This window comes from Odocoileus virginianus, chromosome 5 (genome assembly GCF_023699985.2).
Source record: "Odocoileus virginianus isolate 20LAN1187 ecotype Illinois chromosome 5, Ovbor_1.2, whole genome shotgun sequence".
Taxonomy (NCBI): domain Eukaryota; kingdom Metazoa; phylum Chordata; class Mammalia; order Artiodactyla; family Cervidae; genus Odocoileus; species Odocoileus virginianus.
In genome coordinates, this window is record NC_069678.1 from 40,361,435 (window position 1) to 40,479,761 (window position 118,327).

Consider the following 118,327-nt stretch of genomic DNA (forward strand, 5'->3'; position numbering starts at 1 on the left):
TCCCTTATTACCTGTAAGAAAAAGGCCAAATCTTACTCATCTGTTTGTATTCAGGACCTAGCATAAGCCTGGAATATAGTAGTCAGCTAATGAGTATTTGTTGAATGAAATGAATTGCATTATGTAAGATGATGCATATAAGGCATTAGTAGAACACTTGACACAAAGTATACAGCAAATTTTTTTCAATCACTTTCCTTCACACCTGGCCTGAACCTACTTTTCTACTGCATATGCCACCACTGTGGCTTTAGGCATCTTTGACTCATAATTACATGCACATTGCATACATTTCTGTGCCTTTGGAGCCTTTACCATGCTGTTATTTCCTTCCACAATGCAAAGTGAAAGTGAAAGTCGCTCAGTCGTGTCCGACTCTTTGAGACCCCATGGACTATACAGTCTATGGAATTCGCCAGGTCAGAATACTGGAGTGGGTAGACATTCCCTTCTCCAGGGGATCTTCCAAACCCAGGGATCGAACCCAGGTCTCCCGTGTTGCAGGAGGATTCTTTACTAGATGAACCACCTGGGAAACTACAATGCAATCTCTTTCTTAAATGCATCATCTTTGCCCAAATCTAGAGAAAAAGAATATACAATCCTGGTAATGTTGGTCCAAATCTCTTCTATAACAAGTCATGAATTTTATATTTATTTATTTTTAACTTTTTATTTTGTTTTGCAGTATAGATGATTAGCAATGTGTTAGTTTCAGATGTACAGCAAAGTAATTCAGTTATACATATTCATGCACCTATTCATTTTGAAATTCTTTTCCCATTTATGTTGCTATATAATATTGAACATGCCTTTTATATTTAAATAGTTTGACCTAGTTGGGCATTTCTGGCATATTTCAATATAATTACATGTTCTTTTATAACTGGCAAAGTTCCTCAAATCAAATTAAACATATTTCCATTTATTGATGCAAGCACCCCTTCTTTCTGTACTCAAGTAATTAATAAGTGAGCAATGATTAAATTTTTGGATTTGAATAGATACTTTTTATGTATGTGTATCCAGTTTTTAGTATTTTATTTCATTAAATTGCCTCATAAGGAAATCTAAAATACATTTTATAAATTTTTATAATCATAAGAAGGATGAATGATTTATCTCAGGAAAACTCAGCCCAAGGAAATTTGCAATTCTCCTAGCCACTTCCACATAATTTTTAAAATGTGGATACCAGGAATGGTGCTGTTGATACTAATATCAGGACAAGGAAGAGAAGGACTTGGTTTCTCTGGAGGAATCTCTGGAGGAATAAACAAAGACACCTGTGCAATGTTGGAGATTTCTGACTTCAGGCTGACCTTATCAACAGCCTGTATAGCAATGAAGAGATCTGTGCCGTTTGTAAAAGTGATGGCTTCTGGTTTAAACACAAAGACTTCCTCTGAGTTGGCCTCCTTTGGGATGAGATGAGTAGTGTTCACTTGAAGCGATTCATTGAACTTGTCTCGGAGCTCAAGAATATTTGTGCTTATTTTAATGATGTACTCGTCAGCTAAAACATAATTTTAAAAAGGGCGTGATTTGTAATCCTCAAGTCAAAGTTTTAAAAAATCTGTTAGATACAATATCACCATCCTATAAAATACCAATTAATAAATGAAATTGATGGCCCATTTTTATAAGCACTAGTATCTTCTTTTTTTTACATTTTAATTTTTATATCCTGTTCCCTTTTCAATCCTGACAGAGTGATAAACGTAAAACTGGATCAGGCTTGACTTAAAGCCTCGCTAATTATTTCTGGCCATAGTACCTGACTGAGAGAGGAGATAATTACTGCTTATTATTTTATTATTTGTGCTTCTCAAACTTGAATACACACACACAGCATCCAGGGATCTTAAAATGCAGATTCTGGTTCAGTAGACCCAGTTCTACACTTCTAACGTGCATTCATGTGAAGACCATGCTGCAATCCACAGACCATATTTTGAAAGAAAAAATCTAGTAGAATCTGAGGTTTCTTCCAAAGGACAACTCTGCTCCATAGTAACTCTATTCCCAGTTCTCTCCAAGAGACATTACTAAAAATGAGGTCTATTAAAGCACAGCTTGGCAAGATTTCAGGAAAAAAAAACTGAGGACTGCTATTCCTGGTTGAAATATCTTACACCTATATAGGCCAGTTGTTCAGATTCCAAATTTCTCGTGTTTAAAAGTCTTAAACTGTCATTTCAGAGACATTCCAGGTCCCTCCTGCCTTCTGCCCTCTAAATACATCACAACACACCTGCCTGCCTCCCACCCTCTGCCCCTCTGCTCGGCTGCTAAACTCCTCTACAGGGTCCATACCACGTTCAGCTTACCTGTTCCATGATCATAATCATCCCCAGGAGCCGTCCAAGTCAGATTAATGAGATTGTCCCCTTGGATTTTTGCCTTCAGGTCAGTGATTTTACACGGTGGAAAGAGATCGGGTATGGGGGCCTTTGGAACATCGGTGGCCACAAATGAACCTCCCGAGGAAGTTCTGCTGAAACATACTTGCTTGTCTTGATCCTTGTTAACTTCAGGTCTTGGTGGATTCCATTTTACTTCACCTGCATTAAAAAATTCCTCAGTTAAGACAGATAACACCATGAAATGGCTATACTTCCCTCTGTTTTGTCATTGAGTTGCCCTCTTCTTATGCTTCCCTTCTTTCTTCCCATGCACAAAACTTACTTTATGTGTTGTAAAGTTCCCAAATCAGGTCACATCAGAGGGGAAAAAGCAAAAAGAATCATAGTTCTTTATCTCATACATTTATTTCCTGGATATTTAGTGGAATAGCTTCCACAATTTGTTTTTATAAATACACTTGTCCTGGAATTGATTTTGTGTGTGTGAGTTTTTTTTTTTTAATTTAAATTGGAGGATAATTGCTTTATAATATTGTGTTGGTTTCTGCTATATGTCAACATGAATCAGCCATAGGTATACATAAATCCCTCTCCTCTTGAACCTCCCTTACACCTTCCTACCCTATCCTATGTTTTTGCTATCCTACTATCTTATCCTAATCTTAACCTGCCACAACATCAGTTTAAATACTACCTCTGCTTTAAACCTTCTCAGACTTCCTCAAGCAGTCTCTTCCACCTAGGTAATAATGTGGGTTTTCTTGTCTTTCCTATTTATTTCTTAATTATTTATCTGGGATTCAAGAATTGCCTTGATTGTCTATTCTTTGAATTTTTCTCTTCCTCTCCATATTAGTGTTTTATCTTCCTTATTAGATTGTAGTTTCTCACAAAATGTTTTATGTTAGGGATTCTAAATTGTGTGCTTTTGTAAGACTTGATTTTCTCAATGAATGCATGGAAATCTAGTTAATGTAGCAATTCCAATTTGCTTCACATTCTTGCTGAAAATTTGTATAAAAGTCATCCTAAAATTCTGAAAATCCCTGACCTGTTCAATCAGTGGGGTTCTTAGACTTTCTTTGCAATAAAAATATTCTATAATATCTTAATATTACATTACTCAGACTTTACTTTCTCATAAACTCTACTTTTTTAGCCCTTATAATTTTTTTTTGTCTATAAAGACAGATTGATCTTTATACCAATTAATCTGGTCTTGGGCAAAGGTTAGATGAATACTTTAGGAGATTTAAGATTAGTCCAATTCACCAGTAAAGATGGTCTCTCTTGGTACCAAGGCTCATCAGGGGATGGGGGAAAAACATGGCTTCCTGATGCCAAATCAGGTTTTATCACTATTAGTAATGTGGACTGATAACCTCTCTAGTCTCTGTTCCTCCATCTGTAAAATGACATAATTAGGAGAATGAGATATACTAATGCAAATATAACACTGCTAGATATATTCACTCTACCAGTTTCCTCCAGACTTCTTTCCTTGACTCAAGCCGAAGAGCAAATGAGGATAAACTAAGCTGAAATATGTAAAAGAGCTTTGAAAGCAACAGTATCTTTTAAAACATTTTCCCCTATCGTCAACTTTGCTTGAGGGCATACCACTTGTCTCAGAATCTTCCCTTTCCTGAGTACACACTCAAGTAAAGAGGACAGTGGGAAGCTTCTTGGAAGAGCTGTTCTTACGATACACCAGAGCCAGGACAAGACTTGTCCAGGACATAATGGATATTGGTGGAAACCTAGAACCTAGCAGGACTCAGTCTCAGGTCTGATTCCAGCTCTCCAACTCTACTCAAGGACAAGTGTTCATAATGAAGATTGGTATGGGACTATCTGTCCCACGGACCATAATTTCTCCACTTCCTTACGTGTGGACTCAGTGTTTGGTCTGTTATTAGGTTTGTCTACTATTCTCCCTGGTCTGGTAGAAGAAGAGAGGAGGAAAAGGAGACAGTGTGCTTATGGTGATACTGATGCAGATAACAAGACCTGAATTGTTATTTTTGTGATTCTGTGGACATGCCTATATCAGTAGAAAGAGCATAATTACAAAATGTTTTGAAATATTATTAAAAGTAAAAACAGTTATTGAATGCTTCTTGTTTACCAGCAATAGCTTATTTAGATGCATTTTCTTATTTATTCGTCATAACCATTCCATGAGGTAGTTACTATTATTACGTTTTTGACAAGTGAGGCAGACAAAGCACAAGAGAGTACCTAAAATATTTTATCTGGTAGAAGCCTGGAATTGAACCAAGGCAGTCAAAAACTATATTCAATCTGATGGTTTAACTAGGTGCTATGTTGTTACCTAGAGAACAGTGAATGCTGTCTGGACATATGTTTGATTGTCATGACTGTGAGGGCTGCTTCTGATGTCTAGTAAATAGAGGCCAGAAGTGTTTCTAAACATCTCACAATGCACAGGACAGCCCTTCACAATAAAGAATTATGTGGCCAAGATATCAGCAATAGCAAGGTTGAGAAACTCTGATTTAATTCTGTACCATTCTCTCCTCAGGTTTTGGTTTTCCCTTGATTCTAAGCCTTTTGCTCAAGCCAAGGGTGTTATTACAGATTACTCACCATTCTCAATCCAGCCAGGTATGTACATGGCTCCATTCTTCTGGGATGATACCTTCTGAGAGGCTGTGTTGACTCCTCCCAGAGCCCACACTTTTACACTGTATCTACCATTTGTATCATAAGCTGTAAAATACCTTGAATAGATACCATCATCCTTAGTAGCATCAGCACCTTGACAGAGAAATGAAGGAATTAATGAAGGAATTAGGATTTGACTGTGTTAAGGGTGAGGTATACTTCTTTTACCGCTTTATGTGTGTGTGATTTCAAATGCATACATCTTGTCCTCCTGAATTGTCTTTCTTTTTGAAATCAGAGATCAAGTCATGTGTCTCTGTTACATCCAACATAGCACAAAGTAACTACTCAATAAGTATCTGTTGAACTGAATTGAATTACTGTATGTTACTGGTGAGAAAAAAGTGTTGTATGATTACTTTCTTAAAATTTATGACTTTTACTGAGGATAGGTTTAGGTAGGAAATTCATTTACAGAATTTGTTTTAATAAAGTTACTTGTTTTATAGAAAATAGTCAAGTTCCTTCTAAAATAAATGTAGAATTTTCTTTTTCTCACCCTGTTAGACTTCTTAAATATAAAAATAATAGACTTTTCACTTTGGGCAAGACAATATAGAATTCACATAGATAGGGGAGTCATATCTAACAATAGTTGAATCCATCTCGCTGCTTTCCGAATGTTAAAGCCTCTTTCTTCATCTGTAATGTAGGGACCATAATACCTCAAAAGTGTGTGGTGAAGATAAGAAATGAAGATCTATCTATCCATCTATCCATCACAAACACCTAACACAAAATAGCTATTAATTTTCCTCCTTTCCTTTTCTGAGAGGGTTGGAATGCCCACTGACCACTTTGTTGCACTTTATAGAAGCTAAAGGCAAGCCCTGCTCATGTTTCCCAACGTTTGAAGTACAGGAATTGCAGGGAGGCAGCGGGCTCGCCCACCACAGCCCCAGTGCTGGGCTCTGCACCACAGACGCCCTCCTTCAGTCGCCTGGTTGTTTCCTGGGAAAGAAAACTGGGTCCACTTCCTGGGTGGTTACCTGCTCCATTGTCCAGTAATTCCAAGGTAACTGTTTTCCCATCCACTGACTCTATCAGGGCTGTGACCTTGGCCCTGAGAATAGGCTTGGTTCCTTGGTGAATCTTTACATAGACTACCATAGGGCTAGGGAAGTTGCCTGTATCTTGGTTCATTTTAGCGGTCACTGTAACTGGAGGCAAAGTAGCACTTGATGCGCGGGAGGTGACGGTCAAAGTCAGGGTTTGGGAGCTTGCTTGTAGGCTGTATTTCCAAATGCCAATCTAGCCCAACAAAAAATGGAGACATTTCCAGTTAGTAAATTTAAGTGACAGACCTGACTTGGATGCTAACTACAGGAAGAGCTCATCTGATACATGTACATTACAAGTAGATCTAGGAAGGTTTTTTATACTCTCACAGTCAAGAGAAACTTTGGTATGTTTGGACTAATGACATGGTTCTTACTGCCAAGAAAATTCTAGTTGGGAAAAATGAGGTTTGCAAGTCATGTCCTTATCACAGCATTGGTTTCTCAAGAGCAGGATCAATAGAGGAAATAGTTTTCACTATGCCAAAGCATCAGCTGCTGTGTAATTTGAAGGTTCTCCTTTTAATACCTGGAGAAAATATCACTGATTTCCTTTTTCTTGACTAAAGTTATGACCAAGATAGACAGCATATTAAAAAGCAGAGGCATTACTTTGCCAACAAAGGTCCATCTAGTCAAGGCTGTGGTTTTTCCAGTAGCCATATATGGGTGTGAAAGTTGGACTATAAAGGAAGCTGCATGCCAAAGAATTGATACTTTTGAACTGTGGTGTGGAGAAGACTCTTGAGAGTCCCTTGGACTGCAAGGAGATCCAACCAGTCCATCCTAAAGGAAATCAGTCCTGAATATTCATTGGAAGGACTGATGCTGAGGCTAAAACCCCAACACTTTGGCCACCTGATGTGAAGAACTGACTCACTGGAAAAGACCCTGATGCTGGGAAAGATTGAAGGCAGGAGGAGGAGAGGATGACAGAGGATGAGCTGGCTGGATGGCATCACTGACTCGACGGACATGAGTTTGAGTAAGCTCAAAGAGTTAGTGATGGACAGGGAGGCCTGGCATGCTGCAGGCCATGAGGTTGCAAAGAATCAGACACAACTGAGCGACTGAACTGAAGAGACTTGCTGTCATACTGAGTGATTTCCATTGAATGGAGTTTTTTCCTTGTTCTCTTTCATTCAACACTTTTTTTTTTTTTTTTAGCAACCACTATCATTTAAAAAGCTGCAATTATTCTGTAAAAATTTTATCTTATCAAATTGTGAGAAGGAAAAAAGATGAGCCCATACCTTGGCAATGTCTGGGATTTGAAGGTAGGCCATTTTGGTGCTTAGATCCACTACAAAGCCATCTTGTTTCTTTCCACTGGGATCCCAGAGAAGGATTTGGGGAAGATTAGTTGTCCAGGTGATGAGAAACAAAGTGTCTTTCCCCACAGTGCTGTCCACAGTCACTGTGCCATTCATCCACTGACTGTTCTGGAGGGTTAATCCCCTACTCTCAAGCTGTAAAGTAAGTATACAATTCTTTACTTTCTGGAGAATACAGCTCCCATCACATAATAGCTTCAATTTTGCCTCCAACTATTAGTTGCTCCATTAAAAAGACTTCAGTGGTACCTAAGAACTTGGTTTGATGTTTAGTACCTATTATGATCCAATTCTTCTTTTTTTTTAATGATCCAATAATAAATGACTTTTCCAGCCTTAGCTTCCATAATGTTGATTCTGACACCCAAACAAGACCACTTCCTCTTATTATCTTCATGAATCTCTGACTCTCTGACTACCACACTCTCTGCTTTTCCTGGAAATCTATACATTCATCTCCATTTGTCTAAGCCTTACCTGCCCTTTAAAATTCAATTTGAAAGTCACTTGATGTCTATCTCACCAGCAAAGAATAAGCTCTCCCTCCTTTGATCTCCCACAGTATCTTTTTTTTGAAAACTTTAAATTTTGTATGGGGGTATAGCCAATTAACAAACAATGGTGTGATAGCTTCAGGTGAACAATGAAGGGACTCAGCCATACATACACATGTATTCATTCTCCCCCAAATTCCCCTCCCATCCAGGTTGCCACATAACATTGAACAGAGTTCCATGTGCTATACAGTAGGTCCATTTAAAATATAGCAGTGTGTATATGTCGATCCTAAACTCTCCAACTACCCCCTCCTCCCATCCTTCTCCCAGAAGCCCTAATTTCATTCTCTAAGTCTGTGAGTGGATCTTGTTTCTATCAATCCTTTGATGTCCTCACATTGTGTTTTGCTTTATACCTACCAGTATACTGTACGTCTCATCTTATTACTGGACTTAAACCCTTAAGGGGACTAACTAGGACTTACTTTGACCCACATCTGGATTGTTTGACTTGCAAATAACTAAGTCCTAGGTCAATTATTATTGCAGTCCCTGTGAAGGTAAGTGAAATAAGTCAATGCCCAAGGTTGATTTGTTATCCAGAGAAGAATGAAGGAGCTATAGCGCAGGGGTTGAAGCAGGGAAGGGCTAACCAGACTTTGTAGAAAGTATAATTTTTCAGAATTATCTCCTAGTTAATTATTTATGGTCTTTAAACAAATATCTATTAGAAGATAGGATGATGTGGTCATCGAGCCCAACTTTCTAGTTTTGAAAATAGATTATGGTCTAAGATGTGAAGAAAACAAGGGGCCCTTAGATCTTGTTCTTATGACAGGTAGGGAAATGAGTCCTACTCATGTCTCAATCTCCCTCCCTTTTAGGTTTCTTAAATATAAAAATAATGGGCAGAAACTGCTTGACTGTGAACTTGCCAATTAATCAGTTTAATTACTTTTCTAAGACATGTTCCTCCTGTGTTCAAATCAGGCTTTTGGGTTTAATATTCTAAATCTGAACTAGTAAATGAGTGTAACTGCTATATTCTTTGACTGAATAAATAGACTTTTTGATAGACTAAAAAGCCATATTGTTTTGAAACCTGACATTATTTGGCTTTAAAAAATTTTTTATTGGAGTATAGCTGATGTACAGTGTTGTGTTAGTTTCAGGAGTACAGAAAAGTGAATCAGTTATACATGTACATTTGTTGTGTTTAGTTGCTAAGTCTCGTCTGACTCTTTTGTGACCCCATGGACTATAACACATCAAGGCTCCTCTGTCCATGGCATTTTCCAGGTAAGAATACTAGAGTGGGTTGCCATTTACTTCTCCAGGGGTTCTTACTAACCCAGGGATTGAATTCATGTTTCCTGCATTGCAGACAGATTCTTTACCACTGAGCCACAGAGGAGCACACAGATTCGTTTCCCATATTGGCTATTACAGAGTATTGATTGGAACTCCCTGTGCTATACAGTAGGTCATTATTTGGCTTTGATTTACATTATTTTTACTTTCATTCACAATAAAAGTTACAACTCACACAGGTGTGGTGCTGATTGTTCACTCTCTCTAGTTTAAAGATTCACATGAATAATTTTGACAGCCATTAGGAAAGAGCACTTAAAAATATATTTGTCCATTTTTTATTGTCCCAAGACTTTTGAAAGAAAATTCTGTTTTCTTGAAATTCTAGAACCAGAAGGGACCACAGAAATTTTCTGGTTCACGTCTGGCTGAGAACTTAAGTCCAGAGAGGTGAAGTTCTTTGCCCATGGTCACAGTTAATGACAGACCCAGGAACAGGATCCAGGTGTCTGGACTGACTACATGTGCTTTTCACAGTACAAATCACTTTCCACTCTTTATAGGAAAATCTTGACAAATATCAGGGATTTGAGGTAATGGAAAAAAAGACCAAGTAATCCCTGAACATTTGTTCCAGATAATTTATATTGAGATGATCTACTCTGAAGAAAATTCTGGGCCAATTATATTGTTATGGGTGCTTGTTAACATATGTTAAAAAAGAATTCTTGGACCCATTACATTTTATGTTGGTGGTTTCCAAGAGGAAGTCACTTAGTATTGCTTCCAAATTAGAAGCACTGATTGCCTTGTTTAAAGGAATACTGTTGCATTTTAGAAGTAATGGCTAATATCAGGCTGAAGCTTCTATTTTAATTTTAATTCATTATTAGAAGAATGTGGAACTTTAAACTTATAACCATGAAACTCCCTATCTTGGTTGTAGTTTTTAATAAACATGAAAAACTGAGGAGGAACTCTGACCTGAATGGAGCGCTGGGAGACAGCTTTGTTTCCTGATGAAAGGGCCGCAAAAGCATCCACGAGGCCATTGTTCTGAGCCTGATCTGAAGCATATGTCTGCAAACCTCCTAGAATGCAATTTTGTTATCAGAAGTTATTTTCTAGAAAACAAGTATCTGCAACATTTTAGCAATTAAGATAAAATACACAAAATACTTACTCTTTTGTGCTATTAAAGCTTTCATATGAATAGATTAACATTAAATAGGTGTCCAGATTAACTCAGAAGCTGATACTATTAATAATATTTTAAACCTACTAAACAAATTCTTCAGCAAAATCATCATTTGGCTACTTCAGCCCTCTGCAAAGCAGTTAAGAATCCCTGATAGACCAAAACTAATAATATAAATCTTGTGTTTTAAAGGTCATGCACTATCATATGAGCCATTAAGCCTCACTGCAAGTGTATTGATTTATTCTTATTTTACACATAATCTTAGCAAGCTTGACTTTCAAGTTTTCTCTTAAATCAGAAAAAATGTGTATGTTACAACAGTAAGAAATAACTGACAAGTGATGGTTATAGAAAAGCATTATATGTAGTAAACATGAAATGATATACCAGCCATGTAATCTACATCTATTTAGAACAAGTGTAACTAAGATAGTTGATGTTAAGGCACTTTTAAACTGTCAGTGACATCTAAAATCTGAGGAGAGTGTTTTGGTCATCCTGTTGGTGCCTCACCCAGATCCCCTTATCTAGGCTAATGCATCTCTCCCCAGCAGCTCTGAGTGTTAGCCAAACAGCATATAGCTGCCTCCTTTTCAGAAAATTGCCTTACAAAATGGGGCCACCCTAGGTAAAGAACAGAATGCCCCACTCACCCCTGCCCTACCCTGACACTTTTTAACCACTGACTGATGGACACAGTGGTACAATGGTCTGTCTTTGAAGATTGGACCAAATCTGTTTTGCAGTTCTAGATCCAGAGCCTCCTATGAGGTCAGGCTTCAGCTGGCCTCCTAATTCACATCGGTGCTTAGCTTCTTCCCCTGCCCGATCTTAGTCCCTACTGCCCCTTTCACCTGAGAGCTCTCCTTCTGTAAATCACATGCACCCACCCCTTTCTCAGGCTCTGCTTCTAGGAATCCCAGCATAAGACAAATACTTCTAAAAGCAAACAGTCTGTTGTTTTAGCTGGCTCACATTACAATTCAGCAATTGATATCAATAATTCTGGCCCTAGGTTAAAAAAATTTTTAACTAATAAAAACCCACTCTGCTGAAGAATAGTTGAGGTGGGATCTATTTTAAACATGTGCGTATGGAAGGTGAAGTACAATATATGAATGTTTTACAAAGAACCTGCATTACATTCTATGTTTTCAGAGTGACCTTCTGTGTGGTTCAGCAGGCACTTTGCTTTTCCCCTGCTACTTCCTGTTCAAGTCCCAGTTCAGATGTCACCTTCCTGTACACTTCTTCCCCAGATGAAGTCTAGGCTCCCTTCTTCGTGCTCATTGTACCCTCTGTTACTAACAGAGCACTTGTATCATGGTATTATATAGTTAGTGGCTTGTCCTCTGTCTCCCCAGGGTCTCTTGGTCAGCTGCCAACTGGAAGTGAATAGCTCCTAGTTAACCTTTTAGATTTTTTCCAATCTTTATAAGGTGTCTGGGAGGAGAGTCCCAAGTGGTGTGCTGGTCCCATCTTCTCCAGACTGCCCTAATCCTAGAAACAAGGCATTAGAATAAATGAGTGGAGCCGGTTCTAAAGTCACTTGGGGGTAAGGGCAGCTGATTGGTCAGTAAGATAATCCCATACCTCCTTGCCCTACCCTTCCCCTACTCCCCAGTGCACTGGAGCTCAAAGTCCAGTGGAAGAGAAAATACAGTGGGACTCAGCAGGTCACCCTTCACCTGTCATTTTTGACAGCTCCTCTAGTTCCGGCGCTGCAGATGGCCCCAGGGCAACTGTGTGGATGATGGCTCCGCTTTGTTTCACCTCATCAAAGCATGTACTTATAGTGTTGTCCTCCCCATCGGTCAGTAAGATGATTTCAGCTCCATCTGTTGGATATTTCTTCTTAATCACCTAAGGACATAATTCAGGCATGAGTTGTCACACTCAGGGTAGCCAAAGTATTGGGAAAACTGCAATTAAAGGGAACGAGAAGAGAAATTCTAGAGGTAATAAACAAAAGTGTCTGGGAATGGTCAAATATCTCTCTGTCTTGCAGTGATACAATTATAAATCAGCAAGATTCATGGAACTTGACAATGGTTTTCTTCCCTTGGTTAACCTATTGCAGAGAAGGCTCAGTAAGTTGGGATACAGGGCAGCCCCAGGAATGGACAACTCTAGGGATGCAGAAAAGAAGGGTTTTCTAGTTTCCTTCACATGATGTCTCCTTGACAGGCTTTCACAGGTTCCTAGATGAATTCAGAAATCACCCTGATTTAATAGGGATAATAATGGGGACTAATATATTTCTATTATCATATTAGACTCATGGCAGATTTTAGCTTGCCTGGTACTCATCTGTCTTACCATTCCAGCTGTTTATGGCTGGCCTTGATTCTGATTGGTCAGTTTCCAGGTCACCTGTAGAGAAGGCTATGGCACCCCACTCCAGTACTCTTGCCTGGAGAATCCCATGGATGGAGCCTGATGGGCTGCAGCTCATGGGGTTACTAAGAGTCGGACACAACTGAGCAACTTCACTTTCACTTTTCACTTGCATGCATTGGAGAAGGAAATGGCAACCCACTCCAGTGTTCTTGCCTGGAGGATCCCAGGGACAGGGGAGCCTAGTGGGCTGATGTCTACGGGGTCGTACAGAGTCAGACATGACTGAAGTGACTTAGCAGCAGCAGCAGCAGCAGTTCACATGAATTACTAAAATTTTTAATATCCCCTCTGATGAAAGCAAAACATTTTGTTCCTAGTAATCCCTAGTTCCTAGTTGTCTTATGGCACCTATGTCTCAACTATTCCTGGTAGACCCAGATTATGTTTTTTATGTGGTATAGAGAAGTTATGCCTTGTGCCAAAACTGGATAAGAAGGAAAATCAGATAAATATTATAATGTTTATGAAGAGGAAGGCAAGAGTTCACCTTCCCTTAAAAAGAGGAAGGGAGACTCAGATGTAGAGGAAACAAGTAATTCTAAGTAACTCCAATCTCTGGACCAGACCCTCAGGAAGGGAAGAAACTCGATGTAGGTTAAAAGAGAAGCTGAAAGCAATGGAGACTTCTGCCCCACTCCTTTTGAGAGGGGGCTGCTCCACAAAGGATGAAGGCAGAACTCTGATGGCTGTCATGTGAGGAAGCCTGGAGCGCAGGAGCCTGTCAGCTGTGGTTGAGACCTCAGTCTGACCAAGCTGTAGGGCTCACTCAGTCATGTCTGACTCTTTGTGACTCTATTGACTGTAGCCTATCAGGCTGGTCTGTCCATGGGATTCTCCAGGCAAGAATACTGGAGTGGGTTGCCTTTCCTTCTCCTAGGGATTGTTACAACCTAGGGATTGAACCCAGGTCTCTTGCATTGCAGGTGGATTTCTTACTATCTGAGCCACCAGAGAAGCCCCTGAGAGGACAGAGGAAGGGCTCAATTTGAATTCCCTTGTCCCACTCCCCATCATTGCTATGTGTCATGGAAAACATGCAGAAGTCCGCAAGTATCCATAGGGGAAATGGAAATCAGCTGACTTGAGAAGTGGCAGGCAAGAGGACAATTTATCTTGTCCTAGAAGCTAAGGGGTGTGACACCTCCCAAGGGCCAGATGCAGGGCATGGGGGTGCTCAGGGCTGTGCTTCAGCATTGAGAGCCAGAGTGTGGTGAGTCAGCTGGGGGAAACCGATGGGCACTGATCAAGCTAAGAAAGCAGGCAAAGTCCAGTGGACCCAGCTCAACAGACACCACTGCCATACTTGACCAGGGTCCTCACCAGGGGCCAGCAGGGAACTTGAGACAGGGCAGGATCCAAGGCCCTTTGCCTCATCACCTCATCACTCCTTTGCCTGTGTGTGGTCACAAACAAGCTCCTCCCACCCCATACCTGGGCTCTATAGGGCAGGAGGAGCATCTAAATTCCAACTGTGTGCCTCACATACTCTCTCACCCACTGCGGTGGGAAATGCAGAACCAGAAGTTCCCTCTTCACCATTAGGCCATCTGGTATTAGTCATGTCCCCTCGGGTTTTGTATAGCATGAGTCCAGTAGACATGTCAGTGTGTTCAGTGTCAGTTTCCCTCCCTTACTTGCTTCTTTAATCAAAGTGTGTGGGTGAGTGGCAGAGGCAAGAGAACCCAGGTGCACAAAGGCATCTGGAGAAGGGTTTTGAAGCTGACTGTGTATGCAATAAAATCCACTTCTGATCTTCAAAGTGGAATAAAAGGGCCAAAGGGTCAGACTGCATATGAGGGAATGCTTGAGTCCACTGTCAACATGAAACATGTGAGCTGAAAACTAAATATTCCTGCTGCTGCTTGGAAATCGGGAATAGCTCCATTGATATGTTGTGCCCCAAGCAGGCAGAAGGTAGACTTTCCCAAGACCCTGCAGAGATTCTGAGACCTTAGATCAGACAGCTTCTCTCAGCCTCCTATTATTTATTTCATGGGACTAAATAACCTCTAATAAATATAATATCATAGTTTATATTTGGATCATTTAAGCATCTGATATAATCAAATAGCTCAATTTAATTTTATTTATTGAGAACCTCCTATATAAAAGATATTGTGCCAGAAGTTAAAAGATAATTCATATCTCAGAACAAATTTTGTTTGAGCAAAGGACATGACAGGAAAGAAGACAGAAGAGCTAAAACTCTTGAGATATTTTTAAAAGTAGAAAACAAGTTCATAGGATTCAGAAAGAGAAACTCTATACAGTTGAAAGGATTAGGATATAGATAGTGTCTGTGATGGAGGAAGAGTATGATTAGAGATACAAAGGAGGGACGGAAAATTAAGTAGGGAGCTGGCTGGGCAAAAGTGTGGAAACTGCTGGCAAAGGACAGGTAATCTAATTTGCTTAAGCACAAATACCTGGAAGAGAGTCCCAGATACTTAAGCCTGGAAAGGTAGGCAGGGGCTATATTATAAAATAAATTAAATATTAAATTGAGAAATTTTACTTAGTTTGTTGAAAATGGGGAGAGATTGAGACCTAAGTAGAGGGGTGACATGATTGGATGATCAGATGGGATTTTTGGATACATCCCTAATACAATTAGACTCGCAGTTCCTAAGCCATCCTATTTCAAACTTAAACCATTTGCTTGCCCAAAAAGAGGTCTTATATACCCAAAAGTTTGGAATGTTAAGCTACTTCAAAATTTAACCATAACTCTGAGTTTACTTTTTTCTTCAGAGAAGATATTCTCTTATGTCCCTGGGTACCTTCCTCATAGCATACCTTAGTGTATGATTATACACTTATTTATGTGATTATGAGGTTAATGAATCTTCCCCCAGTAAGATTTTAAGCTCCATGACAGCAGGTGTGATATGTTTGTCCCTCATGGTACTCTTAATGCCTGGCACATTGCAGTGCCTGGCATGTAGAAGTAACACCATGAATGTTTCAAATGAAAGCAGAAAAGCATGAATGCACAGATGCAGAAAAACACAAAAGCGTGAATGAATTAGTTAACAATAGTTTTGGGGGCCTGTGTTACTGCATCATTTGGACTATTGCTTTGCCCTTGGTTGTCTAATTCAGCTAGACATGAGGCATGCATAGAAATACTGGAAAAGGTAATTTCTCAGGAGACATAAACTGTAAACACTGGTAAACTATGATAGGGGAACTTGTCTCACAGTGAATGCCGATCGAAGCCCAGAACAGATGGATGTTCCTCCTGAGGCTGCTGTGGGTAAGCTTTTGGTAAGCGCATCCCTTTCAGTGGCACCGTTTATCTGAACAAGTTCACTTTGTACGTAGGCAGCACTGTCAAACGTCACCATCCCGACCCAGGACCCTTGCTCAACCGTCTGCAGAAGGAAGAGTTTGCCTGCTTGATTCAGTCGGTTAAGGCGGTTACCAATCTAAATGGAAAAGCAGAAGAAAAGCAGTCAGGTTAGGTTTGGACCGGCAGCCTGACAAGAGAACAGAGGGAATTTGGAAGTAGTTGCCTCAGTGCAGAGTAAATAATAACAAGCTTACTCAAGGCATATCCTTCTAGGGAGGAAAATTTCTCCTTTGTGTTTAGTAGTATATTTGGATACAATTTCAGGGCTTTTGTATAAATAACTCTAAAAGCTATATCCAGGTTTGGCTTTAGTTCATTAGTTCAATGCCCTAGAAATAGTTTTATAAATGTACATATTGTCAGGAAAACAAAAAACAAAAGGTTAATTCTATATAGTTCATCAGATCTTTGCTCACAAATTGAAAGCTATTTGGCAAATGAGACACTTGATGCTGAATTTTTGTTGAATAAAGTGAAGGTGGCCTTTTCTGATGGAAATGTTATGCTTGTAACTGTTCTGACCTTTGGGGTTGTGTTTACTTGCAGCCAGATCCAAGTTGTGGTCTAGATCATATCATATAGAAATATGAGATGAGCATCCAGAAGACCAAGACCCACTGAACTTACTGTCATGCTTCCAGACTTATCAAGGACTAAACACACAATTCTTTGTCCGATCTGCAGCAATGAGAAGGTAGGCTTGGGTGGCTGTGTTGTCATAGGAGTTGTTGTCTTAAAATCCTCTGAATCTTGGATCACTTCCCATGTGCTTCGGAGATTGCATTTCTTGTTTTGCTCGTTTGGGGCTTCTTTATTATGATTTTTTTCTTTACAGAATTCAACCACCTAAAATTGTCAGTAAAATGATACAGATAACAGTAAACTACTTGTTAAAATCTTTAATAATTTGATTAAAATATTTAAATGTAGATTTACATTTATGTGCCTTCCTTCTCAGTCCGCCTTGGGGAAAATCACAATGAAAATTCAGAGCTTCTATCTCAAAACATGTCTTTGACTTCATTGGACCCTTTGTGCTCCTCAGGAATCTATTTACCTGTTCTTAGCTTCCCTCCTATTTCTCAAATTTGTCATTGCAAGCAATCACAACTATCCTCAAGCCACCTGTATCTCAACATTTCTCCCCTGGTACCATTTTCTCTCTCCATCCTTTCACTTCTTGCTCACTTTCTCACTTCCCAATGATTTATAAATACTTTGTATTTCAACTTTCAATACCCACCATTCCAGCTGTCTCCAAAATTCAGCTGGATGTCCTACAGGATCCTCAACCTCAGGTGTTCATAACTGAACTCATCACCTTTCCTTTGACTCTGCTCCTCTTCATCACCAAGTATTTCCTAACTTGATGGCACCACTATCTATTCAGTCACCTAAATCAGGAAACAGTTTTCCTTCCTTCTTTCCTCTACAAAATAACACCATCAATACATTTCACTCTCTCTCCAATACATCATCTTTTTCCCTTCTCCAATGGAATGTCCATCTTCAAGCGCTCATGGTCCCTCCCTCAACTACTGGAGTCTCCTATCTGACTTTTCCATACTGCTCTACTCCACAGCTACCAGGGACATAGTCCTTCTTATTTCTGTACTTAATATCTTTTTGCAGCTCATCATTGCTCACACACTACAGTCCAGACTCACTTCACTCTATCCTCACTCTGGCTATGCATCCCAAGGCTCTAATTTTCCCTATTGCAGCCTATAAGTGCTCAAAGTTGCCAGACTGTTTATATATCTCCATATCTGCTCACCATTCCAACTATGTTGAGGAGTTCTTCCTATATCTTCTGCCTTATGAGCGCTACCTTCATGTTTCAGCCCCCAAAATTATTTTCAAAATGTTTTCTCATTTCATACCCTTTCTGCAAAGAATTTCCACTCAATCTTGTGACCTCACAGTACCTTATAAGAAATTTCAATAAGGCCCCTTTAACATTATAGAGTACTTACTGAATGGATGAAAATTAATCTATCACAGAACCCTGTCTCATTAAATTTGCTTCCTCAAAACTTAGCCCTATATCTGACACACAATAAAAGCTCAATTTAAGTTTGTTGTTTTTTTTTAATTAACATTTACCAATCTGTATGTCAGTGGTTTTTTAAAATCTACAGAATGGCAATAGTTGTTAGGCAAGAACTATAGGAGAACATATGCAATGGACAAAACAAACACAGTCAATAAATGATAGTGTCTTCCCCTTTCTTAAGCTTTACATCCCTAGTATTTGGGGGATTTAAAAAGGAGGCTTAGTACACAAAAAGTATAAACTAATTCTTCCTCTCAGTGACTTTACAGTATCATATTCAATTAAAAATCCTAAATATCTGGGATTCAAGTAATGTAGAAAGTCATCATTAGCTGGAAAACATTTCTTTTTCTCTTTATTTGTATTTTTCAGATTGTTTTGGTAGTGTTTCCATATGATCATCCCTGGAGTAGGAAATGGCAAACCACTCCAGTATTCTTGACTAGAGAATTCCATGGACAGAAGAGGCTGGTGGGCTACAGTTCATGGATTTGCAAAGAGTCAGACACAACTGAGCAACTAACAGTTTCACTTTCTGTATTATCATTATAGCTACTTTTTAATAAGGGAACCTGAAATACTTTTTTGTAAACCCCAAGCAGAGGCTCCCAAACCTGACTGTGCATCAACTTTAACTGTGACTAATTTAAAACAATCTAGTCCCCCTTTTGGAAGTTTCTGAATTATCCTGGAAATAAACTACAAAGCCAGACTGAAGGATGGCCTTAGTGAACCACATTTTAAAAATTTATTTCAAAAACCACATTTTAAAAACTTATCTTTGTTAGGGCTTCCTTTGTGGCTCAGCTGGTAAAGAAATCGCCTGCAATGTGGGGACCTGGGTTCAATCCCTGGTTGGGAAGATCCCCTGGAGAAGGGAAAAGTTACCCACTCCAGTATTCTGGCCTGGAGAATTCCATGAACTGTACAGTCCATGGGATCGCAGAGTCGGGCATAACTGAGCAAACTTCACTTTCACTTTATTGTTATAGATAGACCCTTGCAAGTTACCTCTTATTCCAAAAAGAAAACATAATTTTGTGTAAAAGACTGGGAAGATAAGAGACATTCTGCACTCAAGTCACTTAACTGATGCATTTACCTTAGTTTGTACAAATTTGCTGCCATATGAATGGCATCACTGACTCGATGGACATGAGTTTGAATAAACTCCGGGAATTGGTGATGGACAGGGAGGCCTGGCGTGTTGCAACTCATGGGGTCGCAAAGAATCAGACATGACTGAGTGACTGAACTGAACTGATGTTTGGCATTAATAAAGATAATTTGTCAAGTTTACCTTATGACCAGTTGGTCATTTAAAAAATCATTAAGAAATGCAGATGATCGCTGACTCACAATGGTTCAACTTGGTTTTGACTTTGTTATAGTGCAAAAGCAATACATGTTTGGTAGAAACCATACCTAAAATTTTGCATTTTGACTTTTTCCTGGGTTGTGGCATACAGTATGATACTCTCTGGTGATGGTGGCTAGTGGCATTGAGCTGTATGTAGCTCCTAGTGAACCAGATGATTGTGAGGGTAAATAACTAATGTACTTACAGCCATTCTGTCTTTTTACTTCCGTACAGTATTTAATAAATTACAGGACACTTTCAACACCTTATTATACCACAGACTTTATGGTAGATGATTTTGCCCAGAAACTAAGGTAAATATTCTGAGGATGCATGAGGCAGGCTGGGCTAAGTTAAGATATCCGGAGGTGAGGTATATTAAATGGATTTTCAACTTACAATAGGATGGAGGAAGATCTGTATTTTAAAACTACTTAAAACTATTAAAATTATGTACAAACTCCCTAATGGCACCAAGACTTTTAAAAAGAAAGAAAATTTTAGTTAACAACCAAAAACAAATATGCAGGCTGAAAGATCTCTGAAAGTTAAAGACTACTGATCATGTCTTTATTACTCACACAAACAGTACCTGATCCCCCAGATGAATTTCTTATTTAACTAACTCTTGTGTTTGTCTGTCTTTAAGGATATTTGAGGTAGTTCTAAGCCATTAAACTAAAAGCTAGTGGAAGAGAGAAGACGGAGAGGCAAAACAAGAAAAAAATCAAAACAAAAAAACCAAAACTAAGCAAGGGATCTGGGGAAGATAGGACTTTATTCCTGATTATGTTCTCCTGTCTTGTCCAATTGAGAAAAGCTGCTCACTGTTGACTTGACGTGACTTGAAATAGATTTAAGGGACTAGATCTGATAGACAGGGTGCCTGATGAACTATGGACAGAGGTTCGTGACATTGTACAGGAGACAGGGATCAAACAGCCCCAAGAAAAAGAAATGCAAAAAGCAAAATGGCTGTCTGAGGAGGCCTTACAAATAGCTGTGAAAAGAAGAGAAGCGAAAAGCAAAGGAGAAAAGGAAAGATATTCCCATTTGAATGCAGAGTTCCAAAGAATAGCAAGGAGAGATAAGAAAGCCTTCCTCAGAAATCAATGCAAAGAAATAGAGGAAAACAACAGAATGGGAAAGACTAGAGATCTCTTCAAGAAAATTAGAGATACCAAAGGAATATTTCATGCAAAGATGGGTTCAATAAAGGACAGAAATGGTATGGAACTAACAGAAGCAGAAGATATTAAGAAGAGGTGGCAAAAATACACAGAAGAACTGTACAAAAAAGATCTTCATGACCCAGATAATCATGATGGTGTGATCACTCACCAGAGCCAAACATCTTGGAATGTGAAGTCAAGTGGGCCTGAGAAAGCATCACTACGAACAAAGCTATTAGAGGTGATGGAATTCCAATTGAGCTATTTCAAACCCTGAAAGATGATGCTGTGAAAGTGCTGCACTCAATATGCCAGCAAATTTGGAAAACTCAGCAGTGGCCACAGGATTGGAAAAGGTCAGTTTTCATTCCAGTCCCTAAGAAAGGCAATCCCAAAGAATGCTCAAACTACCACACAGTTGAACTCATCTCACACGCTAGTAAAGTAATGCTCAAAATTCTCCAAGCCAGGCTTCAGCAATACGTGAACCGTGAACTTCCAGATGTTCAAGCTGGTTTTAGAAAAGGTAGAGGAACCAGAGATCAAATTGTCAACATACACTGGATCATCAAAAAAGCAAGAGAGTTCCAGAAAAACATCTATTTCTGCTTTATTGACTATGCCAAAGCCTTTGACTATGTGGATCGCAATAAACTGTGGAAAATTTTGAAAGAGATAGGAATATGAGACCACCTGACCTGCCTCTTGAGAAACCTGTATGCAGGTCAGGAAGCAACAGTTAGAACTGGACATGGAACAACAGACGGGTTCCAAATAGGAAAAGCACTACATCAAGGCTGTATATTGTCACCCTGCTTATTTAACCTATATGCAGAGTACATCATGAGAAATGCTTGGCTGGATGAAGTACAAGCTGGAATCAAGATTGCTGGGAGAAATATCAATAACCTCAGATATGCAGATGACACCACCCTTATGGCAGAAAGTGAAGAAGAACTAAAGAGCCTTTTGATGAAAGTGAAAGAGGATAGTGAGCAAGTTGGCTTAAAGCTCAACATTCAGAAAGCTAAGATCATGGCATCCAGTCCCATCACTTCATGGGAAATAGATGGGAAACTGTGGCTGACTTTATTTTTCTGGCCTCCAAAATCCCTGCAGATGGTGATTTCAGCCATGATTAAAAGATGCATACTCCTTGGAAGGAAAGTTATAACCAACCCAGACAGCATATTAAAAACAGAGACATTACTTTGTCAATAAAGGTCTGTCTAGTCAAGGCTATGATTTTTCCAATAGTCATGTGTGGATGTGAGATTTGGACTACAAAGAAAGCTTTGCCCAGAAGAATTGATGCTTTTGAACTGTGGTGTTGGAGAAGACTCTTGAGAGTCCTTTGGACTTCAAGGAGATCCAACCAGTCCATTCTAAAGGAAATCAGTCCTGCGTGTTCATTGGAAGGACAGATGTTGAAGCTGAAACTCCAATATTTTGGCCACCTCATGTGAAGAGCTGACTCATTTAAAAAGACCCTAATGCTGGGAAAGATTGAAGGCAGGAGGAGAAGGGAACGACAGAGGATGAGATGGTTGGATGGCATCACCGACTCAATGGACATGACTTTGGGTAAACTTTGGGAGTTGGTGATGGACAGGGAGGCTTGGCGTGCTGTGGTTCATGGGGTCACAAAGAGTTGGACATGACTGAGCAACTGAAATGATACCGATACTGATACTTGACTTCCTAACATTTCAGCCTCTCTTGCATCATCTGGGATAAAAACCTCACTAAATTCATGTCAAGAAAAAAAGAAGAAAAATGATATGGCACTTACAGTATCAATACTTTGTGAGTACATTATGGAAGCCTTATCATTGTTACTCTGTTGAGGTATAAATTCACATCCTTCTTCATACAGTCCTGTTTTTCTGTCAGTTTTGCATGGTTGAGTGAAACAGCTTCCTCCTTGACACTTCTGTATTACAGATTTACCAGTAATATCTTCTGAACATCTGCAGGTTAGACATTTAAGTGAAATGATAATTTCAAAGTGTTGGACTCTTGTCAGTTTCTACAGACAGCATTGTTTATAATTTCCCTTTATAATTTAAGAAATAAATGTATCACCTTAAATATTAAAATTATCAAATTCTCATCGGAGTAATTTTGTTTATCAGAAAGTATCTGAGGGGTTCCCAAAATGATATCAGAATGTGTTTCTATGCAGCAGAAAAGCTAAGTCTGTCTTACAGCCACTGTTAAGAATTAATAAGGATCAAAGTCCTAAGGCACTTCCTAATCTGGTCCTCTCATTCCTAGATAATCAAGAGCCTCTTTCGTTTCTCTAGAAAGTTTTGCTGACATTTGTTTATTTGTGTGTTTGTTTTGATACAGCTAGTTTATGTCATACACTTTTTGCATAGTTCTTGTGTGTTTATATAGGTATTTTAGATTTTTATTTATATGCTTATGAGTTTGTCACTATTGTGAATGGAGTACTTTTCCCCCACATCTTATTTTTTGAGTATATAAAAAACATATGAACATGGGAAATTTGGAAACTAGGAAGAGTATAAAGAAGAGAAGAACAAATCATATCCCACTGTCAGAGATAAACTATTGTTAATGTACTAAAGCATTCTCTATGTACCAGCATAACATTCTATGTATAGCTTTACTGCCTGATCTTATAAAACTTAGTATTTTAGTACATTTAAATTGTAATGTGTTATTATAATTCATAGCATTCTTTCAAAATGTGATTTTAATAACTTCACATTTTGAAATTACAATGTGAATTTAGCCTAATTAATTTTTTTCCTCCATGAATTTTTCGGTGCTACAAATAAAACTTCTGTGAATAAATGAAATTGGTGCATAACATTTTGACTCTATTTCCAAGCTTGCTATGACTGACACCCAAAATAAATGGTCAGATTCAGAAATTTGAACATTTTAAAGCCTGTTGATAGAGCTCATTCTTTATTTCCTTTAAAATGCTAAACATAAGATTAGTAGATCAAGAAGTAGGAAAGAATTTTAGAGATTTGATATGTGTCATCAAATTGCTTTCCAGGAAGGTTATTCTAGTTCATTTCTCTGATAACCATCTATGACAGCACTCATCCTGTTAGGAGAATCACACTAACTGAAACCATCCACACTGCCAGGCACCATAGTAACCTGAGTTGCATGAGTTGCTTTATGACAGGAGGTCCTGGTAAGGAACACGAAACTAATAAGCCACCACCAGCCAGAAGAGTTCAGGAAAGGTCAAAAGGAGACACCACGTGTCCGACCACCTCCCAGAATCCTTCTCTCTGGCATCCATCTTGGCTGAACAAGGCGTGCACCACCAGGAAGGACTCTGAGTCAGAATGATTGGCCAAAGACAACCTGGAAACTAATTCCATCACCATAAAACCCGCGACTGCAAGCCATGTGACAGAGCAGTTCTCCTGGCTTCCCTTATCCTACTGCTCTCCACCCAGGTGCCCTTTCCCAGTAAAATCTCTTGCTTTGTCAGCACATATGTCTCCTCGGACAATTCATTTCCAAGTGTTAGACAAGAGCCCAGTTTCAGACCCTGGAAGGGGTCCCCCTTCCTGCAACAATCCCACTGACAGGCACTAGTACTAGGTAATAAATGATTATCATTTTTGTCAAATCTGCACCTCTTTGACTACTAATGTCTTTTTTTACATTTTTACTGGCCATTTTTATTTCTTCTTTTATATAGATTATTTTCTCTTGTGTCTATTTTTCTATTAGGGTGTTATTGTTTTCTTTTATCTGTTATAATGTTAAGCTTTTAAAAGGCTGTTTTTTAAAGATTTGCAAACACTTTTCTGTTTTTTATTTTTAATTTAGTTTATGTTTGATTTATATACAATAAAGTTTTTAATTTATATGTAGTCAAATTTATCGTTCTTTTAGTTATGTCTTTTTCCAACTCTTGAATGCATAGAAAGACATTCACCATTTAGGAATTTGATATTTATTAACATACTTCTAGTTTTCATCATGGTTTTATTTTTTTATATTGATAAGTCTATCCAGTTGAAAGAGAGTCCATTAATTTTTTCCCCATATAGTTAAAAATTGTCCTGACATCTAAAGAAATCTTGTCTTTCCTTGTGGACTTGTAATTCTAGCTATATCAAATAGTAAATTATCACGAGTCTACTAGTTTGCATTGTTTTAATTAATGTAGCTTTATTGTATATTTAAAATTCAACAAGAAAATTTTCCTTTATTACTATCCTTTTTCAAAAATGTTTGCAGCTGCTATCTATTGGATAAGCTCAGGGTCTTTAAAATGAGGTAAAAACAGAAATGTTTTGACTAGAGTTTCATAAGACCTATATATTAATTTGGGTTGAATTTAAATATTCTAGGAATTAAATATATCTCAGTTAATCTTAATTTCCTTTTAAATTCTTTAGAAGGATTTTGTGTTATGGTTTTCTTCAGATGTAACTTTCACATTTCTTAGTTTTCTTCAAATATATCTGGTTGCCTTATTGACTTCTCTTGTCAATTTTAATTTCTCTTTTTCCCTTCAGGCTTTCAAAGTGGATCACATTATCATCTGCCTAGAAGCAATTTTTTGTCTTTCTTTCTAGTAGCCCCTGTTTTTTTAACCTTCCCAACACATTATTGCATTGGCTACAACTTTCTAAGAATGATAATTTCTAGTAGCTCCCATTCTTATCATATTCCTGGGAATGTTTAGTAATTCCCTGTTAAATATTATGTGGGCAGTTGGCGTTCAATTGATGTTCTGCTTCATATTAAGGAAGCCTTCTATTATGGGTAGTACTGTCATTTTTGTAGTTGTTTCTAAGTCTTAGAAGTAATAAAGAATTGGTAGATAAGCAATAAATACTATTTGTATGTTATAACAAAATTTATTGTTAAGAGGACATGGTAATTATGTCAGTTTTGCAAAATGTTATCTGTGGAAGGATGAAAATGATGTATAGATATTTCTAGAATATCCATTAGAAAGAATATATACTAATCAGCTTTTCTCTCAAGGGGAATACAGTTTCTATCTGGAAGCATAGCAAGAAGTGGGAAAGGCAGATGTCAGGGCTGAATGTCATCTGTGGGCTGAGATTTGAGAGGTTCACCTAACATGATCTCATGGACAGAGTGACACTGGGGAATGGATTCTATAGTGTGTGGAGGGAAAAAGCCAAAGGAATCGGGTTGACTGTGTACGGCTCCGGGAGGTACTTAGTGTCTTTTTATACCTAAAGTGACATAAGAGGAGAGAAAATGTCAAATGACAGAATTTAGGTATAATAAAGAAAAGGGAAAGCAGAAAGCAGTGGTGCTCCTATGGGAGAAAGGGGAAGCCAAGGCAGAGTTCTGAATCCCACGCAGCTTCCTTTGGAAACTGCTGGGCAGACAGTAACCAAACCAAACTGAGTGCATCTCCTTAAAGAGCCATCGTGGGAGGAGAGCCAGAAGCAGACGTGAAGAGCGGTGTTGCCCCAGCTCTAGTCTTTTAGAAGGGGCTGTTGTTTTCAACTGAGGTGTAAATGTGCAAGCTTATCAAATTCCTTTTCAGAATCTGTTGGAATAATTTTCTTTTTTCCTTGATATACTATGCTAATTACTTACCTATTATCATAGCATTTTCTAATATCTGGAAGATACCCTTCTTGGCCTTGGTGTGTTTGTTATTCCTGTATAATATTAGTCCAGGAGTAACTTACTATGCTTTTATTTGTAATCTTTTTGGAAAGCTATATCTACACAATTCTTATGCATCCCATATGTCAGGTTTTAGTATCTGAATTATGCCAATTGTCTAAAATGAATTGGGAAGCTCCCTATCCTTTATATTTGTACAAAAGCAGTTTATTCCCTGAAACTTTTGATTCCAAGAACTTACCTGTAAAATTACAGGAGCCAGAGTACTTTTTTGTTTTTTTGGCCAGGGTACTTTCTAAGTATTCAGTTTGCTTTCTACTGACACCATACAGGGTTTTATTCAAATTGGGAGAGATTTTGTTTTGTTTTAATGTTTGGACTGTCTTTCAGCTAAGTTCCCCAGTGTCTCTCAGGCCCATTCATTCTGATATAGTTCACACAGATACTATTCTACCTGCAAGGCACTGAAGCTTTATGTCTCTGATTATGAGACAGGAAGATGGAGATCCTGAATGTAGAACCTGTGAATTTCTTTTAGTTATACACACACACACAAAGAGGCAAATGATTTATAGTAGAGAATTCATCTAAGGCACTTGTAAAGTGAACAAAAGTAGTAGTTTTATGGGAAGCTGAAAGAGAAGACACTAAGAATGAAAGAGGAAAATATGATAAAAGACTGACATTTTAAAAATATTCAATTCAAGACAAAATTGGTTGCAATTTAAAACAGTTTGGGAGAAGTAATCAAAATATACATACATTACTGGCTTGATTCTTTTTTTGAATAGGTAGAATTTCTGGTCATTATTATACTCATTAAATACTCCCCATCGTAGATGAGCCCATTCATGGACAAATGCCCTTCCTGTGAAAAAATGTTTTAAGCACCTAATTACAATAAGAATGGCAAAATTACCCTCTTAAATTCAGAGAAAGTAATTCTTCTGAAAATTATTATGTTTTGCTTTTTTAAGCTAAAGGTTTAATTTGACATGACAATTGTACATTTCTATAAATATGACTACTTATTTTGGATTGTCAAGTGCTAATTAGGCACTTAGTAAGTACCAGGAAGCTATTCATTCAAAGGTAAAACAAGTGCCCCGTGCTCACATATCTCATGTTCTAGCAGATGACACACATCATTTTAGATAACTAAAATCTTTAGGGGTGCAAGTGTCATGATGGAGGTCAGCACAGGCTGACCTATAGGGCAGCCAAGAAGGTCCTTCTTCCTAATGACCCAAACGTGGACAGATCTCAAGGTCTGCCTACTCCACATCTGCCTTTTTGCCTTGACCTATTCTCACCCTTCCAGTGTCATCGCCACCTACTCCTGAACTACTATGACACTCACCCGGCTGGCTCCATGTCTCCAGTCTTCAGTGACTTACCCTTGGTGCTCGGGATTAAGCCCAACTTCTCAACATGCATACAAGGTCCTTGATGATTCAGGCCTTGTTCCGCTACACAGCCATATTTCTTGCTGTTCTCCACCCAATTAAAAAACTCCATAATGACAATGGATTCCTGAACCCCTTTTAGTTTCTAGAGTTACACCATATTCTTGCTCATCTCTGATCATTTACATATTTTTCCTCTGCTTGGAATACCACCTCCCTATCTCTGGCTGGGAGATAACTCCTACTCTTCTTTCAAAATTAAGCTTATATCCAGATAGAAGCCTTCTCTGACATCCACAAACTAGTTCAGGTACCCCTCCTTTTTCACTTTCATTATATTCCATTATGGCATTTGTCATGTTATACTGTCATTGTTTATTTGCCAGTCTCTCACTATAGACTCTTGTCTCCGTGAAAACAGGCACCATGACTTCATTGTCATGTCTTGGCCCATATTGTCTAGAACTTAATAGGTACTTAGTAAATTTGTTATATTTGGATGAATATTAGTGACCTATGTACCAGTTAGTTTTTCTGAAATATAAATTCCAAGGTAGGCTGAATTTGGAGGATTAAGTGAGGAGGTGCATGTTTAGTAAGCCCTAGTATCTCACATTAAGGATTTTAGATTGCTCTACGTGCTGAGGAATAACTGATGGCCTCTTAATAATAGGGGAGATTGTGAAGGAGTAGTCACAGAGTCAGGGTACAAAAAGGAGAAAGTATAAAGGAATGGCATTGTATAAGGTGGCCTTGATGACTGGAGTGGGCTCAGGAGTGGGAAGGAACAGCTTAAGCTGGTAAGTAAATCAATCAATTGGTAAGTAAATCAATTCAACACATATTTATTGAGCCATACGTTGGGAATTTTCTGTTTCCGTTATAGAGATGTTGTAAAAGAGGTGTGTTGGCTAGACAATCCTCTCTGTTAAGGTCTGTAAAAGTGCTCCAGTGTATTTGGGGTGGGACATGCAGGCATCAATGCTCTTTTGTTTGCCTGTTTCTCTGCCTTGCCTATTTAAAGGAAAAAAATTAAAATGGTTCTAATTTTTTTTTTCATTTGTTTTTATTAGTTGGAGGCTAATTAGTTTATAATATTGTAGTGGTTCTAATATTTTTAAGATAATAAAGAAACCTAGTTGTTAGTTAACCTAGTTAATATTAATCACACTTGATTATCCTTGAAAAGTACATACTGTATATATGCCACTGCTGATTTCTTTTAATATTTTACCCCAAGATTGCTCTGTTTGGTTCATATGAAAATGATAAATGATATTTTGTGAAGGAAATGTTGACTTTTTCTTTAGTCAGATATTTGTCAGAGCTGAACATCAAGGCTATTCTGTCTGGTACTCAAAGTCTGGTCCAAGGTCAGGCAGTATCAGCATCACCTGGGAGCCTGTTAAAATGCAGATCCTTGAGTCCTACTCCACACCTACTGAATCAAAGTCATTTTAACAATCCATTTATAATCTGAATGCACATTAAAGTCTGAAAACATTATGTGTCTGCCATATGTTTTGGCCATACCTGAATTACAGACAGGAGATTTAATTTGTTCAGGTGTCTTCCCACAGAACCATAGGAACTTAACATCACATTAATTAAACTATTTAATCAGAGTTATTATCTGATAACTGAGTATCTGAAAATTAAAAATATTACATTTATACACATATATTTGCAGGATATGAATAAAATAAATTTCTAACTGAAAAATGCACTATTCTGAATCTGTTTTATGTGAAAAAAGCAGGCTATAATAGTCTATTTGACTTTTATGTTCTTACTCAGAAAGATAATGCTATTGTTGATCTATTTGCAACATGAAATTATTAAATTATTGCATAACAGAATATTTCATCTCTACCCATACCTTGTGGTCCATACTGAGGCAACTTTTTTCCAGCTAGGAAGTCAGGAGTGAGATAAATTCTATCACCCTTTTCTCCACAACCTCCCATCTGCTCAGTATAAGGTCCATCGTTACCTGTTGGATTAGGTTCAGCAACCAGAACATCAGCCTGAAATTTAAGAAAAATTTTTCATCATTACAAAATTTCAGCAAATGAACTGACCTTATTCACAGCAGACTATATTGAAACAATTTTATTTGATTCTAGAATATTTTGATAGAAGAATCTAAGTCACAAAATAAAACTAAATTTGAAAAAAGAAGTTAATATTCTTACATTTTTGTAGGTCTCAAGTTTGGGTTTCACATATTCAGGTTTTGTTTTCCAATTTTCAGGAATCAAAATGGCAACATTTTTGAAGTAGAATCTTTTTTCTGTAGCCTCAAACAGATATGGAGATGCATCGGTCACCATATCCTGGGGGTGGGGGTGGGAAATAAAATATAAAGAAGCATGCTTAATGACAGAAAAAAAGATGAAATCACCAATTATTCCAATTTATATTTGTATTTCACATTTCCAGAAACTGCTATTTATCAAGCTAAGAAAAGGAGATTATTTTGTTAATAATAGTAACTAGCCTTTTTTGATATTTTTACTGCATGCTCTGTGTCACAGTATAATAGTTGACAATGAAGACTTCAGAAGCAGGCACTAATCCTGGCTCACCACTTATGGTGGGACATCAGGAATTTCCCTGAGAGAATTTCCTGGTGATCCAAAGGTTAGGAGTCAGCACTTTCACTGCTGGGGACTGGGTTCCATCCCTGGCTGGGGGACTAGGATCCCACAAGCCACCTGGTGTGGCCAAAAAGAAAAAAGAAATGTCTTAAACCGCTCTTGAGCCTCAGTTTCCCCATTTATAAGATGGAAAATATTACAGGGAGCAGCCCATAAGGTTGTTGTGAGGATGAAATGAAGTCAAGAAAGCATTTGGAACCATGTTTACTTAGCACAAATGCTTATCAAATATTAGCTCTTAGTTTCATTTCATACGATCCTTTAAAGATCAATGAACCTTTAAAGGAGAAACTGAGAATTAGAGAGTATTAGTCTCAACATCTCACACCAAGTAGTAGTGAAAAGAAACTCAAATTAAAATAAATACAACTTCAACACCTCCTGTAATAATTGTATTGTTGTTGTTTAGTTGCTAAGTCATATCTGACTCTTTGTGACCCTATGGACTGAAGCAAGGTCAGGCTCCTCTGTCCATGGTATTCTCCAGGTGAGAATACTGGAGTGGGTTGCTATTTCCTTCTCCAGGGGATCTTCCTGACCCAGGGATTGAATCCTAGTCTCCTACATTGATGGGCGGATTCTTAACCACGGAGCTACCAGGGAAGCCCAAATGTTATGATAGTGTTTGTTTTTAGTATAATACTAAGTATTAGATACAACGAAGTGGCATAGTATATAATCTCTTTTCAAATTATGCCTAACTTTATTTCTTTAAAGAAAAAGAGCTGTAGTGTTAAATTATAAATGCCTGTTTCCCTGAAATGCATCATGACAAGATAGTAGAAGGGATATTGCAAGATATTTATTATAGAAAGGGAAATTGGTACTATTGGGGCTGCAAATCACTGAAAAATGCAAAAATGGGTGTAGACAGAGGGAAGAAGATTGAAGACTGAGCATTCAGAAGTGGGAAGAGGAAGAGCCAGCAGAGGAAGCTCAGAAGGAGCAGCCGGTTCAGGGGAAGGCGATCGGAAGGCGTGGGAGAGCATTTCAAGGAGAGAGCGTCCATCAGATTTAAACGCTGCTGAGCAATCAAGGAAGACGAGGACTAAAAACTGAGCAATGAATTTGGCAACCTGAGTGAGCCATTTTGTGGAATGGAGATGACAACTCTATATGAGCGAATTCAATAGGGTGGGAGGTGATGAAGCAGAGGCAGTGAGAACAGCAGGTCAAGAAATGTTTCTACAAACTAAAAGGAAATCAAGAAATGAAGCAGTAGTTGAAGGAAGATTTTGGGCAAGGGAGGTTTGTTTTGTTTTGAATGGGAACTATTATAACATATGTATGTGCTAGTGGGGAGAAAAAACAAAGCTTATAATTCAAGAGGGGAAAAAAGAGATCATTGCTGGAGGAGAGTCCTTACTGGAACAGACCAGAGAGGTGAGACATTGATGCCTACACATCTAATTCTAGGGGTGGCCTTAGAAGCAGAGACAGTACATCACTATTTGGGAAAATAGTACTTGTGTACTGATGCAGGAGCAAATCCTGTTCTGCTACTTCTTGGGGATAAACTTGGGGAATTTATCTCTCTGAGCCTCAGTTTCTGTCTTTTCAAATGGTAATGATAATAGTTGCCTTGCTAGTTTAAAAAAAAGTTCTCAAAACGATTTGCTTCTCCTTTTACCAAAAAAGCCAGATTTTGAACAACTGCTAGGAAAATTCAATATTGTATCACTTTTTAAATAAAAACATTGAATCAATATCACCAAAAAGTTGAAAAATAAGTATAAAACTTCCTACGTTCGAATATCATATTACAATTTAACTTGTGAAATGTAAATGTTCAGTGTCTCCTAGGAAGATAACTAAGCAGCATGAAATGTCTTGTCTTCTATGTTTTATTTGGAGAAGGCAGCGGCAACCCACTCCAGTACTCTTGCCTGGAAAATCCCATGGATGGAGGAGCCTGGTAGGCTGCAGTCCATGGGGTCGAGAAGAGTCGGACACGACTGAGCGACTTCACTTTCACTTTTCACTTCCACACATTGGAGAGGGGAATGGCAACCCACTCCAGTGTTCTTGCCTGGGGAATCCCAGGGTTGGAGGAACCTGGTGGGCTGCCGTCTATGCGGTCGCACAGAGTCGGACACGACTGAAGCGACTTAGCAGCAGCGGCTATGTTTTATTGGAAACATTAATAAGGAATCTTTGACATCTGTTTCATATTTTGAGAAAGTGATCTCATATCCAAATAGTTGAGTTTTTGAGGTTTGAAGAGCATTAAGGGTGAAATTTACATGAAGCACTGGTAATTCCTTAAGAACAGGGATACTGTACTGTTGACCACCGAATTCCTGGTACCTGACATAATGTGAATGCTCTGTAAATACATGTTCGTTGGATTAACGAACAAATGAGTGAATGAAGAGGTTACGATGAGGGGCAAACTGCCCAGGAGTGCCAAGACAGGAGGTGCTTGGGCTCCCATGCATTGAGGGGACCCCAGCTACTCCCACTGTGCGTGCGTTAAGGGGGCGCGAGGGGGAGAGAGCTTCCTGACCCTCACTTCCTTCTAGGAAGCGTGCTCGCGCCGCTCCCGCAGTATAGGCCAGAGTCGGGGGATCTGCTGCAGCGCCACCTGCTGGTGCTGTGAGTGGAGTACCCTTCGGACGGCCCTGCTGAAGCAGGTATTTAAGAACTGGCTTAGAAGGTTCTGCTCACACAAGGACACCAAGGGGAGAGTCTCCCCAAAATGCAGAGAACTGAGGGATGATCAGCAGGGTGGCAAAGCCCACAGTGAGGTCCCTTGACCGCAGATCTGAAACATCAAACAGGGACTCGCTTTTATTAACTACCCAGGGACTCTTGAGCACACTGTTGTCCTTAAAAGTGTGGTAACTGCGGAAACCAACTTCTCTCATACCCAACTCGTTTAGGACCATACCAGAAAACCAACTGAATAATAGTAGTGAGAAGTGTATTTCTCAGGAGGAACCCTCAAAGAGAGTGAAGCGAATGTCCTTTTGCTTTTTCTCTCAGTTCAGTTCAGTTGCTCAGTCATGTCCGACTCTTTGCGACCCCACGGACTGCAGCACGCCAGGCTTCCCTGTCCATCACCAACTCCTAGAGTTTACTCAAACTCATGTCCATTGAGTCAGTGATGCCATCCAGCCATCTCATCCTCTGTCGTCCCCTTCTCCTCTCACCTTCAATCTTTCCCAGCATCAGGGTCTTTTCACATGAGTCAGTTCTTCTCCTCAGGTGGCCAAAGCACCGAATAAATACAAATTACCATTGTCATCAGAGATAAGGCATTTGTGGCCCCTTTTCATACGTTCCTGAGGACTGCTCACTGTCCAGCCAGAGACAGAAACATGCTGCTCACATTATTCTCCCAACTTTCCTTGCCTGTTGCTCCAGTGGCTGCTTCATTTTTGCTAATGCTATTTCTAGGTTTGTTGTTCAGTTGACCAGTCATATCTGACTCTTTGCAACCCCATGGACTGCAGCATGCCAGGCCTCCCTGTTCCTTACCATCTCCCAAAGTTTGCCCAAGTTCATGTCCATTGCATCGGACATGATAGCAGCCAGTCATCTCCTCCTCTGACGCCTTTTTCTCCTTCTGCCCTCAATCTTTCCCACCATCAAGGACTTTTCCAATGAGTCGTCAGTTCCCATCAGATGAACAAACACTGGAGCTTCAGCTTTACATCAGTCCTTCCAGCGAGTATTCAGGGTTGATTTCCCTAAGATTGACTGGTTTGATCCTCTTACTAGAGATAACCAAAGACTCACCTAATGTTTCTCATTGTTTAGAGATTTCAAAAGGCATGAATTTCCCCTTCACTGATAGCAATAATATCTGATGGTCTTCTGGTTTGAACAGGTGAACTTCCCCTCCTCTTCAATCACTCCACTTCGCTAGCCCCAAACTCCTCTGGTGGTTGAGATAGTTCTCTCCCCTAACTCCTCTTTCTGGGTTTTCACTTGTTCAGGGCAAGAAACCTTTTGAGGCAACCCTTGGGGCCCTTGTACTATTAGCTTCTGAGTTTACACAGAGGAACTTTTCCCAGAAACAAGTCTCAGTCCTTTTGGTTTGGTAAGAAATGATGAGCCCTTTCCATCTAAGATTAAAAGGAGGCCTGGGGACTGATGAATTGCCTACCATTTGTTGAGCTCTTAATATGTACCAGACATTCTGCACACATTTTTAAAGGTCTTCTAAGTTTTTGAGAAAATTTTAGACTTACAGATGAGACATGCAAAAAATGTATAGAGTTCCCATATACCCTTCATCCAACTTCCCTTATATGTGTGCATTGATAATCCTTATAAAGTCCTGTGAGGAAGATATTTATTATTTTCCCCATTTTGTAGACCAGTACTTTTGCCCATTATACAGTACTACCTCTGGGTGAGCTACAGTCACTTTTCAGGGCTGGCTTTTATAAGACATTTCCTTCTTATTCTTTGCTGTTTGCTCTTGTACAAAACCTCTCTAATCCCTCCATCTTACAGCAGTTAGATGCCTCTATGTGGACAGGAAGAGTCCTCTTCCCTAATTTTTCCTTCCCCTACAGAAGAAGCAACAAGTGAAATGAGGCTGCTCAGCAGCCCTGAGAAGACACCTTGTGTTGGCCTGGCAAAATGTAGGATTTCCTCCCATTGGAAGGGTCAGGTTTGTTCTTAAGTTAAAGATTAAGATTTGCATCTTGGACTCCTATATTAGAATCACAGGGAAGGGAGGGTTTAATCAGGAGGATAAAAGGAGACTCTTGTAGGAACCAATGGTAAAATCAGACAAAGGAATTACCCTCTGCACATTTCATAATATCTGCCAAATATAGTTGGCTCTGCCTTGGTGTAGAACTAAATAATCTTCAATGAAGCCATCTACAGCCAAGAAGTAGAGATATCATTTAGTAAGTGCCAACAGTATATCAAGCTCTGAATTATATGTATTGCATGTATTATCTCTTCTCTCAGAAGAATCATAATGGTTGTGTTATTATTTCCATTTTATAGCTGAAGAAATGCAACCACAGATATTTAAAAAAAAAACTTTCCAGTGTCACACAGATGGAATTAGAGAACTCATCTTTGCTCTATCAATATATTATGCTTAATTTTTCAAAACAGCATGAATAGTTAGCATTTCAGACTTACCTGTATGTGTTGGATGAGTGTTTCGTCTTCTGGTACATTAGGGTCGATTGCAATGACAATGCCTTCGTAGCCATTATTACTCAGCTGAATGAGAGACTCACTCAGGGCCCCTTCCAGAAGGTGAAGGACCAGGATGAAGACAGAATTCTTAAACGACCCCATCGCTCTACATCTCCCTTTGAGTTCTCTCTTTGGAAAATGTTGGTTATGGAGGCATCTTTCCTTACCCCTATATATATATATGAATATACAGACACACATTTTTCCAATTTATCAACAGTGGTTTATTGCAGGACTTTAACCTCTTGACCCCAAATTGTTTCACTATTTGCATTTGTCTTCACTATGATGAATGATAACTATATCTTGGTCTCAAATTCTGTTTACTTTTAAATATTTTATTTTGAGAGGAATGTTAGCCTTGCCTTCACCTTTGCCAGTTGCTGGGACTGAGGGTGGGGAGCCACATCCGGTTCCCTGGAAGGACTCACAGCTGACAAGCAGCTTTACCATTGAAAGATGTTTACTTCTTACAAATGTTTGCCCAGTCAGGGACACTGACCCACCCAACACCACCCTCTAACCCCTGCCTGCCCAGTGGAAGCCTGACTGTTCTGCGTATTTGATACGTATTCATTAAGTGTAAACCATATTTCCAATTATCCCTCAAAATGGTCTTTATTTTTATCCTCTTTGATCTTTACATAACCTCAGCACCCCTTATTACTCTCTTAAATAATCTACTTGTACCAAAAGCATTAGCAAGCAACATTAGAAAAGATGAAATTTATATCTGACTGTGCAAGGTAAACTCCCTCAAGTTTCCTGATCAGACATCTATTTCATTATTCCATAGCCTCTACTGCCCAATAAAATTCAAATTAGTGTTAAATTATTTTACTGAAATTAAATGTCTGTTAGGCGAGATGCATTTAGATTGTCAGCCACTGTATAGATTCTTTTAAGTTTGCCAAGTCTCAGATGAAAACTCATATTGGTCCACCACTTTCCTGTATTCAAATTACTTGAAATATCCCTTCCTATAATATCATTTGAAGTATCACTACAAGACCTTTTAGAACTAACACCCAAAAAAGATGTCCTTTTCATTATAGGGGACTGGAATGCAAAAGTAGGAACTCAAGAAACACCTGGAGTAACAGGCAAATTTGGCCTTGGAGTACAGAATGAAGCAGGGCAAAGGCTAATAGAGTTTTGCCAAGAGAACGCACTGGTCATAGCAGATACCCTCTTCCAACAACACAAGAGAAGACTCTACACAGGGACATCACCAGATGGTCAACACTGAAATCAGATTGATTATATTCTTTGCAGCCAAAGATGGAGAAGCTCTATACAGTCAGCAAAAACAAGACTGGGAGCTGACTGTGGCTCAGATTATGAACTCCTTATTGCCAAATTCAGAATTAAATTGAAGTAATAGGGAAAGCCACTAGACCATTCAGGTAAATGAATGGTAAATTTGACCTAAATCAAATCCCTTATGACTATACAGTGGAAGTGAGAAATAGATTTAAGGGACTAGATCTGATAGACAGAGTGCCTGATGAACAATGAATGAAGGTTCATGACATTGTACAGGAGACAGGGATCAAGATCATCTCCATGGAAAAGAAATGCAAAAAGGCAAAATGGTTGTCTGAGGAGGCCTTACAAATAGCTGTGAAAAGAAGAGAAGCGATAAGCAAAGGAGAAAAGGAAAGATATTCCCATTTGAATGCAGAGTTCCAAAGAATAGCAAGGAGAGATAAGAAAGCCTTCCTCAGTGATCAATGCAAAGAAATAGAGGAAAAAAAAGTGGGAAAGACTAGAGATCTCTTCAAGAAAATTAGAGATACCAAGGGAACATTCATGCAAAGATGGATTCGATAAAGGACAGAAATGGTATGGAACTAACAGAAGCAGAAGATATTAAGAAGAGGTGGCAAAAATACACAGAAGAACTGTACAAAAAAGATCTTCATGACCCAGATAATCATGATGTTGTGATCACTCATCTAGAGCCAGACATCCTGGAATGTGAAGTCAAGTGGGCCTTAGGAAGCATCACTATGAACAAAGCTATTGGAGGTGATGGAATTCCAGTTGAGCTATTTCAAACCCTGAAAGATGATGCTGTGAAAGTGCTGCACTCAATATGCCAGTAAATTTGGAAAACTCAGCAGTGGCCACAGGATTGGAAAAGGTCAGTTTTCATTCCAATCCCTAAGAAAGGCAATCCCAAAGAATGCTCAAAATACCGCACAATTGCACTCATCTCACACACTAGTAAAGTAATGCTCAAAATTCTCCAAGCCAGGCATCAGTAATGCGTGAACCGTGAACTTCCAGATGTTCAAGCTGGTTTTAGAAAAAGCAGAGGAACCAGAGATCAAATTGCCAACATCCACTGGATCACTGAAAAAGCAAGAGAGTTCCAGAAAAATATCTATTTCTGTTTTATTGACTATGCCAAAGCCTTTGACTGTGTAGATCACAATGAACTGTGGAAAATTCTGAAAGAGATGGGAATACCAGACCACCTGACCTGCCTCTTGAGAAACTTGTATGCAGGTCAAGAAGCAACAGTTAGAATTGGACATGGAACAACAGACTGGTTCCAAATAGGAAAAGGACTACATCAAGGTTGTATATTGTCACTCTGCTTATTTAACTTATATGCAGAGTACATCATGAGAAATTCTGGGCTGGATGAAGCACAAGCTGGAATCAAGATTGCCGGGAGAAATATCAATAACCTCAGATATGCAAATGACACTACCATTATGGCAGAAAGTGAAGAAGAACTAAAGAGCCTCTTGATGAAAGTGAAAGAGGAGAGTGAAAAAGCTGGCTTAAAGCTCAATATTCAGAAAACTAAGATCATGGCATCTGGTCCCATCACTTCATGGGAAATAGATGGGGATACAATGGAAACAGTGTCAGACTTTATTTTGGGGGGCTCCAAAATCCCTGCAGATGGTGATTGCAGTCATGAAATTAAAAGACGCTTGCTCCTTGGAAGGAAAGTTATGACCAACCCAGACAGCATATTAAAAAGCAGAGACATTACTTGGCCAACAAATGTCTGTCTAATCCAGGCTATGGTTTTTCCAGTAGTCATGTATGGAACGTGAGAATTGGACTGTGAAGAAAGCTGAGCACCAAAGAATTGATGCTTTTGAACTGTGGTGTTGGAGAAGACTCTTGAGAGTCCCTTGGACTGCAAGGAGATCCAACCAGTCCATCCTAAAGGAGATCAGTCCTGGTGTTCATTGGAAGGACTGATGCTAAAACTGAAACTCCAATACTTTGGCCACCTCATGTGAAGAGTTGATTCATTGGAAAAGACCCTGATGCTGGGAGGGATTGGGGGCAGGAGGTGAAGGGGAAGACAGAGCATGAGATGGCTGGATGGCACTCTGGGAGTTGGTGATGGACAGGTAGGCCTGGAATGCTGCGATTCTTGGGCTTGCAAAGAGTCGGACATGACTGAGCAACTGAATTGACTGACTGATAATATCATTTGATCTTTGCATAGTGGTAAGCATCAGTTTCATCTTGCCTTTTTCTTTGACATTCACTCATAAAAATTAAATTAGTACTTATTGCTAATACTTAGTGTGTGAAAGTTGCTCAGTCATGTCCAACAGTTTGCAACCCCATGGACTGTCCATGGAATTCTCCAGGCCAGAACACTAGAGTGGGTAGCCTTTTCCTTCTTCAGGGGATCTTCCCAATGCAGGGTTTGAACCCACGTCTCTCGTGTTGCAGTCAGATTCTTTATAAGCTGAGCCACAAAAGAAGCCGCAATTATTAGTACTTATTACTTAAGTATATAATCTGTAATTAATCAAAAGTGAGGCATTGGAATAGAGTGGAAGTACCCAGTCATAAAGTAGTTGTCCAGTATGCTTTTACATGAAAATAATTTATTCAGTACTTATCGACTAAATGTATGCATTTAATATGCATGCATCATTAAAAGTTTTACATTTTAAAATATTTCAGACACTGTCCCCCTTATACATGTCTCTCCCCTGGGTTCCTTAGAAAAGAGAGCCTAGGCAAGCTTATGTACTAGTGATTTGCAAGCCTAATTCCAGAACAGTGGGAGTGAGAGAAAGGGGAAATAATTCAAGGAAGCCTGGGAAGTAATAAAAAGTGCTTATTACACCACTGTGGTGTCATAGAGATCAGCAGGCTACCCTGCAGATTCAGCTGCCCTGCCATCTGAGATGTCTCCTAATGGGCAATTGGAGGAAGGGAAAGTGTCTGTTTGGATCCTTCTCATCTACATGTGATCACTTCTCCTGAACTTTCTTGTGTCACCCAAACCTTCAGCAACTGATTCCAAAAAAAAACAAAGAAAGAAAAACGCTATGCCTCATGGTATATAAACAGGCAAAGATTCCAAGTGGTGCCTGATTGATCTCTGGCAGTAGATCCATTTGGGCCTAGAAGGAGTAGGTAGTGATTGAGGTGCCCAATGGGTCAGGTGGGGCCAAACATATCTAAAGAGGTTCAATAAGGTGAGTCCAGTACAATTTACTTCTTGAACTGCTCATATCCACTCATGTCCTTTCATCATATCTAGTTCCATTATTATAAAGTAAGGCTGGAATTGGGGGTAGGGGCATGAGCTAGTTCATGTTTTCACTGAGAGAAGGTACAAGTCCAGTCATTCATAGAATCTCCTTTGAATTGCTGGTCATGGGCAATCTCCTAAAATACCCAAAGCAAGAGAGTTACTGAAATAAGTTGTGGTGCCTGCTGCTACAGCTGGTCTCAAGACCAGTACAGATATGTATTATCTCCTTTCTTCATCAGCAGTTTCCCTAAGTTTTAGCCAGCATTTTGGCTGATCTGTGTTGTTTGTCTGCCTGATGGAGTGAGCCAGCCCTTCATCCCTGAGGTGTCTGAGCCTTGGGTCACTCTGCCCTTGTGAGCTATGGCTGGAGCAGATGCCTGTGACAGGCGTCACCTGGCATGACAGAGCAGTTTAGGTGCCTGCTTATATTTTCCTTGGCCTTCCCTGCTGGCTGGGACTTGACTGCTTGTTTAGTAGAGAGTGCTTGCAGATGCCTCATCTCCTAGCGCCACTGGCTGGTTATGTCCCAAGGGAAGGGCAGAGCTGGCATGGACCCACTGTGCAGGCTGTGGCGGCTGCTCTACGCTCTCTGGTACCCAAGTTCAGCCTGAACAGACTCACAGAGGCTTTGGCTCACATAGCATCTCACACCATGGCGCCTGGGATCTGGCTTTGTCAGCGGCAGCCCGGATTATTTGTGTATTTTATATAAACAGAAATATAAGTATGTCTCCCTGTGTTTGGCTGTTTTCACCTAATATTTTCAGCATGGATTTCAGCTATGTTGTTTTATGTAGCAGTAATCATGCTCTTTTTCCTTTGCATTCCATTGTAAAAATATGCCACAATTTACTTACTGATTGCTTTTGATGAACATTTGGATTATTTCCTATTTGGGGCTATTTTAAATAACAGTGCCATAGACATAAGCATTGACTTCAGTTGGGTATGTACCAAAGTGGACTAGCTAAGGCACAGAATATGTGTATGTCTAGCCATAGTTGATCTCCCAAACACTTTTCAAAATGGTGTACTGATTGATCTACATTTCTACTAGTACACAGTGCGGCTGGTCTTTACAATTTTATCCACACTGGATGGGGTATAATCATGTTGTACTGTGGTTTTAATTTGCATGTTTCCCGATGACTGATGTTACTATACACCTTTTCATTTAATTGCTAGTCATTTGGATATCCTCTGTTATGAAGTGCCTTTACAAGTCTTTGCCCAGTTTTTAATCAGGTTAGTTTTTTTCTTGTTGATTTTTAGGAATTCTTTTGATGTTCTGAGTTTGAGTTCTCTCATATGAGTTCTTTATTGGATGTATACATTGCAAGTATCTTTTCCCAGGTTGTGGCTTGTCTTAACGGTTCTCTTGGATAAACAGAGTTTCTTAATTTTAATGGAATTCAATTTAATGTTTTATTTTATGGGTAATGTTTTTGGGGTCATGTTGGAGACAGCGTTTCCAAGTTCAAGAAGATGTTATACAATATTCTATTCTAGAGCTTTGTCATTTTATCTTTCACATTTAGTTCTGTGATCTATCGCAAATTATGTTTTGTATATATAGTATGGGTTAGGATTCAAGATTTTTGTTTTGTTTTGTTTTGCTCTCTAGGTAGCAGTACACACAGATCGTTTATTGACAGGATCATCCTTTATCCCCGAGGGCTTCCTAAGTGGCTCAGTGGTAAAGAATCCACTTGCTAAGGCAGGAGAGGCAGGAGACTTGAGTTCGATCCCTGGGTCAGGAAGATCCACTGGAAAAGGGAATGGGAACCCACTCCAGTATTCTTGCCTGGGAAATCCCATGGACAGAGGAGCCTGGTGTGCTGCAGTCCATGGGGTCACCAAGAGTCTGACATGACTGAGCACCTGAGCATGCATTCCTTTCCCCCCACTGAGTTGCAGTCGAGCTTTTGTTGTGAATGAGGCAACTGCAAGCGTGCAGATCTGTTTCCGGACTCTATTCAGTTCTATTGGTGTATATAACTAGGCTTATTATCTCAGTACTGTTTTGTCTTAGTTACTGCTGGTTTATAAGCCTTAGTATTTAGTAGTGTAAACACTAGATTTATTTTTCTTCAAGATTATATTGGCTATTTTTGGTCCTTTGCATTTAACTATAAAAGTATCAGCTTGGGAATTCTACCATAAGAAAATTCCTGGATTTGACAGGATCATGTTAAATTTATACACTCATTGTAATATGTTAGCTAAATGATACAACCACCAGCGCCTTGACAGTTCTGAGGTCAACCATAAAAGGTCAAAAAGTGATGGTTACCCAATTCCTGGAAATCTCCACCCCTTCTCCAAAATAGTTGGAATAATCCTACCACTCATTAGACTGTGAAATTACCCAGCCTATAAAAATTCTTCACCTCATATTTCAAGGCCTCTCATCTTCTGAAATGGCCCACACTCTGTCGGTGGACTGTATTTCTCCCAAACCCTTTTTTGCCTTTTTGAGACAGATCACATTCTGTCTATGGAATGTGTATCTCTCTAAATAAATCCACTTCTTACTTAAAATAAACAAATATATACATATTTATATATCAGTTTGGAAAGAATTGACATTTTTATAATATTGAGTTTTTGAGTCTTTCAATCCATGGTCCGGGAATATCTTTTCACTTTAAGTTTTATTTATTTGAGCTCAATCATGTTTTATAGTTTTAAGGGTAAAAGTCTTATGTACCTTTGGTTAAAGTTATTTCCATGATTTTTAAAAATTTGTTGGTGTTATTATAAATGGTATTTTTAGAAAATTTCATTTTCTAATTATTTATTGCTGATATATATAAATATATTAGATTTTTGTGTATTGACTTTTCTTCCACAGAACTTACTAAATACATTTATTTCTAGTAGTTTATAGATTCTTTTGGATTTTGTATGCTTATAATTATGTCATCTATGAATAATAATATTCTTCCTTTTCAATCTTATAATATTTTTATTTTGTTTCCTTCTCTTATTATACTTATACTTCTCCCCAGTACAGCATTGAATACCAGTGGAAAGAATGGATATCTTTATTCTTGTTCCCAATACCAAATGAAAAAGCATTCTATATTTTACCATTAAGTATGATATTACCTAGAGATATTTTGTAGATATCTTCATCAGACTAAGAAAGTCTCCATCTATTCCTAGTTTGCTAACAGTTTTCTTTTTAAAAATCATAAATAGGTTTTTAAATTTTCCCAAGTGCTTTTTATGCATCTATTGATTTTTATTTTTTATTCTGGTAATATGGGGGCTTACATGGGTTTGAGTTTTCGATATTAAATCCCCCTTACATCCCTAGAATAAGTTCTTGATCATGATGTAGTATACTTTTTGGTGTACTTACATTTTGGTTAGGATTTTTTGCATCTATGTTCATGAGAGGGATTGGCCTTAACTTTTCCTTTCTTATAATGGTCGTGCCAGGTATTAGTTTCAAGGCTATCTGGTATCAAAAATGTTGGAAAATGTTTCCTATTTTTCTATTCTCTTGAATAGTTTTAAACAAACTATTTGTTTAAAATATATTATTTCTTCTTTAAATTTCCTTCTGACTATTGTTTTAGCTTCATCCTGTAAGTTTTGCTATGACATATTTTAATTATTATTCAGTTCCAAATATTTTCTTTTATTTTGGGTTCTTTTATTAGCATATGTGCTATGTGAAAAGAAGGCTATTGCTTAATTTGCAAACATCTGGGGAGTCTCTAGATAATCTATTATTAATTTCTAGTTTAATTCCACTGGAGCCAGAAAGCATACTCTTAAGACTTAAATTATTTGATATTGGTTGAATCTTACTTTTTACCTCAGCTTATGGTCTGTTTGGTAAAATGTTTCATGGGCTTTTGAGAAAAATATTTTCTCTGTAGTTATTAAGTTACAGTGTTCTGTACATGTTTAACCAAGTTAATTAATCATGTTATCCAAATATTCTCATTCGTTACCAATTTTTGTCTTTTTACTGAGATATGTTAAAATCTCCAATTATAATTGTGAACTTATCTATTTATTTTTCTTCATATTCAGTTCAGCTATGGTTTTGGTGTAGGCAAATTTAGGATTGTTATATAATTATCATCACAAAATGTCTTTTCTATCTCTAACAATACCTCTTGCATAAAATCTACTTTTAATGATATTAACTATGGTATACTGGTATTTTGAATATTGAAAAGTTAAAAAAAACACAGCACAGTTCTTGGCATATGGAATTTATTCAATAAAGTATCTTTACACTTCTTCTTCATTCCATTTACCCAAACTGTAGCCTTGAAGGGGAAGACTGGAGAGGAGTCAACATGAAAAAGCTGGGGCTTTGCATTAGATGGCATCAAGTAAGAATGACCAATATATATATGTAGGACATTGGTGTGTTTAACAGGTAATTTTAAGCTGTTTGCCATATAGCACCCCAATATTACTCCTGCTTCCACCCCCCTAGTTCATGACATCCTTTAGTAATGGTAATAAGACTGTAAGGTATTCATACATTATTGATGACAGAAAAATTGGTACAAATGTTTTGGAAGGACATATGCATTACAGTTTAAGTGTGTTTGTCTTTCAACATAGCAATTCCATCCTGGGAATTTACCAATTGACTCATACAGGTGTATAAGATTATATGTACAAGGGTAATATAATTTGTCCCTCAAAATATACTTTATAATAGCAAGAAGTAGAATTAATAAGTAAGCTTATTGATTATCTATTTTATCACATCTTTAACATCTGTAGTTTTAATAATAGCATGTATTACTTTTGTAAGTGAACTAAATTCATACATAAAACTAAAATATTAAACTAAATACTCTCATTGGAAATCCTAAAATTCTAGCATAGAAGTGGTAGTTCTGTTTTCTCTATTCTTAACTTCTCACCTATTTTCTCTTTATTCTTCCATTTAACACTCTCCGTTTTCTTTTATCTTCATGCTCTTGCTTCTTCTTCCCTATATTAGTGTGAAGTAAGTTTATACCAGTTTTATAAATGTTCTTTTGAATGTTTGCTAACTTATGTTGCTTCTGTTCCACAAGCCAGGATATCTTTCTGTCGAAAGCTATTGCCCGTTGTACTGAAGGAATTCCTCCTTCTTGTGCCCTTGAGACAAGTGTTCTAGAGAACAGCTCAGAAAACAGCTTTTTGATAAGATTTAGAAGCCTCCCTGGAGGCTCAGATGGCAAAGAATCTGCCTGCAGTGCGGGAGACCTGTGTTCGATCCCTGGGTTGGAAACGTCCCCTGGAGGAGGGCATGGAAACCCACTCCAGTATTCTTGCCTGGAAAATCCCCATGGGCACATGCATGTAAGAAAAGGTGGCCTTAGAGAACCTAGTGCGTTACAGTCCACGGGGTCACAAAGAGTCAGATATGACTGAGCGACTAAACACAGCAACCTGTAGCTGAGAGGAGACAAAATTGGCTACCATCTGGGTTGCTTTCCACCCATGCATGAAATCATCTTGCTGAAAAGAGCTTTATAGTCTAAGTGCAGAAGGAATTTATGGAGGGAGGCATCTCTTTTGATCTTTGGGGACAAGCTCTAATTACCTTCATGCATATGAGCATACGTTTCTGTGCCTTTGAGTACTTCTCTGTCTATCATCATGTATTCTATAACTGTATCACTAGCTTTCATATTTTATTTTGTCTCTATCTTTGTGCCTGAGCTGTGCTTTTTCTATTTCCTATGATCTGTTGTTCAGTTGCTTCGTCGTGTCTGACTTTTTGCAAGCCCATGGACTGCAGAATGCCGGGCTTCCCTGTTCTTCACCATCTCCTGAAGCTTGCTCAAACTCATGTCCATTGAGTCAGTGATGCCATCCAACCATCTCGTCCTCTGTCCTCCCCTTCTCCTCCTGCCTTCAATCTTTCCCACCATCAGGGTCTTTTCCAATGAGTTGGCTCTTTGCATCAGGTGGCCAAATTATTGGAGCTTCAGCATCAGCATCAGTCCTTCCAAAGGATATTCAGGGCTGATTTCTTTTAGGATTGACTGGTTTAATCTCTTTGCAGTCCAAGGGACTCTTAAGAGTCTTCTCCAACACCACAGGTTAAAAGCATCAACTCTCTGGTGCTCAGACTTCTTTATGGTCCAACTCTCACATCCATATATGTGAAAGTGAAAGTCACTCAGTTGTGTCCAACTCTTTGCGACCCAACTGTATAGTCCATGGAACCCATCTCCAACTCTTTGTGAGTGTCCAACTCTTTGCGACCCAACTATATATTCTGTATAGTCCAAGGAATTCTCCAGGAAAGAATACTGGAATGGATATCCTTTCCTTTCTCCAGGGGATCTTCCTAACCCAGGGATCAAACCTAGATCTCCTACATTGCAGGAGGATTCTTTACCAGCTGAATCATAAGAGAAGCCCCACATCCATACATGGCTACTGGAAAAAACATAGCTTTGACTATATGGACCTTTGTTGGCAAAGTAATGTCTCTGCTTTTTAATATGCTGTCTAGGTTGGTCATAACTTTCCTTCCAAGGAGTATGCATCTTTTAATTTCAAGGCTGCAGTTACCATCTGCACTGATTTTGGAGTCCAAGAAAATAAAGTCCTATGATACATATAAAATAAATCAGATTCTCATTTCTTCAGAGCCCACTATTTATCTGACTTCCCCTCTGCTTCTATTCCTTGTTTCCCTGTATTTTACATTCACAGATAATAACACAGATCTTAGCACATAAAGCAGCATCCACCCAACTTTATATCCATTTCCCTTCTTAATTTTTCATCAGCTAGATTTTCTACCAGCCTCATATGAGTTAAATCTTCTAACATGGACTGCCTTCACTTTATTTGAACTATTTGTTTCTATTCATTTTGTCTTCTCTACTTCATTTAGATCTGGTTCAATTTTGCTCTCATTTTCCCCTTCGGCTCAGCTGGTAACCAATCCACTAGTAGTGTGGGAGACCTGGGTTCGATCCCTGGGTTGAGAAGATCCCCTGGAGAAGGGAAAGGCTCTCCACTCCAGTATTCTGGCCTGGAGAATTCCATGGACTGTATAGTTCATGGACTCACAAAGAGTCAGATAGGACTGAGAGACTTTCACTTTCCCTTTTCTCTTTTCTTACATTCATGTGTCAGATGTCCATATGAATGGTGCCTTTCTCTTCCTCCCTGTGAAGCAAGGTTTCTCAATCATGGCACTATTGACGTTTTTTGGCTGCCTAGATTTTAAAATATATCTTTCTTCAATATAAAGCTTCTCATTGGCAGATATTTTTTAGCATTCTAAGATATCATTTTTTTTCTGCCCTCAATTATTTCTGATGAGTAGTTAGTCACCTTTTCTATAATATATGTAGGTGTTATTTTCTTTATATAGATGCCAATTTTAGATTCACTGAGCATGTTAGATCTGTGGGTTGGTAGTTTGAATCAAATTTGGAAAATTTTCATATTTCTTTGAATATTTTATGCTCTATTTCCCTCCCTTTAATTCTGGTACTTATTTATGTGTACAGTAGACTACTCAATAATGTCACACAAGTCATTTTTTTTTTTTAATGAAATGCTTCAGTTTAGACGCTTTCTAATTTCCTCTCTTTAAGTCATATGATCCTTTCTTCTGTAGTGCCAGTCTGTTGTTAATCCATTACAGACTTTTTCCATACATTTCATTTTTCAATTTTAGGATTTTGATTTACTTGTTTTTAAAGACTTTCACATCTTTCCTGAAATTCTTCCTCAATTAATCACTTATATCTGTCTTTTCCTATAATTTATCTTATTTACAATGTTATTGTAAACTAATTATCTACCAGTTCCAAATCTGGATCATTTTTGGATCATCTTTTATTGACAAAGTTTTATTCTTATTAATTATAGAACACATTTCCTGCTTGTTGCCATGTATGTTAATGTTTTATTATATACTGGGTGATAAATTGTAAAGATGTTATGTCATCTTTCTCTGAGTTATGTTCTAGCATAATCAAATTATTGGTGAATATAATCTTGATTCTATAGAGTATTGGTTTTAGACTTTGTCAGAACAGATCTATTTTAGTTTTGCCCTTGGTTCTAGGGCCTAATTCTTAGTCTGTGGTGTGATCCTTACCACTGCTGTGGCCCTTCCAGAGTTCCAGTGAAAACACAAGGTCTTACCAACTCCTCCAACTTAGATGAGGTTGAACCTCCTTTCTTATGGCTCTGTTCTATTGATGATCACTGGGGTCTCGAAATCAGTATCATCCCACATTTACCGCATCTTTCTTATTGTCTAATGTACACCTGGATAAGCCTAGGTTTACTAGGCAGGAGATGAGCTCCTAGCAAGCAGTTGCAAGCACCATGTTTCTTTCAAAGAACTCACTTGTTTAAGCAGACTTTCTTGCAATGAGTAAAAGAGAAGCCGACAAAGTGTTTTTCACTCCCTCACAATCACTGAAGCTTGTTTACCCTATACCTTTGATGAGATCACTCTTTCAACTCTGCTATATTTCACTTTACTACTTCAACATCATTAATCTGTTTCAGTTCTGTCTCTCTCAATGCAGTGATTTGTGGATTTAAAGCCATGTGTTCATACTATACCTACAAAACTAAAAGAAAAAAAAAAAAAACCCTGTTCCTTCAGCCTAATCCTGTTTTCTTGCTTATTAACCTTGAAGATTTAAATATTTCTAGGCATATCCCTGGCATTTTTCCACATTTTCTTAAATAGACAGGAGTAAACTTCCCTGGTGGTCCAGTGGTTGAGATTATACATTATGCATTGCCAGTGCAGGGGACACAGGTTTGATCCCTGGTCTGGGAAGATCCCACATGCCAAGGAGCACCTGGGTCCATGTGCCATGGTTACTGAAGCCCTGAAGCTCTAAAACCTGGGTACCGCAATTACCAAAACCTGCCTGCCTAGAGCTCACACCCTGCAACAAGAGAAGCCACGACAACGAGAAGCCTTCACACACAACAAAGAGTAGCCCCTGCTTGCTGCAACCAGAGAAAGCCCACACGGCAACAAAGACCAACACCGCCAAAATAAATAAATAAACAAATTAAAAAATAGGCAGGAGTGAAAGAGCATTATGACAACTTCACTCCTGTATACTCTGCCATTAGCCAGCACAGTGCTTTAGATTACTCCCTTAACCCTTCATTTCCCTATTTATAAATTGAGGAGAAGATTTGAAAACCCACCCACCCCATCTCAGTATTTTACCAGCTTAGTGAAGCTGCAAAAAAGCAGATCCCAGGATACCGACACAATGAAAGAAAGGGATGAGGGACTGTCTGCCAAGTGAAGTCTTGAAGTCCCCATCAGTGAAAATTTAGGCCCCACGAGACTCAGCATGTGACAGGCCAGACCTGGGATGTCATATGAACTGCAAGGAGGCAGCCTAGGTAGAGGTATTTGCTGGTCATTTTACTCCCCAGCACTGTTCTTGAGTCTCTTACTCAAGGTTTCATGCTCTTTGTCTCTTTGCATTCTTCTTCCAGCTCCCCACTATTCCCTCTCCACCTCCAAAGTGAAAGTGAAAGTGAAGTCGCTCAGTCGTGTCTGACTCTTTGCGACCCAATAGGCAGTAGCCTGCACCAGGCTCCTCCGTCCATGGGATTTTCTAGGCAAGAGTACTGGAGTGGGTTGCCATTTCCTTCTCCAGGGAATCTTCCCAACCCAGGGATCGAACCCAAGTCTCCCGCATTGTAGACAGACGCTTTACCGTCTGAGCCACCAAGGAAGTCCACCTCCAAAACTTAATCTAATTGTCATTCTTAGTTGGTACTAGTAATGAAACAGTTCTATTCCACATTATTGTTAATATTTACCCAATAAAATTTTAAGTTCCATAATATGCAAAGCATGTAATTTTATTGCCCCATAGTCTTAAAAAAATAAGAGTAAAATTAAATAAAAGATAATTTTTTATTTCCTTATGACCTGTGCTTGCCTCTCTCTAGTCACCCTCCACCCCTGTAGGTAAATACCTGTAGGTAAATAATCTTTTATGGGGAAAGGATTCCTGAAGTCTTATTTAAACAGTAAAAAACAGAATTCGTTAATAATTTCCAAAGGTCAGTTTCTCCCCTGTGACTTCTTTGGTTGAAGTTGAATGAAATGATATAGCCTATATATGTGTTAAAATATGCTCAGAACTATGTACTTTTTTCTTTACTTAGTCTTATGAGAACTATAACCATTTTCATTGAATAACACTCAAAGCAAATTACTTGGAAAGCAGCTTTGATAAGAGTAGAACACTATAACCAATAAATTTATTATACCTCTGTTATAAAACCAGTGTCGGGGACAAGGATAACACCTACATTTTAAGGTTAACTCTTACAATGAACCAAATCTCTTTGCGCATTAGCAGTGGCATCTATCTATAGTCTAATTAACCAAATGAAAGAAGAAAAGAACTTTACAATAAGTGCTTCATATAGAAAATACAACTTGACTTTTAGTCATAAACAAGCAACCTGTTCTGAACAAATAAGGAGAAATGAAAAATTAATCATAACAACTGAACAATTGTTTCCTGTAGATAATTATGCTGTATCATTCAGGCATAACCTCCTTCTCTTTACTTGGGGCTGTTTTTCCTCTTCAATAGAGCAAGCTTTTGAATCTTTGCTTCAATTTTACTATTGCCTTTGCCTTTCAACACATTAGCTTAGAGAATAAATTCCATTATTTTGTCCATAGCCAAAGCCTAAAGGTTTTCTAATTCCTCTCCCCCTAAATTAATGCTATAAAAAAGATTTTTTGTCTATTTACCGTGTAAAATTCTGATATATACAGCACAGAAACTCAAGGCATTTTTAATAATTTGATGTTAATTTGACTTTATTAGTATGTTTTTGTAAAGTGTAAAAGCCACTTATATTTAAGAGGGAATGTACTCTGTACATTTGCTCATAGTAATTTTGTTTCATTCTCTTTCTTACCTGCTTTCTTTTTCCTTTTTAAAACACAGTGTGTTACAACTATAGTGAGGCAAATGATTCCTATAATACCTATTGCTGTCAGAACTCCTTTTAATATAAGATCATCTCTGGCAAGTACAGGAGAAGAATTTGGGAGAATCAACAGAGATGCCTGTGCAATGTTAGAGACATCAGACTTTAAGGAGTTTCTATCTACTGCTCGTATTGCCATATAAATTCTGTGGCTCTTTTGTGCCTCTCCATCAGGTTGGTGTTCAGGTCTGTTTGTGAAAAGCTCTGATGAGAATTTAAATATCTCCTTGGTACCAGCTTGCTGAGGATTTAACTTCGATGTATTCACTAAAATGGCATTGCTAAAGTCATCTTGAATCTTCTGCAGACTTTTACTCACTCTTATTTCATAGCTGTTAGCTGAAATTAAAAAAAATACAAATGGGAAGTTAATATGATTTTGAATAAACTCTCTAGTTTATTAGAAATGGCTTAATGACAATAGCAATCAAAAAATCAAAATACCTATGAATAAACAAGCGAGAAATATGCATATGAACAAAACTTTTAAGACACTACATAAGAACTCATACTAAAAACTGAATAAGAGAAAAGTTTTATTATTTTTTCAATAGCAAGATTCAACAGAATAAAAGATGTTATTTTTCCTTGTTATTTTATAAATTTTACATGATTTTATTAAAAGTACCTCTAGTTTCTGTTTTAACAAGCTTATTGAAAGTTTAAACAGAAACTAAATAATCAAAATTAGCCATATAAATTTGCAAAATAGCAAATTTTTAGTGGAAGGACTGACTTTATCATATATAAAAATCTTGCAATGCTTCAATAGCTAAAAAACTGCAGCACAGGTGCATGAATAGATTCGTATATAAAAATCAGCCAAAATATATTCAGGAATTTAGTATATGATAAATAGAATCCAAGTTAATGGGGGAAGGTACAAATTTCTTGATAATGATATTATAACAATTGGGCAAAAAGATGGGAAAAATATGATCCATACTGCAAACATTTTTTTCAGGATAAAAACTTCAAAGTAAATAAAAAGTTTGATGTAAAAAAATATTAAATAGTAGGAAACAATGAATGAATTTCTTTAAAAACCTGAAGTGGAAAAGGACCTTATAATTAGGACTCAAGATTCAGATGCCATAAACAAAAAATTCCATGAATTTATACACATAAAATAAAAATTTTCTACATGGGAAAAAGACTCCTAAGCAAAATATAAGCATATATGTTAAGTGACAAAAATATTTGTAACTTAAAGATAAATGGTAATGGTTGAGTGGCTTCTATTGGACTAACTCACTAGCAGATAATAGATATAAACTCTGAAGAAGGAAAGGGGAAAGAAAAACTAGAATCCAATAAAAACAAATAAGAACCAAAGGAATTACAACCTGTAAAAGAAGAAAACCAGACTTGGACTAATTTACACTTATACAACTTTTCCTTTGAAGGTACTTTCCACTTCAGTACAGCTATCTAGAACTGATACACAAAGCTACTATCTTCTTGGTCTTAAAAATTAGAGGAGAAAGTGTGGGATTGCCAGAGTGGTTGAAAATTGAGGGAGCTGCAGAGGGATGAGCCCCAAATCTGGGTATTAGCTTCTCTCACATTATTGGAAGACCTCTGAATTACATGTGTTGGTGAAAAATCAAGGACTCAAGGGAAAAACCATAGCTAGACAGCTGATAAATGGAGTGGAGTCTTCTGCCAGTGCCCATCACAGGGGAGATATAGAGTTTGAAGTGTGAGTCTTGCCACTTTAAAGGAGCTTGGTAAATATCTTGACATGCCTATTAAAACACTATAAAAGCTGTGCCTTAGGAATAAAATTGTGTCCCAGGATTAAGCGATATGCCATATGATTAAGAGCAAAACTGAAATAGACAAACACTAGCCAAAAGTAAAATCAAGCATCCTAAAATTCCAGGTGATCCAAGGTATCTACTAGAAAATTTCAAAACTCTCCAGGGGAATACAACAAAGTCCAGAGTCTATAATTTACTACCATATGTCCAATATATAATAAAAATTACTAGACATGCAAAGAAAGGAAAAATGTGATATGTAGTCAAGAAATATATCAGCAAATCAAAGCAGTCACAAATGACAGATTTGAAATTAATAGACAAGGATCTTAAAATAACCATGGTGAATATGGTCTACACACAAGACAAGCTGGATATAGTGAATGAAGGCATAGGAAATTTGAAGAGAGATATGAAGACTTTAAAAAGGAAACAATTGGAAATTTTAGAAAAAAATACAGTGAAAAAAAATCATTTGAGAGGATTAGTAGCAGACTGGACACAATGGAAGAAAGAATTTGTAACCTTGAAGACAGGTCCATTAAAGAAAAGGAACAAAAATTGAACAGAATCTCAATGACTTTTAAGATCCTCAGACATATCCATTTAGTGTGTATGATAAGTTATGATATGATATATAATACTCAGGAAGGAAAGAAGAATAAATTAATGTAGATATTTTTTGAAGATTTATCAGCTGAAAATATTTTAAATTTTATCAAAAGAACACTCCACAGACGTGGAGAGTTCAGTAATCCCCAACAGAGTGAGTATCAGAAAACCACACTTGAGTCACATCATGGTCAATCTTAACACCAAAGATAAAGGAAAATAATTTAAAGCTAACTTGTCAGAAAAAAATTGGGGCCAGAAGACAATGAAATGATATGTTTAAACTGCTGAAAAAAACACTTGTTGCCCAAGAAATATACATCCTAGTGAAAAATGTCCTTTAAAAATTAAGGGACACATTTCAGAAAAATTAATATTGAAAAAAATTGTTATTCAAAGACCTCAACTACAAAGGAAATGATAAAAATTCTGATCTGCAGGAAGAAAAAAAGAGGACTAGAAATGGTGTTTATATCAGATAGGTAGTTAAAAAGGATATATTTTTTTCTCTTTAAAATTTCTTTGAAAGATAATTGATTGTTTAAAACAAAAGCTATAATAATGCATTGTGGGGTTTATAACAAATGTAGAAGTAAAATATATGACAGCAAGATCACAATGGATGACAGAGGGTAAATGGAAATATACTTTCAAAAGATTCACATATTATATGTGTGTGTATGTGTGTTATTTGCTCAGTTGAATCTGACTCTACAACACCATAGACTGTAGCCCGCCAGGCAGCTCTGTCCATGGAATTCTTCGCAAGAATACTGGAGCTGGTTGCCATCCCTTTCTCCAGGGGATCTTCCCAACCCAGGGATCCAACCCAGGGACCCTGCATTGCGGGAAGATTCTTTTCCATCTGAGCCACCCATGTCTCTTTCTATATGTGTAGTAGTATAATACTAATGCAAGGCAGATTCTGATAAGTTAAGAAAAATGCAATTGATAGAAGAGAAGAATTTGAGTAAATGAGGGCAGAATTTTGTTTTGATTTCCCTTATATTGTTTTGACCTTTAAAACTGTGGTAAAATACCGATAACATAAACTTTACCATTTTTACCATTTTTTAAAGTGTATAGTTCATCAGTGTTAAGTACATTTATATTGTTGTACTGCTATGACTTTCAAACTGTATTCATGTATTATCAACTCAAAAACAAAATTATTGGTCAGAAATAATTGATAAAGAGAGCCACCTGTAGTACTAACTCTAATATAGCATAATTCTTACCTAAAATGGTTAAAAATAGATTCAACAGTGAACAGAATTCAACAAAGAACAATTTTATTCTCAGGAACAAAAACAACAGGGCATTCTGAGTTTTAATCAAAAAAATAAAAATATTCTAGTGACTATGTTTTGAGCATTTTCTAAATCTATAATAACTTAATAACGAGACTATTTCTATTTCTGAGTTGTAGTTAGAGTAAAGCACCCTTAAAGAAGGCTGGTAAAACAAAAATCACCTTCATATTCAAACTTATCAATCAGCCAATTTTCTCTGAGTGAACCCAGTTGAATTGCTTCCTACTGTGGATCAAATACAATTGTATAGATATGAATGAGAAGCTAGGTTGACCATCGGATCTACACTCACAATGGAACATGTTCATTTTTCCTGTGCCCTTTGTTCTCTATGGAGAAAGCCCTCCCCATGGGGCTGTGCCAGAATCTTCTAAATAATGAAACAAGTAATATTCCATAAGCCTTTGCATTTACATAGATTTTCCACATACCTAGCTCTCCCTGTGTGAAGCTGATCATCCCATTTTAAAATAAAAAAGACTGGGACTCAGAAGTTTAAATGTCATGCCTATAGTCAAGTTAGCAAGCTGTAGTATGGAGAATGAACTCATTTCTTCTAATTCCAAGTGCCATGTACTTTTAACAATGAGCAGCTATTAAAAATGATTCAGGACAACTATGTAACTACAAAAACTCAAAACTAATTTAGCTCATACATTCATGAAGGTTTCTTTCTGTTTATAACAGTTGTTGCCTCCCTGTGAGAAAGAAAATGGGCTGGTTCTGTATTTTTTACCTCTTAGGTATATCTCTAGTTTTGGCCTCTACCTCTACATTCCCAGTATATTTCAGCTTATGAAAGCAGCTCTCAAGGCCATGAGCAAGACACTTAACCTCTCAGGAACATTCCCTTGCATTTAAAACAAGGGGTCAGACTAGTCTATCTTTAAGATCCTTTCAGGCTCCAAAATGTTATAACTGCTGATATTTACTGAGCATTTAGTATGGACCAGACACTGTTTTGGGCTTCCCAGGTGGCACTAGTGGTAAAGAACCTGTCTGCCAATGCAGGAGACATATGAGACACAGATTCAATCCCTGGGTCGGGAAGATCCTCTGGAGGAGGGCATGGCAACCAACTCCAGTATTGTTGCCTGGATAATCCCGTGGATAGAGGAGCCTGGCAAGCTGTAGTCCATGGGTCGCAAACAGCTGGACACGACTGAAGCAACTTAGCACGCACGCACACACACACACGCGCGCACGCACACGCACACACACACACACACAAATACACACACATGCACACACATGTGCGCGCACACACATGCACGCACACATATTCACACGCACGCACACACGTGCACACACATACACATGCACACACACATACACATACACAAGCACACACACATACACAAGCACACACATACACACGCACACACACATATACACACGCACACACACACAGTTTTAATCCCTCTCTGTGCCTTTTCTCATTCAGTTCTCTCAACTAAGATGGGTACTCTTACTATCTGCTTTTTCAGACTAGAAACCAGAAGTTGAGAGAAATCAAGTAACTTGCCTAAGGCTACACAGATAAAAGGTGGTCCGTCTGATTCCAGAGCTCAATACCTTCTGCTAGGCTACACTGTCTCCTATTTCCTATTTCCTAATAAGCTACTCTTCCAGTTACCAAGGTTTACACTTTCATTAGCATCTTTGCCAATACATTTTTAGTACATGGAGAATCAAAAACCTGACCCAATCTTCAGGGAGTTTACTCTTTGTCAGTGGGTACAGTTCCCACTTCCTCTCTTCATTTGAAATCCAAACCATTCCTTCAGGATTATTTTATGTTTCTCCTACATTGAGCCTTCTTCCATCCAAGAATCATAACTGAGGTTTGGGGGAAGTGGGAAAAAACTATTGTCACTGAAAAGCTTTTCAGAAGCAGCAAATTTTCAACAAATTGTAAAGATAATATATTCAATGACAGTAGTATAAGAACACAATGAAAAGATGTCAGAAAAAACAGTTTGAAAGTCAGGCTGTTAGACATATGGAAGCTACCCAGTACAAGGAAGTAAATGCAAGTTTGGCGCTTTTGTGATCTGTCACTACTCTAAAGGCTCTGCTCAGGCCTCTGGCACTAGAATCTGGCCTTTGATCTGCTTCCACCCACTCTACATCCTTTTAATACCTTTAACTCCCAAAGTCTGAATTATACAAATTGCACTGTGTAATACATAAAATGTTTTTTTGACTATTTTATGTCTTTTCTCTCTTAACATAGGATTATAAGTTCTTGGAGAGTAATACCAACTTAAATTAGTTTTATATAATGTTTAGCACTGTTTACAGGCTTCCTTGATAGTTCAGTTGGTAAAGAATCCACCTGCAATGCAGGAGACCCTAGTTCGATTCCTGGAACAGGAAGATCCGCTGTAGAAGGGATAGGCTACCCATGCCAGTATTCTTGGGCTTTCCCTGTGGCTCAGCTGGTAAAGAATCTGCCTGCAATGCGGGAGACCTGGGTTTGTTCCCTGGTTGAGAAGATCCCCTGGAGAAGAAAAAGGCCACCCACTCCAGTATTCTGGCCTAGAGAATTCCATGGACTATATAGTCCATGGGATTGCAAAGAGTTGGACATGGCTGAACAATTTTCACTTTCACTTAGCACTGTACTGGGCACTTAATATTGCTTAGGTGGTGCTAGTGGTAAAAAACCCACCTGCCAATACAGGAGACATAAAAGATGCAGGTTCAGTCCCTAGGTTGGGAAGATCCCCTGGAGAAGGGCAGGACAACCCACTCCAGTATTCTTGCCTGGAGAATCCCATGGACAGAGGAGCCTGGCAGGCTACAGTCTATGGGGTCGCAAAGAATTGGACATATTGAAGTGACTTAGCACACAGTAAATAATAAAAACTCAGTTTTAACAGTTATTAACCCAAACTCTTAATGAAGAGTTAAGGAAATAACCCATTTCCATAATACCTTGTCCACATATATTCCCAAACATAATAATGATCTGGTAATATTTTGCTTGTTTCATATACTTTGTCATCTTTTTACAGTATATTGTATATGGTAAAGAGTTGGTACTGTATACACAGTGATATATATGAGTTGTTCATTTATTGCTAATAAGGTTTTTAAGAATAGTGAAATTTTTCATAATTGTAATGCCAGAGACATACCCTGATTGTTTTTAACTCTGGTGATAGAGGTGAATATCACAACTTTCTAGACAACAATTTGTGGAAAAAAGAAGGGATGAAAGCACATGTTTATGAGTTAAATAGGCACCTACTTGCTAGTTGGTATATTCATGGCTAATTGGTCAATTTTGCCATTGCTGGGTCATCAAGTCAGTTATGACTGAGTGATCTCAGCAAGTTAGTACACATCTAACCACTCCTTACCTCCCAATCTTTTGTGATTTGAGATTTCACATTGTAACAGGCTTGATATGCTTTAGTCATCCTGCTCTAGTCATCCTCCCCATCCTGCAGGGCCATTTATGTGAATGTGTGAAATCCTCTCTCCCTTTCTAAAGCCCTTTGTAATATCAGTTCTAAAGTCCCATTCAGTTGTATTTCTTCTTTTCAAGCCATCCAAAACCACTGATACGGTACACCCATTTTCTTTGTACTCTTAATTCAGTGGTATAGTTGAAATGCCTGAGAACTGGGAACACAGTTACCAGTAGGCTGAGCTTATCTCTTTTCACACTACTGTGCTTCTGAGGCAGTGAGGAAAGAGGAAAAATACTAGATGGCAGGCACCACACTTACTTTTACATAAAGATGGGAGTGTGTGTGGGTGGCTACTTACTTCAAATAAGAAGCTAGAGAACTCTAGAAACACAAATCAAGAGCCCAGGAAATTTCCTGGGCCCTCTTTCTCCTCCATTTTGTATCATATATGTCACCTTCGTTCATATTTATAATACTTTGTGAAATAGATAGTCTTAGTTCTATTTTTCACATATGCAACTGAGGCTAATAGAGTTTAAGCAAACTGCCAAAGATCCAACAGCTGGACTTATAGTCACAGTGGGGACAACTTTTTGGCTCTAATGTTAAGTTACAGCTGTTTCCATTATACAAGTGATAGACCCATCCCACAGTTTCAATCAATTCATATCTCCAAACTTTAAATTAGGAGAGTCCTTAAATTAGAATGTAAAATATTCCTCTTCCTTCTTTTCTAGCAAGAAGAGATAGATTGTTATAACAGATTTTTCAAGACAAAAGTACAATATTGACTTTCTCAGCAGTGCAGAATTATTTGTAATTAAGACGCTTTCTGGAGAGAGTAGTAGAGAATTATAAGCCAAAAAAAAAAAAAGGTCCAATTTGAAAGCAAGACTGGCAGAGGCCTAAGGTGGCCACTGTTATTCACTGATATTGACAAATTAGCTTTCAAGAGAGAAGGTTGGTTCCTACAGAAATCTCAATCAGAGGCTTTAGGAAATCAACCGTTTCATGTGTAACCAATGATAATCATGTTCTGGTAATGGCAAAGATGTTGGAACATTTATTCTTTCACAAAATTTAGTCTGTTGAGTTGCTATCAAGAACTGAGGTAGGTGGAAGCCTGGAGGCTGGCATAAGAGCATTAGAAAAGAGAGGGTAGAAGAAGGAACTCATCATGCCCAAGCAAGGGTTAGAAAGCCTCAAACTGGAGAACAGGCCCCAGCCTCCCTAACAAAGAACGAGGACCAGGAGTAGGGGAGGACCGTGTGCCAAGTACTTCATGACTTACAGGAATTATTCCCTTCAACTTGAATTGTAAATCCTTGAATTTACAATTTACCATTCAATCTTCGGAAGACTAATCACCTACAGTATTTAAAAGTCCATGCTCTGTCGTGTAAAACCCATTTCTCTTGACCAGATCACTGTTACATGTGATATTCATGTTTCCAACAGAGGTTTCTATATTAGTGTCAGTAAGTCTACCAGGACCTCTTCAATCCTGGGGGAGCTGATACATTCTCTTCCTGCGCTCCAGGATACACGACCTTATCAGCAACTCAAAACTTTTCATGACAACCCTCACAACTTTGTCAGCTGTAAATCCCCAAAGCTATTTTTAGCCAACTGACCCCTGATAGTTATTGGAAATGCCACTTTGTAGAAACACAGACAATGAAAGCAAGAAACCTACCCTGGCCCTGGTCTAAGTCTTCTCCAGGTGCCGTCCAAGATAAAACCACCTCTTCTTCCTCTTTTACAGCCTCCAGGTCAATAATTTTGCATGGTGGGAACACATCAGGATGTGGGCCAGCTGGAACGCCCAGCACAGAAAAGGAGCCCCCTGAGCTTGTTCGGCTAAAGCCCCACTTTTGCTCCTCCTCACTCCTGCCCACTGATTTTCTTGGGGCATTCATCTGAATATTACCTGTGACATCAAAGAAAAAAATAGCCAAAACAACAAATTACAATCTCCTGGATAGCTTGTTTTTATAGATTATTGACATTTTAAGTCCTTATTTCCTTTGCTACATCTTTAGAATAAGTTTGTTTATTCAATAGTTCTTTTATTCATTCAACCATTCATTCATTCAATAAGTATTTTGAGGACATATGCTGTGCCAGCAATCATAGACAAAACAGTATCCCTCACGGAATTTATAAGTCCTATTTATAAACACATGCTTTATAACTGTGGCAAATGTTGAAAGGGAAAAAAAAGGAAGGGTGCTATGCATGCCAATACAGGAGACGCATCCAGGTCTGTAAGATGTCCTGGAGAAGGAAATGGCAATGCACTCCAATATTCCTGCCTGGGAAATCCCATGGACAGAGGAGCCTGGTGGGCTACAGTCCATGGGGTCATAAAGAATTAGACAGGACTTAGCAACTAAGCAGCAACAAATGATTTAGAGTGGAATCAAGGAAGTAACATTTAAAGATTTCCTATAGGCTGAGTAGGAGTCAGGGAGGTAAACAGTGGAGGTTAAGAACATTCCAGGCGGAGAGAACAAGCTGAGAAAAAAATCCCGAGGTACGGAAGAGCTTTGCACATTAGAAAAATTTAAATCTAGGAGGAAGATAGTGTGAGATGAGCGAGGAGAGAGAAGTTCAGGTGGGACCCTGTGGGCCACTGTGATGGTTTTATAGTTTAATCTTACATGCTGTGGGGAAGCAAGGCAGTGCTATGGTCATTTTGCTCTCTGACAGGTCATCTGGCTGCTCTCAGCAGAGAACGGACTAGCAGAGCGAGCAGTGAGGCAGCCGCAACAGTCCAGATAGGAGGAGAGGGTAGCTTGGGCCGGTGACAGCAGTGGAGAGGAGGCAAGCAGGCGTTTTGAGACGCATTTTGGAGATAAAAATCAGCAAAGTCTGGTTATGCATTTGAATATGAAATGGTAAAGGAGAGAAAGTTGGTGAACAAAAAGAATAGCTCCCGCCTTCCTAAAATGAGCAAATGGAAAGACTAACAGGCTAAGAGGAGAAGACAAATTTAAGTGTCAAGGTTTGTGGTCCCTGTAAAACATCTAATTGATGATGTCAAGGAGCCAGTTAGACATAGATTATAAGCTCAAAGAAAAAGTTTTAGCTACATTTAATACTTTTGAACCTCCAAATTTGGAACTTATTGGCATAAAGATGTTATTAAAGCCATGTAGGTTAATGCTATTACCCAGTAAGAATTTCAGCTGTAAAAACAAATAGCATTTGCTGAGTGTATGTCAGGCACTTTTTAAAGTACCTTCCATGTATCAACTATTTAAATTTTTCAGCAATGCTATGAGGAGAGCACAATTGCCCCCATGTTTATAGATGATGAAGCTAAGCATACAGAGTCTAAGCGACTTGCCCAAAGTCACACAACTAGTAAATGGAGGAGCTAGATTTCAAACTCAGGCAATGTGGCTCCAGATAGAAGAGTGAGAAGGTTAAGACTAAGCTCTGATAATTGCTAACACTTAGAGGCTTGGTAGAAAAAGAGGAGGGGTAAAAGAGCCCCTAGAATAAAAATTCCAGAGAATAAAAGGTAATTCAGAGAGTGTGGTATCATAGAAACCAGGAAATGACAAAGGAGAAATCAATCAGCTGTGTTAAGTAAAATGAGGACTGAAATGTGTCCTTTGGACTTAACAACAGGTGGTCATTGGTGACGAGAACCAGAGCAATTCCAGTGGCGTCATGGTCATGTGGCTGGAAGTCTGCTTGCAGTGAGCTGAATAGTAAACTGGGGACAAGAAGGTACAGACAGATTTAATTTCAAGGAACTAGATGACAGAGTAAAGAGGTGGACAGTAGCTTAAGGGGGACCAACAAAATTTCTTTTTAATATTCTCGAATGCTGTTCAGAGGGATCAGTAGTGTGGGGACATGCAAGGGAGAGCTCTCAAGCTCTGAATGAGCAGGCTGGGTGGAATCTACAGCAGATTCAGCAGAGGCCCTGGGGAGGAGAGGAAGGGAGTAGTTGCTGCAGATTCGGAGATTCGGTTGTGTGAAAACAGAGCAGTTGCCATTTTGTGCCATACTGTGCATGTTCAGGGTCATCACCTGAAAATGAGCTAACGAATGTTATGTGAGCTAGGCATGCTTAGAGAAATTAAAATTTTTCTTTCTGTGCTATCAAGGGCCTATATGAAGTACACAGGTAAAAGCAGAGTTGAATATGACTTTTCTATTCTCAGTGTACTGTAGATATTGATATTTGATCCTTTAAATTCATGGCTTTAAAAAAGATACCAGTCTGTAATCTGCAAGCTCCTTGATAGGAATCAAGTCTTATTGATTTGATATCAATAAGTCCTGGTATCCCAAGTTCCTAGGACTAAGCCTGTCACTTACTAGGCTTTCAAAAACGTCAATGTATGATATAAAGGAGATATCTATTTAGAAATGAAGTATTACATCTAGATACAAAATCATATCTTGGTAGTAAAGTTGAGTTACCTTGCGAATTGATTTACGTTGGTTTTGAAGTAATCCAAATTATTTTAAATATAGGTGAGAGCAAGTTATATTCTAGCAACGCAAAAAATATCATGAGATGCAAATCCACTGTAACATCTTAATTGTTTTCTACTGAAAAGTACATATAGTAGAAAAATATAGAATCATGCTACTGTATAGTCCAAATGATTGGTTGTAGCTGCTAAAATACATGTAGGTATTCTTAAAGACTCTGCTGTTTTGCAAATAAGAATGCTTCCAAACATTTTTTAAAATTATGTTTAAAGACTACAGCATATTTCTGTTTGTTATACTTTAACCACTGCTTCCTATCAGGAACTACTATAATAATGGTGTTTAAAAGAGATGTGTATTCGGCACTTTTATCTTGAAGGAAGGCAGAACATCTTCAGGAAGCCCTCATTTTCCCATAATATCCACACTCATATTTTTCCAGGAACTCATTTCCTGTATGGATTGTTTGGGCTGTTTGCTTCCTTCTTTAAACTGCTAACAACTTTTTGCCTCTTCCTTTTGCCTAAAACTCTATAAAGAAATATAGGAGTTGGAACTGAGAAAATTCAACTAATCCCCTTGCCTGGTAGTAATTCTGATAAAGCACTCACAAGAAAGAGGTCAAAATAATCTGTGGGAATTACCTACTGCCTTCCTGTTATCCACTACTATAAATCACTAAGGACTGAAGAGATAATCAACAAATTGTGCACTGACTTGCATGAGTTTTGAAATTCACCTCTCTCTAATACATACACATACACACACTCACTAGAAATACACACACTAAATAATGTTATTCAAATCACAGTATTTATGATTCTTACCATTTGTTATGTAACCTGGTACGTACATAGCATGACTTCCTGGAATAGAGTGGGCGAGGGTGCTTATGCTGGGAGAACGGTTGACATGCACTTTCAAGCTGTATCTACCATTTACAGCAAAGGAGAAAAAATACCTCGAGTAAATTCCATCATTTTTTGTAACATCGGCACCTGTTTATATATATATATAAAAAAACTCAAGGTCAATACTTATCACAGTTGATTACTAACATTTAATTAAGTCATTAAAATAAGATTTATTCTCCTTATTTTTCCAATTTTTGACATATGAGGGCATGCTAATATCTACTTTTGACATGATCAGGTGGTTAAAAAATTCCATTGGCTCTATAATTTCTCCTTGTGATTCATTAACCTCTGAAAATTTATTTTCTAAAGGTGAATGAGTTGTACCTGCTTTAGTGCTAGTAAAGCATTTAATCACCTTTAGAGTTCTCATCTCTATCACTGAAAATAGGACTAGGTTTTCACAGAAACCAAATACATTCTTAAGTCAGTATATAGTCACAGACCCTTTGGATGTAAAAGTTTTCTGCTCCCAGTGAATAAATATATATACACATAAACACACACTTTCATACAAATTCAAGATGTTTATGAATACCCTGAAGCCCTGATTAAAAAAAAAACAACAAACTTTGGTAGTTGATATAACAATGTGAAATTATTTAATTTCCTCATTAGAGGATACATGGAACTGTTGTTCTCAATTTGAAGAGGCTCACTGACTTGGAGAATGACAGGCTTTGGGATCTGTCTGCTTCAGGAGAATGTGCCTTTATTTCTGGAGGCATTCTGAAAGCTTGCTAGACTTTCTTCCATTTGCATTGCTCCTCAGAGAGTCATTCAATTCCAAACCAAGTACGTGACTGAATGGCAGCAAGGCCTGGACTCCAGGGCAGCCACGGAAGGTGTAGCTGAGGCCGGAGATCACATTCACTGTTCAAGTGCCGACGGCCACATGGGGCAAGAAGCTTGTTTTATTCTAGGGCCAGTTCGGCTCTCACCACACACCCAAGCCCTGCACTGAAGGGCTCTAGAATCTCAGCTAGAGAGGCAGGGCTGCTTCTTAACATGAGAAAAATGGGAGTATATTTTATTAAAACAAAAACATTAAGCACTTTATCATCATAGTAGTTTTAGAAAACCTTTTTATGTACTGGAAAGGAACCAGATCTTGATATTTATTGTTTTAATTATTTATAAAGGTCTATCTTTGTTGAGAAATGATAAAACCAAATCTCTTCCTGCCATGATTACCACTGTTACCTCTTTTAATTGCTGAGTCAGAAAGAAATGGGAAAGAACACTGACTTGGATCTCAGGGGGCTTTTTTAAGGTCTGGATCTGCCACTTAGTAGCTGATCCCTCTGAGCCTCTGTTTCTCTCCTATAAAATGGGCATAACATCTCACATGGTGATTGTGATGATTACTTGAGAGTATGCATAAGAAAGTACATTTTAAATTATGACATTTTATTAGTATAAATTTTATTATTGTTCATTTTATTAGCTGATATATACTATTTCCACTATAAAAATAAGTATTAGAAAACTATATGCAAGTGTGTAAATACAGGGGGAAAATAAAAATTTACACTTTGATGTTTAAACAGCCTTTTCATTGTTTCTTTCATCCGGCTTAAATTTTGACATCAAATAAATAAAATGGTTCCAGGGAATAAATATAAAAGCCTATTGAGCATATTGAACATGAGACAGCAGGATCTGTTCTCCAGGCCAGCCCAAGTGTATTTTTGGACTATACACAAAAAGTGAAAGGTGTGGCATCAGAGTCTGAAAAATTGTTTGGCTCCATTCCAATAGGCAAAACAAGAGGACTTCTCTAGTATTGTCTGAGGTGGACTTGAACTAAAATCCTTTAAATGAACTTTTGCTTCATAAATATCATACAAGATTGCCATGGCAAGATACTAATGAGTTGTCAAACATGAGGCTCTTGAAAAAAATTTACCTTTGAAACAGCAAAGGGAAGGAATATGATTTTAATGGTAGATCAAACACTGGGGCTGCCAACATAAACTTTGAGGTCTATTATAATTCTGAGAATTTAGATTAGGAAAAGAAAAGAACAGGAAAGATAAAACAATAAAGGAGTTTGTTTTTAAAAGTTAACACAGGTTAGTCAGAAAGAGCCCAACTGCTGTTCCTTGCCCAGGCTGATGCTGCGCTATGAGGTATGATGATGAAATTCTTAACTCTATGCAGAATGAGTGCTTTGAGGCAGAGTTTGGTTTTATTTGCTTTCTTTTTCCAGTGATGGAAAAATCTCTATCCTGATTCCACTAGGCTTGCTGGCCTGGTCTTCTTGTGATCAAATAACACATGTAAAAGGCACTGGCTATTTTCTCTCATCATCTGAGCTACTTGACTAAAGAACAGTCTATGACATCTCATGACTCACAAGTTCAAGCATCTCCCTTTTGGGTTTTCATTTCCTATTGAATTGTCTAATCCAGTTATTTCTGTGCATAGTAAAACTGGTGAATCTGAGAGGAATGTGGGCATGCCTATTCCCAAGTGACCTTACTGAATGGGCTCAGTGTCACAGGACAAGTAGGAGCCAAGACCTGAATGTCGGGAGACATCCTCCCTCAATGCTGCTCACACACAGCCACTCTCAGGAGCCTCAAGGGGACTCTCGCTTTCCCAAGTTCACTTTTTACTTTTGCTGTGCAGATGGAAACCTGTAGCTACTTGGTATGTCAATGACTATGACAATCTGAGACTCTCATAAGATTAGGTGAGAAACAATATAAATTTAGAGAATTAAAAAAATAACTTCATATTGATATTACATCAGAACAGCTCTTAAGAACATGAAAAATGACATGGAATTCCTTGTTACCTGCTCCATCATCAAGAAGTTTCAACATAACTGGATCTGCAGTCTCTGGCTCAATTGTTGCAGTTACAGTGGCATTGAGAATGGGATAAAACCCCTTTCTCACAATTGCATAAATCACCAAAGGATGGGGAAAGTGGGTGCTGTCTCTTTCCAAAAAGGCTTCCACAGTGGCAGGGGGCATGGCTGAGCGGGAGGCGCGAGAGGTCACTGTCACTTTCAAGGCTTGAGGAGAGTGGTGGGTATTGTTCAGGGTGTAAGTCCATAGCCCCGGCTGCAAAACAAAGACTTTGTTTGTCAAGAAGAAAATCAACCCTTGTTTTAAAGTGCAAGCCTAACCTCCAAGGGTTTATTGTTCTTGTTTTGTTGATACTGCATTTTCTAAAATAATACAAAAGAATGTCAGGAAGAGTAATATTGATTAAGAGATAACTAAATTCAGTATTTACATGACTTCACTGTACAATCTACTTTCTCTTTAGGGAATTAAACCCTGAATTTGTTTGTGGGGGTGGACACAATTTGATTCACATTTTTAGAGAAAAATAATAAGTGTCCACCTTCAAAGTACTTGGCAAACATTAATCTGAGCTCCTTCACCCAAAAGGAGGTTCAGTGTTTTTATTCCTTTTACATAATGGAAAAAATTATAGCAAATAATATGGACAATTATGATTTATGTGGAAAACCTGGACTAAAAGGCAATAGTATCCTTCCTTCCCTCTACTTCCTTCAATATTCCCAGACCCAGAAATCTCAAGCAGCAAAATCCACATGCACTATAAGGGATCAAGAAAAGGAATACTATTTTTAATAGGTCAGGATTTCATAATGTCTATGTTGAATTATAGAAATATTGCTAGATGCCATTCTCTTTATCTGCCCGGGCTGCCTGAGGGAAACCTGCAAAAGAGTATCTAGAAGAAAAAACTTAAACTACAGCATAGCAGAAATTTGTTTTTTTTATAAAACTGTCCATAAGTATTCCCTTTTTTCTTCATTCCTACTGCTGCTCCTTCTTAAACCCTGGAAGTAGCAGGAGGAACACAGTGGAGCAGGAGGAAGAAGAGAGAACAATGGGTTAAGGTTTGACTATAAAATTAAGATGCCTGAATGCCCTACCCAGCCTTCTTCATTGGGAAACAATGCTTACCATTTTACAGTGAAGTCACAATTCAAGCAACAAGATTATCTTTTTTTTTTTTTTTTTTGGTTTTTGTACTCATAACATTAGTAACAGACACATGGTGGAAACTCCACATGGAAAACTTCTCTGTGGGCATAATAAGGGTTTTGATACAGGGCACCTAATCCAGACAAAGGGGTCAGGCAAAAGCAGCAAGAAGTAGGTAAAGTGGTCTGGTCCTTGTGCATAGGTGTGAAAAGAACATGATGAGTGTGGAGAAAAGTAAGGGCAGAGCATAAGGTATTTGCGAGAAAGGTTAAGAGATAAGCTTGGGGTTGGGGAGTGGGAGGTACAAATAGTATATAAGAGAGGCTCAGTGATATATTGTGCAACCTGGAGAATACAGCCAATCTTTTGTAATAACTGTAAATGGAAAGTAGCCTTTAAAATTATATTAAAATTTTTAAATTAAAAAATAATTTTAAAAAAGAGATTAGTTTAGGCAGAAGCCAGAAAGTAATAAGCTTGGTATGCAATAATAACCACATGTATTTTATTCTGAGACCATCAAAGAGTTTTGAGTAGGACACAGATTTGATAAGATTTGTGCTTCAGAATGATCACTCTAATAAAGGTGCATGAAAGGAAGGATGCTGGTGCAGAGGCTGGAAGACCTAGCAGAGGCTATCGACAGTCACGTGAAGGGGAGGTGAAGGCCAACAGACCTGAAGAGGGACTGCATTCAGGCAATGCAGGAGTGGATCTAATGAATTTACCCCCGCTGACAACCTTCAGTGGTTCCCTGTAACGGTTCCTCTCATTGACTCCTGTGTATCCGTCTAACCCCGTCACACCCTCCTCTTCTTCCCCTAAATCTCCACTTTCTATGCTATTTTGTATTTCATCCACATCAAACTAGTACTTACAGTTCTATGTAAAGCCATATTATTTTTCTATAAGCCTTTCTATGTGCTGTTTCCTCTGCCCAGAATGTCATTTACACCTCTGGCTCCTTAGTCCTCCATATTTCCATTTCAATGTCTTCACTTTCAGGAAGCATTCTCCTTCCCCTACTGCCTGCACATGCCTTCTTGTGTTCTGAGTACCCTGTTCTTATTCCTATTATGGCATTTTATTTTAAAGCACCTAGAACAAGACCCTGCACATAGGAGGTGTTCCAAAACATATACTGCATGTGTTTATATTATAAATTCTAAGTAGAGGGGTTTTTTTTCAAAGTGTAGGGATAAGTCTTCTATATAGACTTTGTAAAGAAGGAAGTAAGCAAAAATTTATTTGCACTACGTAAATGCTAATTTTCACTGTTGAAGTGAGAGAAGGCTTTGGTATCCATTTTAAAGTTTTGAACATACCTTAGTCGTTCCTTTTAAATTTTGAACACTCACAAAACTCCCTCATAAATTTAAAGTAGAATTTTGGTATATCAGAATTGGTTTCTTTTACACAATGCATTTAGTTCTGTGATTCATTTGAAAGTCATGTGCTTGACTAAACGTTGTCACTATGAACAAGCTCACAACACCTACCTTAGCTGTTCCTGGAATCCAGAGGCGAGCGGTCCGAAAAGCTAGATTGGTGATAAAATCATCCATGCTGTATTTTCTTCCATTAGGACCAAACAACATAACCTCAGGGGGACCACTGGTCTGCCACGTAACTAGAAAGGTGGTGTCATTGCCCACACTGTCATCCACAGTAACAGCGTTTTTCAGTTGATGCTGAGGTTTAACATTTTCACCTGTACTTTCAAGCTGTTCAAAAGAATATGTAAGTGACAGTTTCCAACATATGCATAATCGTTCCATATTTTCTCTGTTTTCATGACAAAACTGAATTGGCAGAGATAAAAACCATTTCATTCTAACATGTCCTAAGTATATAAATTATTTTTCGTATAAAAATATTTGCTTCAGCAAAGTATTATAAGTACAGTAGATATAAAATATTTTTGTAGCTAGTACACATGTCACTTCATTAATTTTATCAAGAGATTTTAGGTGGTCTCATATTTGCCTCTTATCCAAATCAACATTAGCTTCAGAGTAGCAGTTAAAACCAGCTTCTTTTTACTTCATTTTGTGAATATGCTCTAATTAATTTGTATATAATCTGTCCAGATACCATTATGTATTTTGATAAGATATCAGACATGGGTTTCAGCTGGGTTTTATACATTAAAAAAAAAACCATTTAGTCATGATTTAAGCTGTATGCACTTAAACTATGTGTGCAATTGTGATTTGTGTGTGTATGTAACATATGTAAACTACATACAGATGACATGCACTGTGCTAAATGCTTTGCCTATATTATCTTACACAATCCTTATGAAAGTCCTCTGTCATCATTGTTGTTCAGTCGCTCAGTCCTGTCCAACTCTTTGCAACTATGTGGACTGCAGAACATCAGGCTTCCCTGTCCTTCACCATCTCCTGGAGCAAACTCATGTCCATTGAGTCAGTGGTGCCATCCAACCATCTCCTCTGTCCTCCCCTTCTCTTCCTGCATTCAATCTTTCCCAGCATCAGAGTCTTCTCCAATGAGGTAGCTCTTCATATTAGGTGGCCAAAGTACTGGAGCTTCACCTTCAGCATCAGTCTTTCAGTGAATATTCAGGGTTGATTTCCTTTAGGACTAGCTGGTTTGATCTCCTTGCTGTCCAAGGGACTCGCAAGAGTCTTCTCCAACACCACAATTCAAAAACACCAGTTCTTCAAGACTCAGCCTTCTTTATGAACCAACACTCACATCCATACATGACTACTGGAAAAAACCAGAGCTTTGACTAGACAGATCTTTGTTGGCAAAGTAATGTCTCTGCTTTTTAATATGATTTCTAGGTTTGTCATAGCTTTTCTTCCAAGGACCAAGCATCTTTTAATTTCATGGCTGCAGTCACCATCTGCAGTGATTTTGGAGCCCAAGAAAATAAAGTCCCTCACTGTTTCCATTGTTTCCCCATCTATTTGCCATGGAGTGATGGGACCAGATGCCATGATCCTAGTTTTCTGAATGTTGAGTTTTAAGCCAACCTTTTCACTCTCCTCTTTCACCTTCATCAAGGCTCTTTACTTTCTCTTTGTTTTCACCATAAGGGTGGTGTCATTTGCATATCTGGGGTTATTGATATTTCTCCCTGAAACCTTGATTCCAGCTTGTGCTTCATCCAGCCCAGCATTTCGCCTGATGTACTCTTCATGTAAGTTAAATAAACAGGGTGGCAATATACAGACTCGACATACTCCTTTCCCAATGTGAAAACAGCCTGTTGTTCCATGTCCAGTTCTAACTGTGGCTTCTTGACCTGCATACAGATTTCTCAGGAGGCAGGTTAGGTGGTCTGGCATTCCCATCTCTTAATGAATTTTCCACAGTTTGTTGTGATCCACACAGTCAAAGACTTTAACGTAGTCAATAAAGCAGAAGTAGATGTTTTTCTGGAACACTCTGTGTTTTTGGTTTTTTTTTTTCTTTCTATGATCCAACGGATGTTGGCAATTTGATCTCAGATTCCTCTGCCTTTTCTAAATCCAGCTTAAACATCTGGAACTTCTTGGTTCACATACTGTTGAAGCCTAGGTTGGAGAATTTTGAGCATTACTTTGCTAGCATGTGAAATGAGTGCAATTGTGTGGTAGTTTGAACATTCTTTGGCATTGCCTTTCTTTGGGATTTGAATGAAAACTGACTGACCCTTTATAGTCCTGTGGCCACTGCTGAGTTTTCCATATTTTCTGGCATATTGTGCACAGCACTTTCACAACATTACCTTTTATGATTTGAAATAGCTTAGCAGGAACTTCATCACGTCCAATAGCTTTGTTCATAATGATACTTCCTAAGGCCCACTTGACTTCGCATTCCAGGATGTCTGGCTCTAGGTGAGTGATTACACCATCACGGTTATCTGAGTCATTAAGATCTTTTTTGTATAGTTCTTCTGTGTATTGTTGCCACCTCTTCTTAATATCTTCTGCTTCTGTTAGGTCCATACCTCCTCAGACAACCATTTTGCCTTTTTGCATTTCTTTTTCTTGAGGATGGTTTTGATCACCGCCTCCTGTACAATGTCACGAAACTCCATCCTTAGTTCTTCAGGCACTCTGTCTATCAGATCTAGTCCCTTAAATCTATTTCTCACTTCCACTGTATAATTGTAAGGGCTTTGATTTAGGTCATACCTGAATGGTCTAGGTGTTTTCCCTATTTTCTTCAACTAAGTCTGAATTTGACAATAAGGAGTTCATGATCTGAGCCACAGTCAGCTCCCAGTATTGTTTTGCTGACTGTATAGAGCTTCTGCATCTTTGGCTGTAAAGAATATAATCAATCTGATTTCAGTGTTGCCCATCTGGAGATGTCTATGTGTAGAGTTGTCTCTTGTGTTGTTGGAAGAGGGTGTTTGCTATAAGCAGTGCGTTCTCTTGGCAAAAGTCTGTTAGCCTTTGACCTGGTTCATTTTTTATTCCAAGGCTGAATTTAACAGTTACTCCAAGTATCTCTTGCCTTCCTACTTTTCCCTTCCAGTCCCCTATGATGAAGAGGACATCTCTTTTTGCTGTTAGTTCTATAAGGCCTTGTAGGTCCTCATAGAACAGTTCAACTTCAGTTACTTAGGCATTAGTGTTTGGGCATAGACTTGAATTACTGTGATTGTGAATAGTTTGCCTTGGAAATGAACAGAAATCATTCTACCATTTTTGAGATTGCATCCAAGTGCTGGACTCTTTTGTTGACTATGAGGACTACTTCATTTTTCCTAAGGGATTCTTGCCCACAGTAGTAGATAAAATGGTCAGCGGAGTTAAATTTGCCCATTCTGGTCTGTTTTAGTTCACTTATTACTAAAATGTCAATGTTCACTCTTACCATATCCTGTTTGACCACTTCTAATTTACCTTTATTCATGGACTTAACATTCCAGGGTCATATGCAATATTGCTCTTTACAGCATTGGACTCTACTTCCATCTCCAGTCACATCCACAGCTGGGAGTTGTTTCCACTTTGGCTCAGCATCTTCATTCCTTCTGGAGCTATTTCTCTGCGCTTCTCCAGTAGCACATTGAGCACCTACTGACTTGAGGATTTCATCTTTCAGTGTCCTATCTTTTTGCCTTTTCATACTATTAATGGGGTTCTCAAGGCAAGAATGCTTAAGCGGTTTGCCATTCCCTTCTCCAATGGACCACGTTTTGTCAGAACTCTCCACCATGACCCATCTGTCTTGGGTGGCCCTACAAGGATGGCTTATAGTTTCATTGAGTTAGACAAGGCTGTGGTCCATGTGATCAGTTTGGTTAGTTTTCTGTGATTGTGGTTTTCATTCTGTCTGCCCTCTGATGGAGGAGGATAAGAGGCTTATCCTGAAAACATCTTCCTACCTTTGATTTTCCTGAAAAAATCTTTCTACCTTTGATTTTCTCTTTAATAATATGAAATTTTTAAAATGTTTAAAAAAGTAAATGAAAACATTTAACAAAGTATTGTTCATGTGCTCATACTGTTCACATTATCCTCAGAGGGCATTACAAAGCCCTCTGAGATGAGTGCTGTGCTCACGCACATTTCACAGATGAAATCATTGAGACTTAGGGAGGGAAGCTGTCACACGGCAAGGAGGTGAAATGGGCTAGAGCCCAGGCTAGCTGACACCAGATCCTTTTCATTTAATTGCTGTGCATTCACAAAGGATACAAATCTGTACATAACTTTGAAAAATTGCATTTATTAAATAAATACATTAGCAACACTGTAAAGTTGCTCAAACTTGTAAAGAACATAAAATTTTATTGGTGAATAACAGCAAAGACATTGTGGGTTATTTGTTCAAACCAATTTCACAAGTGTCCCTGGTTGCTGACTACTGTGCCAAACACATTCTCTGCTGCGCTCTGTACTGTTCAAGGGGATTAGATATAGTTTCTGCCCATAGTCTAATGGGGTTAATGACGTGCAAAGAATGGGGGAGAGGTGGCCAAGTCTGGAAACTAATTTGAGTCATATGAACTATGTTTTGTTAATTTTTTTGTTTTACTTTCTTGAACATTTGTTTTTCTTTCATATTATTTAAGAGAAAATCAAAGGTAGAAAGATTATTCAGGAGAGAAAATTGTACTCTAATCTAAAATATAAATTGTCATTTAAAATTCATCTTTTTCTAAGTCTAATGATAGAATTGTGATCATTGCTTTTACTGTGTACACATAATCTTCAAGTTAAATGTTTTCTTAGAATACTTTACTGACTTCATTGCTCCCATCAAGCCATTAACTTGGGAGGTTCACTCACCATCTGTGAGACGACTCGTAGGTCTGAGATGTATAGACATCAGATAAAGATGGAGCCTGGATCTAGTGATGTCAAGAAACTCATTAAAAGCCTTCTTTTAATTTAACAAGGACTGTTACATATTCAAATAAGGTTAATGAGGCAGCACAATTCATCTATTTTTCTTGCTCCTCTTTCACTCATCTGTAAATAAAATACTGAGGAAATTCTGACCTGAATATGTTGCTGAAAAATGTCTCCGGTTCCAGAGGAAATTCTACTGAAAGCATCAATCATGCTATTGGAATTGGATTTATCTGGAACAAAGAACTTTAAACCTCCTGAAATACATGAGTGGGATTAAAATGTATTAAAATGTAAAGTAATACAAAGGATAATATGATAGGCTTTTCCTAACAAACTTCCTTTGCTTAAGAGGGTGAGTTTGGGGAAAACAGGAGCTGTGCTTGGCTTGCTATACAAGGCATCCTATACAATCACGTGGTGAGTAGATGGCCAAGGCAGGTGTCTTTGTTTGTGCTATTCATGGCTGTAATTGTAGGGTCTCGAGTTTTATCCAGTATGCAATAAAAACTCAATAAATATTTATTGAATTCAATAAATATTTAATGAAGGAAATTCCCAGATAATCTAGGTTAATTGCTACCTATTTATATCACTATATGCTTACATTTACATTCTGAAAACCTTATTTTCAAACATAATTCAATAAAACCTAATTTTCAAGTTAGCATACTCATTTTTTATTGAATAAAGGAATATAAGATAAAATTATCTTATGCCTCAATTAAAACAAAAAGATATATGTTTAATACTGCGTATGATCTTATCATAGAAGTTAGTGCATTTAAACATACTTTTAGCTCCATGATTACACATACTCAGGTTGGTTTAACAAAGAAGTAGTAATAATATTTCCATTAGATGTATATAACTGGCACTTCCTAAGGAAAGTACAAAAAAGTCAGCAAATTTTTTACAGAATTTAGCACTGAATTGTTGTGTTTTTTTCTAAGAAAACTGTTTATATTTTTTTCCTTCAATTAAGCCCTGTATTTTGTTCACATTATATGCGTTTCATGGCTGTTCTTTGAATATTCAAGTTGAAAGCAAAGTCTCTAGAATATGTTCCCAGGAATTTACTTACCTGTAAGACGTGACAGTTCCTCCAGGTTTTTGACCGTAGATGAACCCAGGGCAATGGTATGGATAGTTGAACCACTGCTGAGAGCAGTGAGGAAGCAGTTGGTGATATGGTCATCATCTCCACTAGTCACTAATATCATCACAGAGCCAAAGGCTTTTCCATTCAGTTTTTCAACCACCTGAACACAAGGTATCAGTCATTTAGGAGGAGATGCAATTCAGATTGCCTTACTAAGCAGAAGAATTCACTTTCATTGCGAATTCCCCATCAGTGGGGCTTCTTCCTCTTCCAGGTCCTCTATAGCTCCCTGCACTCTACATGTCCATGTGTGCTCAGTACTTACCTCACCCATCAGAGCACCCGTCACCCTACACACCATTGTCAGCTTACTCGTGGACAGGGCTTCTTCCTGTTCAAATCACTATGAGATGCCCTAGTTTAGACCAGTGTCCATCATAGAGGATGTGGGAGAACATCATAGTGTGAGATCCTTGCTTCTGAGATCCAATAAGTGGCCAATAAAAGGACCTAGAGCAGTGGCTATACGTTAGAATCAGATGAGAACTTAAAAATTTTTAATGGTCTGATCACACCCAAAATAAACTAAAACAGAATCTCTCAGAGTGAGACAAAGATATCAGTAGTTTTGTATCCCCAGGTGATTTTGATGGGCAGCCAAGGTCGAGAAACACTTACCTATGAGCAGTAACAATTCCAACTTTGTTCTGCTTGCTACTAGATGTTTAACAAATGGTTGTATCCTCAGTGTCAAATCCAAACTTATGCTGATTTAGATGAACTCCATTATTCTTGAAACATACCTCTGACTTTAACTGATATTCATATGCTTAAGTTCTAGTATGACTGTAGGCAGGAGCCAATCATGCTGATTTTGTTTGGAAAATCCAAGGGTAACAATGGCCACAGTCCCAGAATGGATAGGGACTTTTTACTGTTATATGCCTTTTACTAGGTGCAGGGGATTCAGTGATGAGAAAATTGTGGTTCCTGATCTTAAAGTTAATCCATTATTATTTTCCTATATTTGACATTGTGAAGACATTGTAACAGATCTCCCCAAATCAGAAGCAACCTCAGATATGAAGTGAGAGAAAGGAAAGTGATGGTGATCCGAGGCCTAGGGTGCTCGTACCTCAAATCCCTTCTTCAGTCCTGAGCAAACACTGGTTTCTGCTTCAGCTGACGCGGTGACAGGCAGATGTGAAACTAGCAACTTTCGGTCATCATCATTGTTAATTTGGTGTAGCTGGGCTCTGATCTCCCCTTTGCTGTGAAAACTGGCAATGCCCACAAAGGTATGAATTTCAACAATCTGCATCAAGTAAAATTCTGCTGCTTGTTGCAGTTGAAGGAGTCTGTCATTCTATGTTTCAAAAAGGAAAAAAGAAAGATAATAACATTTGGTTGGTAGTCAAAATATGACTTAGTAATTCAATTAGCAAATATCTCTGCCAATTTTTTAGAGATATCAGATTGTGATTTTTTGAGTTGTAAAGATTGATATGATGCTAGAATATTGTTTGATATTGCAGGCTCAAAAATGAACACTTTTCGGGCAGGGTGGTGTGATTTGGAACTCTGCCCCCAAGATGCTGTTCATACTTTACCATTCCCTAAGAACAGATATAGCCACTGTTTCTCTCCTATCCGAATTCAAAGATCTGTAGAACCAATAGAGACTTGGTTTGTAATTTCTTCTTTGAAAATTCATCCTGAGTAAGAGGAAACATTGCAAAGATGGTAGAGAGGGATAGCAGTCAGGCATCTATCCTAGCACTACCCTCCATTACCACGTTTATCTTAGACTGGGTATCCCATCTGTAAATTGGAGGGATGATATTCTTTCTTACTTATTAAAATAGAATTACTGTGAGGATCAACTAAGATATGTATATAACAATAGTTACACCTTGAAATACTAAGTATAAAGTAATACTAATGTTACTGACTGCGTTTGGGCAGGTGATACTAGTGATAAATTCATTAGGGTCACTTGTCTTGGAGGCTGCAAGAGCAACAAGCTGAGCTTCAGTGACTGCCTCTTCAGTTATGATTCTGGTTTCTGTCTCCAAACTACACATCTCCCTTAGCATCTGGACCTGCTTTTCACACTGCTTAGAAAATACCACCAGTTTAACATCCCATAGGGGTTTCAAAATCTACTCACGTTGAATTCATTGCCCTCCTTCCCAAATATTGTTTCTTTCAATATTGAGAGGTAAACTGGCAGAGTAGATAAAACAAAGACTCTGAATATGCCTTCAACTTTTACTAATAGTGTGACCATAGAGAAATTACTTATCCTTTTTAGCTGCAGTTCTCTTATCTGCAAAATGGATACATAGTAAGCATTTAGTAAATAGTAGCTATCCCTAATATCATAGTCATGACCTTTACTCCTAATTAGTGAAGCCAGAAACTTGAAGCTCTCTTTTATTACTCTTGTGTTGCCAGCCTCCATATCTGAGTGGGTAGCCATTCCTTTCTCCAGGGGATCTTCCCAGCTCAGGGATCGAACCCAGATTTCCAAAACAACTGATCCAGAAAATGCAAGAGGATAAACTCTTCCTTAAAGTATTCAATACTATAATAAAATAACAGTTGCCACTTATAAACCAAAACCTTCATATCAATTATCTCATTATCCTCTCAACAATCCTGTGAAGTAGTTAGTAGTGCTCTGGTAAATGCTAAAAAAATGGCTTTCTGGTGAAAAGAGAGAGGGGGGAAATCCTGGGCTTGTTTCAGTTTCTGTGGGGTAAAATATTCCCACTGTGACTGGTTTAAGTTGTCAGCCTGATGTCACTGAGTCCACAGTTGGGAAGAGATATGTAGGAGCAGACATAGAGATAGGATAGACCAGAAAGAACCTCAAGAGCCTAGATCTGGGATTAGCAGACATCCTCTATAAAGGATTTGATAGTAAACGTTTTAGGCTGGGTGGGACATATATTCCCTTCAGCAACTACTCAACTCTGCTATTTTAGTGCTAAAGCAGCCATGGATAATATGTAAACAGATAAGTGTTGCTGTTATCCAATAAAATTTTACTATGGATGCTAAAATTTGAATTTCATATAATTTTCATGTGTCTACCTAATAAACCCATTCTTAATTTGCAGGCAATGCAAAGCAGTAAAAATAGTAGAAAAATAATTAGGAAGTAATGAATTTTGAGCATTTATTAATGCTTATTTCAATATTCTATTTAATTATAAGTCTACATAGTTTAATTTTTAATAATGGCTGCCTTTACAACTTGCAGATTTCCTAAAAATTTAACAGTTGACTCCTGTGAGTCACTAGGCACTGGCTCTGTCCCAACAATGAAATAGGTATTGTCTCTGTTTTACCAGAAGAGAAAACTGAGCTTTCAGAGAGGTTATTTGCTCTTGATTACACAGACAGTAAGTGAAGGAGCCAGGACTCAAAGCACAGCTGCCTGATTCCAGAGACAAAACCTCTAATGGGCTTCCCTGATAGCTGAGTTGGTAAAGAATCTGCCTGCAATGCATGAGACCCCAGTTTGATTCCTCGGTCGAGAAGATCCACTGAAGAAGGGATGGGCTACCCATTCCAGTATTCTTGGGCTTCCCTTGTGGCTCAGCTGGTAAAGAATCTGCCTGCAGTGTGGGAACCCTGGGTTCCATCCCTGGGTTGGGAAGATGCCCCGAAGAAGGGAAACGCTATGCACTCCAGTATTCTGGCCTGGAGAACTCATGGACTATATAGTCCATGGGGCCGCAAAGAGTTGGACACGACTGAGCGACTTTCACTTTCAAATCTCTAATACTGCCTAGGAATTACGGAGCTTTGGAGAGTGGGTTTCTGGAAGGCTGCTATTAGAGGTGACTGAGATATGATTCTCTGTACACAATGACATAGAAATATACATGTGGTGGATATGCACATTTAACTGCAAACTCAGTCTATTGCCTCAGGAAGGGTGTTTGTTTACCAGTGAGTGGAATGTGGTCAGAAAGGAGCCTTCAGTTACATGTCAGAGTTTTGTAGAGGGTTTTTGTTGGAAAAGATTGCAATTAATAGCAAAAATAAGGGTTGGAAATTACTTGTGCATTTTTTTTATCTGCATTATCTCAATTTCTGGGTCACATTCTGAATCTGTTTCTCTCATCTGCAAGAAGAGATGATGCCCATAAATATTCCAAACGTTTGCCCTCACCTTTCCCTGCCCTTATCCTCTGAAAAGAAAAGAAATTAAAAACTGATAGAAAAAAGGGATGAATGGTTGATAACCATTTTGGTTCAGATGTTACCTCTGCCATCTTGCTGGACACATCCAGCACTAGACAAACCACTCTGTCACCAGCCTGTACAAGAGAGAAAGTGGGAGGAGGTGGGAGCTCGGTCTCGCTCATGGGAAGACTGTTACTGAAGTCGTCAGAGTCTGTGATTACATCCCAGACACTTCTGAGGCTGCACATTTGGTTCTGTGGGTTTGGAGCTTCTTGGTTGTGGGTACTTGCATTACAGAAGTCAACCACCTAGAAAAAGAACAAAATAAAAGTACTTAGAAAGTAAAAATACTCCTCTCATACTAGACATACTTCTCATTCTCAGACAACTATAGGTAAAAGGAAAAGTGAGCTGAAACACGAGAAATCAGAAGTGCTACAGCAATGTCCATCTTTACTTCAAGAATGCCATTTCAAAAACGAACCTTGACACCTTTTGCTTCAAACACTGGCACCCTTGTGGTATTGTGGTCAATCTCTGTTAAATTTTATTTGCCCTTAGATAACAGAGAGAGTAGACCATGTATAAATAACTTAGTCTTTAAAAAAATAAAACCCAATTCTCATTCCTTAGCATGATAATGTGTTAAAGAAAACACCCCAGGAGATGTTATCTTGTCAGCTATTCCTTGAAATCATATTTAATAACCACTGCATCTCTATCTATCGATCAGTCAACATATATTAAGCTAGTTCAAATACTGATCTATGTAAGAATAGGATAAGGAGAAAAGCAACTGAAATCTATTTCCTGATCTTCCCCTCATTTGGAGATATGGCCATAACTCATATAAAAATACTAAATCTATGGAAGCAACCCTTTTAAAGGCATGATTTGCATTCCAAAGTAATGTGTTATCTACTTCCCAGTGGCTATATTCCTATGAAGAGTAGAAGCTTCCTGCTAATAGAGCCATGGAAGCTTAGAGCTAAAATTAGAAATCTTATAGACTCTCTAATCTTGAGTCTAACTTCTTAGAAAATAAGCTGAAGTTTCAAAAAGTTAACAATTGCGTAAAGACATGAGTTTCTTACTAGGATGGGAAGACAAGATAGAACCGGTTTATTGTTGTTTGTTTTTAACTCTTTATATTTCATGATTATGGTTAGGAGATGGCGAAAATTTTCTGATGATATTAATGAGTAGGGCTTTCAAATGATCACAAAGAGAGTACTAGCCACAAACAATGTGGATTAAATAACACGGAATTAGCTTGGCTTCAGATGTTGAAACTGTAAATTAAAACTATAATGAATTGGATAAGTTACAGAATGGCTAAAATTGGACTGAAGGGGAAAAAAAAAAAAAACTATCTAAAAAGATGAATGGGTCAATCCAAGGAACATTGGGTCAGCCACAGAGACAGAAAACTTCATTGGAACACTGACCATAGTGTTCCCGGCCTGTTGGAGAGGAAGTGACCCACAGAGATGATGAAGTTGGGAAAATGTACCAGGTTATGAAGGCTGATGGAACTAAATCTCTGAATCTCCTATCTATCTCCCTCCTTTCTGATTTCACACTCTCAAAGGCAAAGCAGGACTCGGGGTAGAATTTGGCTGTTCCGTGATGCTCCCTTCAAATGGAAAATGAACTGACTAGAAGATGCAAGTGTCAGGTCTCCATGACAGAGTACTCTTTTTAAATAATAATATTAAAAATGTGTTCTGGGTTCCTACACAAATTTCTTGTCAGTTGGTGGGGAATACTGACAAGATTGAGTTTTTGAACCTGTAAAGCTAAGGATTAGTTGACTTCTCTTGGTAACAACAGACTTTTCTTTTTAAGTTCTAGAATATGCAAAATGAGGGAAAGAGAATTTGGGAATTTCATATAAATAAAAATGGTTTTCTACCTCAAATGTGAGAAATATAATCATAAATTACATCTCTGTCATTAACCCCTGGTATACTTTCCCATAAAAGGATACAGGAGAACCACTATACAAGAAATTTTTTGAAGACTCCAGGATTCTCCTTGTTAAACCATCTTCCCCGGAGAGCAAATAATCACTTTTATAAAGGAATCAGTTTTTACTGATCACCTTGGACTGTGTGTGTGGAGGGGGAGGGGGATGCTGAGGTATTTTTTTTAATCTGTAAAGTAAAAACTAGATTAACTCCAAGGTTTCCCAAGATTTAAAATGTAGTGAATCTTAATTGCCTTTTTGTTTCAATACTTAAAACATATCAGTCTATCTTGGGGAAATGTGGGGTCTTGTAGGAGTTTGTTAGTCTAAGATTATACTTACAGAAGATAAACTTTGCATGAACATTATCGATGAAGTTGCATTTTGGGTGCTATTGTATATAAACATGCATCCTTCTTGGAAAATCTTGCTAATAATACAGTTTTCTTGGGGGCAGGGACCTTTCTCACACACAAAAATGCCTGCGATGTCAGATGAACACCTAAAATAGTAAGAGAAATTGGTTTGTTTTATAAAAACTTATGTTTCCTTTTCACTGGCTCATAAAATAATTTGTTTTAAGGATTGTAGATTGCTAGATACACATAAAACATTTTAAAAACTATTAAGAAAGGTCATTAATTTATAAATGCACTCCACTTTATTTTCAGGCATTTGATTTTGATGGGAAGCTCTGTTTTGCCAAGGGCTTTACCATCTATACAAGGTCAAAGCAAAAGCAACTAGGAAATCCCCATGAACTTTTGGAGGCCCTAGGAAAGCATGAGTGATGATATCCTGAATCAGGACTTCTTTCAGCTCATTGCCATTGGACATCAGAGGAAGAAGAGGGTGAACATGTAATGATGATAAAGGATTCTTTCTTAATTTAACAGTCTCCATACTGTCAAAGGGATGAAAAACCTATAAACTTTGAGGAGAAGAATCAGTATCTACCAAAGTTACAACTAAAATTACCCTATAACCTGGTAATTGTTAGAAGCTGTTCAATAGATATACAGATCTGCCTGTATAAAATGGAAATAATATTATATATATATATATATATATATATAATTATGACCTGTAGTAATAACAAATATTGTAAAGTGAAGTCGCTCAGTTGTGTCCAACTCTTTGTGACCCCACAGACAGTAACCTGCCAGGCTCCTCTGTCTATGGGATTTTCGAGGCAAGAATACTGAAATGGGTTGCCATTTCCTTCTCCAGAGGATCTTCCTGACCCAGTGATTGAAACCAGGTCTCCTGCATTGCAGGCAGACTCTTTACCATCTGAGTCACCAGGGAAGGTCGTGTATATATATATATATATATGTATATATATATATCATTACAACCTGTAGTAATGACAGACATTGTGAACAACTCATTTGTTCAACAATAAGGGACTGGTTGAAAAATTATGGCATATCATACTTTGGAACACTACGCAATTAAAAGAAAAAAGTGAAGAAAAATATTTGTTAATATTTATTTCAATTTTCCTAAAAAAACACAAATAAGGTGGGTGACCTAGAGGGAATGAAAGAGGATAGGGTGAAGAGAGTGGTGGCAGCATGATATATAAGAGCATAACTTTTTATATTGTTTTCATATTTGACCACATAAATATTTACAAATTTTTAAAAATACAATAAAATTTCAGAATTGTCAATTAAGTTTTAGCTGCCATTATAAACTATTTTAGAATAAAAAAATAAACAAGAAATTTTAAACAAGTGAAAAACCACTAACCTTGTTACTTCGATTTGACTTTGCCCATTTATGTAGAAGGGTTTCTCATTGTTATATTCATCAAACACACCCCAACGGAAATGGGCCCATTCATGAACAAACACTCTGCCTGTGGAAGAGAGAATATTGTTTTGAGTTCCTAAAGTTTCAGCAATGGACCTTGCTAATCATTGATGATATAGCATCAGCTGACTGTATATACTGATCCTGAATGGTTGAAGTGCAATTCTTCCTTCCACTTTCCTCTTCCCCACCCCATTCCCAGCTCCTGCTTTATTCCCACCACCACAAAAAAAAGGGAGCATAAAACTATGTTTAGTGTTGTAAGTGTAAACCAGTGATTTACCTGTTGCACACCTGTTAGAAAGTAGTGAGGAATCTCATATCCTCTCATTTCCCTAATGAAGCTGCCTAACAGATTTCTATTTAGCTTCATACACGCCTATAAGTTCAGGATTCTGGGAAAGGAAAAAAACATATGGACTCAATGTTTTAATTCAATGGACTGAATTTTTATGTCCTTCCCAAATTCATATGTCAAAATCCTGACCCCAAATGTGAAAGTGTTAGAAGGTAAGGCCTTTGGGAGTAATTATTAGATCATGAGGTTGGAGCCCTAATAAATGGGATGAGTGCTCTTATCAAAAGACCCTAGAGAGTTCCTTTCTTCCTTCTGCCATGAGAGGACACAGGGAGCAGATGGCTGTCTGTGAACCAGGAAGTGGACCATCATAGGCACCAGTTCTGCTGGTGCCTTGATCTTGGACTTCCAGTCTCCAGAACTGTGAGAAATTTCTGCTGTGAATAGGCCTCTCAGTCTATGATACTTTGTTATAGTGACCAAAATGGACTAAGACACCAAACAAGCAAATAAAGCTTTCCTGTTTTTCAGTCTTTTATCCAGGCATGCCTGCTGCTTTTTTTCCTATAGATAATTCTGTCTGGAGCAAAAATTAAAACCTTGGGGCCAGGGAGGGAGGAAGGAGCCAAAAGAATCATAGAACCTCCTCACCAGGTTGGATGGTCCTTTCTCTTTCATTATACCCCTGATTCTCCATGTTTATCTCCAACTCTTACTCATGAAAATCCTCATTGTCAGCATCAGCTCCTTTATAAGTTTTTCTCTACCTCTCTAAATCTTGCATTTCTTTCAGTGTTCAGCAAAAAACTGACTTCTCTAGAATTTTCCAGATTAACTCCCCTCCCAAAGTACACTTTTTTTACTGAATACTTTTAAGATCTGGGAAGGCAGGAAATGTTTGCTGAGTTGACTCGGGCTGTGACCTGTTGTGCAATTTTGGGACCTTGGGACAAAGGAAGGGAGGGGAACAGTCTAAGCTGAAAGTGTTAAGGAAAAGTTTCTGCCTACTCATGGAATTTAGAAGTGCTGGTAAAGTCATATATTTGTACAGAGATTATCAGCACCTCATTCATAGTTACCAGGAAAAAAGGCCTTTTTTATAAAGTGTTTTATAAAGTGTGTTTTACGGGGTGCGTGGCTCTACTTCCTGCTAGTTATACAGAGGATAATAAAATCTGTTTGAATTTAAATGGTGGTAAAAGTGAAAACAACATTTGAAGGGCACTACTGTACATTAATCAAAGGCAAAAAAATAAGAATTGAAAAGTTAGCCCTCGATTTGCTGATTTTTTTCTCACCACAGTTTCTTTCTCAGATCTCATCCACTAAATGCTGGTCTCCAAACCTATGAGATGACTTCTCTGTCACACTCGTCATCCTCCTCCAGCCACAGTCTAGGCCTTTCCAAGCACAGAACACTGTTCCTCACACTCAATCACCTAAATTCAGACTTGTGGATTTCCCTTTTAAACTGCTGTCTTTTATTTCTGACAAAAACCTAATGTATTCCTTAATGCTGCTGCCCACACACACACCCGTTGCCTTTCACTCTGAAGCAGTTCTGATCTCTATTTAATATTTTTCCACTCTCTGGACTATCCTTACTTAGAGTTGTTAGGATTAAATAAAACAACATTTAAAAAGCAAATAGTCCAGCACTTGGCACAGAGAAAATTTTCTTGTTCTTATTGCTATCTTTCTTGTCCTCCCCATTTCACTGCTTCCAATCTTACTCAAGTCTCACGGCCTCATGCTTAGACTTATAGTTATTCTCTCAGTAATCCAGTTTCTTCCTCATTGATCTGAGGAAGCCAGATTATCCATGCTGCCACATTCAGCTTCTGAAAAACCCTGCTTGGATGGTTTCATTGCTATGCTTGTAAACCTTCAGTGGTGATTCCTTAATCTGGGCATTTGAGGCTCTCCATTACCTACCCCGTGTGCATTTCAGCATTTTCTCCCCCTATTCACTGCCCATAATCTCTCTGCACCAGCAGTGGGGTCTACTGCTTCCTTCTCTCAAATATGCCCTGGGTTCTTCCACTGCCATAGTTTTATTCATACTCGTCCCACTCTTCTCTCCCTTCTTTCCATTCATCAAAATGATATTCAACCTTGAAGATCCTCTTGTGAGAGGATCTCTAGCTCAAATGCTCAAAATGCTTTCCTTCTTTGCTGAATTCTTAAAGTGCTCCCTGTCTGGGCCACTAATCTGGTGCTTAACCCTTTCTGGCTCACCTTGATTTTCATCATTTTTATGGGCATGTGGCCTATCTTCTCATCCAAATGTAAGTCCTGGACAGGTTTCAGGTTCTCTGAATCCCTTTCAGCACTGAGCACAATATTATAAATAGTGCTGTCCATTGTCTATTTCTTGATTGATCACACTTACCTCGTGATCCATAGCCAGCTATTAAGCCATCATTTAGTAGAAATTCAGATGTAAAATGAATATATTTTCCCTCTTTTCCACATCCTCTATATTGCAAGGTGTATGGATCATCACCATGTGCCCCATACCAGTCAGTTACTATGACATTTGCCTAGATTAAAAGAAATGCCTTGTAATACCATGTATCGTGACTGTGATATTGGTGACACAAATATCTACATTTGTTAAAACATATTGAACTGTACATTTAAGATATGTGCATTTTTTCTGTGTGGTTTATATTCCAATTTAAAAACAGATTTTTAAAAACATATGCCTTTAGATGGAATTTAGAATGAATTCACAACTAAATGTCAACACAAATATCTGTCACTTTCAAAAATGTGTATATTTAAAAAACTTAACAGATTTCCATGGAACTTCATTACTGTCATTTGACATACCCATTTTCCAGATTAAAATTTTCTCAGAAGTCAACACAGTAAAATTCTGACATTATATACACTGTAAAATGTAATTTAAATATTTAAAGAAATTTTAAGAGCATTTACACATCATTTAGAGCTGTACTGTGAAATGTTATAGCTTTTTGTGAACAACTTTCTATAGTTTGATCCCTTTTCCTTTTATTCCCATAACCAATCAGATCAACAAAACAATTTTTCTGTTGAAGTTATATTTCATATTATACCCTGACCATTTCAATTACTATTTATAAAGCACATTATTTTAAGTTGAAAACTAAAATAAATATCTATTCAAATAACCATCTAGAGAACACAGTTTTATATACAACATTGTTCATTTTTGGGAAGAAAGATAATACATTGTCTTGAGACTTGCTCTTAGAAGTTGGAGACTTCTTAGAAGTTGAGTATCTGGTTAATTTCTTTAAAGCTGATTTTGGAACAATAGATTTAATATAATCCTATAAGTGTATGGGCTTCCTTTGTGGCTCAGCTGGTAAAGAATCCACCTGCAATGTGGGAAACCTGGGTTCAATCCCTGGGTTGGGAAGATCCCCTGGAGAAGGGAACGGCTACCCACCAGTATTCTGGACAGGATAATTCCATAGACTGTATAGTCCATGGGGTGACAAAGAGTCAGACACGATTGAGTGGCTTTCACTTTCACAAATGTGTGTGTGTGTATATATATGTTTATATATATATGTAATGATCACTATAAAAGTACTACGTACTGGGGTGTGTGTGTGTCTGTGTACACACCACTGAGGAATAATGGAAGGTAATGGTTTCATTTTCCGTATTTCTACATTGTCTTTTTGCAATAAGCATGGATTATTTTTATAATAATTAACATTTATTTTTAGAAAGGTAAAAATTCAGGCCAAGGACTTTTCAAGGCAACACCTGTGGAAGAGCTACAGTCTTGCCCTAGAAGAGTCTTCACGAGGACAAAAATCTCATTTCTATGTCTGGAAAGTTGTCCTGAAGCAACCAGGAAAGAGTGCTCTGCATGGGATGGAATGCTCAGGCTCTTTTGGGGTTATATTCTACCTTATAGGCCATAAAAGGCAGTTTTTACCTACTTTTCCTAACCCTCTCTCCGCCCTCTGCTTCCTACCTACACTGAACTGTAGATTCACAAGGACAGGAACTATATTGCTTTTCCTCGTGTCCTCTGTCACACCTCGCATGGCTCCTGTATATAATGATTATTCACTAAGTGCTTGCTTGATTAACATTATGAGATTAAAAGATGTGGTATCTAGCAGGTATATGATTCAGTGATTCTTTCCTTTAATCTTTCTGTTCAGTCATCTTTGCTTTAGTTATTTATTTGTCTTCTCCATTAGGATAAGAAGTACCACCTGATTTTGTTGTTGGTTAACACCAATACTTTTTTGTTCCACTAAAGGCCAAAGTGATTAACATCTGTGTAGGATAACTGGTGACAGCATAGCTTAGAACAAAAAACATAGGTTTTGGAATCAAATAAGCATGAATTCAAATTGCTCCTAAATTTACCAGCTGTTTGACTTGGGATAAAATCCTTAAGATATTTGAGCCTCATTTTTGTAATTTTTGATAACAGCAACTAACAGCAACAATTTTAGGTGTGACTGAGAACTAACCAATATATATATTAAGCAATTAAGCAGTTATATGGAATATGTAGGAATATATAATATATAATATAATAATACACCAACAATATAATAATTTAATGTTAATATTGTAATAATTATATATATATATGTAATGTTTGGCATTTGAAGTGAAGTGAAAGTCGCTCAGTCATGTCTGACTGTTTGTGATCCCATGGAATATACAGTCCATGGAATTCTCCAGGCCAGAATACTGGAGTGGGTAGCTGTTCCCTTCTCCAGGGAATCTTCCCAACCCAGGGATCGAACCAGGTCTCCCGCATTGCAGGTGGATTCTTTACCAGCTGATACACAATAATATAATAATATATCAACAATATAATAATATTGTAATAATTATATATATATATGTGGAATGCCTGGGATTTAATTGAAGTTTGATAAACAGTATCTCTCTTCTTAGTTTATCCCAGTGACTCTGTCTCTCTTTTCTCCACGTCCGAGCATTAAATGCTTTCATTTGGTTATAAATCAAACAGTTTTAAGAGCCCCTTTAACTTTTTTAGGACGCTGGAATGCCTATCAAGATTGCTATTAATATATCATTCGGTTACTGAGGCATAAACTTCAAAAAAGAGCTAAGAATTAAAACAGCCTTAGGAAAATTCATGCCAAGTGACACAAATAAGGAAAAGGGGAAATTACCATAATCCAGCCCTTCTATTTGAGCTGTCATTACAGACCTTGAACCCACTCCATTGCTGACGCCCTGAGCTGTGTCCTCAATGCCTCTGCTCCTGCCCCTTCTGGTAGCTGCTAGGACTCTTTTCACAGTAATCTCAAATAGTCATTTGCCAAATTTATTTAACATTTATTTGTAGCATGTTCCCAGTATGTGCCAGACATGACCATGGATGCTTATAATTTTCAGCTTATGAGAGTCCCTGAAGCTTAAATTCTTTTTCTTTTTTTTGGTTGGGAAAGAAAAGGTACCCATGCCTCTTATGCTGCTTTCTTCCTTGCTTCTCTCAACATACTTCTCAAAAACAGCGTCCTGGACTTGGGCTAATGTGAAATTCTATTAATTTGCACTCTGTGGGATAGGAAAGTCAAATTTTTATGTGTGAGTGGCTTAGGCTTCCATGTGGACATGCAAGTTTATTGCCCCTGACAGGGTGGGAAATGAAGGCAGTCATAATTGGAATCATTCCCTTTACATCTCATACTCAGAATAAAACTAGTTCTTGGTCCTTAACCAAGAATTTCAGAAAGGAAGGACCCTGTAAGTTAAAAAGTGAAAGAGATCATCTGCGAGGCTGCTCGGCCAATGGCATTTTGCTTATTTTTTACTTCATAATTTTCACTTATTACATGTATGTATTTTCATACATTTTGTGCATAATAATCTTTTCAATGATATTATTTGTGTATTATTATCAATGATTTGTTATTGCCTAAAGTTTGAACATATTATATTGTATTTTCTTCTTCAGTTAAATTCATTTAACGAAATCCTGAATTCTTACCTTTTCGTATGATTCTTGTTTTACTTTGCTGTAATTACTAGCTTTCCATGTGGCAGGTATTAAAATCTTTACATTTCTGAAAAACACTCTTCTCTTGGTAGCATTGAATAGGTAAAAAGAAGCTTCAGTTATCATTTCCTATAACCAAATAAAAGAAAAGTTTATATTATCACTGTGATTTCTAAATGTTTTGGTTTTCTAGTTATACTTGAATAAGTAGTAACAAAAATAATGAAAATATTTTGAAGGAGCCCGTTTCTTTTAGAGACAGCATTAGATTTGGGGAAAACTTAAAAGCAAAATAAATAAACTTCAAATGCTTATCTGAGAATTTAGGACACTAATTGTGTGTCTCGGCTTGCCCATATAATTTTCCCAGTTTTGCAAAAGAAAACTTTCACAAAGCTTTCTAAGCTTTCACCAAACAAATCTTTTTCATGTCATACCTGTGGGCATGGCCAAGACCATACCTTATGACAATACTAATTTCATAAAGCAATACCAAAGGGAGAATCAAGTAATGGAGGTGTGAGCCTACCTTACCATACTAAGGTGAAAATAGTCAAGTTACTTCACAGGACATTCAGGTGAAAAGAATGTTGCTCTTTGGCGCTCCATCCAGACTCTCTTTCTGTCTGAGAATTCCCACCCTCAGGATGGAATTCAGCAACATGATTTTAATAAGCGCAATCATGCGTATTCATCAGCCAAGCATCTGGTCTTTGTTGCCACAATGGGTTATTTTTGGAGTTTCTGCCCCCAAAACAGTCAAGTCGTTAAACACAAAAGCTAAAATTAGTAGTAACCAACAACAGATAAAAGGGGGCTAGATAAACAGTATGTAGGCTGAGACCACACAGAATTAGGTGAATGAATTGGCTTGGCTTTAATTATAATTTTTGTTGCCATCTTTGAGAAACACCCCTTTCTCTGCTGCTCGAATACAAAGCAGGCAGGGTGGTTAACTCCGTAAAGAAGGCTACAGGTCTATATGAATAAGATGATGGTTTCAATTTCATGTATGCTACTCACCTTAATGTTTCGGACGAGGTTCTGATCCTCGGATACCTGAGGATTGACTGCAATAAGTAATCCATCGTACCCATTGTCTCGAAGCTGCAGTCCGGCTCCCAGGAAGAGGAATTCTGGACTTAAGGCCACAAGGAGAATCACAAATTTCAGGCTGCAAACAGGACCTTCACTGTCCCTGTGGGTCATGTTGAGAAAAACCTCCGATTCAGTTACACTGGTCCTGCCAGGTACATTGTGCCAACTTGTTAATGGCGACGCAGATAATTTCTTCCCGAACTTGGAAGGGCTTAGTCTGAGATGAAGGAGGTGCCTTCTTTGCAAAATCTGGGGTGGATCTAAATGAGACCTGTCTCTGCAAGTCCTTTTTCTCTAGGCGATGCCACACTTGCCTGTTCTGTGGCTGGGCTTCCTCCTGAATCATGGTTGGGCAAGAAATCTTCCACTCCTTACTTATTTTATGTCTTCTCAAAAGGAATAGGAAAATACGGCAAAAAGAGCTGGCTGGCTGGGCTGGGAATCAGAGAATCTGGGTTTTTCCATCCTCTTTTACTAGACACACAGAGATCTATTTTTCTCTCTTCATCTTTGAAAACCTCCTCCATCAGTCAGAGCAACTACTTCCCTATGGCTCTCAGGTAGTTTTTTGTTTGATGGAAGATTCCTTTGCCTGCTGATTTTTAAGATTCGAAAATCCATCCTGTCAGCTGATAACTGGAGGGAAGGTATCAGGTATCCCCCAGGGAGGGTCAAGTGCCAGGAACTTGCCTGCCTGTGCAGGCCACAGAGGCTGTTCCCTCTGACCTTGCTGCCTTTTCTCTCTGGATCAAGGAAAAGAATGAATTTCTCTTTTAGCAGCTCTCTCCAGAGAGCAAGGGTGTGCCTCAATCAACCTTCCATTTCTCCAATAGCTCTTACAGGATCTGGAGTACCGTAGGCCTCACAAATATTTTATAAGTGATTAATGTTACCTGATAATTATATAATGCTTTAGAGTTTACAAGTGAACCCACTTAAATTTCAGTTGCCTAGTATAGGTAATTTTTACTACTATTTTTCAACAAAAACATTGAGTCTCAGACAGATGATGAAAATTGGCCGATGGGGAAGGGAGCTAACTTTTATTATGTGCTGGGTTTTATTATTTCTATCTTATTGGTAACAAAACTGAGTCTCAGCAAATCTAAGTAGCTGGTTGAAAGCTGTGTGAGTATTATTACAGGGTTAGAATGAGACCAGCTGACTCTAGGTTCCAGGGTTTTTCACTGAAACATGTCTCTATGTTCTCAAGAAACTAGAAATGAAGTGTTCAGAGCTGAAATGTTGATGGATATTGAAGGGAATTTGTCTCTTACTGTCCTTCTGTTTGTAAACTTTCCTGCCTCTGCTTCTCGCCTGCTTTTCCTACAAATTCCTCTACTGTCCTGGGAGCCTGAGCTGGGCTCTCTAGCTGCCTAGAATCCTCTCTTTCACTGTCAGTGCATCAGGTAACTCCCCTTTGAAGGCTGATCATGGCTACAGTGTCACATTCATATTGTGTTATCAGCTGCCTGCTTCCCTCTGAGGGGCCTATGACAGCGGGACCCTGCCTGTTTTTCTCACTACCTCCTTAGTACCTAATTCAGTAGATACTCAATAAAGATTTGTTGAATAAATGAATGAACAGAGTCAGAGAAGTAAAGTAAAGCAGAATAAGAAGCAGCCCTGTATTATAGTGTGAAAATAATCTCCCCAGTTTGAAAGAATCCCTTCTAGAAGGTATCGCTTCTGCTCTGGAACTGTTTCCCTCTTGATTCCTCTTAAGGGAAGTTGCTTGGGTTCTGGTGCTCTCAGGGGTGATGGAGAATGAATGTCCCTGGTCGCCACATGCCTTCCGCAGTTGCTCATGCTACAGCTCAGAGGTCAGCTTAGCTGTCTTGTCTTCTGGGGCCGATTCACAGCCATGGTTTTTTCCTCTCACTCATGCTGTGTCTGAGTGGAAGCTATAAGGTGTGGCAACTTCAAAGTCTTTGCCCAGAACTGTGACTCACTGATTGCAACAATACGCTTTATTTTCAGCTTTCCTTGGCATTTAATTTTCTTTTGCTAATCTCTTATGGTTTCAAGAAAAGCACTATTCCCATCAGCAAAGCAATATACTAAAAAATTAAATGTGTAAGCCACATCACGACAGTAGCTTTTTGCCACAATCAGGAAAGTTTCTTCTTACCACTGTGCACACTTATGTAAGTTGTTTGCTGGCTGAGGTGGGAGCTGAGGGCGGACATCCAGCTTTCTCTCTACTTGTTCTTGTCAACAGTTACAATGGCTCCCTTAGAATGTAGGGGTGGAGAATGTTGGCTACAGAGTGCGTGCAACCTTATAAAGAACAATCATAAGTGAACAGTTTTATCCAACTTCGCCTGGGTTAAAACCTGAAAAATACAGTCAGATTTTGCTCACCTTTGGCTGAGAGTCCAGGCATGACATTCATTCCTGTCTATCTGCTTTTTGATTCCTTGGTTCTGGAATCTAATCCCTAGGTCTGGCCGCTTGGCAGGATTCCACTTTCATCACCTGCCTCTTCAGATGCCTAGTCCCTGGCCCATTTTTTTTTTTTTTAATTGTGTCTTGGGAGTCATATTCACTCCCGAAAACCCTTTCCCATCGCCTCTATTCTGACCTACCTGAGAACACTTTCTGCTCTCAGCAACCAGACCTGGGGCCGGGCTGAGTATCTCTTCTTCCTACCTTCTCTTCTGACCATGCTGACCCTACAGGAGACAAAACTAAAAAGCTGGCAAATCCTGACTTGACTAAGTGACTTAAAGTCATTCTTTAGCAGTCTCCACTTCCGATAAAGTGTGAGACTTGTCAACAACAACAAAAACCCAGATTATCCTTTCGTTCAAAAAAAGTCACTGCTCCTATAGATTTTATGATATCTGAGAACTGAAACAAACCTGAACTGAAGAAAAATGGGAATACAATGTTTAAGCATTTATTTGAATGTTATATAAATTTTAGGATTCTACTGTTTTTATCTGTTTTCAAGAAAATAAGAGCTATTCCATTTTAGTAACTGAAGAATCTAAAGCACATTTTTGTTTATTGTCTAAATCTACAGTTCAGGCTGACCCCAGAAGGCCTCTCATGGAATATGCAGGTAGAGACCCATAATCAAAGTGAGCTAAACATGCAGTTGGGGTCAGACAATCAGATCTGACATCTTGAGGAGTCCCCAAAAGCTTTGAATAATTTTCTCTCAGGCTTTCGTTTCAGCTTGTCAGCAATCCCATTTAGAAGAGGAGAATATCATCATCTGTGTGTCTTGGCTACAAAGCTTATGGGCCACTTCAGTTTTGCAATGTTTTTGAACTAAATCAAAACAGAAGGTAAAACCAGTTGTAGACTAAATTTGTTTTAACTTTTTACTTCATATTGGATTATAGTTGATTAACAATATTTTGTTAGTTCCAGGTGTACAACAAAGTGATTCAATCAAACATTTGTGCATGTATCTATTCTTTTTCAAATTATTTTCCCAATTAGTTTGTTACATAATATTGAGCAGAGTTTAAATAAAACATAGACCTTGCTAAGGAAGAAGATGGCACATTGTACACCTGCCTTACCCCATTTTCTTTACAGTTACACTTATTTTCAAGGCAGAGGAGTGCAGTTGATGGTGCAGACAGGGTCTGGGAAGTCATTTGTGTTTCTTGAGTCACCACTTTGCCAAAGCACAGAATGCTTACACTTCATTTCTCATTTCTTGAATTCTCCCCATGCAGTCTTTCACCTCTGGGATTTTGCAACAAAAAACTAAGATCATGGCATCCGGTCCCATCACTTCATGGCAAATAAATGGGGAAACAGTGGAAACAGTGGCAGATTTTAGTTCCTTGGGCTCCAAAATCACAGTGGATAGTGACTGCAGCCATGGAATTAAAAGATGCTTGCTCTTTGGAAGAAAAGTTATGACAAATCTAGACAGCTTATTAAAAAGCAGAGAAATCACTCTTCTGACAAAGTCTGTACAGTCAAAGCTATGGTTTTCTCAGTAGTCATGTACAGATGTGAGTGTTGGGCTATAAAGAAGGCTGAGCACAAAAGAATTGGTGCTTTTGAACTATGGTGCTAAAGAAGACTGTTGAGAGTCCCTTGGACAGCAAGGAGATCAAATTAGTCCATCCTAAAGAAAATCAACCCTGTATACTCATTGGAAGGACTTAAGCTGAAGCTCCAATACTTTGGCCTTCTGTTGCAAAAAGCTGACTTTTGCATCTTGGATCTTGGAAAAGGATATTGGAAAAGACCCTCATGCTGGAAAAGATTGAAGGCAGGAGGAAAAGGGGGCAACAGAGCATGAGATGATTGGATGGCATCACCAACTCAATGGACATGAGTTTAAGCAAACTTTGGGAGATGGTGAAGGACTGGGAAGCCTGGTGTACTGCAGTCTATGGGGTCGCAAAGAGTCTGACACAGCTGAGAAACTGAACAACAATAACTCCACCCTCATGATGGCAATAATGAAGATGATTTTGTGCACAAGACAACCCCCCAAAATTTGCCCAAATGAATGGAAACAAGAACTACTTTTAATGATAATCCAAGCTAGTGGTAAAGAATCTGCCTGCCAATGCAAGAGACTAAAAGACGGGGGTTCAATCCCTGGGTTGGAAAGATCCCCTGGAGGAGGGCATGGCAACCCACTCCAGTATTCTTGCCAAGAGAATCTTGACAAGAGGAGTGTCAAAATTGACAGAGGAGCGTGTCGGGCTATAGTCCATAGGTTCACAAAGAGTTGGTCACGACTGAGCGACTGAGCACACAGCACAATAAAGAAAATGTGAGAAAGGTATGGAATATTCATTTGCAAAAAATTCTATAAAGTTGCTTTCTATAAAATATTGTTCTATTGTATACCAGATAGTGTATAGTAGCATGCTATGTATAAGATATTACTACGATTATTTTTTCAAAGAAAAAAGAGAAAGCAAAAATGTAGAGGAAATTATTTTAAAAGATGAAAAATAACCAGAGCGACTCAGAACAAAAAGCAGCAGTAGAAGTATAAAATCTTGACTCTGTTCTTCCCTAGTTTCCCCTTCTGCTTTCTTTGTGGTCTGATTCTGTCCTCTGTTCTTCCCTAGTTTCCCCCTCTGCTTTCTTTGTGGTCTGATTCTGTCCTCAATACCTCTGAGAAGCCCCGGGCTCTGCCAGATTTCCCTGACTTCCTCCGTTCCCACCAACAGGGGGCAGCAAATTTTTCGGTTTTCTACTACATTTAATCCCACCAGACAGACAACGAACAGGAATCGACTCTAACCAGATCTGGAAATGGGGGGATTAGGGCTCCCCCTTCTGTTTTTGGAATGTAGGTACGTGGGGCTGTGAATCCCCAGGCAAAACTCTCGGCAAACAAAATTAGCCTGCACAGACCTTCTGCAGCTACTAAGTCGCTTCAGTCGTGTCCGACTCTGTGCGACCCCACAGAGGGCATCCCACCAGGCTCTGCCGTCCCTGGGATTCTCCAGGCAAGAGCACTGGAGTGGGTTGCCATTTCCTTCTCCAGGACCTTCTTCCACACACAGACCTTCGAGAGTAGACCAAAAGATACTTGGCATAGTGCTTTTCAAATTTAAGAATTTCTGAGAATTACCTGTTCAAATGCAGATTCCAACTCTGGAGGTCAAGGTAAGGTCTATATTCTGCACTTTTATTCAGCTCCCAGGTGATGCTGAGGCTGCTAGTCCTTGGGCCACACTTTGTGATTACACTCCTTACACTAGAAAGAGGTAGTCTGTGTAGTCTTTCAAAAATTTTTTTAAAAATTCTTATGGGAAAGGCCTGTGTTTTCTTCAGAACTCAGGAAAAAAAATATTGCATTAATTATGGATTTTTGTGGTAACATCATTGTTTATTCTTTGTAAAGAAACAACTACTAAGTACAAGGTTGAAAATAGCAGCATCAACACAGATAACTAGGTTTAATAGCTTATGCAGTGAATGGTGAATGGTGCCACGGGATTCGTGGTCTCCAAAGGAGAAGATTTAACTCCAGGACCAAAGACAGTCTCAGTCACTCAGAGCTTTGTGTAGATTTTATTTAAAGAGAAAGTGACAGAAAAAGCTTCTGATATAGACATCAGGAGAGGGAAGGAGAGTACTCACCTCTCTAGTTTAAGCGGGGCCTCATATACTTCTCAACTAGTTGTTGAAAATAGACAAAATGAATACGTCAAGATTGTAAGAATTCCATCAAACCTTTTCCCAAGGTATACACCCTGAGATAACTTTGACACAAGATTAGCCAAGGAGAACAGTTCTGGGCAACTGACTCTGTGAGATATACTGTTGCTGTGTAATCAGGGGTACCTCTTGAGAAACAGGTTCCCAGGCAAGACGTGTTACAATTATAGTCATTAACACAGAGCCTAAGAAAAGCAGTTCTGTGAATAAAGAGGTTGTGCTGTGGGATCATTAGCTTCTAAAGAAAGGCCAGTTCTTGGGCAAGATACATTGTTGCACAAGGCAAAAAGAAAGCATGAGGGAGAAAGTTCATCTCCTCCTTAAAGGGCTTTAGACTGCCTGCCCAAGCTTTAACTCTTTCATTCCCCCCCCCCCCACACACACACATTTTCTTTTAGCAGAATATGGTTGCCAGGGAAAGGGGCAGAGAAATCTTTCTGTAACTTCTTCCTGCTGGTAAGGGGCACAGACCCTAAATTGTTGAGGCAACATATTTTCCTTACCCTCACACTGAGGATCTCTGATCCTGGGGCCCCAAGTAATAGTTGGAAGAGGCTGTGGCAATCCTAGGAGCTTGAAAAACCATTTTTAACTTAAATGCCTCAAGCCGCTTAGATACAAAATTCATTATACAGTTACAGATATAAGGAGCAAACTGCAAGAATAAGATGATTACGATTATTACAGTCAAGATAGTTTTCCACCAAGGAGAGCTTGTAAATCAAAATTGTATCTGTGACGAGAGTAGAACATCAGGGGAGTCCACTTTGAAGTGTGACCAGAATTTCTTCATCACCTTTATTTTGTCTGAGAAGCCATTGTATCCTTTAGAAAGAACAAACTAGACAAGTAGATTAAAAAGGCGGAGCCTAATAATCAGTAAAAGAATTATTGTAGTTAGCGGTCCAAGCAAGAGTAAGAATCAGGTCACATTGGTAGTAACTTTGATCCTGTTCTAGATAGAGTCAACACTTGGGCTGCCCTGTTTATAAGAATAGAGCCATTTGGCGTGTTCATACACATTTTGAATGTAGGTATAACAAGTTCAGTTAGAAGTAGTTGGAAGAGTGACAACCTGAATCTTAACAAACAAAATAAGTCTTACCATTGCTTTTTAGAAGAATGAGTCTGAGCCCCAGTGTAGACAGCTGTTTTAGGGAGACTTATAGCCAGGTAACCAGTTGTCTAAGTTTGTCCAAGTAGGCTTTAGCCTCTTATTGTGGTGTTAACATATAAGCCAAAGTAGTTGTCACCATTAACAATTTCAGTGTTTTTCTAGGTGTGAGAAGATGCAAGAATCTGGGCTCAAGAAATCTTTACCTGAAAATATCTATCTGAAGGCCTGTTTTGTCCATTTTTTTTTTTTTTAGAGCACAGAGTGAGTGTCTAATTTCTGATTTTCACCCTGAATTCTATTCAGGGGATGTTGAAGGTCAGCAGCTGTAGTGTCCATGATTTTTTAATCTTTGTAGAGGCAGATGGCAAGTGCCAATTTCCAGTCACAGGGCCCCTTTATGGCCATGAGTTTGCCCATGGTTCGGAGGGGATTTCATGACCATCTTGTCCCACAGTACTGGGAAGGCTCATTCCCAGGTCTGTTGAAGATTTCACTGATAGGTCACTCGATGTGCTGCTTGCTACTTGACTAGGCCTTGGGAGTAGCAAAAGTCTCTGGACCACACTTGTCTCACTAGTTTGTTGGGCCAGGAAAATATTCCCTCTTGTTGCTTCTTCTCATATACAGAGTCACACCATTATAATTATGAATTTCATGTGTAACTGTACACCATCACTATATCAGTGGCTCAGTCACACACTTGATAATGTAAGGGACAACACTTTTGCAACAAGCATATAGAAAACAATATAGCTAGTAGTAATAGTAAAATCATAAGTAAGAACTTAAGTCAAGAACTTCCATTAGGTATAGCCCAGTGACATCTCCAGGTCATCTGACTTAGTTTGTTAAATGACTCTGGCCTGTCTCCTGGTTGTAGATCCTAGAGCATGTGATCTTTATTCAAAGACTGGTTACTGAGATAAGCTTTATAAAAAAACTCAGAGTTCCTTTTTAAATAACTTAATTAAACCTCTTACCAATATAACATAACCACAAGGAACTGTCTCAGAAGTGAATCTTAGTATATACAGACCTTAATTAACAAAACTAGAACTTAATATTCAGTGAAGCATAATAGATGCCATAGGCCTGACATCAGTTGGGTGGATTTTTCTTTTAGAGTTCCCCAGTATACTTGGAGGTTTATATCTGATAAGGCTCTGATTTCTGGAGAGATGAGGCAGAGAGAAAAAAGTTATAACTTAACCAACAGGTGTAAATCACTAAATTGTTTTAAACCATTAGTAACTTGAGGAGAAGAGTTTCTTTATATCTGTAAACAAAGGTTAGAAACCAGTAGCATGCCAGACAAAAAAGTTATGAAATTGTAATCATATTTAGCAGTTTATTCAATCATATGTAAGTGATCCCTTTGTTCTGCTGTCCTGCTTGATGACCAAGGATGCCAGTGAAAATAATAGTCTCCAAGAAGCTCATGAAGTTTTCTGTGCCAATGTCTGTATGACTTGTCCAGCAAATTGGGTGTCCCAATCACTGGAAATTGCAGAAAATACATTTTAACCATTTTTTTCTCTATTGTGAGATACTAATCCTGAAGCCAGGAAAGGCTTTATCTTATTGAATAAAAGTGAGCTTTGTCAGGGAGCTGGGAAAAGCCAAGCAGCTGTCTTGGACCTCCCGTTACCCCTGACTGTTTGGTTTATAGCCTTTGTTTATCCATTTTAAAGTCCCTGATGAGGGGTTAACTCTGTAGAAGCAGAATGAGCTTTGTCTATGTGTGCCATAGTCTCCATAGATCATTGTGAAATAACACTCATTCATTTTATCAAAGTAACAAAAGATTTTAAAAGCAAGTATGAATCACTTAAAGACAAAGAAATTCATATAGTCTGTTATGAAAAGCCATATCCCAAGAAGACTGTTCTTTTAAAGGGGAGAGAAAAACAAATTCTAGTTTGCTACCACTTTACATTCACTGTGAAACAATAGTTATTCACAGTCAAAGTATCAATAAAAGGCAGTTTAATGACTTAAGAAATTTGTATCATGCACAAAACTCTCTTCTACCTGCCACAAACTTTTTTCTTTTGTCAGAAACCTTTTTATATTTTGTATTTGCCCACTGTATTTGTCCACTCAGAGAACAGCCACCTTTAAGTTCAGATTTACTTCCTTTTCCCTTAATAGAATGTAATAGAACTTTTTATTGAAAACACACATCCTACTTTCATTCAGCAACCATGAACTATACTTGATATCATCATTCTGTAGATTGGTAAACATAAATCACCCAAGGCTATGTCATTTACAAAAATATTTTCACAAAGTCAATAAATAAACATTAATATCAGGTATCGATTCAATAGTAAATATGTCCCAGTTCACACAAGCCTGAAATTCATTTAGTATAATTTTCTTGAATCTAGAATTGTTTGATTTGTAAGTGCTTACTTCTCTTTAGGCTAATTAACCTTCATCAATATTGCCCAAAGGTGAAGACACACACTGAGACTCATATAAATCTGGACATAGACCTCACAGTTTTCCGCTTGAAATTCAAAATGTTTCTTTGCCCTTTTCCCCCCTTGGCTTGAAATTCTACTGATTTGCTCATGGCTGGAATCCTAGACAGAGTGGGCTGTGAATCTCAAGGACAAAGCTAAGAGTTAGCTTTAGGTCTTTTCCCAGGCATGGGAAAGGCATGTTTCTCAGGCAGGAATAGAGCTCCAAAAAAGTATTTTAACAAGTCAGCTGATGGGCATCTAGATGCCCATCAGCAGACGAATGGATAAGAAAGCTATGGTACATATACACAATGGAATATTACTCAGTTGTAATATGTAAAAAGAAATCATTTGAATCAGTTCTAATGAGATGGATAAAACTGGAGCCCATTATACAGAGTGAAGTAAGCCAGAAAGATAAACACCAATACAGTATACTAACGCATATATGTGGAATTTAGAAAGACGGTAACAATAACCCTATATACAAGACAGAAAAAGAGACACAGATGTATAGAACAGACTTTTGGACTCTATGGGAGAAGGTGAGGGTGGGATGATCTGAGAGAATAGCATTGAAACATGTGTATTATCAAGTGTGAAACAGATCGCCAGTCCAGGTTGGATGCATGAGACAAGTGCTCAGGGCTGGTGCACTGGGATGACCCAGAGGGATGGGATGGGGAGGGAGGTGGGAGGGGGGTTCAGGATGGGGAACACATGCAAATCCATGGCTGATTCATGTCAGTGTATGGCAAATACCGCTACAATATTGTAAAGTAATTAGCCGCCAACTAATAAAAATAAATGAAAAAAAAAGTCAGCTTTTTCCTAATTGCACATGCAAAAAGAAACAATTTTGCAATTTCAAAAAGATTTCATTTTAACCAGTTTTCTCCAGAGTCTAAAGAATATCATGGCCATTTAGTGTCAGAAATGTCATCTCTCCTTTTTGTAGTTATAGTTTCATAGCTAAAAGTTAAACCAAAATGTGTTCAAATTGGCTCTGATGACAGGGGTGGACTGACTGATAAGGTGTTGTCCCAGCAGGGATTGTCTCTCAGGGAAGGTGAGGTCCTTTCTTAAAGCAAAGAGAGCCTGTATATATGGGCCTTTCTAGGCCCTGGGGATCAAACATCCTAGTCTTTCAATACACAATTCAAAGGGGTGGCTCTGGAACTGCAGGCTCCCATCTGTAAGAGAAAAAAGCGGTACCGAGTGCTGTGGCTTTTTTCTACTGCAGGCGTCCCTCCCTGCTCTAGATGGGGGCAGAGACAGGTATTCCACCTAAGCTTCCTTCCCTGGCCAGAGTTAACCCGTCTGTTACTGACGCAGGTGTCCTACTGGTGGAGGTACACCAGGGGTAGACCTGATGGCATCCCAGATTGATACCCAGTTCCTCACCATTAAAACTTTGGCTTGATTTCCCCTTTTTCTCTGGTGCCCCCTGGGGATGGAGCAGAGTAACCTTCCAGAATGTCTCCCAAGCTAAGACTGCTAGGGGGAAACATCCTTCTTCTGTATGCCTGTGAACATTCCCGAGCATATTCCTGACTGCAGTAGAAGTGGTAAGTCATAAAGGGATGAACAAAAACCCAAGATGTCCCTTCTGAGTGTCATCACACCAGTTTATGTGATAACAAAGGAAGTGATGGAGAGCTGGCCTGAGAGGGAAAAAAGTAATCTTTCATGTTCATGGTGTGTCAAGGTCAATATTTCTATTCCTGTCCGGCAGATTGTACAAAAAGAATATCTAAGGAATTGAGACAAGAGCCACTGGAGGGCTTTCTCTGGTCCTCTAAGAGTTAGCACTACAAGGGAAGAAGCCCGCTGAATTTCCAATCTGCCCAAATCTGAGGTTCCCCAAACTGTGTCCTCAGGAATCTCATGCTTACTAGCAATGCCTCCATCCATATAGTCTGGAGGCGTAGCCATGATAAGAACTTGCCTCTGGGTCTCTGGGGTCAGGATGATGATTTCCAGTTAGAGATGTCCCTGGAGCTAGAGCTCGCTAATGTGTTCCTGCCTGCAGTGTCCTGTAAAACTTGGAATGAGAGTCTGGCTAGAAAAACACAATAACAGCATGGATTGCAAGTCCCCTGAAAGTCTACAATCTGGCACACTAGGTTAGTAGCTTTAATTCCCCAAGCAGTTATGAAATGGTCAGAGAGACCAGAAAAGGCTGACCAGCAAAAGAAGTTTGGTCCTTATGCTTCTGAGTTAGTAGAGACTTTACAGTAAAAGAGCAAGAGAGTCTCAGCTCTGAATATTCTTACCTTGTCTTGAAGATCCCGGGAAAGCCCCCAAGATGATAGCTTATGCGGCAAGCAGTGAACGGTGCCACCGGATTCGTGATCTCTAAGGGAGAAGATTTAACTCTGGGACCAGAGACAGTCTCAGTCACGCAGAGCTTTGTGTAGATTTTATTTAAAGTGAAAGTGACAGAAAAAGCTTCTGACACAGACATCAGAAGGGGGCAGGAGCGTAGCCACCTCACTAGTTTAAGTAGGACCTTGTATACTTTCCAACTAGCTGCTGAGAATAGATATAGAGAATACCTCAAAGTTGTAAGAGTTCCACCAGACCTTTTCCCAAGGCATCATCCTGAGATAACTTTGGCACAAAATTAACCAGGGAGAATGGGTTCCAGGCAAAGTCTCTGGGCAAGATAATACTGTTGCTGTGTCATCAGGGGTACAAGTCTTGAGAAATAGGTTCCCAGGCAAGATTTGTTACAATTATAATCATTAACATAGAGTCTAAGAAAAGCATTTCTGTCGGACATTGTACTGTGTGATCATTAGTTCCAGACCTAAGGAAAGGCCAGTTCTTGGGTAAGATACATTGTGGTACAAGGCTTATGGAAAGCATGAGTGAGAATGTTCACCTCCTCCTTAAAGCACCTTGGACTGCCTGCCTAAGCTTTAATCTTTCAGGTTTTAGATTTTCAAAAGCCACAATCATCTATTATTAAAGCTCTTGCCTCAAATTCAATCTGTTTTCTTTTTAATCATTATGTGAGCCATGATAAGATTGTTTTATTGATCTCTGCATGTAGCCTCAAGCAAGTAATTTCTAAGGATATACCTTATTTAAACAAGGAACTGCTTCCTTAATTTTTTCTTTTTTCACTTGCTTATTCATTCATTCATTTACTCACTCAAAAATAAAATTGTTTCAAATGTACCTCAGTAAATCTTTTGGAAATTTGAAACCATGTTTCTACTAGATGTCAGACACTCTTCTAAATGTTGGATGGGAAATGAAATGGACCAAGTCTGTCCTCAGAGAGTTAACAGTAGGGGAGAGAGAGAGAGAGAGAGAGACTAAGGAAACACACATGATGGGATATCTAGTGAAAGGGATATGAAGAGTAAGAAATCAGGTAATGGGGAGGAGGCCAATGAGAGAGGTTTGCTATTTTGTATCATGTGGTTGGGCAAGGCCTCACAGGTAAGACTGTCAGGATTGGGGCAGGAGCCATTTGACCACATGAGAGAAAAGTAGCGCAGACTGATAGAAGGGCAAGAGAGAAGACCCTGAAGTGGGGGAGTGCTTGGAATGAAATGCACCCTGAAGAGAGCAATGGAGACGCTATGAACTGGAGGGAACTGTGTTTAGAACATAGATCACATAAAGCTTGCAGCTGTAAAATTTAATAAATAGAAAGCTCAATTAAATAAAGTTGGGAGACCAGAAGTGGTTGGGGTTCGGGAGGGAGGGGGTGGCTCTCACATCCTGAGACAACAGCTGAGCCCAGCAGGAAAAAGAAGACTGTTCTTTTCCTGCCAAGGACTCAGCCGATGAAAAGCCGAGAATTCTAGGTTTACTCTAGCTCTCCCAAATTCCTTTTCTTCTCTTCAAAGTTTCTCCTTACCCAACTGTGGGGGACTTGCACGTTATTCACCATCATTACCGATCCCAAATTGCAGTTCTCTGTCAATCCCAAATCAACCCATTTTTGCTGGAGAAATACCTGGCAACCTATTTGTTTTCATTCAGCCAGAGCTTGTGGGAAAGACTAGAGTTTACCCATGAAATAGGAAATGGTGAATGTGGAGGAGTGACATGATCTGACCATTAAGACTTTTTGTGAGAAGGCAAAGGTGTAGCAGGGGCCAGCAAACGAGTTACTGCTGAATGCATTTGAAAAGGACAGAGCTCAGACAACAGTTTTGGCTGTCTTCTTTTAGCCTTTCCCCTCTCAGTTAAATATTTTTGCTACGAAAATGAAATAAAAGCCTTTCAGTTGGTATGCTTATCAACAGAGGAATCAAGGAATACTTTTTTGCCCAAAAGTACCTAGCATGATGCTGACTGACAACAGAAGAGATTAACTGGGAAACAATAACATGAAAATAACCTGAGATCTATAGTTACCTGTATTTAAATGACATAAAAATATACTCCATGTTTGTAACATAAGGCTGTGATTCTTTATGCCTTATCCAGAAGTGTGCTATAAATGGTAGGTACAGTTATTATTATCAATATGATTATCAGTTATTGTCAGCTGGAATTCTCTTGCTCTTAAGAGACCTACATGTAACTTGCTTTTAGCTCTGTCAGTTCCATGGCTTGTGGAAGACTAAGACTTCTGCAACTGCTTGCACACTTGATCTTGAAACTCCTTTTCCCTAGATCCACACATGTTGCTTCTGTTCTTCACATTGCTCAAATGTAGTGTTCTTGAGTTTCCAAAGAACTATGTATATTCTGTGTTTGTGAGCAATTTAAATTTTATTGAAGAGTTCATAGGGGAAACTAAGGAGGTATTTATGTCACAGAAAAAACAAATAAAGTTTTTACATCACTGAAGGAAGGCATCAGCATTTAAAAAATAATTTTCTACAACTATGGAGCAGCCTGGTGCCCAAGTTGCCTCAGCTTCTTTCTATTTTGAGGGATCTTCATCTCTTGTCCTTTCTCTCTTTTCCTTACTTTCTAAAGGAAAACCAACCAATTAGCTACAACAAAAATCCCTGCATGGCCTCATACAGAGCCACTGCCCTGCTCCTCTGGATCCACCATTCAGAGACGAGGCACAGTGGAGGATTAGAAGGGCTTCCCTTCAACCACAGACATACCTAGTCTTCTCCCCATGAGAGATTCAGGCCAATGAGAGCTTTTAAACATCATTCTGGTTCAGCCACTCGTCTCTGGATGGTTTCAAAAGCCACTCCAAATCATCTCTCCATCTTCTCTAAATTCAAAGTCAAAGCATTTATTCTTTTACCATTACGTCTCCTGTGACATGTCATTTCTATTTCCTAAAGTTTCTCTTTTCTCTTTAACTAGCTGGGCATAGATAAGTTTTCAGAGTTCATCCCCCATCCCACAATTCCTAGCAACCTACCTTGAGCCAAGTTTTCTTGAATAACTTCCCATTGTAATTATTTCAAGAGTTTGGGCTGCAGCTTGCTTGAAAATTCCAGTGAAGGCCCTGCTTACACTGAGATCTCCTTTCTTTATTCCTTGAAGTGAAGTGTTAGTTGCTCAGTCATGTCTGACTCTTTGCAACCCCAGGGACCATAACCCACCAGGCTCCTCTGTCCTTGGAATTTTCCAGGCAAGAATATTGGAGTAGATTGCCATTTCCTTCTCCAGGAGATCTTCCCAACCCATGGATTGAACCCGGGTCTCCCGCACTGTGGGCAGATTCTTTAGTGTCTGACCCACCAGGGAAGCACCCTTTATTCCTTATTACCTATCAATTCTTTTTTTTTTTTTGGTCTCAATTATGGCAACTTTCTTCTCTCCTTTTTTCTGTTCTCCTAAAATGCTAGGGAGTAATTTTTTAAAAAGAATTATTAGTATGTATCTTACATAGCCATTTTAATTTTTTTTCTATTAGAAAGTAACGGGGGTCTTTTGAGTAGGGATTCTTTAGAGTCATATAACTAGGAAAAAGGAAAAAATCAATCAGTTCTTTAATATGATCCTATAATTGGTTATTAAAGCACAATAATTTTAAGGAGAAAATGTGCAATGAATGATACATTTTTAGCTAAGATCAAATTCTCATATTATAAAGATATTAAGAGCATTTTTAAAACAATGGTTATGAAAACCTGACAAATGTTTTAAAAGAAACTTTTCAGGAAGCACTTTATCTTCTTAACAAAGAATAAAGAATTTTTCCAGTGTCATAATTTATCTTAAATGTTATTATATCACATACATGTTTTATCTCTCTGAGGATGAGTTATCATAATATCAACTACAGCAATGAGTCACACACTCTAGATTGCTTATTAAGCAGTGGATCAAGCCAAAATATTAAAAGCCCAGAGTCTAAGGATATGTTGAAATTTTCTACCACTTCTGTTTTCAATTGTAAATTTTTATTGGCATTCATCTTTAATCCTGTACTGTATTAATTATGTAGAAGCAGTGGTTACATGGTTAAGTGATTGGGCTTTGAAGTTAGGCTTCCTGAATTGAAATCTCAGCTTTGCTTTCTACTGGCTGAATAGCCTTGTGTGTTAGTCGCTCAGTTGTGTCCGATTTTTTGTGACCCCATGGATTGTAGTCCGCCAGGCTCCTCTGCCCATGGTATTCTCTAGGCAAGGATACTGGAGTGGGTTGCATTTCCTTCAGTAAGCTATTAAACATCTCCACGCCTCAGTTTCAACATCTGTAAAATTTAAATTGTACGAGTAATGATTAAAACTGTGTCTAGGTCAGAGTAAGAGTCTAGTAAATATTAATCCATATTAATTATGGCCTTCCTCTGGTGTGTGGCAACTGCTTGGACACTATTAGTTGCCTATCCAATAGTCAGCCTCCTTCTCTTTCTTGCTGGCAGAACAGAAATCAGAAATATCTGAGGCTTCTTTTCCCAAGACTCCCTCATACTGGGGCACTGTGTAACCTGATCCCAGCCAATAATCTAAGGAGTAGTCTCCTAGCAGGAGAGAGAGGAAGGAGAAGGAAGTGGTGGTGTTGGGATCATTCACAGAAAAGATTTTCCTCCCTGAAAAAGAAGAGAAATGTCTACAAAAAGCCTACCCTTCTTTCCTGTAAGGGACAGAGGTTGGGAAAGTCTCTGTGGTCATTAGGTGACGAGGGCAGCCAAAAAGTGAAGTGTGGCAGAGCTGAAAAGTAGAAAGAACCTAGGTCGCTGATGACACTGCTGACAGCTGAGCCGACCAGGGAGTGCCAAACTCCAGGCTTCTTATTGTGTAAAGTAAGCGCTGATTCTTCAAGCCATCATTAGTTAGGTATCCAGTTACTTCCCACCAAAAATCTTGCAACTGATAAATGTTCTCCAGAAAATAGCAATGTTGATGTTCGGTCACTCAGTCGTGTTTGACTCTTTACGACCCCATGGTCTGCAGCACGCCAGGCTACCCTGTCCTTCACCATCTCCCAGAGTTTGCTCAAACTCATGTCCATTGAGTTGGTGATGTCATCCAACCATCTTGTCCCCTGTTATTCCCTGCCTTCAATCTTTCCCAGCGTCAGGGTCTTTTCCAGTGAGTCGGCTCTTCAAATCAGGTGGCCAAAGTATTGGAGCTTCTGCTTCAGTATCAATCCTTCCAATGAATATTCAGAGTTGATTTCCTTTAGGATTGACAGGCTTGATCTCCTTACAGTCCAAGGGACTCTCCAACACCACAGGTCGAAAGTGGTGTCTGATGCTCCTTTTTCCAAGGCATTTCTAAAAAGTGCACGTCAATGTTTGAAAACGTGTACAGTAAGTGGTTTAATAAGCAAATGTATGATATTCTGATGAACAAATTAATATCATTTTCATTTCCTTGAAAAAATTTTTGCAAGTAATTTTCTTTTCTGTACAAAAGGATCATGTTAATTTCAATAAGCTAGCAGGGAAAAGATCTGTTTTAAAAATGCCCATCCATAGCAGACAAGCCAAAAATAAATTTAAAAAAAACCAAAGTTAATCTTATAGCTTTTTTAAGCTATTCTTAAAGCATATACTGACAGTAATATAGTAACTATGCCAATTTCATATTTGTATCCCTGAGTTACTAGCCTTCTGCCTCCAAAGACCACATTCTATCTTCTTATGAATATTTTTCTTCATATTTGACACCTGGGGGGTCCATTATTTTTGGAGTGTTCTTGAGATAGTTAACTAACTCTCCTAATTTCTAATTATATTAGTAGGTAGATTTAGAAATGATAGAATAATAAAATAATGTCTGTACTCTCTGTTACCACACAGCATCTTTGTACCATTAGATTGAAATTGCTTCTGTTTATTAAAAGTTCGTGTCTGAAGATGTCAACTTCTGTGGACAGTATCTGGGTGAAAACTGATAATCAGATCCAGCAGTCTCTTTCCTTAGTATTTACCCAAAGGATTTCAAAATATATGCCCACATAAAAACCTGTACATGGATGTTTAGAGTAGCTTTATTCCTAACTGCCAAAATTTGGAAGTAACTGAGATGTTCTTCAGTAGGTGAATGTATAAATAATCTATGGTACATCCAGACGATGGGATATTATTCAACACTAGAAAGAAATGAGCTATCAAACCATGAAAAAAACACAGAGAAACTTAAATGGATATTACCAAGTGAAAGAAACCAATCTGAAAAGGCCACACACGGTATGATTCCAAATATATTAAAAAGTCCAAAATGTGGGAACAGTGAAAATATCAGTGGTTGTTAAGGGTTTTGGGGGGAGGAGATGAATAGGCAGAGCACAGGGGATTTTTAGGGCAGTGAAAATATTCTGTATCTTACTATAAAGGTGATACATGTCATATATTTGTCCAAACCCATAGAATGCACAACACCAAGAGTGAAACCTAATTTAAGCTATGGACTCTGGGTGATCATGATGTATCAGCTGAGGTTCATCAGTCATCACAAATGTTCCATCTGGTGAGAGGTGTTGCTGATGGAGAAGCCTATGCATGTGTAGGGCAGAAAAATATATAGTATATCTCTGTTCCTTCCTCTTAATTTTAACTGTGAACCCAAAAATGTTCTAAGAAAATTAAGTCTTTAAAAAAAGAGAGAGCTAATCATTCTAATTTTATATCATGTGCTTTGAACCTTAAAACAATCATTGTTTATTAATACCACCTACTTATGGGAAATCAGGATTTATCAAGGTCAGGGCTATGTGTTCTACAAATAAAGTAACTTGCTGAAGACTCACAACTAGAAAACATGAATGCAGATGGAATGTTTTCAAAGCCCTTGCTACTAATCACTATGTTATTGTAACAATGCATTTCAACCTTATCTCATGCTTATTCCCAGCCTGATCTCCAGTGGTTTCAGTTCAGTTCAGTTCAGTCGCTCAGTCATGTCTGACTCTTTGGGACCCCATGGACCACACCACACCAGGCCTCCCTCTCCATCACCAACTCCCGGAGTTTACCCAAACTCATGTCCATCGAGTCAGTGATGCCATCCAACTATCTCATCCTCTGTCGTCCCCTTCCCTTCCTGCCTTCAATCTTTCCTAGCATCAGGGTCTGTTCAAATGAGTCAGCTCTTCACATCAGGTGGCCGAACTATTGGAGTTTCAGCTTCAACATCAGTCTTTCCAATGAACACTCTTGACTGATCTCCTTTGGGATGGACTGGTTGGACCTCCTTGCAGTCCAAAGGACTCTCAAGAGTCTTCTCCAACACCACAGTTCAAAAGCATCACTTCTTCTGCACTCAGCTTTCTTTATACTCCAACTCTCACATGCATACATGACTATTGGACAAACCATAGCCTTGACTAGACGGACCTTTGTTGGCAAAGTAATGTCTCTGCTCCTAAATATGCTGTCTAGGTTGGTCATAACTTTCCTTCCAAGGAGTATGCATCTTTTAATTTCATGGCTGCAGTCATCAATTGCAGTGATTTTGGAGGCCAAAAGAAAAATAAAGTCAGCCACTGTTTCCACTGTTTCTCCATCTATTTCCCAAGAAGTGATGGGACTGGATGGCCATGATCTTAGTTTTCTGAATGTTGAGCTTTAAGCCAACTTTTTCACTCTCCTCTTTCACTTTCATCAAGAGGCTCTTCAGTTTTTCACTTTCTGCCATAAGGATGGTGTCATCTGCATATCTGAGGTTATTGATATTTCTCCCAGCAATCTTGATTCCAGCTTGTGCCTCATCCAGCCCAGCATTTCTCATGAAGAACTCTGCATATAAGTTAAATAAGCAGGGTGACAAGATACAGCCTTGACATACTCCTTTCCCTATCTGGACCCAGTCTGTTGTTCCATATCCAGTTCTAACTGTTGCTTCCTGACCTGCATACAGGTTTCCCAAGAGGCAGGTCATGTGGTCTGGTATTCCCATCTCTTGGAGAATTTTCCACAGTTTATTGTGATCCATACAGTCAAAGGCTTTGGCATAGTCAATAAAGCAGTAATAGATGTTTTTCTGGACCTCTTGCTTTTTCGATGATCCAGCAGATGTTGGCAGTTTGATCTCTGGTTCCTCTGCCTTTTCTAAAACCAGCTTGAACAAGTTAGTCCCAAACTGGGGTTGCTGCCTTTCCGAATGTTTTCTGGCAAGGACTTCCTTTCAACAACAGGTGGCGTGTTGCCCAATGTTACAGACTATATATTTGTGTTCTCCCCAAATTCATATTTAAGGATGTGATGGTATATGGAGGTGAAGCCTTTGGGATATAATTAGGTCATAAGCAAGGGCCCCATATTATAGAATTAGTGCCCTCATTAAAAGACACACGAGAGAGCTTGTTTCCTTTCTCGCTCCTGGGAGGACAGGATCTAGCGATAAAGTAGGAAGAGGGCCCCCACAAGGAATGGAGTCAGCTGCAGTCCATGGGGTCGCAAAGAGTCAGACAGAACTGAGCAACTGAGCTGAACTGAACTGAAATTCAGACTGAGAGGAAATATTCATATTATATTTGATACACAAATATAAAAGACTCCCACAAATCAGTAATAAAAAGACAACCCAATAAAGGTGGGCAAAAAACTTGAATAACACTTCATAAAGATATACATATGGCCCATAACTATTAAAACAGTGCTCAATAACATTATTAGTTATCTGGGAAATGAAAAATAAAATCACAATGAGATGCCACTTCATATCTATTAAAATAGCTTAAAAAAAGGTGACTATAAAAAATATTGGCAAAAATGTGAAGCAATTGGAACTCTAACACTTTGCTGGTACAATCATTTTGAAGATGAATATAGCATTTTGTTATAAAATTAAAGATATGTATATCCCATGACCCAGCAATTCCACTTCAAGGTAAACAAATGAAAATAGGTTCATAAAATGCCTTTTACAAGACTGTTTGTAGCAGCCTTATTTATAATAATCCCAAACTGCAAACTACCTAGATAGCTATCAAGAGGAGAATTGATAAATTGTGATATATTCATATAACTGAATACTACTCAGAAATAAAAAGGAACAAAGTATTAAAATATGCAAGAACATGAATGAATCTAAAAAACATATATATTGAATGAAAGAAGCCAGACACAAAATAATATATAATGTATGATTGCATTTATATAAAGACCAAGGATAGGCAAAATTAACCTCTAGTGACAGGAATTAGAAAATGGTTATCTCGGTGTGCACATAGGTGGTGAGAAGGAGTGAAGGTAGTTCTGGTTGATGAACTGGAAAGGAATACAAATAAACTTTCTAGGTTGATGTAAGTTTCTAAATCTTTGTTTTAAGTAGTGGCTTTATCAGTGTATCTGATCATCAAAACTCATGTTCTGAACATTTAATATCTGTTTTGTGCACTTTATTGAATGTAAATTTTAACTCAGTTTAAAAATGACCTGTGGTAATCAGGAAATAAGTAGTTATTTAAAGGCAAGCCTTTGATGAGAAAGGCAGAAATGAAGAATACAAACATTATGTGGTGGGTTTGATCTTTATCACTGTATTAAGAGGCTTAAAGAAAAATGCAATAAGCTCAAGAGCTGGATTGGATCCCTGGGTTGGGAAGATCCCCTGGAGGAGGGCATGGAAACCTACTCCAGTATTCTGCCTGGAGAATCCCATGGACAGAGGAGCCTGGAGGGCCACAGTCCACAGTGACCCAAAGACTTGAACACAACTGAGTGACTAAGCACAGCGGTCAGGAAGCTGTAGCCCACTAGACTCCTCTGTCCATTGGATTTCCCAGACAAGAATACTGGAGTGGGTTGCATTTCCTTCTTAAGGGGAACCTCCTGACCCAGGGATCAAACTCACATCTCCTGCATTGCAGGTGGTCTGTTGCATTGCAGGCAGATTCTTTACTGCTGAGCCAGCATACATATCTAAATCAAATATTAACACTGTGAAGAGCTGAGTTACAAAGTAAGTTGAACAAACAAACTGACAAGGTGAAAAATTAAGGCAATGATTGAGGAGGAGTTGGATCTTGAGAACTGTAGTGAAGCTGTTTGGATAGACTTAGATAATTCGGTCATCTTTTTTTTTTTTTTTTTAGTGAGTAATATGGCATTTTATTTATTTATTTTTTTTCATTTATTTTTATTAGTTGGAGGCCAACCACTTTACAATATTGTAGTGGGTTTTGTCATACACTGACATGAATCAGCCATAGATTTACATGTATTTCCCATCCTGATCCCCGCTCCCACCTCCCTCTCTACCCGCTCCCTCTGGGTCTTCCCAGTGCACCAGGCCCGAGCACTTGTCTCATGCATCCAACCTGGGCTGGTGGTCTGTTTCACTATAGATAATATACATGTTTCAATGCTGTTCTCTCGAAACATCCCACCCTCGCCTTCTCCCACAGAGTCCAAAATTCTGTTCTGTACATCTGTGTCTCTTTTTCTGTTTTGCATATAGGGTTATCGTTACCATCTTTCTAAATTCCATATATATGTGTTAGTATACTGTATTGGTCTTTATCTTTCTGGCTTACTTCACTTTGTATAATGGGCTCCAGTTTCATCCATCTCATTAGAACTGATTCAAATGAATTCTTTTTAATGGCTGAGTAATATTCCATTGTGTATATGTACCACAGCTTCCTTATCCATTCATCTGCTGATGGTCATCTAGGTTGCTTCCATGTCCTGGCTATTATAAACAGTGCTGTGATGAACATTGGGGTGCATTCTGTCATCTTGATACACAGACCTTACAGAGCTTTGGGCTTTCTGAAAAACTCCTCCTTCCCTGTCTTATGAGGCTGGTCCTGTCTTTTTTGAAAATTCTGAAATAACTTCGGCTGAGGAATTTACCTTCTTATAACTCAGTGTTATCATTTCTTTATCCTTCTAAACCAGTACCACCCAGTAGAAATATGTGAGCCATATACATATTTTAAAATTTTCTAGTAGCCACATTAAAAATAATAAAAATAAAGTATAATGATATATCTTATTTAATTCCATGTATTCAAAATACTATCATTTAAACATGTATTCAATATAAAATTATTAATATATTATTCAGTCCATTTCAGTCACTCAGTTGTGTCTGACTCTTTGTGACCCCATGGACTGCAGCACGCCAGGCTTCCCTGTACATCACCAACTCCTGGAGCTTGCTCAAACTCAAGTCCATTGAGTCAGTGATGCCATTCAACCATCTCATCCTCTGTCGTCCCCTTTTCCTCCCGCCTTCAATCTTTCCCAGCATCAGGGTCTTTTCCAATGAGTCAGTCCTTCGCATCTGGTGGCCAAAGTATTGGAGTTACAGCTTCAGCGTCAGTCCTTCCAATGAATATTCAGAACTGATTTCCTTTAGGATTAACTGGTTTGATCTCCTTGCAAGCAAGGGACTCTCAAGAATCTTCCCTAACACCACAGTTTAAAAGCCTCAATTTTTCGGTGCTCAGCTTTCGTTATAGTCCAACTCTCACATCCATACATGACTACTGGAAAAACTAGCTTTGACTAGTTGGACCTTTGTTGACAAAGTAATGTCTCTGCTTTTTAATATGCTGTTTAGGTTGGTCATAGCTTTTCTTCCAGGGAGGAAGCATCTTTCATGGCTTGAAATGAAGCATCTTTCATTTCATGGCTGCAGTCACCATCTGCAGTGATTTTGGAGCCCCCCAAAATAAAGTCTGTCACTGTTTCCATTGTTCCCCATCTATTTGCCTTGAAATGATGGGACTGGATGCCATGATCTTAGTTTTCTGAATATTGAGTTTTAAGCCAACTTAATATGTAAAATCAGTGTATATTTTGCACTTAAAGCATATCTCAATTTGAAATAGTCACATTTTAAATGTTCAATAGCTATAGGTGACTAGTGACCTCTGTATTCTCCATTTTGAACCAAGGTTTCTTAATGTCATCACTACAGACATTTAGCCTGAAAAATATATATATTTTTTTGATGTGAGGGCTGTCCTGTTCATTTAAGGATGTTTAGCAGCATCCTTGGCTTCTACCCACCAGGTGCTGGTAGTACCCTCCCACAGCTCCAGTTTTGACTCCAAAAAAAGAAAAAAAGATGTCAAGAACGACTAGTATAGACCTACAGAGTTGGCTCTCAGTATATTCTAGAGCATAAGTAAAAAGTTTGGCCTAGGAAAAGGCTTTCACACAAAACATAGCAAGAATTTGCTTATTTGTGCTGGAAGAAACCTATTGAATATGATAATGAATTCCAATCGTGTTAGAACAGGCATGAAAGAATACAATTTTTGATGAGACAAAAATGTTTAATGACTATACTTTACCAGAGACCATAGATTTATCATGAGCATCTGGGGTGACTCTAAAGATTTTCTTAGTCTTTTGGTTGAAGCCTGGACTCAGTGGTGGCCTGCACTTAAATATAGTTGAAATGCTAGAACTCTCTCAAGATGTTTTAGAGGATTGATTTAAATGATTTAAGGAGATAGGCTAGTTGGAACAGGTTTATCATGTGTGACCCAGTCATCCACCTCCAAATATGTCCTAAAAAGGCCCAAAAGACCTTCTCTTCACTGATGCATGGAGAAAATAGTGGGGAGGAGTGCCAGAATCCTTTCACAGCACTGTAGCTGCTATCCTCTAAGCCTAGGGATGAAATTAGGAGATAACGCCATTTAATGGGGTCCCCAATTCCCTAATACACATAGTAGAATCCAAAAATGGCAGAGGTCAAATGACCACACTTAACCATCAGAGATGAGGTAGTTGTGGTTATGGTGATAGGCAGGAGGGCCAGAGCAGTAATTATAGTCATTTGACTGAGAGGCATCTTTAGCTGTGGATAATTGATCATGGTGCCCCTACAGTGAAATGGATGGACAATCTACATGATAATGAAAAATTGATAGATATGATGAAGAGAGACCTAAACTTCATCACCTTAATGGAGATTTACAATATCTTATCATTGGCTTCTTAACTCATGGCTATTAAAATAGGAAGCCCAGTTGGAAGCTCTGGAACTGCCTTTTCTACAAAAGGAGTAAACCAAAAGCAATACCATATTCCTGGGGAAATTCTAGTGATTAGTGCCAATAGCAAAGACTCAAAAAATGCAGGGTGGTGATTCTCACCACACTCCCATTTAATTTGCCATTTGGCCTGTGTAGAAGATGAATGGGTTCTCTAAAATGTTAATTCCTAGCAATTCCTAGGAATTAGATGCAATTCTTAGCACCTAATATGCAGATATCACTCTAACAAATGTTTTTTACTCATCCTAATATGCATGGAACAACTGAAACTATTCAGTTTCATTTGGAAGTGAGAGAATGAAGGAGAATTTATTAACGTAAAGCTTTAATAATTCTTTCACTCCTTCTAATAATTTAGTGTGAAGGAACCATGATGATTTTATCACCTTATGGGACATCACTTTTGTCTACTCTATTTATGATATTGTGCTGACAAGACCTGATGATCAGGAAATAGCACATACCATAGATGCCTTGTGTAGTAAATTGTCTCCCATAGATGCTATGGACCTTGACACTGTCTCATTCAGAGGTGGAATCCCTCACATTTGGCCTGACTCTCTGATGTATTTTAGATAACAAAATGCAGCGGAAGAGATTCTGTGTAACTTATGTGGCCATAGATCTGCAGTTTCTGCCTTTGTTGCTTGGAACACTTACTCTTGGGGTACAGTTGCCATGAGAAAAACTTGGGTATCACATAGAGAGCCACATAGATAGAGGGGGAAGAAGTCAGCCTTTCAAGTGAACCCACCAAGTCACTAGACATATAAAGTCATCATGGATAGTTCAACTTCAGCAACAATCTGGTTGCAACTTGTTGAGAGACCCCAGGTATTGCCACATGGACCAAAAAAAACACCCAGCTGAACCCTGCCTGAAGTTCAGAACAAATAAAACAGTGTTGTTTCAAACCACTAAGTTTGATAAAACAACAAAAGAAAACTAAAACAAATTGGAAAGAACACATATGATTTGAGGGTGATGGGGAGGGTGGTTTAAACTCTGTGACAATTGAGAGTTCTGATACCTCACTGAAATTTCTGGGGTCCAAATGGTCTGGGATATATCTTGCTTATTCCCTCAAAGTGAAAGTAGTTTCAATTTGTATCCCTTTGGATCATGATGTTGTATTGGCTAGGGTTACTCATTCAGCTGTATTCACCTGGGAACAAGCCTGTGACTTGAAAGTCAACTGGCCCACAGGTCTAGCACCTCAGGTGAGAGGCTCAAACAGCTAGGATATGGCTAAGTCTCCTTCCTCAGAAGGGTAATTTGATTTCTCATATGGTTTCTAAGAGAGGAAAGCAGAACCTTCTAGGTCTCCCAAGGCCTAGGTCTGGAACCAGTCTAGGATCACTCTTTCACTACACTGTATCGTTCAAATTCAAGAGGGGGGAAAACAGACTCCATTTGTGACGTGTGTACAGGCCTGAGAATTGTTGGGAGGCCGTCTTTGGAAACAGCTTATTGTACCACCAAACTATTTTTTAAATTGCTTTTTTATTTTGCTAAGTATTTCTATTCATCAAGTATCTTTAACCTATTACTTCATTGTTTGCTATTTTACATTATAGTGTACATTTGGTGCCATGAGGGAAAAAAAAAAAACACATAAATTTTATCCAGCACTGCTAAGGGGGAAAAAACAAACAAACATAATTTTTATCCAACTCCATATTGTTGCATCCTACACACAGATGTCCCACTAATGAGTTTAGTTTTTATTAGGCATTTGATGTTTTAAAATGCTTTATATCATAGGTTTGCACACTACATCCCATAGGCCAAATCTATTCTGGTACTTATTTTTGTAAATAAAGTTTTATTGAAACACTGACAAGCCAAGTGCTTATATATCTTCTATGGCAACTTTTATGCAACAGTGACAGAGTTAAGTATGACAAAGGCTGTATAACCCACAAAATTGAAAATATTTACTGTATGACCCTTTACAGAAAAAGTATACTGGCCTTTGCTTTAAATTATGCAGAAATCCTTGACAGATTGTTTCACAGGTGGTCAAGTATTTAATGATATTTGGGGAAATTGGGGTTTTTGATGGACTGGAATGTTTTCCCATTATGTAAAGATGGAATAAAAGATACTTCAATCCAAAATTTCACTATCCAACCAGATTTCAGGAACAGACTAGGGTCAGATGATGAGGGATGCCATATTTACTTTACCTGGACAATTCAGTTAAATAGGCCAATTTAAGAATCTTATGTAATCATTTTGAGATTTTTGTGAATGTTTCCTCTTGAATGTTTATATATTCATTGGTAAACAATGAATAGGTGGTAAACAACAAAACAACTTATAATAGCAATACAATTTAAATAAGTATTTTTCTTACCAAAAGCCTAACTTCTGGGTACAGTTATTTTTCTAATTATGACAAGTTAGCAAAGTTAGCTAGAATCCTAGTTTAGTGCTAGACAGGCCCCAAGAATTATGCTTCCTGGACTTCCCAGGAGAGGGCTTCCCAGTGTCTCAGTGGTAAAGAATCTGCTTGCTAATGCAGGAGACACAGGAGACTCGGGTTCAACACCTGGGTCAGGAAGATCCCCTGGAGTGGGAAATGGCAATCCACTCCAGTATTCTTGCCTGAAAAATCCCATGGACAGAGAAGACAGTCCATGTGGTGTTGCCAAGAGTCGGACAGGACTGATACAAATCATGATACAGCCTATAAGCCATGCGCAACTAGAATGTATCCACAGCTGCTAGACAAAGCCATTCTGTTCTCATCCCAGCTCAGATAAGGT

The 118,327-nt window shown here is 38.4% G+C and overlaps 2 protein-coding genes across 2 annotated transcripts; both read right to left on the minus strand.

Moving 5' to 3' along the window:
* Positions 1-678: 678 nt before the first annotated feature.
* On the minus strand, positions 679-35,757 carry CLCA1 (chloride channel accessory 1). The gene is made up of 14 exons (XM_020877243.2): positions 35,596-35,757; positions 30,019-30,159; positions 29,703-29,850; positions 27,180-27,285; positions 22,588-22,765; positions 16,835-17,053; positions 16,056-16,283; positions 12,144-12,318; positions 10,239-10,345; positions 7,366-7,581; positions 6,044-6,305; positions 4,977-5,147; positions 2,331-2,564; positions 679-1,516 (listed from the first exon to the last, which is right to left on the minus strand). The coding sequence occupies exons 1-14, from the start codon at positions 35,755-35,757 to the stop codon at positions 1,134-1,136; spliced, it is 2,730 nt and encodes a 909-aa protein (XP_020732902.1). The 3' UTR covers positions 679-1,133.
* Positions 35,758-44,405: 8,648 nt separating this feature from the next.
* CLCA2 (chloride channel accessory 2) lies at positions 44,406-102,781 on the minus strand. The gene is made up of 15 exons (XM_020877262.2): positions 102,479-102,781; positions 90,384-90,558; positions 89,352-89,489; positions 85,755-85,905; positions 83,002-83,110; positions 81,589-81,748; positions 79,358-79,585; positions 76,213-76,443; positions 75,060-75,237; positions 74,126-74,232; positions 69,149-69,373; positions 66,479-66,749; positions 63,589-63,759; positions 60,000-60,233; positions 44,406-51,532 (listed from the first exon to the last, which is right to left on the minus strand). Exons 1-15 carry the CDS (start codon positions 102,667-102,669, stop codon positions 51,090-51,092), a joined length of 3,012 nt encoding a protein of 1,003 aa, XP_020732921.2. The 5' UTR covers positions 102,670-102,781; the 3' UTR covers positions 44,406-51,089.
* Between the last annotated feature and the right edge of the window lie 15,546 nt (positions 102,782-118,327).

Coding starts and splice junctions, on each gene's coding strand:
- CLCA1 (XM_020877243.2), bottom strand. CDS start 35,757: ATGGGGTCGTTTAAGAATTCTGTCTTCATCCTGGTCCTTCACCTTCTG. Junction 12,319..16,055: donor GGCTTCGATCGGCATTCACT/GTGAGACAAGTT, acceptor TTATGTCCTTAG/GTGATTAAGAAGAAATATCC. Junction 7,582..10,238: donor TCTCCCAGCGCTCCATTCAG/GTCAGAGTTCCT, acceptor CTTACTTTACAG/CTTGAGAGTAGGGGATTAAC.
- CLCA2 (XM_020877262.2), bottom strand. CDS start 102,669: ATGTCTGTGTCAGAAGCTTTTTCTGTCACTTTCACTTTAAATAAAATC. Junction 83,111..85,754: donor AGCTGGCTATGGATCACGAG/GTAAGTGTGATC, acceptor TCTCTTCCACAG/GCAGAGTGTTTGTTCATGAA. Junction 75,238..76,212: donor GACTGAAGAAGGGATTTGAG/GTACGAGCACCC, acceptor CCTTGTGTTCAG/GTGGTTGAAAAACTGAATGG.